General features: G+C 45.8%; 2 protein-coding genes across 4 annotated transcripts in view; both read right to left on the reverse strand.

Moving 5' to 3' along the window:
* Nucleotides 1-18,026: 18,026 nt before the first annotated feature.
* Nucleotides 18,027-81,097, reverse strand: ACER3 (alkaline ceramidase 3). Of its 2 annotated transcripts, none has more exons than XM_039369809.1 (11): nucleotides 80,814-81,095; nucleotides 55,055-55,165; nucleotides 48,604-48,656; nucleotides 46,742-46,794; nucleotides 44,132-44,213; nucleotides 41,902-41,937; nucleotides 31,341-31,399; nucleotides 27,793-27,894; nucleotides 25,508-25,612; nucleotides 25,014-25,059; nucleotides 18,027-18,389 (listed from the first exon to the last, which is right to left on the reverse strand). In XM_039369809.1, exons 1-11 carry the CDS (start codon nucleotides 80,914-80,916, stop codon nucleotides 18,336-18,338), a joined length of 804 nt encoding a protein of 267 aa, XP_039225743.1. In that variant the 5' UTR covers nucleotides 80,917-81,095; the 3' UTR covers nucleotides 18,027-18,335. The 2 variants fall into 2 exon arrangements, with proteins under 2 accessions (XP_039225743.1, XP_039225744.1); XM_039369810.1 differs by lacking the exon at nucleotides 18,027-18,389 and adding an exon at nucleotides 24,702-24,888 and having other exon boundaries at nucleotides 80,814-81,097.
* An 18,071-nt stretch (nucleotides 81,098-99,168) lies between these two features.
* Nucleotides 99,169-134,240, reverse strand: part of TSKU (tsukushi, small leucine rich proteoglycan) — a 37,887-nt gene continuing 2,815 nt past the window's right edge. The window contains exons 1-2 of one of the 2 annotated variants that reach the window (XM_039369811.1): nucleotides 103,526-103,774; nucleotides 99,169-100,360 (exon numbers count right to left, since the gene is read on the reverse strand). In XM_039369811.1, the coding sequence (XP_039225745.1) occupies nucleotides 99,296-100,360; nucleotides 103,526-103,528 (1,068 nt within the window). In that variant the 5' untranslated portion in view covers nucleotides 103,529-103,774 and the 3' untranslated portion in view covers nucleotides 99,169-99,295. Of the gene's footprint in view, nucleotides 100,361-103,525; nucleotides 103,775-134,240 lie in introns of those variants that run through there. The other variant, XM_039369812.1, reaches the window with a different exon arrangement.

Consider the following 134,240-nt stretch of genomic DNA (forward strand, 5'->3'; position numbering starts at 1 on the left):
CCATCCATTGCTACTTAATAATAAAGTTGGAAGAGACCTTGGAGGTCATCTAGTCCAACCCCCTGCTCAGGCAGGAAACCCTATACCATTTCAGACAAATGGCTGTCCAGTTTCTTCTCAAAAGCTTCCAGGGTTGGAGCATTCACCGCTTCTGGAGGCGGGTTGTTCCACTGGTTAATTGTTCTAACTGTCAGGAAGTTTCTCCTTAGTTGCAGGTTGCTTCTCTCCTTGATGAGTTTCCATCTGTTGCTTCTTCTCCTGCCTTCTGGCGCTTTGGAGAAGAGGCTGACATCCCTCTTCTTCTTTGGGGCAGCCCCTCAAATGTCGGAAGGCAGCTATCCTGTCACCCCTGGCCCTTCTTTTCTATTAAGCTGCAGAGGTAGACGGTGATTAGGATCGGTCCCTCAAGTCGAAGAAACCTCGTGCGTTATGTGTTGTTGGGTGGAGCTATCTCTCAGGAATTGCATGTGGATTTAAACGCTTTCAGCTCCAGGGATGGTTGGTGTTTTTGCTGCTGTCCTGACTTGCAAGTTGGAGCTACTACAGAAGAGAATCTCCCCAATAATACCAACAGCATTTAGACTTACATACCGCTTCACAGGGCTCTTACAGCCCTCCCTAAGCAGTTTTCAGAGTCAACCCATTTGCCCCCAACAATCTGGGTCCTCATTTTACCGACCTTGGATGGGAGGAAGGAAGGAAGGAAGGGAGGGAAGGAGGGAGGGAGGGAGGGAGGGAGGAAGAAAAAAGAAAGAGAAAGAAAGAGCAATGGCACTTATATACCGCTTCATAGTGCTTTTACAGCCCTCTCTAAGCGGTTTACAGTCAGCATTCAGCCCCCAACAATCTGGGTCCTCATTTTAACCACCTTGGAAGGGAGGGAGAGAGAGAGAGAGAGAGAAAGAAAGAAAGAAAGAAAGAAAGAAAGAAAGAAAGAAAGAAAGAAAGAAAGAAAGAAAAAAAGAAAGAAAGAGCAATAGCACTTATGTACCACTTTATAGTGCTTTTACAGCCCTCTATAAGTGGTTTATAGAGTCAGCATCTTGCCCCCCCCCCAACAATCTGGATCCTCATTTTAACCACCTTGGAAGGAAGGGAGGGAGGGAGGGAGGGAGGGAGGGAAAAAGAAAGGAAAGGAAAGAAGGAAGGAAGAAAGAAAGAAAGAAAGAAAGAAAGAAAGAGAAATAGCAATAGCACTTACATACCGCTTTACAGTGCTTTTACAGCCCTCTCTGAGCAGTTTACAGAGTCCGCCTATTTGCCCCCAACAATCTGGATCCTCCTTTTACTGACTTTGGAAGGAAGGAAGGAAGGAAGGAAGGAAGGAAGGAAGGAAGGAAGGAAGGAAGGAAGGAAGGAAAAAGAAAAAAGAAATAGAAAGAAATAGCAATAGCACTTATAAACCACTTCATAGTGCTTTTACAGCCCTCTCTAAGTGGTTTACAGAGTCAGCATATTTGCCCCCCCAACTATTTGGGTCCTCCTTTTATTAGCTCAAGATTGAAGGTGTGTGTGTGTGTGTGTGTGTGTGTGTGTAGGTCCTTGGTGTTCTCTGAGCTGGGCTATTTTCTTGCAGACGTTTCATGACCCAACTAGGGGACATCATCAGGGCCAGAAGGCAGTGGGATTTGCAGGGAGGAGGAAGAGGAGGGGGAAGAACTGTGGGGTCCTGGGTGCTCTCTGAGCTTTTTTTTTGGATGTTTCATTACCGAAGTCCCCCTTCTAGTGTTCACGCTTAAGGTGGAACTAGAACTCACCGTCTCCTGGTGATTGGCCCAAAGTCCCCCAGCCAGCTTTCACGCCTAAGGTGGAACTAGAACTCACAAGCCTCCTAATGATTGGCCCAAAGTCCCCCAATTGTCTTTAATTGTCATTGCTAGGGTGAGACTAGAACTTACAATCTTCCACTTTCTAGCTTTCTGTGCCTTAACTACTAACCAAAATGGCTCTCTAACTGGAGGATATGGAAAAAATAGCCCCTCTAAATATGTTTAAGATACAGAATAACAGAGTTGGAAGGGACCTTGGAGGTCATCTAGTCCAACCCCCTGCACAAGCAGGAAACCCTATACCATTTCAGACAAATAAGTGTCCAGTCTCTTCTTAAAATCTTCCAGGGTTGGAGCACCCACAACTTCTGGAGGCAGGTTGTTCCACTGGATTAATTGTTCTCCCTGTCGGGAAATTCCTCCTTAGTTCCAGAGGTTGCTTCTCTCCTTGATGAATTTCCATCCGTTGCTTCTGGTGTTTTGCAACTCTTTGCAAATATATGATTGCACATCGTGTATAGGTCGCCCTCGACTTACGACCCCAATTGAGCCCAACATTTCTTTCGTTAAGCGAGACACTTGTTAAGTGAGTTTTGCCCCATTTTTACGACCTTTCTCGCCTCAGTTGTGAAGTGAATCACTGCGGTTGATAAGTTAGCAAACCAGCTGTTCAGCGAATCTGGCTTCTCCCATTGACTTTGCTTGTCGCAAAAGGGGATCACATGACCTCGGGACACTGCAACCGTCATAAGTACATGCCAGTTGCTAAGCCTCTGAATTTTGATCCCCCTGATTATGGGGGAGGCTGCAAAGGTCGTAACTGGGAACTTTTTCAATGCCGTTGTAACTTTGAATGGTCACTAAATGTATTGTTGCAAGTCAAGGACCACCAAGAGATCTATAGTAAAAAAATAAAGAGTTAATGAACAGGAAATCCTCATGTCACGTATGGAGGTTAGAAACTAATTAACCTTAGGCCTAATAGCAGTTTTAGTTCCCTGATCTAAAAATGACGCTATTGAAGAAAAGTGTTTTAAATATTCAAATGTGTTGCATAAGAGATTGTGTATATATATATATATATCGATGTGAGAAATCAAGGTGGAATCCCATTGCATAACTTATATGATTTGCCAAACAGTTTCAGGTTAATGTTATGTTGAATTTGCCGTTCTTTGATCTGAAGCACACCAGGAAGTAAAAATTTATCGTGGTTTGAACTGTCATTTCTTATCTCTGGGTTGCACAGGAGACAAACACATCAGTTACCCCGGAGACCTTTCTTTCTTGTTTTAATAGTAACTTGATTAAAAATTACAAAGGAAAAGAGAGAAACAAAAGGAAAAAAATAAAAAGAAAAAAAAAAGAAAGTTGAAAACAAAAAAAAGAAAAGCTGGGAAAGAAAGAAAAAAGAATAGGATAAAGAAACAGAAAAGAAACATGTCAAGGAAGAATTGTTCCCTTCAGCACAAATATAAACAGTTTTAATACTGGATTACCTGCTCTTAAAATAGTGTAGAGAATTTCCCTGTGTATATATGTGTGATTGTATGTCGAGGATTAGCAACTGAGGGTTTTCAAGAAGGAATTCCTTCAAGAAATGGAAGACATTTTCCAGACTGGTTTTTGCTCAAAATTGGAGGAATAAAGGAATTTCAACGGAAGAAGAGATCCTATATAAAATCCTTTCGTGTGCTGAGATGGACAGGCTTACAATGATTATGAAGGACAAGACAGAACTCAAATACTTCGAAATCTGGGACAAATTTTACCGTTGGTATGAATTAAGAAGAACTGCTCAGATCTCAAGTTAATGATAGGATTGAAATATATATATATATATATATATATATATATATATATATATATATATATATATAACTGTATATATAATTGTATATTTAATTGTATTACATAGAAGGATGAGGCTTATATAGAGGTTAAGAATGATGCATTATGTTTTTGTACCACGAGAAACAAACTGTTAGGAATACTTACTCTGGAATGTCACGCTTGTCCATTTTTGTTTTAATTGTATTACAAATAAAAAAACTTTTTAAATAAAAAAAATAAAAATAAAAAAAGAAAGAAAGAAATGGAAGACATTTCATTGCATCGGTTCACAATTGGAAAAGATTTCAGTTCTGGGGTTTCTTTGGGGGGGGGGGAATTGCCAATTGACTGGAAAAAAAAATAATCCAGCCGATTCCTGATACTTTTGAAGAAATCAGCTGGGAAAGATGAACAATAGAAGAGGGAATCAAGCTATTTTCCAAAGCCCCTGAAGGCAGGACAAGAAGCAACGGGTGGAAACTAATCAAGGAGAGAAGCAACTTAGAACTAAGGAGAAACTTCCTGACAGTGGGAACAATTAACCAGTGGAACTACCTGCCTCCAGAAGCGGTGAATGCTCCAACACTGGAAATCTTTAAGAAAAGACTGGACAGCCATTTGTCTGAAATGGTGTAGGGTTTCCTGCCTGAGCAGGGGGTTGGACTAGATGACCTCCAAGGTCCCTTCCAACTTTACTACTATTATTATTATAATAAATACCGTTTTGCTGAAAATCAGCCAACGAAAGAACAAAGAGAAAAGTCGAGAATTTAAAAAGCTGGCAGTGCATAAAGACAATAAAGGACTTTCATATCAGTGCTGTTTGTGTGTTTCCACAATTCCGGGATGAGACACCCTTCCAAGTAAACGCATGGGAGAAGAGAGCAATTATAATGTTCAAATCAGTGAGCATTCTTTATTCATTTTTATAGTTATTTTTCTACAGTAGTGGCCAAAATTGTGGAAACCGTTTGGGAAAAGTGTACAGTAGAAATACCACCTTTGGTTAAGTTTCCGCCCATTTTTCTTCTAATTTCTTTATAACTGTAGCCTCTTTTACTTGATAATACTATTTTACACTGCTTTCTGGGCAACCAGTCAGCTCTTTGTACCATGACTTTAATTTTATTACGTTTTACAAGCTCACTCAATGAAAAAACACAAAAAAACCCCAACCAATTTGATAGCGATCAGATAACACACTGACAAATGTCGTCCTCTCAGCTTCAATACATGACATCAATAACTGGATCCTCCTGTGATCTGATTAGCTCATTGCCAAAACAAGATGACGCCTGATTGGCTCTCTAAACAATCACGCTCATTGGCTACCATCAGAGGAAGGAAAGCTACCTGAGATCAACCTGAGCAAGTTGTGCTTCCTTTTTCTCGTTATTTGGCTATAATCTTTCATAGAACACAGTACAGATAATTGAACAAACCATGTTGCATTACATTCTTGATTAAATTATGTTTCCATTGATATATAACTTTATGGTACTACTCCAAAAAAAGTGGTGTTATTAGCCATCAAACCTCAAAAATTCATTTTTCTCAAAAGGTTTCCACAATTTTGGCCACTAAGTAACTCAAGGTAGCAAATATACCTAATGTTCCCTCGTCCTGATATTTACCCCACAACAATAACCCTGTGAGGTAGGTTGGGGTGAATCCAAAATTATCCAGCTCTTGGGTTGCTGCTTCAGAGATATTTCCTTATCTAAATAGCGAAACAGAAGAATCACAGGTAAGGAAAAAGGCAGGGGGAGCAACATCTGATTTCCCGCTGGCTTCCCCATTGAGTCTTTGTGGGAAGTTGGCAGGAGCCCCAGGAATCACCTTCCCTGTGGATTTCTCCGGGAACAGGACAAAATGATTTGTCCATGTATGCAGAAAGAGTCGGGCCAATTTAATGATATCTAACAAAGGGACACAAAAAGAAAATTAAAAAAGGGGGGAAAGGAAAGGAAAAGAAGAAGGAAAGGAAGGAAGGAAGGAAGGAAGGAAGGAAGGAAGGAAGGAAGGAAGGAAGGAAGGAAGGAAGGAAGGAGAAAAATAGAAAAAGTGGGAGGGAGGGAAGAAGGAAGGAAGGCATGGGTTGAAAAGAAAAGGGAGGGAGGGAGGGAGAAAGGAAGGAAAGAAGGAATGAAGAGAGAAGGGAAGAGGAAAAGAAAAGGAAGGAGAAAGAAAAAGAAAGAAAGAAAGAAAGAAAGAAAGAAAGAAAGAAAGAAAGACAAAATAATACATCTTATACAACTACTGAGGATCTACTGCCCCCTCCTGGCCATTAAACGTTCCGACCAGGATGCCCAATTACAACCTTGAGGTTCTACAACAGGGGTCTTCAAACTCGGCAACTTTAAGACTTGTGGACTTCAACTCCCAGAATTCCTCAGCCAGCCCTGAGGGCTGGCTGAGGAATTCTGGGAGTTGAAGTCCACAAGTCTTAAAGTTGCCGAGTTTGAAGACCCCCGTTCCACAACATAAGAGTCAACCTCTCAACTCCATTCTTAAGAAGTTCCCAACCCACTTCTTGGGGAAGGCCATTCTCAAGGTCCAGGTCAACGACCCTCAGAGCGCCTTGACCTCCAAGCCCCCTTTTCCCCAGCATGATTGAAATGGTCGGGTGCCAATTCCACCAAGGAGATGAGGCCCCAACGGTACCCTGGCCATAAAAGAGCTGATGGGTTAAAACCAGGACTTTATGGTCCTCTGAAGTTGGTGGGAAGCCAATTCAGGGACTGCAGAACAGGTGTCAGAAGCTTCCACAAGCACCTGAGTCATTCTGCACCAACTGAAGGGTGATCTTCAAAGGCAGCACCATGTACAGCACATTGCAGTAGTCTATCCATGACGCGATGGGCATGTGAGCCACCACGGTCAGTGTCCTGAATGCTAGCCACAATTTGGCAAAGCCCCCACTCCTTGCCAAGTCTTCCATTGCTGATCCAGCAGGAGTCCGGGAAGATCTCCAGCCACAGACCCACTCCTCTGGGGCAATCCCACGCTTGACATAGCAGAGGCAACATGGAGGAACATCAGTGTAGAAGAAGTACCATTGTTCATTATGGGCTGTAATGTCGGTGTTAACTCTTAGTGACCAGATAGATTTTCTCCGTGAAAAGGTGTCCCCAATCTTGTCCTTCAGATCTTCTAATGGTGCAATCAACAGCACAGAAACTGAGTCAGTCAGTCCGTCCGTCCATCCATCCATCCATCCACCCACCCACACACATACCCTCCATCCATCCATCGAGCCCCCCATCCAACCGTCTATCCATCCACCCACACATCCTCCCTCCCTCCATCCGTCCATCCATCCATCGACCCCCCATCCATCCATCCACCCACCTGCCCATCTATCCATCCACCCACAAACCCATCCATCGTCCACCTGTCCACCCATCCATCCACCTGTCCACCCATCCATCCATCATCCATCCACCCACACACACCCTCCATCCCTCCATCCATCCATCAACCCCCCCATCCAGTCGTCCATCCATCCATCCATCCATCCATCCATCCATCCACCCACCCACCCACACCCATCCATCCCTCCATTCACCCATCCACCCACCCACCCGTCCATACACACATCTTCCATCCATCCATCCACTCACCCATCCATCCACCCACCCACCCATCCATCTGTCCACCCACCCACCCACCCACCCATCCATCCATCCATCAACCCATCAACCCCCCCCATCCAGTCGTCCATCCACCCACCCACCCACCCACCCACACCCATCCATCCATCCATCCATCCATCAACCCCCCCATCCAGTCGTCCATCCATCCACCCACCCACCCACCCACCCACACCCATCCATCCATCCATCCATCCATCCATCCATCCATCCATTCACCCATCCACCCACCCACCCGTCCATACACACATCTTCCATCCATCCATCCACTCACCCATCCATCCACCCACCCACCCATCCATCTGTCCACCCACCCACCCACCCATCCATCCATCCATCCATCCATCAACCCATCAACCCCCCCCATCCAGTCGTCCATCCACCCACCCACCCACCCACACCCATCCATCCATCCATCAACCCCCCATCCAGTCGTCCATCCACCCACCCACCCACCCACCCACCCACCCGTCCATACACACATCTTCCATCCATCCATCCATCCATTCACCCATCCACCCACCCACCCACCCATCCATCCATCCCTCCATCCATCCATCAACCCCCCCATCCAGTCGTCTATCCATCCATCCACCCACCCACCCACCCGTCCATACACACATCTTCCATCCATCCATCCACTCACCCACCCATCCATCCATCCATCAACCCCTCCATCCAGTCGTCCATCCACCCACCCACCCACCCACCATCCATCCATTCACCCATCCACCCACCCACCCGTCCATACACACATCTTCCATCCATCCATCCACTCACCCATCCATCCACCCACCCACCCATCCATCTGTCCACCCACCCACCCACCCATCCATCCCTCCATCCATCCATCAACCCCCCCATCCAGTCGTCCATCCATCCATTCACCCATCCACCCACCCACCCGTCCATACACACATCCTCCATCCATCCATCCACCCACCTGTCCACCCTCCCAGACCCATCCATCCACCCGTCCATCCATCCATGCACCCACCCACCTTGTCATTCTCTTTCTTTCCACCTTTCTCAGTGTTACGATTTCTCCAAAAATCGTACAGGGTTGTCCTCGACAAAATCACAACTGCACTGAAAAAGAAGGGACTTTATCAAGGGTCCTCACACTTACAACCATCCCAGCCTCCCCCAGAGTCACGTGATTCCAACTTTGGACGCTTGACAACCAGTGTGCATTTGCGATCGCCATTTGTAACCTCCTCAGCCGGCTTCCGACAAGCCCAGTCAACGGGGCAAGGTAGATTTGCTCGACAACCTCATGATTTGTTTTTAACAACGGTAGCAAAAGGTCATAAAATTGGGTGTGACTCATTTACAGATTGCCTGGGACCAGCATCTCCTTTGCTAAGCGAGGCAGTGGTTCAACGAGTCCTTTCCGAACTTCCGTTTTTTAGGACTGTAAAATTCGAATTTCCTTCCCAACAGGTGGCAGCCTTGACTTAAGAGTTGGGACTCCGTGAAATAAAACCGGGATGCGAAAGCTTGAATTATAATTGCAGGTAATTGCAGATGACAACAAGAGAGTAAGATACTAGCTATCCCCAATTACAGGTAGTCCTTGACTTACAACCATCCCCTTAGCGACCGTTTGAAGTTAACAGACAGCACTGAAAAAAAGTGGTCCTCCCATTTATGACTCTTGCAGCATCCCCATGGTCACATGGGAAAATCTTGAGCACTTGGTAACCAGCATGTACTGAGCCCAGAGTTATCCCAAAGATGCTTTTTCAGGAGGCCACTGGACTTTCTGATTTTTCCTTTGAAGACGTTTCGCTTCTCATCCCAGGAAGCTTCTTCAGGTTCTGATTGGATGGTGGGGAATGGAAGGATTTATACGCCTTGCAGAAAAACTGGTCATTTGCATCCCTTTAGAGAGTCGTAGAGGCCACTTGGAGGTTTGTCTGTGTCCTCAGGGTCACCTGAGTGGTGCAAATGGGTGTGGAGCCTTCTTGGAACTGCTGAGAGGACCGTGTTGTAGACTGTAGATAGATAGATCGATCACCCATTTGCACAGGTGACCCTGAGGTAAATCTCCAAGTGGCCTCAACGACTTTCTAAAACAGTGGTTCTCAACCTTTTTAATGCCGCGAGCCACAACTGGTCGTAAGTTGAGGACTACTCAACCGGTCGTAAGTCGAGGACTACTCAACTGGTGCATCACCGTTTGCAAAATGGGACTTTTGGCGGGCTCAGCAGGGCAGAGACAGCCTGGACAATTCCTATTGGCTTTTGAAAGCCAATAGAATTAGACTCTATTCAAGAGAGTCTATTCTATTGGCTTTCAAAAGCCAATAGAATAAAAGGGAGTAGCACAACTAAGGAAAAGGGGGGAAAAAATGGCGGACTGCGTTGTTTGGCGACCCCCGTGAAATGGTCGTTTGACCCCAAATGGGGCCCCGACCCACAGGTTGAGAACCACTGCTCTAAAAGGAGGCAAATGACCAGCTGTCTGCAAGGAGTATAAATCCTTCCATTCCCCACCTTCCAGTCAGAACTGAAGAAGCTTCTTGGGATGAGAAGCGAAATGTCTTCAAGGAAAAACAAGGAAGTACAGTTGCCTCCTGAAAAAAAAAGCATCTTTGGGATAACTATGACCTGGATGATGGAGAATCTCCATGGACAGCCCGAAATTATGATTGCAAATTATTGTGGTCATAAATTGAGACCTCATGGGACTGGATCCATTTATTTTTTTTTTGGACATTTTTGCTGGATTGTTAAGTGAATACCGGAAGTGCTAAGCCAGTGGTTCTCAACCTGTGGGTCGGGACCCCATTTGGGGTCGAACGACCATTTCACTGGAGTTGCCAAACAACACAGTCCGCCATTTTTCCCCCCTTTTCCTTATTTGGAAAGCCAATAGAATAGACTCTCTTGAATAGAGTCTAATTCTATTGGCTTTCAAAAGCCAATAGGAATTGTCCAGGCTGTCTCTGCCTTGCTGAGCCCGCCAAAAGTCCCATTCTGCAAACGGTGCTGCACCAGTTGAGTAGTCCTCGACTTACGACCGGTTGAGTAGTCCTCAACTTACGACCGGTTGGGGGTCGCGGCATTAAAAAGGTTGAGAACCACTGTGCTAAGCGAATGTCACGGTCATGAAGAGAACACTGCTGTCTTTTAAGTGACTCCATTTTTTACTCAATGGGAGCTTTTGGCCCTAAACCAGAAGGAAATGCCAGGAAGTGTCAAAAAATGTGGACTATCTCAGTGATGCAATCACGTGATTGCAGGTGTTTGTGTGTGCCTTTGTGTGTGAGGCTGTCCTAACTTTGAAACTTGGTCATAAGTAACTTTAGGAGTTCTGTCGTAACTTTGAATGGTTGTTAAGCGACTGGTCATACCTGTACTACCTGTATTTAATACGTTCTATGGCCACCAATCTCATTCTCATTAATAATAATAATAATAATATCATTATCAGCACCAGGCAGTTTGAATGTTCAGTTGACTGAGGTTCATGTTTAATGAATAAAAGATAATAATAATAATAATAATAATAATAATAATAATAATAATAATAATAAAATAAAAAGTTGGAAGGGACCTTGGAGGTCATCTAGGCCAACCCCCTGCTCAGGCAGAAAACCCTATACCATTTCAGACAAATGGCTGTCCAGTCTCTTCTTAAAAACTTCCAGTGTTGGAACATCCATAGCTTCTGGAGGCAGGTTGTTCCACTGGTTAATTGTTCTGTCAGGAAGTTTCTCCTTAGTTCTAGGTTGCTTCTCTCCTTGATGAGTTTCCACCCATTGCTTCTTGTCCTGCCTTCAGATGCTTTGGAAAATAGCTTAATTCCCTCTTCTTTATGGCAGCCCCTGAGATATTGGAATACTGCTATCATGTCCCCCCTTGTCCTTCTCTTCATTAAACTAGACATACCCAATTCCAGCAACCGTTCCTTATGTGTTTTAGCCTCCAATGTCCCCTAATCATCTTTGTTGCTCTTCTCTGCACTCTTTCTAGAGTCTCAACATCTTTTTTACATCGTGGTGACCAAAACTGGATGCAGGATTTCAAGTGTGGCCTTACCAAGGCATTGTAAAGTGGCATTAACACTTCATGTGAGCCTGATTAATGCAGCCTAGCACTGTGTTGGCCTTTTTGGCAGCTGCAGCACATGGCTGGCTCCTATTGAAGTGATTGTCCACTAGGACTCCAAGGTCCCTCTCACAGTTGCTACTATTGACCCAGATGGCTAGTTGTGCACAGAGTTACATTCAGTGCAATTTAATTTATAATAAGATATAGCATATAATGCACATGCTAGAGCAGTGGTTCTCAACCTTTCTAATGCCACGACCCCATAATACAGTTCCCCATGTTGTGGTGACCCCCAACCACTTATACATCACCGGGTGCCAGGGGCGTGGCCAAAGAAAAGGGGGTAAAAATGGCGGACAGCCTTGTTTGGCGACCCCCGTGAAATGGTTGTTCGACCCCAAATGGGGTCCCGACCCACAGGTTGAGAACCACTGTGCTAGAGGAAGAAAGAAAAAGAGTCCACAATGAAATTTTTATTAAAAACCAAAGTCCTTTAATTGTATTATTAGCTATAAATTCATTAATTAATGTTTTAGGAATAAACGGATTAAATACATACATTATTCTCCAAAAGCCATTAGGTTGTCTTTGGGTATCCGTGTCTCTAGATACGGGCAAGACGAATCCCATAGAAATATTTCAATGTATCAAAATGCTTCCACGTTATTTATTACATTAGTCTTTATATATATATATATATATATATATATATATATATATATATATATATATATATATATATATATATAGAGTTAGTTGCTGTTTCCATAATTCAGCCACAGAAAATTTACCTGGAAAATAGGAAAAAGGAAAAAAACAAAAAACCAACCCACAACCTCCACAGATCTAGATTAAATAAAAACCATAAAATAATGGTTTGGTTGCTTTCCACAAAAAAAAAAAAGATATCGTTTATTCCTTTTGGCAGGCTGAATTGAGACGTGTGTTTCAAAGTAAACTATTTCAAAATCAGTGCATTATAGAGTTTGCCCCCAAACAATGTTAGTTAGAGGTTTGTTAAGAGTCTTCCAAGAGGTTACAATTTAGAAGTTTAGAAATTAAATTCTAATTGAACAGAAACAGCCAAGAATATACTGAACCGGCTTAATTTCAACTTATTTTCCAAAGCACCAGAAGGCAAGACAAGAAACAACGGATGGAAACTAATGAAGAGGAGAAGCAACGGATGGAAACTAAGGAGAAACTTCCCGACAGTGAGGACAATTAACCAGCGGAACAGCTTGCCACCAGAAGTTGTGGGTGCTCCATCACTGGAGGCTTTTAAGAGGAGACTGGACAGACACTAGTCTAGGGTCCCTGCCTGAGCAGGGGGTTGGACTAGAAGACCTCCAAGGTCCCTTCCAGCTCTATTCTGGTTGATGGATTGGCTTGAGGTCTGCCTCAACATAGGATTTAAGTGTCAAAGTTGCATAGCTGAAGTGTTTCTCTGAACATCTGGCTGGGCCTTTGGAGTCACCTGGAGAACATCTGGCAGAATGAAGTGGATCACTGGGGAACATCCTTCTATTCCATCTTGTACACATCCGTGGACAAAATGGGAATTCTGGGAGTTGAAGTCCACACAGCTTAAAGTTGCTGATGTTGAGAAACATTGATTTCCCCCCAAAATAAGACCGAGTCTTATATTAATTTTTGCTCCAAAAGGCGCCTTAGGGCTTATTTTCCTGGTTAGGTTTTATTTTTTTGGGGGGGGGGGGGAATACGGTACGAAATGCGTCCATCTGGCTGATGATCTTAACTGGGGCTTATTTTTGGGGGTGTGGGGCTTATATTACGAGCGTCCTGAAAAAAAATCACGCTAGGGATTATCTTCCGATTGAGTCTCGTTTTCAGGGAAACTGGAGCCGGTTAGCAAAACATGATTGAAGGACAGGATAAAAGAGGACATCAGAAAGAAAGTCAAGATTGCAGTGCCTTGATCTTCCTTCCTAGAGGAGAAAGGAAGGATAATATTTCAAGATTAGGTCGCTCTAGCCCAGTGGTTCTCAACCTTTTTAATGCCGCGACCCCCAACCGGTCGTAAGTCGAGGACTACTCAACTGATGCAGCACCGTTTGCAGAATGGGACTTTTGGCAGGCTCAGCAGGGCAGAGACAGCCTGGACAATTCCTATTGGCTTTTGAAAGCCAATAGAATTAGACTCCATTCAAGAGAGTCTGTTCTATTGGCTTTCAAAAGCCAATAGAATAAAAGAGAGTAGCACAGCTAAGGAAAAGGGGGGAAAAAATGGCGGACTGCGTTGTTTGGCGACCCCTGTGAAATGGTCGTTCGACCCCAAATGGGGGCCCGACCCACAGGTTGAGAACCACTGCTCTAACCACATCAGATGTGGGGTCTGTTTCCTGACTTGGTCTACCGGGAAGGGCTGGGATCTGGCTAATTAATATCCAGTGGATCACACTCAAAAGACGATGCAGTTCTGTAAGCCAATGCACACAAATGGATTCACCCAGCAATTTTGACTGGGGAAGAATCGTTCGATCCGCAGCGGTTAAGTCAATCTGGTTTGGCCACTGACTTTACTTGTCGGAAAGTCGCCAAAGGGGATCGCCTGACCCCCCCCCCAGGACAGTGCAACCGTCGCAAGTACATGTCAGTTGCCAAGCCTTTGGATTTTGAGCACGTGACCATTGGGGGATGCTGCAACGATCCTGACTGTAAAAAGTGCTCAAAAGTCACTTTTTTTCCGGTGCTGGCCGTAACTTTGAGTGGTAGTAAATCAAAGGGCTGCTTCTATTGTTCCTAGCGTTAATTGCAGGGCCAGCTTAGGGTCTGGTACTTTGGTAGCAAATCAGGGGGTCCAAATTGTAGGAGATAAGCAGTATTTGGTCACCACGATGTAAAAAAGATGTTGAGACTCTAGAAAGAGTGCAGAGAAGAGCAACAAAGATGATTAGGGGACTGGAGGCTAAAACATATAAGGAACGTTTGCTGGAATTGGATATGTCTAGTCTAATGAAGAGAAGGACCAGGAGTGACATGATAGCAGTCTTCCAGTATCTCAGGGGCTGCCCCACAGAAGAGGGAGTCAAGCTATTCTCCAAAGCGCCTGAAGGCAGGACAAGAAGCAACGGATGGAAACTCATCAAGGAGAGAAGCAACCTAGAACTAAGGAGAAACTTCCTGACAGTGAGGACAATTAACCAGTGGAACCACCTGCCTCCAGAAGCGGTGAATGCTCCAACGCTGGAAGTTTTTAAGAAGAGACTGGACAGCCATTTGTCTGAAATGGCATAGGGTTTCCTGCCTGAGCAGGGGGTTGGCCTAGATGACCTCCAAGGTCCCTTCCAACTTCATTATTATTTCCTTTTGTCTTTAAGAGTAAGGGGCTTTTGGGGAGGGGGCAACAGAGCAGCTGTAGGAAGTAATTAGCTAAGGGCAGCCTCAAAAACCCAACACTTTTCTCTCGCAAGCTCCAAAGGAACGCAAAGAGCAATTTAATGAGGCCAGATAGAAGAATTTCATACTTCCCTGTTAAATAGTGCATTTTATTTATTTATTTATTTTAAAAAAACACTAGTGCGTTGTTAAGGCGTGGGATTAACATTGGACAGGTAGTCCTCAACTTACAACCGCAATTTCTGTTGCTAAGCGAGACCGCTGTTAAGTGGGTTTTGCCCCATTTCCCGGCCTTTCTTGACACAGTTAAGTAAATCGCTGCTGTTGTTAAGTTAGGAACACGGTCACGCCAAGTGAATCCCGTGACACCCCTCCCCCGGGACACTGCGACCTGTCATAAATACGAGCCAGGGGCAAAGGGTCTGATTTTTGATCAGACGAACGCTGCGAGTCATGTAAAAAGCAGTCAAAAATCACTTTTTTCCAGGGCTGCTGTAACCCTGAAGGGCAGTAAGTCAATAATATTGTTAATATTGCTCCTAGAATTAATTGCAGGGCCGGCTTAGTGTCTGGTAGTATATCAGGGGGGGGGTCCAGATTATAGAAGATATGCAATGTTTCCTCTTAAGAGTAACTGAATTAATTGCAGGGCTGGCTTAGTGTCTGGTAGTAAATCGGTGTGTGTGTGTGTGTGTCCAAATTATAGAAGATATGCAATATTTCCCCTTGTCTTAAGAGTAGCTGGTTTTTTGGGGTCGGAGGGCCCATATGAAGAAATTAGCAAGCTTCAAAAATCCAACTCTTTCATCCACGGAATACAAACAGCAATTTTAGTTGGGGCCAGACGGAAGAATTTCATACTTCCACGTTAAGTACAGGCAGTCCTCAACGTACGACTGCAATGAAGCCCAAAATTTAAGTCGCTGAGCGAGACATTTATTATAAGTGAGTGTTTTGCCCCATTTTACAACTTTTCCTGCCACGGCTGTTCAGCGAATCACTGCAGCTGTTAAATCAGTAACCCCGTTGTTAAGTGAATCCGGCCTCCCCCGTTGACTTTGCTTCTCAGAGCGTCGCAAAAGGGGGAAATCACGTGACCCTGGGACGCTGCGACCGTCGTAAACGCGAGTCGGTTGCCAAGCGTCTGAATTTTGAGCACGTGACCTTGGGGAGGCTGCAAACGGTCGTAAGGGTGAAAAACGGTCACTTTTTCCAGGGCCCGCTGTAACTTTAAACGGTCCCTAAGCGAACTGTTGTAAGTCGAGGACTACCTGTCGTGCATTTCACTTTAAAAAAACAACAACACTGGTGGATTGTTAAGGCGTATGATTAACACTGTAGATACTTTGTGCCGTTTCAGCGTACATTCATTCATTTTATATACTTCCCACAATTTTAAGGACTTGGATTTCAGGAAGAAATCCTTCTGATGGTGTGACATTGCACAATTCCAAAGGAAAGACTTGGGAAGAAGCGCGTCTGCTGAATATTGTGTAACAGCAGCTTAAATAATAACAACAACAATAATAATAGAGCAGATCTGGAAGATTGATGGCTTCTTGGCCAAGAAAGCAAACAATTTAGGCAGCTGGTAAAAGTTGTCTAATTGTAGCTAATTGTTACTGGAGGGCAGACCTGGCGAAACACTAGCAAAACTACATTTGAGAACTAGCAGCCTGCTTGCTGAGCACGGCTAGGGAGATTTCTAGGAAAAACAAACAAACAAACAAAAACGGAATTTAGCAGCTTGAGTGGAAGTTGTTAAAAGATCTGCAAAGCATCTTTTATATCGGGTGTCCGCCCTTGGCAACTTTTAGACTGGTGGACTTCAATTCCCAGAATTCCTCAGCCAGGCACGCTGGCTGAGGAATTCTGGGAGTTGAAGTCCACAAGTCATCAAAGAGCCAAGTTTGAAGACCCCTGGTGTGGTGTCACTTGGAGCAGTTTCTTGGGAAACTTGAAAGTGTGTGGACTTCAACTCCCAGAATTCTCCAGAGAATTCTGGGAGTTGAAGTCCACACACACTTCAGCTTGAGAAACAGAATCTGTTGCGGAGCACAGCCATAATGTAGTCCTCAACTACAGGTAGTTCTCAACCTACGTCCACAATTGAGCCCGACATTTCTGTGGTCAAGTGAAACATTTCTTAAGTGACTTTTGCCCCATTTTATGACCTTTCTCATCTCCGCTGTTAAGTGAATCACTGCAGTTGATAAGTTAGTAACCTGCTTGTTCAGTGACTCCGGTTTCCCCTGTTGACTTTGCTTGTCGGAAGGTCGCCAAAGGGGATCCCGTGACCCCCCCGGGGGACACTGCGACCGTCATAAATGTGAGTCGGTCGCCAAGCGTCTGAATTTGGATCGCTGCCGCAAAGGTCGTAACTGTGAAAAACGGTCACTAAACGAACGGTTGTGATTTCGAGGACTACCTGTATAATAAATAACCACAATTGTGAAGCCGATGCAGGCTGGCTCGGGAATTCTGGGAGTTGAAGTCCAGACATTTTCCAAGGTGGGGAAACCTGGCGTCAAGACAGCTGCAGGGAAGTCTAAGGTGGCACCTGGCTGAGAAAGGGTCAACTTCTTATTTGGGTGGGCTTGCAAATTAAGCGTGGGACGGGGGGGGGGGGAGATAGGAGGAAGGGTGTGGAGCCTGACATGCGTAGGTACTAAGGCAGGGGTCTTCAAACTTGGCCCTTTTAACACATGGACTTCAACTCCAAGAATTCCTGAGCCAGCATGGGGGAACTATGGCCCCTTCATGATTCATAGACTTCAACTCCCAGAATTCCTCAGCCAGCTGGGGAAACTATAGTCCCTTCATGACTCGTGGACTTCAACTCCCAGAATTCCTCAGCCAGCATGGGGGAACTATGGCCCCTTCATGACTTGTGGACTTCAACTCCCAGAATTCCTGAGCCAGCATGGGGGAACTATGGCCTCTTTATGACTCATGGACTTCAACTCCCAGAATTCCTCAGCCAGCATGGGGAAACTATGGCTCCTTCATGACTTGTGGACTTCAACTCCCAGAATTCCTCAATTCTGGGAGTTGAAGTCTGCAAGTCATAAAAGGGCCAAGTTTGAAGACCCCTGCCTTAGAGCAAGGGGTCCCCAACCTCAGCCACTTTAAGACTTGTGGACTTCAACTCCCAGAATTGCTCAGCCAGGAATTCTGGGAGTTGAAGTCCACCAGTCTTAAAAGTGGCTACGTTTGGAGATCTTCGCCTTAAGGATATCGAATGGAGCATCTTTCGGCTTTGACATATTTCTTCATCCAGACAGAAGCATTTAGTTCCAATTATGGACCGCCGGACATCTTATCAGTCAAATGAAAAATTCAGGAATGACTCTTGGGGGAGGGGGGAAGAAAAAAAAAAGCACGGATGTTGCTTGTGCCCTGGCAACGCCTCCCCAGACCATCGGCTTTCAGAGACCCAAATATTGTGACACAGCTTTAAAGTTGCAAACACAAGGAGAACCTCCCGCCGAGGGTTTTGCAGAGGTGCGTTGCGCTCGATCCCTTGTGATTCTTCGTCCTTCCCGGAGCAGAGAAAGGAAGGAAGGAAGGAAGGGGAATCTTGGGGTTGTGCCGAGAGCTTCCAAGGCGGCAGTCGGAGGCCCCCAAAGCCGGTGGCTGTTGTTATTCGACCGGTGGCTTCTTACGGCTTCTTCGTTGATTCTACTAAGAGAACAGGCCAAATCCCAAAGAGAAACTATTGGAAAAGGAAGGAAAAAAGGTTTTCTTAGGCTGTTGGGTCAAGACAAAAGAAAAGAAACTTACCTCCCGGGAGAAGTTCACTAGTCCTCAGTGATCTACAGTAATTACAGATAGTCCTCGACTTACGACGATCCTTTCAGGGACCGTTGGAAGTCACAACGGCGCTGGAAAAAAGGGACTTATGGTCCTTTTCTCACACTTACGACCGCGGCAGCGTCCCCAGGGCTGCCTGACCGAAATTCAGTGGCTTGGGGATTGACTCGTATTTATGACGGCTGCCAGGGTCACGGGATCCCTTTTGCGACCTTCGGGCAATAGGGAAGCCAGATTCACTTAACAACCCCGTTCCTAAGTTAACAACTGCAGTGATTCCCTTAACAGCGGTGGCCAAGGAAGGTTGTAAAATGGGGCAAAATTCACTTAACAACGGTCTCATCTAGCAACAGAAATTTTGGGTTCAACTGCGCTCGCAAGCTGAGGACCACCCGTAGTTATATCTATATCTTTTATGCACGTACAGTTTTACCCTAGGAGGAGAAAGTAATAATAATAATAATAATGATGATGATGGAAGGGACCTTGGAGGTCATCTAGCCCAACCCCCTGCTCAGGCAGGAAACCCTGTACCATTTCAGACAAGTAGCTCTCCAGTCTCTTCTTAAAAACTTCCAGTAACACAGATAGTCCTCGACCTACGACCACAATAGCAATAGCACTTCTATACTGCTTCACAGTGCTTTTGCAGCTCCCTCTAAGTCAGTGGTTCTCAACCTTTTTAATGCTGCGACCCCCCAACCGGTCGTAAGTCGAGGACTAAACCGGTCGTAAGTCGAGGACTACCCGACCAGTTGTAAGTCGAGGACTTTCCCTGCCTGAGAGTGCCGCGCATGCGTGGTGCCGCCCCCTGCGCTGGCCGAGGCGTAGCTGGCAAGCGGCAGAGATGGCACAGGCCGACCACCGGCTGGGCCACCAGCTGGCCCAGCCCAAGGGAGGTGAGGCACCCGCTGGAAAAGGGGAAAAAAAAAAATGGCGGACAGCCTTGCTTGGCGACCCCCCGTGAAATGGTCGATCGACCCCAAATGGGGTCGCGACCCATAGGTTGAGAACCGCTGCTCTAAGTGGTTTACAGAGTCAGCGTGTTGCCCCCAACTATCTGGGTCCTCGGTTTACCGACCTCGGGAGGACGGAAAGCTGAGTCAACCTCGAGCCTGGTCAGGATTGAACGGCAGGCTGTGTGCAGAGTTTGCCTGCGATACCGCACTCTAACAATTGTGTCATCGCGGCTCAGTGATTTTTAAGCAACGCATTTGTTAAGTGAGTTTTTTTCCCCCCGTTTTACGACCTTTCCTGCCACAGTTGTTAAGTGAACCACTGCAGCTGTTTAGTTAGCAATCCAGTTGTTGAGTGAATCTGGCTTTGATTGTCAGAAGGACGCAGAAGGGGACCATGTGATCCCGGGAACACTGCAGCCATCATAAATAGGAGCCATTTGCCAACTGCCTGAATTTTGATCACGTGACCATGTGGATGCTATAACACAGGGATCCCAAACTCTGGTCCGTGGACCAGTACCAATCTGTGGCATGCCAGCAACCGGGCCACACAAACAAGCAAAGCCCCATCTGCGGGATGCAGGCAGCACACAAAACCACACACCCACGACAAAACCTTTCTCCGTGGAATGGTCTCTGGTGCCCGAACGTTTAGGGACCTCTGCTATAACAGACGTTAAGTGTGAATAGCGGTCGTAAGTCGCCTTTTTCGATGCTTTTGTTAACTTTGAACAGTCACTAAACAAACTGTGGTTAAGTCGAGGCCTACCTGTATCGTCATTTCAGTTGGGTGGGATGCAGTAAACATTCCCAAAACAAAAATGAGTTCCATCCAGGTGCTTTTTTCCTAAAGCCAACTGGACCTTCTTGGTTTTTTTCCCCTCTTGAAGACGTTTCGCTTCTCATCCACGAAGCTTCTTCGGTTCAGTCCTCCAGGTCAGAACTGAAGAAGCTTCGTGGATGAGAAGCGAAACGTCTTCAAAGGAAAAAAAAAACAAAAAAATCCAGTTGCCTTTTGAAAAAAAAAAAAAAAAACACCTTGGGGACAACCAGGACCTCAAGAGACATTCAGATTACTTCTGCTACATCCAGTGGTACAATTGGGATAAATCCTGTTGTGATTCTGGAATAACCGCCTTGGCGAAGAGATCGGCGAACACATTAATTCAGGAGCTCCTTCTCCCGCTGAGCAGAGCCCACAAAACGGGCGCACCTTGTGTAAACATCTCACAAAGCTCGACAATTTTGACCACCTTGGCACTGACTGTGCTTTTTTACTTCCCTTTTTCAGCAAAAAGCCATGTGCAAAAATTCCTTCGTTAAGAGGCTCCTGCTTATTTTTTTTTTTTCAGATTTGCATAGGAAGCCAGAGGATTTAATAGGTCGCTAAGCACTTAGGTTGCTCTAGTTTCGGTGGGCAAAACTGGATTCCTAGATTCATCTGGCCTTTCATGCTGTCGGAAGCTCTTCCGATTTTTCCAAGGTGGGCTTAATCAGCAAGCAATTCCTAACATTTGTTTTCAGGGAGTCTTCTTTTCCGATGTAGCAGTAGAGTAAAGAAGAGGTCATAAATTAATTTATTATGAATCAAAATTAATTTATTATGAATCAAATTAATTTATTATGAATCAGTAGGTTAAAGAAGAGGTCATAAATTAATTTATTATGAATCAATGGTGGGAGACATTTTAGAGCAGGGCTCTCCAAATCTGGTCACTTTTAAGACTTGTGGACTTCAACTCCCAGAATTCCTCAGCCAGGCACGCGTGCCTGGCTGAGGAATTCTGGGAGCTGAAGTCCACAAGTCTTAAAGTGGCTCAGTTTGGAGAGCCCTATTTTAGAATAAAGATATGGGAGTCCTTTGGGAAATGTCAGAGGTCAGTTGCAGTGTTCAAAATAGGGCCTCCATGAAGGACTTTTGGAAAGAAACTTAAAGATTATTTTTAGGCATCCATTTTACAAACAACTGAAGGTAAGAGAAATGGCCTCGGTAAGGGTCTTTATAATGGCCTGGGAAGACCACACTTGGAATACTGCATCCAGTTTTGGTTGCCACAGTGTTCAAAAAAGATGTTGAGACTCTGGAAAGAGTGCAGAGAAGAGCAACAAAGAGGATCAGGGGACTGGAGGCTGAAACCTATGAGGAACAATTGCAGGAATTGGGTATGTTTAGTCTAGAGGGCTCAACCTCTTCTCCAAAGCACCAGAAGGCAGGGGAAGAAGCAACGGATGGAAACTCATCGAGGAGGGAAGCAACCTAGAACTAAGGAGGAATTTTCTTGACAGTGGGAACAATTAATCAGTGGAACTACCTGCCTCCAGAAGCTGTGAGTGCTCCAACACTAAGTTTTTAAGAAGAGACTGGACAGCCACTTGTCTGGAATGGCCTAAGGCAGGGGTAGGCAATCTTGGCTCTTTTATGACTCGTGGACTTCAACTCCTGAGCCAGCGTGGAGGAACTATGGCCCCTTCATGACTTGCAGACTTCAACTCCCAGAATTCCTGAGCCAGCATGGGGAAACTATGGCCCCTTCATGACTTGCAGACTTCAACTCCCAGAATTCCTGAGCCAGCCATGCTGAGGGGAAAGGGAGAGGTTTCCAAGCTGAGCCATGCTGGCTGAGGAATTCTGGGAGTTGAAGTCTACGAGTCATGAAGGGGCCATAGTTCCCCCATGCTGGCTGAGGAATTCTGGGAGTTGAAGTCCACGAGTCATGAAGGGACCATAGTTCCCCCATGCTGGCTGAGGAATTCTGGGAGTTGAAGTCCACAAATCGTAAAAGAGCCAAGGTTGCCTACCCTTGGTATAGGGTCTCCTGTTTGAGCAGGGGGTTGGACTAGAAGACCTCCAAGGTCCCTTCCAACTCTTGTCATTCTGTTAGGGGCAGAATTTGCTTCTAAGAAAGCAAATATGTTTCAGTAAGGAAATGACAACCCATTAACTTAACTTTTGGCCTCATCCCACTAGGACTGGCCTGTCCCATTTGCGCCACATAGGAGACACGCCCTGGACCTTGTCAGTCAAGTAATTTTGACTGGAGGGTATCTAGGAGAAGGGCCTTCTCTGTCATGGCTCCTGAGCTTTGGAACATCCCCACCCTTCAAGCCAGAAGGCTTGAATCCCCCCCATGGTGGAGTATCAGGCTGGAGGTGGTTGATGAATTTAGAGGCCATCCCACCCATCCACCCTCGCCCTCTGCTCCCTCCCTCCCCATCTTTTAATCCTAACTTCCATTTTTTATTATTTGAGGACTATTTTTCCCTTTTCCGGCTTTAATGCTTTCAATGCTGTGTCAGCCATGCGGGAGGTGCTTCAAAATGAGACTTGCAACCTATTCATCTAATTATAAAATTAGTCAAATAAAATAAAATAAAACAAACCAGGGGTCTTCCAACTTTGGCTCTGAGGAAATAAATGCAGCCTGGCAACGAGAGGCAGTCCTCGACTTATGACCACAACTGAGCCCCACGTTTCTGTCGCTGAGAGAACATTTCTCACGGGGGCTTTACGACCTTCTTTGTCACAGTTGTTAAGTGAGACACAGCAGTTGGTAACACACGGCTGGCAAGTGAATCAGCCATTCTCCCCCCCCTCCCCTTGACTTTGCTGGTCGGAAGGTGGCAAAAGGGGGAATCACATGGCCTTGGGACACGGCGACCGTCGTAAGTATGAGTTGGTTGCCCAGCGTCTGAATTTTGATCACGTGACCGTGGGGAGGTTGCAACGGTCCTAAGTATGAGTCGGCTGCCCAGCGTCTGAATTTTGATCACGTGACCGTGGACAGGCTGCGACGGTCGTAAGTATGAGTCGGTTGCCCAAGCGTCTGAATTTTGATCACGTGACCTCGGGAATGACGACCGTCGTAAGTATGAGTCGGTTGCCTAAGCGTCTGAATGTTGATCACGTGACTGTGGGGAGGCTGCGACGGTCGTTAAGTGTGAAAAATGGCCATTAAGTCGCTTTTTCCAGCGTTGTAACTTCAAACGGTCACTAAACGGATGATCATAAGTCGGGGATCACCTATCCTTCAAATTTTTCCTCAGTTCAAGAATTCATTTCTTAGAACATAACGACAGTTTGATAGGCTGCCTTAACCAAACTGGATTCCAGATTGGGAGTTACAAGTAATCCTGAACTTACAACCCTTTGTTTAGTTCGAAGTTACTACAGCTCTGAAAAAGAGTGAGTTGTGACCATTTTTCACCTTTACGACCGTTGCAGCCTCCCCCAGGGTCACGTGATCAAAATTCAGACGCCCGGCAACTCTGACTTATGACGATTGCCGTGTCCTGGGGGTCACGTGATCCCCTTTTGGTGACCCTCCGACAAGCAAAATCAATGGGGGAAGCTGGACTCATTTAACGACCGTGTTGGCTAACTTAACCACTGCAGCGATTCGCTTAATAACCATGGCAAGACAGGCAGTAAAATAGGGCAAAATTCACTTCACAAATGTTTCACTTAGACCAGGGGCCTTCAAACTTGGCCCTTTTGCCCTTTTATGGCTGACTGAGGAATTCTGGGAGTTGACGTCCACAAGGAATTCTGGGGGTTGACATCCACAAGGAATTCTGGGAGTTGAAGTCCACAAGTCATAAAAGGGCCATCTTTGAAGACCCCTGACATTTTAAGAGGTGTGGACTTCAACTGCCAGAATTCCTCAGCTAGCGTGCCTAGCTGAGGAATTCTGGGAGTTGAAGTCCAGAAGTCATAAAAGGCCAAGTTTGAAGAGCCCTGACATAATGTGAGGGGAAAATAATACTCAGAAAGAGCTAAACTGGTGTTTCTCAACTTCGGCCATTTTAAGAGATGTGGACTTCAACTCCCAGAATTCCTCAGCCAGTGTGCTTGGCTGAGGAATTCTGGGAGTTGAAGTCTACAAGTCATAAAAGGGCCAAGTTTGAAGAGCCCTGACATAATGTGAGGGGAAAATAATACTAACTCAGAAAGAGCTAAACTGGTGTTTCTCAACCTCAGCCATTTTAAGAGGTGTGGACTTCAACTCCCAGAATTCCTCAGCCAGAGTGCCTGGCTGAGGAATTCTGGGAGTTGAAACCCACCAGTCATAAAAGGGCCAAGTTTGAAGACCCCGGGGTTAGAAAAATTTAAATTTTGTGGCCGTTAAGTCGAGGAGCACTTGTGTTAATAAATCAAACTACACAGCTGGGATCTACTCCACCTTCAGCTTTCTCACTTTCTCAGAAGTCTTTCAGCTGAGGGGCTTTTAGGATTAAAATTACAACTCAACAAACTCTGAGGGGGAAAAAAAACAGATGGTTTATTCTGCTTTGAAATAGCAAACGCAAGCATTCAACGTTATCAATCTTTCAACGCAATAAGAGAAAATAAATAGGTTTCTGGAGGCAGGGCGCCCTGATATCTTCTTCTCAGTGTTATATTGACTCTGCAGATTTTATGTATGCCGTAACTTTTGTTTTTTTCTACAACAAACAAAAATAAAAAAATAAATCACTTATCCACTACTACAGGTTTGCCCTAAGAAACCTTTAGCTATTGGGGGGGTGGGGGGGACGAAACCCGCTGGACAGAGTCCTTAGCAGCTTACCTTGACCTTTGGCCTGTATTTCAGGTAAAGTGTCCGGGAATATAAACTAAAATCAGAAGAAGAGAGGGGAGAAAATGTTTTTATTTTTTTTAAAAAAAACATTTTGGATAAATCAGTTTGACTCAACATCACTGCCTGCACCTCTCTGGAACTCAGCTCCACCGCTGAAAGATCCATCTTTCCTCCTTCTTTGCTTCCTCCCTCCTTATCCCTCCCTCCCTCCCTTCCTTTCTTCCTCCTTATCCCGTCCTTCCTTCCTCCCTCCTTCCTCCCTCTTTATTCCTTCCTTTCTTCCTCCCTCCTTACCCCTTCCTTCCTTTTCTTCCTCCCTCCCTCCCTCCCCCGTTACACCTTTCCTCCTTCCTCCCTTCCGGGCCACGGAAAAACCTTCCTCCATGGAACTAGTCCCTTTTGGGCACCTCTGATTTACACAACACGCTATCGAGGAGGAACTCTTCCGCCCCGAAACCCAGGGGAAAGGGAAGGGAACCTACCTGAACAGGATGTGAAGGTAGGAACCGAGTCCCGTGAATATGTGCCACCAAGCGTGAAACTGCGTGACAACGCTCACGAGCGGAGGCAGCCTTTCACGTAACCCCCTGTGGAGAGACACAATCACCAAGTCACACATTTGCTTCCCAAAGGAGAGGAGAGGAGAGGGGAGAGATGAGGAAGAGGAGAGGAGGAGAGGAGAGAGGGAGAGGAAAGGAGAGAGGAGAGGGGGAGGGGAGAGGAGAGGGGGGGAGAGGAGAGGAGGAGAGGAGAGGGGGAGGGAAAGAGGAGAGGGGGAGAGGAGAGAGGAGAGGGGAGAGGGGGAGGGAGGAGAGGACGGGAGGAGAGAGGCAGGGGGAGGGGAGAGGAGGAGAGGAGAAGGAGAGGGGAGAGGAGAGGGGGAGGGGAGAAGAGAGGAGAGAGGAGAGGAGGAGAGAGGAGAGGGGGAGAGGATAGAGAGAGGGGGTGGAGATAGGAGGGACAGGGGAGGGGAGAGGAGAGAAGGGAGGGGGAGAGGGGAAGGGGAGAGGAGAGGGGGGGAGAGGGAGAGGAAAGAGGAAAGGGAGAGGAGAGGGGGAGGGGAGAGGAGAGAGGGGGAGAGGAGAGGAGGGGGAGAGGAGAGGGGGAGGGGAGAGGAGAGGGGGAGGGAAAGAGGAGAGGGGGAGAGGAGAGGGGGAGAGGGGTGAGGGGGAGAGAGGAGGGGAGGAGAGAGGACAGGGGGAGGGGAGAGGAGGAGAGGAGAGGGGGAGGGGAGAAGAGAGGAGAGAGGAGGAGGGGAGAGGAGAGAGGGGTGGGGATAGGAGGGGACAGGGGGAGGGGAGAGGAGAGGAGAAGGGGAGGGGAAAGGGGGAGGGGGAGGGGAGAGGAGAAGGGGAGAGGGGAAAGAAGGGGCGGGGATAGGAGAAGTCAGGGTGATGGGAGAGGACAGAGGGAGAGAAGAGGGGGCGGGGAGAGGAGGAGAGAAGAGGGGAGAGGAGAGGGGAAGGGGAGAGGAGAGGGGATTCTTTGAGGGAAGGAAAGGGTTGTCTTAAATTTGAAACTGGGAATAAATATTTCCAAAATATTGCAGAACAAACGGATGGACGTTCCTATTGTATCTCCTGAGCGGAGACAGAAGAGCAGGAGTTATGCTGATCTCTGTGCAAAGAGGGATCCAAAGGGAAAGTCTTCCATCAAAAAAAGCCCAGGCTCCACAAATCTCATCAGGAGGAGGGGGACTCTCTTACTAGATGTCCCACTGGATGAGCAGAGTCCATTCTGCCAAGGGGGTGCCTGATAAACCCTGTGGTTTTCATTATCCTAATTAGTGATCATTGGCAGTTTGATTCGGGGCCCAGAAGCCTGCTGATAACCAGCTCAGAGAATTGAAGCTTTGTGTTATCTTATGCTGGCAGGACTGTCTCCGCTCAGGACTCTAGCTGCTGCGTTTTTTGTCCCTTCAGGGTTGTCTCCAAGGGCAGCCCTATGTAGAAAGCATTACGGCAGTCCAGGCAAGGGGTCATCAAAAGCAACAGGAGAACAAAAGCCCTGGTGTCAGAATTGTTTCTCCAAATCTAGCTACATCCAGCTACCTGAGCAAATTTTTGGTGCGTTCAGAGAAGTGCAAGATGAAGGAGGAGGAGCAGGAGGAGGAGGAGGGGAAGAGGGAGAAGGAGAAGAAGAAGGAGGAGGAGGAGGAAGAAGAAGGAAGAGGAGGAGGGGAAGGGGAAGAAGGAGAAGAAGAACTGGAGGAGGAGGAGAAGGAGAAGAAGAAAGGTTAGTTGAGGCAGGAGGAAAAAGAAAAGTAGAAGGAAGAAGAAGAAGAGAAGAAGAAGAAGAAGAAGAAGAAGAAGAAGAAGAAGAAGAAGAAGAAGAAGAAGAAGAAGAAGAAGAAGAAGAAGAAGAAGAAGAAGAAGAAGACTGGAGGAGAAGGAGAAGAAGAAGGAGTTGGAGGAGGAGAAAGGTTAGTTGAGACAGGAAAAGAAAAGTAGAAGGAAGAGAAAGAGGAAGAGGAAAAGGAGAAGGAGAAGAAGAGCAGCGAGGAGGTGGCGTCAAGAGAGGCATCAGCCTGGAATCCTTACATTCCCACAAGCTATCCAAGCCCGCCCTCCTTTAAATCCCATTAACTCTTACCTAGTGCCAATTTAGGGCTAACTAGATCCTCGTAGACAGACATGCGCAAGGCATCAGCTGAACGGAAACTTCCCGTGTGGCCCCGATTCTTCCCGCTTTGGACGGAAGGGAGAGGGACCGAACTCTACCCGCCGAAAGAGGACGGAAAAGCACCCGGTCTCTGAAATTCACCTACCTCAATTTCTCGCAGAAAATATTGTCCACATTCCAGAGGAGGAAGCCCAGCAAAAAGATGGTCAGGGATGTGTATCCCAGCCCTCGGAGCCAGGGGTAAACCCTAGAAGGAAGAAGGACCACCTTAAGTCTCCTTAAAGCAGTGGTTCTCAACCTTTTTAATGCCGCGACCCCCCAACCGGTAGTAAGTCGAGGACTACTCAACCGGTCGTAAGTCGAGGACTACTCAACTGGTGCAGCACCGTTTGCAGACTGGGACTTTTGGCGGGCTCAGCAGGGCAGAGACAGCCTGGACAATTCCTATTGGCTTTTGAAAGCCAATAGAATTAGACTCTATTCAAGAGAGTCTATTCGATAGGCTTTCAAAAGCCAATAGAATAAAAGGGAGTAGCCCAGCTAAGGAAAAGGGGGGAAAAAAATGGCGGACTGCGTTGTTTGGCGACCCCCGTGAAATGGTCGTTCGACCCCAAATGGGGTCCCGACCCACAGGTTGAGAACCCCTGCCTTAAAGTTACTTTGTGTCATTCTGCTATGGGGGGGGGGGGGCAGGTCTTCCTTGGGAAGATTTATTTGTATTCTGCCTGGCAGTTTGGGAAGGTGGGGTTATTGATTAATATCCTGCCTTTATTATTATTATTTTTACAAATAATTCCAGGCAGTGTACCCAATACTCCTCCCTCCTCCTACTTTCCCCACAATAACCACAATCCCGTGAGGTGGGCTGAGCTGAGCGATAAGAGAGACCGATTGGCCCAAAGTCACCCAGCTGGCTTTCCTGCCTAAGGCAGGACTAGAACTCGCCGCCTCCCAAAATGTCCGTCGTAAGCAAGGAGGCTGCTCCGGGAGTTTCGCCCCACCTTACAACCTTTTTTTTATTTTGCTGCGGTTGTTAAGCGAATCACGGCAGTTGTTAAGCGAATCTGGCTAACACCCCCCCCTTCCCGCCACTGACTTGGTTGCCGGAAGCCAGCTTGGGAAGGTCACCAATGGGGATCGCGCAACCTCGGAATTAGTGCAACTGTCGTAAGTACATGCCAGTTGCCAAGTCTTTGAATACGGATCATGTGATTGTGGGGATGTTGCAATGGTCGTAAGTGTGAAAAGTGGTCACAAGTCACTTTTATCGGTGCTGTTGTCATTTAGAGCAGTCGCTAAACGAGTGGTTGTAAGGCAAGAACTACCTGTATTTGGGGCTTAGGAGGCCCAAATACAGGCAGTGCTCGACTTAGAAGCCTAATTCACTCCCAAATTACCCTCGCTAAGCTGTTAGGTGAGTTTTGCCCCATTTTACGACCTTTCTTGCCACAGTTGTTAAGGGAATCGATGCGGTTGTTAAGTTAGCGACACGGTGGAGGAGTGAAACACAGCCTGACATTTCTTACATAAAACGTACAATAGTGGCCAAAATTGTGGAAACCTTTTGGGAAAAGTGTACAGTAGAAATGCCACTTTTGGTTAAGTTTCCACCCATTTTTCTTCTCATTTCTTTATAACTGTAGCCTTGTTCACTTAATAATACTATTTTACATCGCTTTCTGGGCGACCAGTCAGCTCTTTGCACCATGGCTTTAATTTTATTACGTCTTACAAGCTCACTCAATAAAAGAACACACAAAAAAAACCCAACCATCTTTATAGCCATCACACAACACACTGACAAATGTCCTCCTCTCGGCTTCAATACAGGACATCAATAACTGAATCTTACGGTGATCTGATTGGCTCATGGCCAAAACAAGATGATGCCTGATTGGCTGTGTAAACACTCATGCTCATTGGCTACAATCAGAGGAAGGAAAGCTACCTGAGATCAACCTAAGCAAGTTGTGCTTCCTTTTTCTGGTTATTTGGCTATAACCCAGTGATGGTGACATCCTGTGTGGTTTTTGTGAGTGTGGGTCTGGTGTCATTTTTTGTGTTAGGGAGTCGTTTGTCAGTAAGGGCGGGTTTCCAAATGGCTGGTAGGCGGGTGTCACCACCACACATCCACGCAAAAAGCAAACCCAAAGCCACACCGATGATGAGCCACAACCACAAACCAGAAGCCAGACCACAGCTGCATCATTAGCCACTTTAAACCCCTCCAATCCATACATGAAGCAAACTGACACCCTCCATGAAGATGAGGCACGACCACGAAGCCAAAAAATAGCAATTCAGCTCACCATTTTAAACCCCCCTGCAACTCAGACTAACCTGAGCACAACAAAGCCCCCACCCAAACAGAACACTCCCCGAGCCAATCAGAGCACAGCCAACCCCCCCAGCCAATCAGAGCACAGCCAAGCTCCTAACCAATTAGAACACACCTCCATCCAATCAGAACACAGCCAAGCTCTCATCCAATCAGTTCATATCCCCACTGGCAGTTAAAAGGAGGAAACAGCTACAATCACACATTGCTCCTAGAAGCACGAAGCCGAAAGCACCAGCCTGAAGATGACGAATGAGACTTCGTTGAAACGTCGCCAAGACACTTCCAATTTGATGCGGGAGAAAACCCGAATGACCAAAGATCTACATACAAACACCCGCGAAAACCTCAGAAAACACACACACATACATACATACATACATACATACATACATACATACATATTTATATTTATATTTATATTTATTTATTTATGATACTTCTCCCCAAAAGAAAGTGATGTTATTAGCCATCAAACCTCAAAAAATACGCTTTTCCCAAAAGGTTTCCACAATTTTGGCCACTACTGTAGGTACGTTCACCAGTGGGGGAAATACAGGTAGTCCTCGACTTACGACCACAATTGAGCCCCAAATTTCTGTTGCCAAGTGAGACATCCCTCAAGTGGCTTTTGCCCCATTTTACGACCTGGCTTGCCACAGTTGTAAAGTGAGACACCGCAGTTCGCAACACGGTCGTTAAACGAATCTGTCTTCCCCCATCGACTTTGCTTGTCGGAAGGTCGCAAAAGGAGATCACGTGACACCTCCTCCCCGGGACTCTGTCATAAGTACATGCCAGTTGCCGAGCCTCTGAATTCTGATCACATGACTGCGGGGACACTGCCACCGTCGTAAATACGAGTCAGTTGCCAAGGGTCCGAATTTCGATCTCGTGACCGTGGGGCATGCTGCACGCTGGTCGTTAAGCGTGAAAAAGGGTCGTAAGTCACTTTTTTAAATGCTGTTGTCACTTTGAACTGTCACTAAATGAACTTTTTATAAGCTGCACTCTACCGATATACGGCGCCATAGTGGCAACTCCGATTTTCCACTTGGGGACTCGTGTAGGAAAATGGTGCTCCAATCTTAAATTTGCAGCTGGGATGGCAATTATTTTCCAAGCCCCAGAGACAGGGGTTGTTGACACACAAACAATGGCGCTCCAGGCTATCTTTTTTTTTTGGGTTGTTCCTGGTTACCAAACCAACGGAGCAGATTCCAAGGCAGCAGAGCAGCAGAAGGAAGGCTGAGGCTTATCGGAAAATCAGCCATTCAAATTTCACCCTCTGCAATTTAGACCCGTTGGGTAGCTGTAAGGGCGGGTAGCCCTGTCTTAGTTAACGCCTTACTTACCATAACACTATATACACAGAGCGTAGAACAATAACAGCCACCAGCGTCCCATACATAACCTGGGGGAGAGAGAGAGTTCTGATGAATGCGTTAAAACAACACTGCGCCTGCTTTTCCAGCAAAACCAGGCAAGATGACACTTCGTGGGTTATATTTTTACCTAAGGGTCTTCAAACTTGGCCCCTTTGTGACTTGTGGACTTCAACTCCCAGAATTCCTCAGCCAGCATGGGGGAACCATGGCCCCTTCATGACTTGTGGACTTCAATTCCCAGAATTCCTCAGCCAGCATGGGGAAACTATGGCCCCTTCATGACTTGTGGACTTCAATTCCCAGAATTCCTCAGCCAGCATGGGGGAACTATGGCCCCTTCATGACTCGCGGACTTCAACTCCCAGAATTCCTCAGCCAGCATGGGGGAACTATGGCCCCTTCATGACTTGTGGACTTCAATTCCAGAATTCCTCAGCCAGCATGGGGGAACTATGGCCCTTTTCTGGACTTCAATTCCCAGAATTCCTCAGCCAGCATGGGGGCCCCTTCATGACTTGTGGACTTCAATTCCCAGAATTCCTGAGCCAGCATGGGGGAACTATGGCCCCTTCATGACTTGGGACTTCAACTCCCAGAATTCCTCAGCCAGCATGGGGGAACTATGGCCCCTTCATGACTTGTGGACTTCAACTCCCAGAATTCCTCAGCCAGCATGGGGGAAACTTGGCCCTTTCATGAATTGTGGACTTCAACTCCCAGAATTCCTCAGCCAGCATGGGGGAAACTATGGCCCCTTCATGACTTGGGGACTTCAACTCCCAGAATTCCTCAGCCAGCATGGGGGAAACTTGGCCCCTTCATGACTTGTGGACTTCAACTCCCAGAATTCCTCAGCCAGCATGGGGGAACTGTGGCCCCTTCATGAGTTGTGGACTTCAACTCCCAGAATTCCTCAGCCAGCATGGGGGAACTATGGCCCCTTCATGAGTTGTGGACTTCAACTCAGCCAGCGTGCCTGGCTGAGGAATTCTGACAGTTGCACTCCACAAGTCATAAAAGGGCCAAGTTTGAAAACCCCTGTTTTTACCCATACCCTTCATCCAGTTTTTGAATGAAAATTTCATTTCATTATAAATGCAATTTCTGAATTCGGCTGAAACAGCAACGATCCCAAGGGGTTTACAGGTTCGTATGTGAAATGCTAAGTCTTTTTTTTTTAAAAGAAATTGAGATAAAACAACAAGTCGCGTGGAACCTGTTATGTGGCGAGTCACTGATATTACACCCCTTGGGTAACCAATAAGATTAAGATTCTTAGTCATCCAGATTCACAGTTTGAGACAATTAAGTGAAAGGTGTTCCAGGGAAGGGTTATGCCAGCTGCAATTAAATGCAGGTTACAGACCCGTGGCTGAGATAGGTTCCCTGGGTGGTTCCTAAGTGGGAAATTGCACAAAAGGCATGAATAGCCGGTTTTCCTGGGTTTTGTGAAGAAGTCAGCTGAAGAACAGCAGCTCAGAGTCGCTTGATAGTGAGATGTAAATTTAATAAATTTGGGGGTCCTTGGGGTTGGTTGCTTTCTTGCAGACGTTTGATTACCAAACTAGGTAACATCATCAGTGCTAGGAGAGAGTGGGGCTTGAGGAGGAGGAGGAAAGAAGAAGGAGGAGGAGGAGGAGGAGGAGGAGGGGGGAAGGGGAAGAGAGAGAAGGAGAATAGAGAAGGAGAAGAAGAAGAAGGAGGAGGAGGGGAAGGAGGGGGGAGGGGAAGAGGGAGAAGGAGAAGAAGGAGAAGGAGAAGAAGAAGGAGGAGGAGGAGGAGGAGGAGGGGAAGAGGGAGAAGGAGGAGGAGAAGGAGGAAGGGGGAGGGGAAGAGGGAGAAGGAGGAGGAGAAGAAGAAGAAGAAGAAGAAGGAAGAAGGAGGAGGAGGGGAAGAGAAAGAAAGAGAAGGAGGAGGAGAAGGAGGAGGAAGAGGAGGAGGAGGAGAAGGAGAAGAAGAAGAAGGAGGAGGAGGAGGAGGGGAAGAGAAAGAAGGAGGAGGAGGAGGAGGAGGAGGAGGAGGAGGAGGGGAAGAGAAAGAAAGAGAAGGAGGAGGAGGAAGAGGAGGAGAAGGAGGAGGAGGAGGAGGAGGAGGAGGAGGAGGAGAAGGAGAAGAAGAAGAAGAAGAAGAAGAAGAAGAAGAAGAAGAAGAAGAAGAAGAAGAAGAAGGAAGAAGAATAAGAAGAAGAAGAAGAAGAAGAAGAAGAAGAAGAAGAAGAAGAAGAAGAAGAAGAAGAAGAAGAAGAAGAAGAAGAAGAAGAAGAAGAAGAAGAAGAAGAAGAAGAAGAAGAAGAAGAAGAAGAAGAAGAAGAAGAAGAAGAAGAAGAAGGGGATCTTCAGAGCTGCCCAGTGCCTCCCCTGGATGCATCTGAGAAGACCTCCAAATCAGCCTGGAAAACGGAGCTGCTTCCCTGCCACCCTTCAGCAACAACAATCCAGGCCTGTTGTGTAGGACTTAGGGTAGTAAACAGGTATCTCAACTACAGGCTATCCTCAGCCCCATCCTTCCTCAATTCAGCAGAAGTGCCAGGAGCAGCTTCCGCGGTTTAACTCCACCACCTCGTATTCCTGCAGGGATGGGAGATGCCGCCCGCCCCGTAGGAAACCAGGAATATGCAGATGCTCCTCCTCTATTTGTATCTGCTGATTAGTGGGTATCACCTTTGGGTTTGTATGGCCTGGCTCTGGGACACAGCCCGGGGCCTTGGGTGTGTGGCTGAGCCTGCATTATGATTGTGTTGACTGTGTTGGAAATTTTATCACTATTTATTGCTTTTGTCCTGACCTGTTTTAACTTGCTCTATTGCTCTGGAGACGGGCAGCCCACTAAATGTGCCCCGTTTTATGACCTTTCAAGGCACGGTTGCTAAGTGGATCGCCGCAGCCGCCATTAACCCCCGTTGTAAAGTGAACCACTGCATTTGTTAAGTTAGTAAACCTGGTTGTTGACTGAAACTGGCTTCCCCATTGGCTTTGCCTGTGGCCAAAAGGGATCCGGTGATCCCGGGACACTGCGGCCATCATACAGAGGACTTCCTTTTCATGTATCTTCTAATCCAGGGCTTTTCAACCTTTTCACCCACTGTACCACTTTTAGGAGATGGCAACATCCGAGGACCACCGGTCGCCTAGCAAGGTGTCAAAAACTTGATGACCCCCCCCCAAAAGGAAAAAAGCGATAAAATACAGGGAGTCCTCGACTTACATCAGTTCACTTAGTGACTGTTTGAAGTTACAGTGGCACCAAAAAAAGTGCCCCCCAAGGCACAGCCGAGCAAGACACCTGCCTGCCCGCCCGGCCGTACTCTTCCTCCTGTCTGAGGTTTTCATTGTTGTGAGCATTTCTGTTGAGGATTGGCAGCGAGGGTGGGGTGGGGGGTGTTTGATTTTTATTCCCCCCCCCCCGTCTGCTGGGTGGTTGCAGCAAGTTTTGGTCACTTCCCATGACCCTGGGACACTGTGACCGTCATAAACATGAATCAGTTGCCAAGCATCTGAATGTAAATCACAAGACCCTGGAGAGGCTGCAACATTCCGGCTGATCGGCGTTTCTTCTGGGCTCAGCAGAAGCGCCAGGATCAGCGCTGAGCTCCAGCTGGATCCTGGCGCTGATCCTGGCGCTTCGGCTGAGTCCCGACAGCCCTGCAGCTCCAGGCATCTCTCGCTCAGGCTTGTGCGATGCTGCCACCGGTTCAGCTCATTCCCCTCAATTTTCTAGGATGGTCGCGTACCACCTGCCAGGTGCCAATGCACCACAGGTGGTACCCGTACCCCTGGTTGAAAAGCCCTGATCTAATAAAACACAGGTCATTCTCAATTTAGGATGACAATGGAGCCCAGCATTTCTGTTGCTAAGTGAGACAGTTATCAAGTGAGATTTTTTTTTCCCCATTTCACGACCTTTCTTGCCACAGTTGTTAAGTGAATCACTGCAGTTGATATTTGGAAATCAGTTGAAAATAAGGATTTTATCGGTTTAATATTTAAAAATTAGATTTAAAAGGGAAAAGAAAATTAAGTATTGTGAATATGTTTGATCTATTGATTAACCCGGGCAATATATATATACTGGTTTTGATTTATTAAAGGGGATTTTGTGTTATTAAGTAGATGATTTAATATGGCAGGAAATGGATAACTCTTAGGAGATAGAATAAGATTATATTCAAATAGAGTTTGCTGCTCAGAAGGTCACAAAAAGGGGATCACACATAATAATAATAATAACAACAACAACAACAATAATAAAGTTGGAAGGGACCTTGGAGGCCATCTAGTCCAACCCCCTGCTCAGGCAGAAAACACTATACCATTTCAGACAAATGGCTATCCAGTCTCTTCTTAAAAACTTCCAATGTTGGAGCATTCACTGCTTCTGGAGGCAGGTAGTTCCACTGGTTAATTGTTCTAACTGTCAGGAAGTTTTTCCTTAGTTCCAGGTTGCTTCTCTCCTTGGTTAGTTTCCATCCGTTGCTTCTTGTCCTGCCTTCTGTGCTTTGGAGAAGAGCTTGACTCCCTCTTCTTTGGGGCAGCCCCTGAGATACTGGAACACTGCTATCATGTCCCCCTCGTCCTTCTCTTCGTTAAACTAGACATTCCCAATTCCAGCAACTGGTCTTCACGTGTTTTAGCCTCCAGTCCCCTAATCATCTTTGTTGCTCTTCTCTGTACTCTTTCTAGACTCTCAACATCTTTTTTTACATAGTGGTGAACCCGGGGACACTGTGACAACCGTTATGTATGAACCCGTTGCCAAGCTTGTGGATTTTGATCATGGGATGCTACAGTGGTCATAAGCGGGAAAAGACAGCCATAGGTCTGTCATTGTAACTTCAAACGAATGTTTTTAAGTCAATGACCGCCTGTGTGTGGATCTACTCCGGTGGCATGAATCCTTCTGCAGCTTGTTGTGATATCCTTAAGTGGCCAAAAAGGCCACTTAAATCTAGTACAGGTTAAGCTCTCGACTTACAACAGTTCATTTTTTCTGAGCGTTCAAAGTTACAACGGCACTGGAAAAAAGTGTGACTTATGATCGTTTTTCACACGACTGTTGCAGCCTTCCCCAGGGTCACGTGATCAGAATTCGGGCACGTGGCCACTGACTCATATTTATGACGGTCGGAGTGTCCCTGAGGGTGTTTGTGTGTGTGTGTGTGTGTCACGTGATCCCCTTTTGCGACCTTCCGACAAGGAAAGTCGATGGGGGGGGGGGGGGAGACAGATTCCTTTAACAATTGTGTTACGGACTTAAGAACTGCAACGATGTGCTTAACAAGTGTGGCTAGAACGGTGGTAAAAATGGGGCAGGAAAAAAAATAAAATAAAACGGGGCGAAACTCACTTTGCAAATGTCCCATTTAACGACATAAATTTTGGGCCTACGTGGAGGACTACCTGTACGGCTTTGGAAAAAAATATACAGTCTCCCTCCTCACGCCTGCCCAACACAGGCAAAAAGGCTTAGCAAACGTAACGACAGACTTTTAAACAAAGTCAAAATGCAATAATCGCAAAACAGGTGCTAATAATTAAACAGGGAAAGGGCTTCGTTGTTCTGGGTCCAAGGCTTCCTTGGGGCTTATTTCATATTGTGCTTACTACAGACAGCATATTTAGAATAACGAATGCTGGGAGGGCAAAGGTTTAATTGCTGCTAAATCATGCAAATTGTCCTGGAGGTACCAGTCCCACCGTCTCTGCTTTGCTTGGAAAAGTGGATTCAAGACTGCTAGTGACTTGCTCATATGGGCATGGCATGGTGGAACACCTACCCAATTTTAATTCTGCTGAAAGGCAAGTTCCTGTCCGTATCCACCCGTGCGAAGTGATTTATTTAGAAACAAATAAAAGTTAAGTTGGTTAAGTGGCAGGGAAACAGGAGAGAAAAGAAAACGGGGCCAAGGAGAATTCTAGCCAGTCCGGGTTATCTTGGTGTTTAGAAAGTCAACGCAAATGTTTATGGAAATCTCCCCCCCCCCCCCCCAAGGCACAATCCACATCCTCTTGGAAATGAAATTCGATGCAACTGGAGGATTTACTAAGTCAACATAAAAGTTTACTATGTTTAGAATGGTATCATCATGTCTGCGACTGGAAAAACGAGCCGGCTATTTGTGTTTCGTATTTTCCCATCTCGAGGCCTAAAAATAAATGGGCGCTATTGTATTTTTCTCCTATTGTTTTTGTTTTTCTCCTATTACTTAGGGATTGGAGGCTAAAACAGAGGAAGAACGGCTGACGGAATTGGGTATGTCTAGTGCAGTGGTTCTCAACCTTTTTAATGCCGTGACCCCCCAACCGGTCGTAAGTCGAGGACTACTCAACTGGGACAGCACCGTTTGCAGAATGGGACTTTTGGCGGGCTCAGCAGGGCAGAGACAGCCTGGACAATTCCTATTGGCTTTGGAAAGCCAATAGAATTAGACTCTACTCAAGAGAGTCTATCCTATTGGCTTTCGAAAGCCAATAGAATAAAAGGGAGCAGCACAGCTAAGGAAAAGGGGGGAAAAAATGGCAGACTGCGTTGTTTGGCGACCCCCGTGAAATGGTCGTTCGACCCCAAATGGGGTCCCGACCCACAGGTTGAGAACCACTGGTCTAGTTTAAAGAAAAGGGCTAGGGGTGACACGATAGCAGACTTCCAATATTTGAGGGGCTACCACAAAGAAGGGTGTGTGTGTGTCAACCTCTTCTCAAAAGCACCTGAAGCCAGAATAAGAAGCAATGGATGGAGACTAACCAAGGAGAAAACCAACCTAGAATTAAGGAGAAATTTCCTATCGGTGACAACAATTAACCAATGGAATGGCTTCCTTCAGAAGTCGTGGGTGACCCATTATCGCTGGAGGCTTTTAAGAAGAGACTGCACAGCCACTTGTCTGAAATGGTACAGGGTCTCCTGCTTGAGCAGGGGGCTGGACTAGATGACCTCCAAGGAACTGACACATATCCACCTGTTGTGGTTCCGGCTAATGAAACATTCCAAAGAACTTCCAGGCATTTATTTTCCTAAAAGTCTTTTACTGTTACAAAATGTCGGCACGGGCACAACGGAGGGATGCTAGGATCCACTTCTCTTCCTCTGAGCAGTTAAATTATCAGCATGTTCCCTCCCTAAATTAGCTGTCATATCTCACACTATCCAAATAGTTGAAGATCAAATGTTTTCTTCCTCTTTCTTTCCCAGGCTTTACCCCCAACCCCCCTTCTGCTCTTTATTAACCCCATATTTACCAGACAAATAGTAGTAAAGTTGGAAGGGACCTTGGAAGTCATCCAGTCCAACCCCCTGCTCGGGCAAGAAACCCTACACCATTTTGGACAAATGGCTGTCCAGTCTCTTCTTAAAAACTTCCAGTGTTGGAGCATTCACTGCTTCTGGAGGCAGGCTGATTGTCAAAAGCAAGAATATACAATATTTGCAGCGTTGACACCACCATGACCAAGGAATTTCCTGCATTCGGAAAGCGGCATGGGACCTGGTGGGATGGGAAGAAGGCCCAAGGCCTGCAGGAGGGGTGGGGGAAATGGGGAGAAGATAGATGGGCAGGCACTCCGGCTTCCCTGTAGTCCAGTGGTTCTCAACCTTTTTAATGCCGCGACCCCCAACCTGTCGTAAGTCGAGGACTACTCAACCGGTCGTAAGTCGAGGACTACTCAACTGGTGCAGCACCGTTTGCAGAATGGGACTTTTGGCGGGCTCAGCAGGGCAGAGACAGCCTGGACAATTCCTATTGGCTTTTGAAAGCCAATAGAATTAGACTCTATTCAAGAGAGTCTCTTCTATTGGCTTTCAAAAGCCAATAGAACAGCGGTTCTCAACCTATGGGTCGCCACCCCATTTGGGGGAAAATGGCGGACTGCGTTGTTTGGCGACCCCCATGAAATGGTCGTTCGACCCCAAATGGGGTCCCGACCCACAGGTTGAGAACCACTGCTGTAGTCGGTCATAAGACTGAATAAACTGCAGGGCACTGCAGTGGCCGTCACTTTGGGACCAGGTCGTTAAGTGGCCTTTTGGACGGGCCGCAACTTTGAATGGCTGACAGTTCATGACTCAAGCACTACTTCTAATTTAGTAAGATGCTAGGCTTGTAAAAAGAAAGCAATCCATCAAAGGAATGCCGGCTACGTCTGCAGATCTGGGGTGTTTGTTAGTCTCTCCTCACAGCCTTAGCTTGAAGAGGGGGACTCTAGCTAAAGGAATCCAAGATTTAGAACATAGAATAACAAAGCTGGATGGGATCTTGGGGGGTCTTCTAGTCCAGGGCTTTTTCAACCAGTGGTATGGGTACCACCTGTGGTACATTGGCACCTGGCAGGTGGTAGGTGACCATGCTAGAAAAGGGGTAGCGGGGAGGGGAATGAGCTGAACCGGTGGCAGCACTGCACAAGCCTGAGCGAGAGACGGCTGGAGCTGCAGGGCTGGCAGGGCTCAGTGGAAGCCCCAGGATCAGTGCTGCTTTCCAGCTGATCAGCGCTTCTTTGGGACTGTCAGGGCTCAGCGGAAGCACCAGGATCAGCGCCAGGCTCCAGCTGGAGCTCAGCATTGATCCTGGCCCTTCTGCTGAGCCCAGAAGAAGCACCAATCAGCTGGAAAGCAGCACTGATCCTGATGTTTCTGGTGAGCCCAGAAGAAACGCCGATCAGCTGGAATGTTGCAGCCTCTCCAGGGTGGTAGTGGGGGAATGAGCTGAACTGGTGGCAGCACCGCACAAGCCTGAGCGAGAGACGGTTGGAGCTGCAGGGCTGTCAGGGCTCAGTGGAAACGCCAGGATCAGCGCCAGGCTCCACCTGAAGCTCGGCGCTGATCCTGGTGCTTCTGCTGAGCCCTGAAGAAGCACCAATCATTTGGAAAGCAGCACTAATCCTGACGCTTCTGCTGAGCCCTGAAGAAGCACCGATCAGCTGGAATGTTGCAGCATTTCCAGGGTCTTGTGATTTACATTCAGATGCTTGGCCACTGATTCATATTTATGACGGTCACAGTGTCCCAGGGTCATGTGAAGTGACCAAAACCTGCTGCAACCACCCAGCAGGCGGGGGGAATAAAAACCAAACACCCCCCACCCCACCCCCATTGCCAATCCTCAACAGAAATGCTCACAACCATGAAAACCTCGGACAGGAGGAAGAGCGCGGGTGGGCGGGCAGGCAGGTGTCTTGCTCAGCTGTGGCTTGGGGGAGGGGCACTTTTTTCAGTGCCATTGTAACTTCAAACAGTCACTCAGCACACTGTTGTAAGTCGAGGACTACCTGTATTTTATCACTTTTTTCCTTTTTTTGGGGGGGGGGGTGATCAAGTTTTTGACAACTTGCTAAGCAACCGGTGGTCCTCGGATGTTGCCATATCCTAAAAGTGGTACAATGGGTGAAAAGGTTGAAAAGCCCTGTTCTAGTCCAATTCCCCGCTCAAGCAAGAGGCCCTAGACCAGAGGTCCCCAACCTTTTGGGCACCAGGGACCAGTTCCGTGGAGAGAGGTTTTTCTGCGGACTGGAGGGTGCGTGGTTTTGTGTGCTGCCTGCATCCCGCGGATGGGGCTTTGCTAGTTTGTGTGGACCGGTTGCTGGCATGCTGTGGCCCAGTACCGGTCCACGGACCAGGGGTTGGGAACCCCTGCCCTATACCATTCTGGACAAATGGCTGCCTAACCTCTTCTTGAAAATCTCCAGCGATGGGGCACCCACAACTTCTGTAGACCAGCTGACTGATTGTTCTCATTGTGGGGAAGTTTCTCCTTAGCTCTGTGTTTCATCTCTCTTTAACAAGCTTCCACCCATTACTTCTTGTCCTGCCCTAAGAGGTCATCCAGTCAACCCTGCTGAGAGCTGCCTGACCACCCTCAGTGCAGGGAGCCACCCATTTTAACTTCAATAAATATTTTTTTTTGCACTCAAAAAGAAGATTATCTGGCTCTCGTAACATAACTGGGTGAGCCTTCCGAACGCTTTTTTTTTTCCTTCTCCAAATGCAGGAAAAGCTGCTTTAGGAAATGAAGCCGCTGTGTGTTTGAGTAAACGCTGACGATCTTGAATTGGACGTATGTGTGCAACGTGTGGAATTATGCAACAGGGATCTTCCCAGCCTGAAGGTCTCCAATTATGATGGAATGCCCAGCTGATTCAGTCCATAGAGCTGGGGAAACCTAATATTAATATACAAAATTGTATCCGGTGAGCACGTGAGCTCTCTAATTGCAAAGCCCACCTGGACTGACATATTGCAGGAGAAGGACTGGCAGAATCTGGGGGCGGAGTCAAAAGAGGAATCAGCCTAATAGTCACCAGAGAAATAAATCTAACTGCCCTTGGATTCAGTTGACCCTTATCTAAGTGTTAGCAGGTGCTGACTGCTAGTTGAAGATGTTCCTTTGCATAGGCTTTTAAGCAACAAATGAGCAATAAACCACGTGTAGATCTTGTCTTTCATGCCCGACACATATCCACATTGACCAGACTAGGAGATTTAAAAAAAAATGGACAAGTCAATTAACATTTTCTAAGTTGAAACAGAAATAAACAATTACCTGATGGAATACAGGCTGCTTCCAGTTTAGGTATACCTGCAAAATGCAAACACAAGATACTGTTATCCTCTCGGCACTGATGGATAAACAGTTGGGAAAAAGTCATGGAACACTGTGTGACAACCGCGACACAAAGGTGGATAGATATGGCGATACCGCCCCCCCCAACAGATGAATGGTGGGTGAAGAGGTTAAAACTTGCTGAAATGGCCAAATGGACTTGTTTGATTAGAGAGAAGATAATTATCTATGTTTAGTGGTCAGTGGAAATCCCTTATGGTATTTTTGTGTAAAAAAAAAAAAAGTAAACTTTATGGTTTTGATCATTAGGCAAGGGACAGTAGGGAAAAAAGAGATAAATGATGTAACTTTAGAGAAAGAGGTATAATTGCATTTGTTACTGCTGTAAAAATAATTTACAATTATACCCCCTTTTCTATTTCTATTTTCTATTTCTCCCGCTAACCTTTTTTCTTTTTTGCACCTTTAGTTTTTTTCTTTCTTTCCTTTTTTTCTTAGTCATTCTATTTCATTTGGTATTAGTCTTATTCTTCTGTTTAAAATTTTCAATAAAATTATATGTATGTGTGTGTGTATATATATATATACACATACACACACACACACACACAAATATATATCCTCGAAGCACGAAGTTGAAAACACCAGCCTGAAGATGACGAATGGGACTTCGTCAAAACGTGGCCAAGACACTTCCAATTTTACGCGGGAGAAAACCCGAACAACAAAAGACTTACATACAAACACCCGCGAAAACCTCAGAAAACAATCAAGATATATATATATATCTGTATGTAGATATAGATATATAGATATATTAAAAAAAGAATTCTGCGAGCAACGGTTTTCAAAGTTGGGCTCCGAAGAAGCAGATTTTGATGATTTTTGAACTTTGGAATGCCTCTGGTTAATGAGCAAAATAATAAAGTAACTGATCATAGAAGAAAGCAGAGCACAAGCTCAGATGGTCATATTTTGGACAAATGGTGTCTAATTTACTGGAGAAGTCCATAATGCTGGGAAAGGTGGAAGGAAAAAGTAGGACCAGAAGCATGGTGGATAGATTTTATTAAAATAGTTGACTGTACTGGAGGGTCTAAAACAGGGATCCCCAACCCCAGGCTGCATCCCAGTACAGATGCTTCTCGTTTAGGAAAATTCACCATTGCTGCAATAAAACAAAACAAAACAAAACAAAAATGCTTTTCCGTATCACAGTACAGGCAGTCCTTGACTTATAACCCTTTGTTTAGTGGCAGTTTAAAGTTACAACAGCACTGAAAAAAAAATGACACAGGACCATTTTTCACATGGCCATTGCGGCATCCCCATGGGCACGGGATCAATGGCTGCTTGGCAACTGGTTGATATTTATGATGGTTTCCCATGTCCCGGGGATCACGTGATCCCCTTTTATGACTTTCTGACCAGGAAATTCAATGGGGAAGCCAGATTCCCTTAACAACCGGGTTACTAACTTAACGGCTGCAATGATTTGCTTAAGTATTGTGGGAAGAAAGGTCACAAAATGGGGGCAAAACTCACTTAACAACTTAGCAACGGGACATTTTGCTAAATGAAATGGTATAGGGCAGGGGTAGGCGACCTTGGCTCTTTCATGGCTGGCTGAGGAATTCTGGGAGTTGAAGTCCCCAAGTCATGAAGGGACCATAGTTCCCTCATGCTGGCTGTGGAATTCTGGGAGTTGAAGTCCAGGAGTCATGAAGGGGCCATAGTTCCCCCATGCTGGCTCAGGAATTCTGGGAGTTGAAGTCCGCAAGTCATGAAGGGGCCATAGTTCCCCCATGCTGGCTCAGGAATTCTGGGATTTGAAGTCCGCAAGTCATGAAGGGGCCAAAGTTCCCCCATGCTGGCTCAGGAATTCTGGGAGTTGAAGTCCACGAGTCATGAAGGGCCCATAGTTCCCCCATGCTGGCTCAGGAATTCTGGGAGTTGAAGTCCACGAGTCATAAAAGAGCCAAGCTTGCCTACCCCTGTTATAGGGTTTCCTGCCTGAGCAGGGGGTTGGAGTAGATGACCTCCAAGGTCCCTTCCAACTTTATTATTGTTGTTGTTGTTATTTTGAACTCAATTATGGTCGTAAGTCGAGGACTACCTGAAAAACAGATGAGAAAGGAACACCCGTGCACTGTTTGCAAGCACCCCACCTCCTTATAAAAACAGCTTGAGTAAGAGAAATCTTGCTTACTATGCTAACGCCAATGCTGTAGGCTAGTAGTAGAAAGATGAGGGGGTAGTTGATTGTTTTCTTGTACTTGAAACACTCGTACCTGAAACAAACAGACAAAACACACAGAGGATTAAAGAGTCCTTAAGGAAGACAAAAGAAATCCTTAATGCACAAGGCTTTCAAACAAGAGCTTTTGGGGAGACTGGGAGCCACAAAACACTTCTTGGCAACTTTAAATTCTTTGTGGCACGTAGGATGCAAATAGTAACGGTATTCCTTCATTTTTCCAATATTGTGCAAATATTATTCTTGCCGCTGTTGTGACACGTAAAAATCAAATACAGGCTTTGTTTGTTAATCTTTTCTGGCATTGTACCTAATAAAAAAAAAGTTCAGGTTTAAAACCTACATGTTCTCCCAACATCTTTTCTAACCAAGTATGTATCTTTTTCCAATAATTCTTTACTTTATCACGTGTCCACCAAACGTGATGATAATACATGCCTGATTGACTATGAGACTGAAAGAAAAAGAAGAAAGAGTATATTATCAAACTTGGGACTTATTTTACAGATGGTTAGAGGAAAGAATAAAGGATTAGGCCACTAGGAATTAAATATGTGTTAGCGTAGTTAAACTCAGGCAACATGTTGGTTGAAAAATTATTATTGTAAGTTTGAAAAAAATGAATAAAATCCTATTTTTTAAAAAAGGGATGCAAATAGTAAGGGGACTTGTTTGTAAGTTGCTGCTGCTGCAGGATGATTATTATTCAATAAATTTATATGCCGCCCATCTCATCCGAAGTGACTCTGGGTGGCTTACATTATAATAAAACATAGGCCTATAAAAACAAATATCCAAATAATTAAAATGTCAAAAGAAGGCAGGCTAAATCTTGTGGGAGGTGGCTCAGATTCTGCCAGTTCTATGCATGATTCGGCAGAAAGGCGAGAAATTTCAAAGCCATGGTAATGTGGGAGGAAAAAAGCACACCCTAGGTCAGGGATAGGCAACATCGGCTCTTTTATGACTCATGGACTTCAACTCCCAGAATTCCTGAGTCAGCTATGCTATGAGTCAGGAATTCAGCTATGCTGACTCAGGAATTCTGGGAGTTTGAAGTCCATGAGTCATAAAAGAGCCGAGGTTGCCTACCACTGCCCTAGGTTATGCCTTTTCCAAATGAAGGTGATCTGAAATAGGAATAAATAAATATTCATGCCTGTTCATTTTGTTTTCGGCTTTGGCAAGCCGAAATTGCAGATCTCTGCGTTATACAAACTTGTCAAACTTGTTTCAATAAGAGGCATAACCTATCTTTGTCATTCTTAAAATAAAACACTCAGAACAAAAGAATGTTTTGTGCTTCCCCCCCTTCTCTAAAATTAGATCCACGTACAATAAAGCAAGAGGCACAGTATATTAAGAACAAAATTGTTTCACATTACCAAAAGCATTACTTTATGAACAAATGCTCTCTCCCCCGCTTATATTATATATATTATATTAACCACTATAATAAATGATGATTGCACATTTTAGTACAGCTTAAGATTAGAGGGGGGGAAAATGGAAAATCAAACATTCAAAGCACATTATGGGCTTTGCCGTGCCATCAAACTGTCACCAGAGCACAGACTTTAATGATTTGATAAATTTAGAACCAAAGAAACTCATCATCAGTTTATTGGGGGGGGGAGGTTGTTTCAGCAATTTTTTAAAAAAGGGATTGAGTTTATTTGGGAGTTACTGTAAAAAAAAAAAAAAAACTAGGATGTCAAATATAGATGCTTATTCTTCTCTCAGAGTTACCAATGTCTAGAATCAACATTCAATTCTCCAGCAGCTTTGTTTTGCAGAAAAAATCAATCTTTAAGTGTGAAGGCTAAAAATTATTTTAAAAAAATCAAGCAAGTAAAAAATAAGTTTTGTGGGCCGAAATCTTGGTTTCTTTGTTGGCATACAAGTTACAGCCAGCTGGGTGACTTGGGGCCAATCACCAGGAGACGGTGAGTTCTAGTCCTGCCTTAGGCACAAAAGCCGGCTGGGTGACTTGGGGCGAATCACCAGGAGACGGTGAGTTCTAGTCCTGCCTTAGGCATGAAAGCCAGCTGGGTGACTTGGGGCCAATCACCAGGAGATGGTGAGTTCTAGTTTCACCTTAGCCATAAAAGCTGGCTCGGTGACTATGGGCCAATCACCAGGAGATGGTGAGTTCTAGTCCTGCCTTAGGCACAAAAGCCGGCTGGGTGACTTTGGGCCAATCACCAGGAGATGGTGAGTTCTAGTCCCGCCTTAGGCATGAAAGCCGGTTGCGTCAATCACTAGGAGATGGTGAGTTGTAGTTTCACCTTAGCCATGAAAGCCGGCTGGGTGACTTTGGGCCAACCACCAGGAGATGGTGAGATGGCGAGTTCTAGTCCAGCCTTAGCCATGAAAGCCGTTTGGGTGACTGGGCCAATTACCAGGAGGTGGAGAATTCTAGTCCCTCCCTGCAGATTCAGTACTGTACCTCCCATAGCTATTTCAGCACCCATGCCTATGCGAGTGAGATCCAATTTAAGTCTGTGAGGAACTCTTAATTGTTCATGAGTTATGAAAGAGAAACAGATGACAGACACTTACAGGCAGTAGACAAAAACGCAACAACTGTAGATCATGGGCAGCTCATCCAACAGCTGCAAAAAGCAGAACAAAAAGGATTATTTGTGCACATAGAAAAGATTCAAAGAAAGATGGCGGCCCCAAGTCAAAATGGCTAGAGCACGGCAACTTTTAGTGAACAGGGTCAGCATTAATTTTTTTGCTTTAATGAGGGAGGGAGCTAAGAACTGCAATGGAGAAGAAGATGCATAAAAGTTGGACCCAAAGTTTTCAATATTGGAAGACTGCTATCACGTCACCCCTGGTCCTTCTTTTCATTAACCAGACATATCAAACACAAGGCCCGAGGGCCGGATGTGGCCTGCAAAGTGGTTTCATGTGGCCCGCAAAACCATCCTGGAAACAGTGAGGGAACGGCCCCCGCTGCCTTGATCCTGGCCCAGGCCGGCCGGGAGCCAATGTACAATTTTGTGGTGGCCATCTATGCTGAAACGCATTCAGTCTTAGCTCCACAAGGCCGTCCAGAAACAGCGAGGAACCAGCCCCTCCTGCGTTGCCCCGCCCCCTGGGTGCATGGTGGGGAATGTGAGGAATGAAGAAATGCACCATCGCCTGGAAGTGGCCAGCAAATGGCCCTCGCCTACTTCACATATCCGGCTTGATGGGCTACGGTGGAGGGGTTTCAGCAGGCAGTGAGGCTCCTCCAGTGGACCATGCTTTGGCACTTGCCCCAGTCCCCCCCCCTTCTGCCAGAGACCCTCAGATCTGTCCCACTCCTGCCCAGGCCCCCACAGGCACCCTTGACGCGAACGATGTAGAGCTGGCCACGCCCACCCAGTAGGCCACACCCACCCAGTAGGCCATGCCCACCCTGGCTACACCTGCCCCCCCCAAGGACAACCGCAATGCTGATGTGGCCCTCAATGAAACTGAGTTTGACATCCCTGAACTAAACATACCCAATGCCTGCAATTGTTCTTTGTTAAGTTTTAGCTTCCAGTCCCTTAATCTTCTTTGTTGCTCTTCTCGTCACTCTTTCCAGTCTCAACATCTTGTTTATATTGTGGTGATCAAAACTGGATGCCGTATTCCAGGTGTGGCCTTACCAAAGCCTTATAAAGCGGTATCAACACTTCACGTGATCTTGGTTCTATCCTTGTTAATGCAGCCTAGCAATGTGTTGGCTTTTTGGGTGGCTGCAGCACACGGCTGGCTCCTATTTAAGGGACTGTCCACCAGATTCCAATTATGTATAGGCCAGTGGTGGCGAACCTATGGCATGGGTGCCAGAGACGGCACTCTGGGCACGCGTGCCGTCGCCCCAGTCCTAGGCTTTCAGCTGGGTTTTATAAAACCTTTTTGCTTTAGGCCTCCGCCGCCATGTGCAAAAAAAAAAAAAAAAAAGGTTCTATCAATCAGTCAATTTCAACTTCTCGCGGGGGGGAAAAAAAAGATCTTGCAAAGTTGGAATTGATTGATTGAACTTTTTAGTCCCACCCAGTCTGCTGTTACCACCGCAGCCACACCCACCCGATTGGCCACACCCACCCGGCATCCGACGATGCATAATTGGCTTTTGGATTGCAGTTTGGGCACTCGGTCTCTAAAAGGTTCGCCATCACTGCTATAGGCAGACTTTATTCTAGATTAGTCAATCCTTCTGTATTGTTGTCTGGACTCCTGGATAAAGTATTTTCACTATCCACAGCAGTTGTTACTGGCATATTTGGTCACTAGGAGTTCAAAATAATAGCCCATAATCAATCCACCGCAAAACAAACTATGAATGCACCCCTACCAACCAAGCAGGAAAGCAAAACGGATCCAGGCAGCTCACTTTGCAATGGATACAAAAGGTGCACGCTTTTTCAAGGGCTACTAACCTGCATTTCATACTTCAGGGTCATGTGGAAGCACCAGGAGCCCAGGCCCACGGCTGAAATCCAAATGAGAAAGGATTATGCATATGTTGTATGTAGTATGTTTAGGTGTGTGTCATGTGTGCCTTTCACTTTGAGAGCGGGCAACTAAATTTCACTTTTGAAGTGTGCCCTTGTGCCCACAGTAAAAAAAAAAAAAAACGACAATAAAGGTTATCTTATCGATTATGTGAGGAATTCCAAATAGGAGACAGAATTACTGCTTTTGATACTTGGATACATTTCTTTTTCTTATTTATTTTTTATGAAACGCATATGCCTCCCCTCTCGCCAATAAGGCGACTCTGAGTGGCTTACTAAGGTCCCTTCCAGCTCTGTTCTGTTCTGTTCTGTTGTATTCTATTCTATATTCTATTCTATATCCTATCCCAGTGGTGGCGAACCTATGGCACGGGTGCCCGAGGCGGCACTCAGAGCCCTCTCTGTGGGCATGCACGCCGTCGCCCCAGTCCTAGGCCTTCAGCTGGGTTTTGTAAAACCTTTTCACTTTAGGCCTCTGACGCCGTGTGCAAAAAAAAAAAAAAAAGTCTAATCAATCAAATCAATTTCAACTTCTTGCAGGAAAAAAAATCTTGCAAAGTTGGAATTGATTGATTGAACTTTTTAGTCTCACCCAGTCTGCCATTACCACCGCAGCCACGCCCACCCAATGGGCCACACCCACCCGGCACCCGATGATGCATAAGTGGATTTTGGGTTGTAGTTTGGGCACTCAGTCTCTAAAAGGTTCGCCATCACTGTCCTATCCTATCCTATCCTATATCCTATATCCTACTCTATATCCTATTCTATATTCTATCCTATCGCATCCTATCCTATCTCCTATCCTTTCTCTTCTCTATTTTCTATTCTAATTCTATTCTATTCATTCTTAATTCTATTCTATTCATTCTTAATTCTATTCTATTCTATTCTATTCTATTCTATTCTATTCTATTCTATTCTATTCTATTCTATTCTAGCTTTGAATGATATGCTGGTATTACTTTTTAAAAGTGTTATTGCTTATTTTTCTTCCACAGTCAGTAGTGGCCACCAGCATACGCAAGAACCTCAGGAATAAAGAGAAAGCTATTAGTGGATGAACCATAGTTAGAAAGTAGAGAGAATCCTCAGCTTACAACCACAATTGAGCCCAAAGTTTATGTGGCTAAATGAGACACGGGCTAAGTGAGTGTTTGCCCCATTTTACAACTTTTTCTTGCCACAGTTGTTAAGTGGATCCCTGCAGTTGTCAAGTTAGCAACACAGTTGTTAAGTGAATCCGGCTTCCCCACTGACTTGGCTTGTCAAGGTCGCCAAAGGGGATCATATCTCACACACACACACACACACACAGAGAGAGAGAGAGAGAGAGAGAAAGAGAGAGAGAGATGCTGCAACTGTCATAAATATGAACCAGTTGTCAAGCATCCGAATGTCAATCAGATGACTCTGGGGACGCTGGAATGGTCGTAAGAGTGAACAACGGTCACGGGGTCACTTTTTCCCGTGCTGTTGTAACTTTGAACGGTCACTAAATGAATCGTTGTACATTAAGGACAACTTGTAGTCTCTTCCGAGATATTGGGGCTTGCCCTTCTTCAAGTATCTGGACAGACACCAAGAATGGTCTGAGCTACTTAAAAATCCGTGGAGCTGACAATTATGAGGTGCCTCCAGCATCTGTCTGGTTTCAGTGCCTCTGATGTCTCCCGTTAATGAGATGGGATTAATTTATTAGTTAATCTGCATGATGCATCCACATGGCTGGAACAGTTTCTATGTGGTACCAGGCAGGTCTCTGTAAATTTTTGCCTCATCAGAGCCTGTTGCTGAACAGAACAAAATTTTGGCTTTTCTTGGAACACAAGTTGATAGGCTGATTAACTGCGTCAAGTCTTTGCCCTATTTTAAAAAGTAAATTAGTTCAAGGGTTGTGGCCGGGACGTTAGCAGAGCCTAAAGCAGGGGTAGGCAACCTCGGCTCTTTTATGACTCATGGACTTCAACTCCCAGAATTCCTGAGTCAGCCATGCTGAGGGGAAAGGGAGAGGTTTCTATGCTGAGCCATGCTGGCTGAGGAATTCTCGGAGTTGAAGTCTGCAAGTCATGAAGGGGCCATAGTTCCCCCATGCTGGCTGAGGAATTCTGGGAGCTGAAGTCCACGAGTCATGAAGGGGCCATAGTTCCCCCATGCTGGCTCAGGAATTCTGGGAGTTGAAGTCCGCGAGTCATGAAGGGGCCATAGTTCCCCCATGCTGGCTCAGGAATTCTGGGATTTGAAGTCCACGAGTCATGAAGGGGCCATAGTTCCCCCATGCTGGCTGAGGAATTCTGGGAGTTGAAGTCCACGAGTCATGAAGGGGCCATAGTTCCCCCATGCTGGCTGAGGAATTCTGGGAGTTGAAGTCCACGAGTCATGAAGGGAGACATAGTTTCCCCATGCTGGCTCAGGAATTCTGGGATTTGAAGTCCACGAGTCATGAAGGAGCCATAGTTCCCCCATTTTGGCTCAGGAATTCTGGGAGTTGAAGTCCATAAGTCATGAAGGGGGCCATAGTTCCCCCATTTTGGCTCAGGAATTCTGGGAGTTGAAGTCCGCGAGTCATGAAGGAACCATAGTTCCCCCATGCTGGCTCAGGAATTCTGGGAGTTGAAGTCCACAAGTCATGAAGGGGCCAAGGTTGCCTACCCCTGGCCTAAAGTATGAGTGGAACTGTAAGATAGTGGAGAGAAGCTATTTTAATTGCGGGTTTTTTTATACAGGTAGTCGGATTTATGTTGCTCAGCGAGACAGTTCCTAAGCGAGTTTTGCCCTGTTTTATGGCCTTCCTTTTCCCAGTTGTTAAGTGAATCATTGCAGTTGTCATGCTGGCAACACGGTTGTTAACTGAATTTGGCTTTCACCATTGATCTTTGCTTGTTGGAAGGTCGCCAAAGGGAATCCCATGAGCCCCGGGACGCTGCAACCGTCCTAAATCCGAGTCAGTTACCAAGCGTCCGAGTTTTGAAAACGTGGATCAATGGAGGAAAAACGGTCACCAGTCACATTTTTTTCAATGCTGTTGTAACGGCACTGGAGGTCATCTAAAATTTCTGAAAAGACCACTCTGGAAGCATATAGAATGGTCACTAAGCAAGCTGTTGTTAAGTCGAGGACTGCCTGTGCTGTTTTATATTGCTTTTGTAGCATTATTAGCCACATGGCCTTGAAGGTGACATAAAATTTCCAAACAAGCAGTTCTAGAAGCAGGTAAATAAATGGCTTTGTCAATTTGAAACAACGCACGCCATTCCTTTAGAATTTGAAAATTGCTCCTACACCGGTGGTTTTCAAATTACGATCATTTTTTTTTTTTTTTTGAATGACGGGAGTTACGACAGTGGCCTCAAAGGTGACTTACAACCCGGTCCTCACATTTACAACCGCTGCAGGTCTGAGGTGTTGCTTGATAAAAAAAAAAAAAATACAGGCAAACCAGAAGTTGCCTTTCAGCTTTATGTTTTTATTCAGCTGAACAAAGATGGGCTCCTCTAAAAGGGAGAAGCCCCGCATGACAAGAAATCCTCGTATTTATTCTTTCTGATTACAGTAGCGGCCAAAATTGTGAAAACTTTTTGGGAAAAGTATACAGTAGAAATGCCACCTTTGGTTAAGTTTCCACCAGTTTTTCTTTATAGCTGTAGCCTTGTTCACTAAATAATACTATTTTACACCACTTTCCGGGCGACCGGTCAATTGTTTGCACCATGACTTTAATTTTATTACGTTTTGCAAGCTCATTCAATGAAAGAACACAAAAAAACCCAATCCGACTAGATAGCGATCACAACACACACTGACAAATGTCCTCCTCTCAGCTTCAATACAGGACATCGGTAACTGAATCCTACTGTGATCTGATTGGCTCATGGCCAAAACAAGATGACACCTGACTGGCTCTCTAAACGCTCATGCTCATTGGCTACAATCAGATGAAGGAAAGCTACCTGAGATCAACCTAAGCAAGTTGTGCTTCCTTTTTCTGGTTATTTGGCTATAACCTTTCATAGAATACAGATAATTGAACAAACTTTGTTGCATTATATTCCTGATTAAATTATCTTTCCATTGATATATAATTTTATGGTACTACTCCCCCCCAAAAGGGGTGTTATTAGCCATCAGACCTCAAAAATACACTTTTCCCAGAAGGTTTCCACAATTTTGTACATAAGCAACCCACCCAGCAAAGCTGACACACACAAAGATAAAAGATTTTGCCCTTTTAAGGCTGGTACCCTGTAGATAAGAAGGAAGAAAGCAGAAGGAGCTAAAAATGTTCCGTTTGGGGCGTTTCTGTAAAGACATTGTATGTTCCCGGGTGGGTTAGGACATTGGGTGTTTTCCTTGCTGTCCTTTGGTGACCCTGCATCCATGACTCTGCAAGTGCCCAAAGAGAGCAGGGCCATTTGCACACGTTCACAAGTGATGCTTTCCTATGCTGTTTCCTAATTTCGGGTCAACAGTATCCATGCAGCCATGTGATCAAACTTCTGCCACTTGGCAACTGGCATCTAAGGATGGCAATTGCAGTATCGCAGAGCCACGTGATTATGGCTTTATAACCTTCCCAGCTGGCTTCTGACAAAGAAAATCAATGGGGGATTTGTTTAACTAGTGCAGGGGTAGGCAACTTCGGCTCTTTTATGACTCGTGGACTTCAACTCCCAGAATTCCTGAGTCAGCATGGGGGAACTATGGCCCCTTCATGATTTGGGGACTTCAACTCCCAGAATTCCTCAGCCAGCATGGGGAAAACTTTGACCCCTTCATGACTCGTGGACTTCAACTCCCAGAATTCCTGAGCCAGCATGGGGGGAACTATGGCTCCTTCGTGACTTGTGGACTTCAACTCCCAGAATTCCTGAGCCACCATGGAGGAACCATGGCCCTTTTATGACTCATGGACTTCAACTCCCAGAATTCCTGAGGCAGCATGGCTCAGCTTGGAAACCTCTCCCTTTCCCCTCAGCATGGCTGGCTCAGGAATTCTGGGAGTTGAAGTCCACGAGTCATAAAAGAGCCAAGGTTGCCTACCCCTGAACTAGTGAATGATTCGCTTAACGGCCCTGGCCAAAATAGTGATGAAACCCAGCGCGACTCGCTTAATGATTGCATCGCTTAGCAATGGACGTTCTGGACCCAATTACGGTTGGAAGTCAAGGACCATCTGTGTAGCAAGAGAAAATGATGGGGGAGAAAAAGCTGGAGGGAAAAACCAGCTGGCAGACTTTGCTGGAAGCATGAAAAATGGAGGTTAAACAATAAAATGTCTCACTCTACTGCTCTCCCCATGTGTCATCGGATTTTAATGCTTCACTTTAATTTATGTTTTAATGTATAAATACATTTTTACGAGGGTAAGAGAGCCCAGAGTTACCCTCTGGTAAGATGGGCGGCCAATAAATTTTAGAAATAAATATCTATATACCTATATACCTATATACCTAGATAGATAGATAGATAGATAGATAGATAGATAGATAGATAGATAGATAGATAGATAGATAGATAGATAGGCAGGCAGGCAGGCAGGCAGGCAGGCAGGCAGGCAGGCAGGCAGGCAGGCAGGCAGGCAGGTAGATAGTAGGTAGGTAGGTAGGTAGATAAATAGGTAGATAGATGTAGGTAGGTAGGTAGGTAGGTAGATGTAGGTAGGTAGGTAGATAGACAGATGTAGGTAGGTAGATAGATAGATAGATAGATAGATAGATAGATAGATAGATAGATAGATAGATAGATAGATAGATAGATAGATAGGCAGGCAGGCAGGCAGGCAGGCAGGCAGGCAGGCAGGCAGGCAGGCAGGCAGATAGAGACAGACAGACAGATAGTACGTAGGTAGATAGATGGTAGGTAGGTAGGTAGGTAGCTAGGCAGGCAGACAAGACAGACAGACAAAAATGTTGTGAAATTCTAAACAGATTTGGAGGGAGGAAGCTGTCATGTGTCATCAGATTTTAATGCTTCGCTTTAATTTATATTTTAATGTAGAAATACAGTTTTATGAGGGTAAGAGAGCCCAGGGTTACCCTGTAGTAAGATGGGCGGCCAATAAATTTTAGAAATAAATAAATACCTATATACATAGACAGACAGACACACAGGCAGGTAGGCAGACAAGACAAGGCAGACAAAAATGTCATGAAATTCTAAACAGATTTTTTTTTGGGGGGGGGGGGAAGCTGTTGGATAAAAAAAATTCCTTAGAACAGCTCACATTATTTTTCAGGGCTGAAATGTCACACTCTCCAAGCTGTATTTCGCGTGCGGGCACACAGGTTGGCCCTTCAAACTCAAAGATCCCACTAAAGTCGAAGAGAAACCGTTGGATCGGACCACGTCATAGACGGGGAAAAAGCCCACGTACCTGTGACGCATAAGTATGCCATTATATATCGCTTCTCAAGGCCATCTTTGTAACTCTGAATTGCACCATAGATGGGAGGGAGAATGAAAATCAAGTTGCTAACGGTGTTCCCTGCGGAGAAAAACAAAACACAAAACACAAGGCATGAACAAAACTTGAAGATGATTTATAGCCTATTCATTAAAAAAAAAGGACATTTCTGAGAGGAGAATACGAGGCTCTTCTAAGGCCCCGTGGGCTCTCTTTTCCTACAATTAGGCGATGAATTGTACGTTATAATACATAAATGAATGACAGGGCGGGGAGAGCAGAGAAGCTTGGAATGACCGCAGCGGGCGCAGCAGTAGACAATATATATTTCACTTATCTTTGACAACAAAATCGTTTCCTTTACAATAAGGGAAACAAATTGTTGTTCTTCCGCATTCCGCATGAAAAGAAACCGGAGCAGTCATTTTAAAAAGCAATTTTATGAACCTTGGCCAACAGTTGGGACAATTGCATCATTTTCAGCGGCGTTTCCACCCATTTTTAAACATTTTTTTTTTGGGGGGGGGGGATATATTTTTTTAAAAAATTGCTGCCGATTCCCAAAGGTCTCTGGACAGTTAATACAGATAGTCCTCGAATCACGACCGAAATTGAGCCCCCCAATTTCCACGGCTAAGCAAAGCGGTTGTTAAATGAGTTTTTCCCCATTCTGCCTTTTTTTTTTTTTTTAAAAAAATCACAGTAACTTAAGCGAATCGCTACATCCATTAACCGAACCGTACGGTCGTTAAGCGAATCGAGCTTCCCCCGCTGACTTTGTTCTCGGAAGCCGGATGGGAAGGTTGCAAAAGGGGATCACGTGAACCCCTGAACACTGCAACCGTCATAGATACATGTCAGTTGCCAAGTGCCCAAATGTGATCACGTGACCTGGGTGGGGGTGCTACATCAATCGTTAAGTGTGAAAAATACTCATTAAATCACTTTTTCAGTGTTGCTGTAACTTCGAACGTCACTAAAAGAATGTAAATCGAGGACCCAGATATGATGACTTTGTAAATGGCTTAGAGAGGCTGTAAAGCATTATGAAGTGATATATAAGTCTAAGTGCTATTTCTTTCTTTCTCTCTTCTCTTTCTTTCCTTCCCTTCCTTTCTTTCTTTTCTTTTTTCCTTCTCTTTCCTTTCTTTTTTCCTTCTTTCCTTTTCTTTCTTTCTCTTTCTTTCCTTCTCTATTTTTCTTTCTTTTTTTCCTTTCTTCCTTTTCTCTTTTTCTTTTTCTTTTCTTTCTCTTTTTCCTTTCTTTCTTTTTCTTTCCCTTTTTCCTTCTCTTTCCTTTCTCTTTCTTTCTTCTGTTTTCCGTCTCTTTCCTTTTTTCTTTCTTTCTTTCTCTCTCTTTCTTTCCTTCTCTATTTTTCTTTCTTTCTTTTTCCTTCCTTCCTTCTTCTTTCTTTCCTTTTCTTTCCTTCCTTTCTTTCTTTCTCTTTTTCTTTCCTTTCTTTTTCTTTTTTCCTTCTCTTTCCTTTCTTCTTTCTTTCTTTTCTTTTTTCTTCTCTTTCTTTCTTTCTTTCTTTCTTTCTTTTGTTCTTCCTTCCTTCCTTCCTTTTCTTTCTTTCCTCCTTTCTTTCCTGTGGCACAGTGTTTAGAATGTAGGGTTGCAGGCTAACTCACTGCCCACAGCCAAGAGTTTGATCCTGACCAGCTCAAGATGGACTCGGCCTTCCATCCTTCTGAGGTCGGTAAAATGAGGAGCCGGATGTTTGGGGGCAAATATGCTGACTCTGTAAACCGCTTAGAGAGGGCTGTAAAGCAGTGTAAAGTGGCATATAAGTCTGAACTGCTATTGCTATTTACCTGTGAGGTATCTTTGCCACCTTGCATCGACCAAACTATATAAAAGCTGGGATAAAAATCTAATAAAAATAACAACAATATCCAGTCGTGGGAATCAGAGATTATGCATGTACAATTTTAGACCTCGGTGCTTCCTCCCCCGCCAAGTTCTGATGACAAACACTTTTCAAAAAGCCACACTAAGCAACGCAGCGTAATCACGATGTTATGCTTGTAGGCGGTGATTAAGAAAGATACCCTCAATCTATCTGGGAAAGTATAATGAACTCCAAAGCCAAGTAGCCACTGAGATGACATTCAAAGAGCTCTAGGCGGATAAAACACTGGGAGGAAAACGCCGCAGGAATAATATTTACGGGATTGAGCAAGGAACTCCATTGTCTTCCAAGCTCGCATCGATGCAAAATTCATTCTTTCCCAATTGGGCAACTAGGGAGAATATTTGTAGCTCTGGACTGAACGATTAGAGGCGGTCCTTGACTCAGCGTCAGGTCGTTTCATGACCGTTCCAACTTACAACGGCACTGAAAAAAGGGACGCGAGTGTTTCTCACACTTACGACCGTTGGAGATCCCCGGGATCACGGGACCCAAATTCAGATGCTTCGCAACTGATTCATATTTATGACCGCCGCCATGTCCTGGAGTCACGTGATCCCCTTTTGCGACCTTCTGCTTGTCAGGGGATCACGTGACCCCAGGACACGGCGGCGGTGATAAATACAAATCAACTGCCAAGCATCTGACGAGCAAAGTCAACGGGGAAGCCAGCTTCACTTAACATCTGCGTTTCTAGAACCGGGGAGACACCATGGTTAGAATGCAGCATGGCAAACTAATTCACTGCCCATTGACAGGAGTTCGATCCTGACCGGGTCAAGGTTGACTCGGCCTTCCATCCTTCCCAGGTCGCTAACAGGAGGACCCAGATTGTTGGGAGTCAATAGGCCAGTGATGGCAAACCTTTTAGAGACCGAGTGCCCAAACTGCAATCCAAAACCCACTTATGCATCGTCGAGTGCCGGCTGGGTGTGGCCCATTGGGTGGGTGTGGCCCATTGGGTGGGTGTGGCTACAGTGGTAACAGCATACTGGGTGGGACTAAAAAGTTCAATCAATCAATTCCAACTTTGCGAGATCTTTTTTTTCCCGTGAGAAGTTGAAATTAACTGACTGAACCTTTTTTTTTTTTTGCACATGGCAGCGGAGGCCTAAAGATTTTATAAAACCCAGCTGAAGGCCTAGGACTGGGGCGACGGTATGCGTGCCCACAGAGAGGGCTCTGAATGCCACCTCTGGCACCCGTGCCATAGGTTCGCCACCACTGCAATAAGCTGACTCTGTAAACCGCTCAGAGAGGGGCTGTAAAGCACCGTGAAGCGGTATATAAGTGTAAGTGCTATTGCTATTGCTACTAAGAATCAGAATAGAGATGGAAAGGACCTTGGAGGTCTTCTAGTCCAGGGCTTTTCAACCAATGGTACGGGTACTACCTGTAGTACATTGGCACCTGGCAGGTGGTACGCGACCATCCTAGAAAAGGGGTAGCAGGGGAGGGGAATGAGCTGAACCGGTGGCAGCACAACCGCACAAGCCTGAGCGAGAGACGGCTGGAGCTGCAGGGCTGTCAGGGCTCAGCAGAAGCGCCAGGATCAGCGCTTCTTCAGGACTGTCAGGGCTCAGCAGATGCACCAGGATCAGCGCCAGGCTCCAGCTGGAGCTCGGCGCTGATCCTGGTGCTTCTGCTGAGCCCAGAAGAAGCGCCGATCAGCTGGAATGTTGCAGCATCTCCAGGATCTTGTGATTTACATTCAGATGCTTGGCCACTGATTCGTATTTATGACGGTCTCAGTGTCCCAGGGTCATGTGAAGTGACCAAAACCTGCTGCAACCACTCAGCAGACAGGGGGGGCAATAAAAACCAAACACCCCCCCACCCCTGCTGCCAATCCTCAAAAGAAATGCTCACAACAATGAAAACCTCAGACAGGAGAAAGAGCGCGGCCGGGCGGGCAGGCAGGTGTCTTGCTTGGCTGTGGCTTGGGGGGGGGGGCACTTTTTTCAATGCCATTGTAACTTCGAACAGTCATTAAGCAAACTGTTGTAAGTCAAGGACTACCTGTACTTTATCACTTTTTTCCTTTTTTTTTTTTTTTTGGTCCTCAAGTTTTTGACACCTTGTTGGCGACTGGTGGTACTCGGATACTGCCATATCCTAAAAATGGTACAATGGGTGAAAAGGTTGAAAAGCCCTGTTCTAGTCCAACCCCCTGTTCAGGCAGGAGACCCTATACCATTTCAGACAAATGGCTGTCCAGTCTCTTCTTAAAAACTTCCAGTGTTGGAGTATTCACCACTTCTGGAGGCAGGTTGTTCCACTGGTTAATTGTCCTTGCTGTCGGGATGTTTCTCCTTAATTCCAGGTTGCTTCTCTCCTTGATGAGTTTCCATCCCTTGTTTCTTGTCCTTCCTTCTGGGAAACTAACTTAACAACTGTAGTGATTCAGTGAACAAGATGTAAACCGGGGCAAATTTTAACAACTTAGAAACAGAAATGTAGGCCTCAATTGTGATTGTTAAGTTTCGTTACCCAAATAGGCACGCTCATTTCTAGCTTGTCAAAACAGGAAAGCGGTCATGGGGCGATAAGAGTAAAGCTAAAGCACTTGTCACTTGGACTGGGAACGCAACCCTGCAGGAAAACAACCAAGCTCAGAGAACGCAACAACAACGACTCGACAAAGGCACAACTGCAAGCAAACAAGGACACAGATCATCAGCTACTTCTATCACGATGAGCTGTCCACTCCATCAAAAGATAGGGATTGAACACTTAAGTTTTAGGAGGATAATAGATTTTTTTTTTTTTTTTGCTTAACAGAACTGGTTACTCATCGTTTGAAGCAGTTTAAATTTAAATTTAGAAACTTTTTTTTTAAGACTTATAAGGCTGCCCAGCTCAAACAATATGGCTTTGGGCAGCGTACAGCCAAAAACAAAATAAAACAATAAACCAATCACCAAACCCCATATAACATGAAACATATAAAAGGTATACAGGAGGATCTGGACAGACCTGAACACTGGGCACTATTTAACAAAATAAAATTCAATGGTGAAAAAAGTAAAGGTTCTAAATTTAGGCAAGAAAAACCAAATGTACAGGTATAGTAGGGGGTACCTTGCTCAATAGCAGTAACTGTGAGAGGGATCTTGGAGTCCTAATGGACAATCACTTAAATATGAGCCAGCCGTGTGCCGCAGCTGCCAAAAAAGCCAACACAGTGCTAGGCTGCATTAACAGAGGGATAGAATCAAGATCATGTTAAGTGTTAATACCACTTTACAATGCCTTGGTAAGGCCACACTTGGAATACTACATCCAGTTTTGGTCACCACAATGTAAAAAAGATGTTGAGACTCTAGAAAGAGTACAGAGAAGAGTAACAAATATGATTAGGGGACTGGAGGCTAAAACATACAAGGAACGGCTGCTAGAATTGGGTCTGTCTAGGTTTAATGAAGAGAAGGACGAGGGGTGACATGATAGCAGTGTTCCAGTATCTCAGGGGCTGCCCCAAAGAAGAGGGAGTCAAGCTATTTTCCAAGGTGCCTGAAGGCAGGACAAGAAGCAACGGATGGAAACTAATCAAGGAGAGAAGCAACCTGGAACTAAGGAGAAACTTCCTGACAGTGAGAACAATTAACCAGTGGAACAACCTGCCGCCAGAAGCGGTAAATGCTCCAACACTGGAAGTTTTTAAGAAGAGACTGGACAGCCATTTGTCTGAAAGGGTATAGGGTTTCCTGCCTGAGCAGGGGGTTGGACTAGATGACCTCCAAGGTCCCTTCCAACTATTATTATTATTATTATGGATCACCGCACAGTCAGCCAGATGTTCAGACTGGATTTGGCATTTTGTCTACCTATCGAGTCCTTACCCAGGACCTGGGATAGGCAGATGTGGATGTTTGATGGTATTACAGATATCGTCGCAGGATGGAAGCAGTTCCTAATAAGGCCGCCTTTTGCAATTGACTAATAGCGAATTTGTCAATGCCAATTGTGTTCAAGTGGTGCTCCAGTTGTTTTGGGATTGCACCCAAGGAGCCTATGACTATTGGTACTACCCTTGCTTGCTTTTGCCACAGTCTTTCTATTTCTATTTGTAGGTCTTTGTATTTTGTTATCTTCTCCAGTTCTTTCTCTTCTATTCTGCTATCTCCAGGCACTGCCACGTCCACTATCCAGACTTTTTTGTCTTTCTTATCGACAATTGTTAAGTCTGGGGTGTTATGTAGCAGCTGCTTGTCTGTTTGAATTCTGAAGTCCCAGAGCAGTTTAATTTTATCATTTTCTATGACTTTCTCTATTTTATGATCCAGTCATAGAAAATGATAAAATTAATAAAATTGTTATTACTATTATTATTATTAATAATAATAATACAAAACATGAAAAGGTGACCCAGCAACAGAACAAAACAAAAATCACATTAATGTATAAATAATATCATCGCTGGGTGTTCTGGATAGAATTGCTCACGAATTCACAACCTACGGCTTGAGCAAAATATAGTAATAATCAGTCCGGCTGTAAAATACTGCTCTCGTTTCAAAAGACACTGGCTTTCAACTTTATGTGGCAAGGTTAAATCCAGTTTTTGAGTCTCATCCGCCGTACAAAACCCTAAATATTCTAAAACTGAGAAAGCAGAAAGGTTAGCTTCTCGGATGTGAACTTACCCAGCATTCATTTCGTGAAATTAATTCTAGAATTCTCTTTCTAGGCAGGTTACACTTCAGATTCTAGCAAACACTTCAAGTAATCGTCGAATGATGATCAGAATTGAGCGTGCAATTTCCATTGCTAGGCAGGACGGCTGTTAAGTGAATGTTGCCCCTTTTTACGACCTTTCTTACCACAGTTGTTAAGTGAATCTGCCGCCCCCTCCCCGTTGGCTTTGTCAGAAGGTTGCAAAAGGGACACTGCAACTGTCGTAAGTACATGCCAGTTGCCAAGTGTCCGAATTTTGATCGTGTGGCTGTGGAGATGCTGCAATGGTTATCGGTGTGAAAAACGGTCGTAAGTCACTTTTTTCGGTGCCTTTGTCATTAAATGAGTGGTTGTTAAGTCGAGAATTATGTAGTTCTGGCAGCAGGCATCCTCTGTCTTTCAATCCCAAAACAAGCACTTTAAAAGCAAAACCTCAGTTAAGACGCTTAAGGGTTCTCTTTCTCTCCCTCTTTCGCTGCGACACTTTGACATAAAATGTGTACACCACAACCGCTTTAATTTTAGCTCTACAGTCGTTTATTTGAACGGGTGTGCGTTGTTTGTTTTGCCTGACAATGAAGACTGCAGAAGTCCCCATTATCTCAATGGGGACTTGACTCAAATATCTCAAAGATTTAAAATGGACACTTAACATAAAAAAATGTCATCAAAAAAAAAAAAAGCACAACAAGGCAATTTTTTCCCACGCTAAGACAGAAAGCGTGGACTGCCTAAGGAGCTGCTGATTCAGTTCTACAGAGGAATTACTGAGTCTGTCATTTGCATTTCTATAATTGTCCATTTTGGCACAGCAAACCAGACAGTCACAGACTTCAGCGGATAGTTAGAACTGCAAAAAAACAAAACAAAACAAAACAACCCTATTACAACCAGCCTGCCTTCCATTGAGGACTTATATTAAAAATACTGGAAGTTTTTAAGAAGAGACTTGGCTGCCATTTGTCTGAAATGGTATAGCCATCGGTCATTAAGCAAGGACTACCTGTATTCACACACAACACGCCCAAAGCACCAAATCTAGGGATTTGGGATGAAAGGGAGAAAGGATTAAAGAGGTCAGGGAGAAATAAATGGAGGATGCACTGATACAGACAACCTGTCTTTGATTTTTGTGCCCTCATACGCCTGATGTTGGGTTAACTCCCAAGTGATATTTATGCCATAAGAACGTCTGAAAACAGGGTGTTACCCTCCTTCACACGCAAATGCAAACTAATTTGAGTAACAAAATGCTGCCATAAAGAAGCTATTTTCCAAAGCGCCTGAAGGCAGGACAAGAAGCAATGGGTGGAAACTAATCAAGGAGAGAAGCAACCTAGAACTAAGGAGAAACTTCCTGACAGTCAGAACAATTAATCAGTGAACAACCTGCTTCCAGAAGCAGTAAATGCTCCAACACTGGAAGTTTTTAAGAAGAGACTGGACAGCCATTTGTCTGAAATGGTGTAGGGTTTCCTGCCTGAGCAGGGGGTTGGACTAGATGACCTCCAAGGTCCCTTCCAACTTTACTATTATTATTATGGATCATCGCACGGTCAGCCAGATGTTCAGACTGGATTTGGCATTTTGTCTCCTATCGAGTCCTTACCCAGGACGTGGGATAGGCAGATGTGGATGTTTGATGGTATTACAAGTATCGTTGCAGGATGGAAGCAGTTCCTAGTAAGGCCGCCTTTTGCATTATTATTATTATTATTTTGCTGCTTTGATGGATCCCAAGATATTGGTAAGGGAAGCCTCCTAACCAGAACAATGAGAGACAAGAACGATAAGAGGGGAGGGGAGGACTTAATTCCAGAGCTACTATCAGCCCATTCAAATATGCTGGCAGTGATTTTCTCATAATTGGCCTCTGAAGTATGCTCAAGTGTTTGCCGATCTCCATGGAGAAATGAAGACTGACTCTCGTTTCCCACAACCAGCAACTGACAGTCTGGATTTCCTTCCTGGTTTTAAAAGCCTTCCCTAGCCGCCTTCGAAGCAATAAAGGCAATCTCTCTCTCTCTCTTTTTTTTTTTTTACAAATTTTATTTATAATACAGTTAAAAACAAACATTGGATTTAACGTGACATTCCAGTATATACATTCTTATCAGATTATTCCACTTTTTACAATCAGTTCTTCATCTCTACATATACATCTAAGTTTTATGTACAATGCTTGTTCTAAAATAACATATCTTTCTATCTTAACGTTCGTCTTCAATCCCGACCGTCCTCTTCGAATTCCTCCAGCGGTAAAATTTATCCCAGGTTTCATAATAAACTGATCCACATTTGTCTTTTAATATCCTTGTGAGCCTGTCCATTTCCACACATGCTAATATTTTATGTATTAACTCTTCCTCTGTGGGAATTTCCGTGCTCTTCCATTTTGGCGCTAAAGCAAGCCTAGCTGCAGTCAGGATGTGTAGCAGCAGGTAGATTGTTCCCTTGTCGTATTTTTCTGTCGTTATTCCCAACAAGAAGAGTTCATTTACGACCTTTTTCTTGCTACTGTTGCTAAGCGAGCCGGTGAAGTTGTTAGTTTAGTAACGTGGTCATTAAGCGAATCTGGTTTCCCCCCCCCCCTTGACGTTGCTTGTCAGAAGGTTTTAACTCTAATGTCCAGTGATAATATATCCCTCAACTAGTTTCGTGTCCTGTTCCAATACTCACGAATCTTTGGGCATTCCCACCACATATGGTAGTATGAACCTATCGCTGTTTTACATTTCCAGCATAGGGGTGAGATGTTTGAACCCATTTTGGCTAGCCTTACGGGTGGGAAATGAGCAATGAAGGCAATTTCACGGGACGGGGCAGGAAAAAAAATTTTTTTTGCTATGGTGTGCCTTCGAAGCTCACCATGGCAAAACGTCTCTTTTTCTGCCCCCCGTCCAGTGAGATTGCCTTCATCTCATCTTCAGACCGTGAATAAGCTAGGTTCTAGACCTTAACTGTGCTGGGTTCAAAGGAGTCGTCCCACCTTCATTTTGGCACTAGCCAAAAGAGCTTCAAGATGGATAAAGACTGAAGTAGAGGTAGCCCTTGACCTACGATCACAACTCAGCCCCGAATCTCTGTCGTCAAGGACAGTTTGGGCCTGTTGTACCACTTTCCTGGCCGCGCTTGTTAAGTGAATCACTGCAGTTGATAAGTTAGGAACCTGGTTGGGAAGAGAATCTGGCTCCCCCCGTTGACTTTGCTTGTCCGAAGGTCGCAAAAGGGGATCGCGTGACACTCCCCCCCCCCGGGGACACGGCAACTGTCATAGGTTAAGGTAAGGCCACACTTGGAATCCTGCATCCAGTTTTGGTCACTGCGATGTAAAAAAGAGGTTGAGACTCTAGAAAGAGTACAGAGAAGAGCAACGAAGATGATCAGGGGACTGGAGGCTGAAACATAGAAGGAACGGTTGCTGGAATTGGGTTCGTCCAGTTTAATGAAGAGAAGGACGAGGGGGGCACATGATAGCAGCCTTCCAATATCTCAGGGGCTGCCCCAAAGAAGAGGGAGTCAAGCTATTCTCCAAAGCGCCTGAAGGCAGGACAAGGAGTAACGGAGGGAAACTCATCAAGGAGAGAAGCAGCCTAGAACTAAGGAGAAACTTCCTGACAGTGAGAACAATTAACCAGTGGAACCACCTGCCTCCAGATGCAGTGAATGCTCCAACACTGGAAGTTTTTAAGAAGAGACTGGACAGCCCTTTTTCTGAAATGGTATAGGGTTTCCTGCCTGAGCAGGGGGTTAGACCAGATGACCTCCAAGGTCCCTTCCAACTTTATTATTATTATTATTGTTGTTGTTACTATTGAACCAGCTGCCAAACATCTGAATTTTGATCCCTGGATCACTACAAATGTTGTAACTGTGACAAATATTACACTATGACAGGGTAACAGTGCTTAATTCCCCATAGTGTAATATTATTCCCCAATAAATGTTTTCCGAGGTTCTCAATCATCCAGCTCTTGGTTATTTCAAAGGTGCTTTTTCAAAAAGGCAACTGCTTTGGTGTATGGGTGTGTGTGTGTGTGTGTGTGTGTGTACGTACGTATGTAGCATGTGTATATGTGTGTTATGTATGTGTATGGGTAGATATATACTTTCTTTTGACAGCAGGCAACAGAATGTTGTTTTGAATGGGAGGCAGTGTGCTCCCAGTAAAAAATGACAATAAAGGTTATCTTATCTATCTTGCTAATGCACTTAAGATTTAGCAGTCAAATGTAAAATGTACAGGAGTGGCCAAAATTGTGGGAAACCTTTTGGGGAAAGTGTACAGTAGAAATGCCACCCTTTGGTTAAGTTTCCACCCATTTTCCTTCTAATTTCTTTATAACTGTAGCCTCGTTCACTTAATAATACTATTTTACATCGCTTTCTGGGCGACCAGTCAGCTCTTTGCACCATGGCTTTAATTTTATTACATTTTACAAGCTCATTTAATGAAAGAACACAAAAAACCCAACCAACTTGATAGCGATCACATAACACACTGACAAATGTCCTCCTCTCGGCTTCAATACATGACATCAATCACTGGATCCTACTGTGATCTGATTGGCTCATTGTCAAAACAAGATGACACCCTATTGGCTCTCTAAACAGTCATGCTCATTGGCTACCATCAGAGGAAGGCTACCTGAGATCAAACTAAGCAAGTTGTGCTGCCTTTTTCTGGCTATTTGGCTATAACTTTTCATAGACTGCAGTACAGATAATTTTGTTGCATTACATTCTTGATTAAAGTATCTTTCCATTGATATATAATTTTATGGTACTACTCCCCAAAAAAGTGGTGCTATTAACCATCAAACCTCAAAAATACACTTTCCCCAAAAGGCTTCCACAACTGTACAGTGCTCATTCTAGCTGACCTTAATTTTGTTCGTTAAAAATGACAGAATGAAAACTGAAAGTGGGATTACCAAATAGCGAAACTGCAATCATTTCTCAGAACGCTCTGTCTATATTTGGTATAGTTCACATGTAAAAAAAAAAAAAGGTTGAATCGCAAGAGAAGCAAAACTGCAAACCAAACCGTATCTCTGGAAAAATAAAGGCAAAAATATCTTGGCTTACTCCAAGCGGGCTCCTAATTCCACCTCTCAAATACTGCTGGCACATTTCAATGAGCCCCAGGCAGAATATATATATTGCTGCACCTGTTTTTCCATTTCTGTGGATTCAGACAGTCGTAACGCTGGAAGTGACTTGGGATCAAAACTGAGCCCAAAATTTCTGTTGCAAAGTGAGACAGTGGTCAAGGGGGGGGGTTGCCCCGTTTTACGACCTTTCTTGCCACTGTTGTTAAGCGAATCGTTGCAGTTCTCGGTAACACGATTGTTAAGTGAATCTGGCTTGCCCCATTGACTTTTGCCTGTCGGAAGGTCGTAAAAGGGGATCACATGATACCAGGACGTCGTAAATACGTGCCAGTGGCCAAGGGTCTGAATTTTGATTACGTGACCATGAGAATGCTGCAATGGTCATTAAGTTTGAAAAACTATTAAGTCATTTTTTTTCAGTGCTCTTGTAACTTTGAACAGTCACTAAACAAATGGTTGTTAGTTGAGGACTATCTGCAGAGCTAAAGTCAGAGCTACCCCCAGAAATCGTGGGCGCTCCATCACGGGAGATTTTTAAGAAAAGACTGGACATTCACCTGTCTGGGACGGTATAGGTTCTCCTGCTTGAGCAGGGGGCTGGACTAGAAGACCTCCAAGGTCCCTTCCAGCTCTATTCTATTCTATTCTATTCTATTCTATTCTATTCTATTCTTCTGTCCTACTCCTTATTCTGTCCTATTCCTTATTCTATCCTATTTTGTCCTATTCTGTCCTGTCCTGTCCTGTCCTATTCTATTCTATTCTAAAAAGATGCAAAGTCCACCTGTCCTATTCTATTCTATTCTATTCCATATTTTCTATTCTATTCTATTCTATTCCATTCCATTCTATATTTTCTATTCTATTCTATTCCCACCCCCATCTATTCTATTCTATTCTATTCTATTCTATTCTATTCTATTCTATTCTATTCTATTCTACTCTACTCTTCTGTCCTACTCCTTATTCTGTCCTATTCCTTATTCTATTTTGTCCTATTCTGTCCTGTCCTGTCCTATTCTATTCTAATCTATTCTAATTCTAAAAAGATGCAAAGTCCACCTGTCCTATTCTATTCTATTCTATTCTATTCTATTCTAATTCTAATTCTAATTCTAATTCTAAAAAGATGCAAAGTCCACTTAGGATCTTTTGGATTACCTATGCATGAACTGGGCTATCTCTTTCGTATAAAGATATGAGCACATGAAAACACCAAGTCTTATTTCCCGAGATGCAAATATCCTTATGGTTTGTGAACCTGCCAAAGCTATGTGAGAACTTCCCTTTCCAAAGGTTACTGGTGGCTGTGGGATAGAAGATACACAGGACATGTCATTAAGGCCTGTGATGTAATTCTCAGGCAGATGGGTGTAGAGCAAAAAAAGAGTAAAAAAAGAAAAGAAACATTGAGGCGTCAACGTTGCTCACATCCTTCTGCTTATTCAACACAAGGGTATAAAAGGCCATGCCCAAATGTTCAACTGCCAAAATGACTACTCATTAAAAGTCCAACCTAGTCTAGCTGAACCACAAGTATTAATGCCACAGTATTTGTTTCTCTATATATTGCCTTTATCTCCTGCTTTTATTACTTTACAAGTAACCATAGGAAATGAACAGAGGTAATACTGCTTCCTCCATGGAGAAATACCCCAGAACAACTATCTTGTAAAGTACGTTGGGCTGAGAAAGAGTGACTAGCCCCAAATCACCCAGCAGGCTTTCATACCTAAGGCGGGACTAGAACTCTCCATCTCCAGACAATTGGCCCAAAGTCACCCAGCCAGCGGGACTAGAACTCACTGTCTCCTGGTGATTGGCCCAAAGTCACCCAGCTGCTTTCATGCCTGAGGTGGGACTAGAACAGGGGTCTTCAAACTTGGTCCTTTTATGACTTGTGGACTTCAACTCCCAGAGTTCCTCAGCCAGCCATGCTGAGGGGAAAGGGGGAGTTTCCAAGCTGAGCCATGCTGGCTCAGGGATTCTGGGAGTTGAAGTCCCCGAGTCATGAAGGGCCCATAGTTCCCCCATGCTGCCTCAGGAATTCTGGGAGTTGATGTCCCCAAGTCATAAAAGGGTCAAGTTTGAAGAATTTAATTTCAGATTAGGAATTAATAAATGAAATCTGCGGATATACATCCCTTCAAAATAATACATTATCAAGCAAGGAATGATGATCACAGAGAAAGGAAGCAAGGAGAGAATGTTTATGTTACATATATTAAAATGGTTTTATGAACAGTCATATCAAGCCTTTGTGAGTTATTTTAGTAATTTTGTCAATGAAGGTCCTCTAATTATGCATTGCCTCATTCAATATGCCTCACACACGAATGTCACAAATTCCAATATTTGAGGGGCTGCCACAAAGAAGAGGGGGTCACGTTATTCACCAAAGCACCAGAAGGCAGGACAAGAAACAGTGGTTGGAAGCTGACCAAAGAGAGAAGCAACCTGGAACTAAGGGAAAACTTTCTTACAGTGAGGACAATTAATCAGTGGAACAGCTTGCCTCCAGAAATTGTGGGTGGTCCACCATTGGAGGTTTTTAAAGAAGAGGCTGGACAGTCACTTGTCTGAAATGGTATCGGTTCCCTTGCTCGAGGAGGGGGCTGGACTGGAAGACCTCCAAGGTCCCTTCCAGCTCCTGTTCTATTTCTACTCTACTCTACTCTACTCTACTCTACTCTGTTCTACTCTGTTCTACTCTACTCTACTCTACTCTACTCTACTCTACTCTACTCTACTCTACTCTACTCTACTCTACTCTACTCTACTCTATTCTATTCTATTCTATTCTATTCTATTCTGTTCTATTCCATTTAAATTATGGTGCATTCAAAGGACTGTAGTAAATAAAATTCAACAAATCTAGAGAACAGCAAGTCCCCCTGTCCTATCCTCGGGATGAAAAGTGTCAAGTGATTAGATTAATACTTAATTTGTATCAAATATATCCTTTTGATGTTTAGTTCTAAGCTTATCTTTTTAAGCTTTGCCTTATAAATAGATACTTGTTTCCTGGTCTCTGATAACTAGTTTTCTGCCTCCAACAAAAAAGCAGGAAGATTATTAACTACAAGAAAACAGACTTTGGATTAAATCTTGGTCAGAAGCACAAACTTTTCTGAAAAAGGCAGAAGATCTGGGCAACAGGTCTGGGCAACAGGCCTGATCAGGCCTGAGGTGATGGGAAAGGGCCTTCTCTTCTTGAGATATGGGGTGGATACACATGCTAAGCCTAGTGGCCTTGTCACTTTACAAATGGGGTAGGCAACCTTGGCTCTTTTATGACTCGTGGACTTCAACTCCCACAATTTCTGAGCCAGCATGGGGGAACTATGGCCGCTTCATGACTCGTGGACTTCAACTCCCAGAATTCCTGAGCCAACAAAGGGGAACTATGGTCCCTTCATGACTCGCAGACTTCAACTCCCAGAATTCCTAAGTCAGCATGGGGGAACTATGGCCGCTTCATGACTCGTGGACTTCAACTCCCAGAATTCCTGAGCCAGCACAGGGGAACTATGGTCCCTTCATGACTCGCAGACTTCAACTCCCAGAATTCCTCAGTCAGCATGGGGGAACTATGGCTGCTTCATGACTCGTGGACTTCAACTCCCAGAATTCCTGAGCCAACACGGGGGAACTATGGTCCCTTCATGACTCGCAGACTTCAACTCCCAGAATTCCTCAGTCAGCATGGGGGAACTATGGCTGCTTCACGACTCGTGGACTTCAACTCCCAGAATTCCTGAGCCAGCACGGGGGAACTATGACCCCTTCATGACTTGCGGACTTCAACTCCCAGAATTCCTCAGCCAGCACGGAGGAACTATGGCCGCTTCATGACTCGGGGACTTCAACTCACAGAATTCCTGAGCCAGCCATGCTGAGGGGAAAGGGAGAGGTTTCCAAGCTGAGCCATGCTGGCTCAGGAATTCTGGGAGCTGAAGTCCATGACTCATAAAAGAGCCAAGGTTGCCTACCCCTGCTTTAAGTCAATTACAGCTTAGTTTTGAAGCAGTAAAATTGCACCTATCCAACGGTACATGCCTCACTCTGCCCATGATCTGTTTCACAGAGGTGTTCGCTAACTTCTCAGGTGATCATAGAATCCACAGGGCTAGAAGGGACTTCAAGGGTCCAACTTCCTGTTCAAGACAGGAGCCTTGTACCATCCCAGTCAAATGGCTGTCCTGTCTGTTTTTGAAAACCTCCAGTTTCCCATAACAAATTAAGAAAAAATAAAATAAAATTAAATGAACCATCTTGTGAGTTCTCATTCTGAAATGCAGAGACTTTACACAATTTCACTATCTCGAAAGAGTTGGGCCTTTTTCCATTTCTGGATTTAGGGGAAAGAGTTTACAGGTGATGCCAATGTTAATAGCTGTGGCGCAGTGGTTAGTATGCAGTATTGCAGGCTAATTCACTGCTCACTGCCAGCAGTTCGATCCTGACCAGCTCAAGGTTGACTCAGCCTTTCACCCTTCTGAGGTTGGTAAAATGAGGACCCAGATTGTTGGGGGCAAATCTGCTGACTCTATAAACTGCTTAGAGAGAGGGCTGTAAAGCACTATGAAATGGTATATAAGTGCAAGTGCTATTGTTATCTTCCTTCCTTCCTTCCTTCCTTCCTTCCTTCCTTCCTTCCTTCCTTCCTTCCTTCCTTCCTTCCTTTTATATCCCTGACCTCCAAACCTGGGATTTTTAGAACAATGATGAGTCCGTGATTTCTGGAACAAGTTGGGGAAAAAATAAACACTAAGTTCTAATAGTTAGCTACACTAAACTCGTGGGACAATCTAGCAAAGGGGACCACGTTCATTTCCAGACAAATCATAATCCTACTGATTTACAGAATACAGAACAGGAAGGGACCTTGGAGGTCATCTAGTCCAACCCCCTGCTCAGGCAGGAAACCCTTTACCATTTCGGATAAATGACCGTCCCGTCTCTTCTTAAACACCTCTAGTCTTGGAGCACCCACAGCTCCTGGAGCAGTGGTTCTCAACCTGTGGGTCGGGACCCCATTTGGGGTCGAACGACCATTTCATGGGGGTGGCCAAACAACGCAGTCCGCCATTTTTGCCCCAAAGAAGAGGGAGTCAAGCTATTTTCCAAAGCACCTGAAGGCAGGACAAGGAGCAATGGGTGAAACTAAACAAAGAGAGAAGCAATCTAGAACTAAGGAGAAACTTCCTGACAGTTAGAACAATTAACCTGCCTCCAGAAGCGGTGAATGCGCCAACACTAGAAGTTTTTAAGAAGAAACTGGACAGCCATTTGTCCAAAATGGTATAGGGTTTCCTGCCTGAGCAGGGGGTTGGACTAGATGACCTCCAAGGTCCCTTCCAACTTTATTATTATCATCATCATCATCACCATCATTATTATTATCTGTACTGTATCCTATGAAAAGGTATAACCGAATAACCAGACAAAGGAAGTACAACTTGCTTAGGTTGATCTCAGGTAGCTTTCCTTCACCCGATTGTAGCCAATGAGCATGAGTGTTTAAGAGAGCCAATCAGATGTCATCTTGTTTTGGCAATGAGCCAATCAGATCACAGGAAGATCCAGTTATTGATGTCCTGTATTGAAGCTGAGAGGAGGACATTTGTCAGTGTGTTATGTGATCGCTATTAAGTTGGTTGGGTTTTTCTGTGTTCTTTCATTTAGTGAGCTTGTAAAAACGTCATAAAATTAAAGTCATGGTGCAAAGAGCTGACTGGCTGCCCAGAAAGCGATGTAAAATAGTATTATTAAGTGAACGAGGCTACAGTTATAAAGAAATTAGAAGGAAAATGGGTGGAAACTTAACCAAAGGTGGTATTTCTACTGTACACTTTTCCCAAAAGGTTTCCACAGTTTTGGCCACTCCTCCACACATACTTGGCTGACAGCTGCCGCATTTTTGAAAAAAGCCTGCACAGGTTGCAACAGCCCACTCCAGCTTTAATTGAGCTTAAAAATAGTCACAACAACAAGCAATAAGTGTTGGAATGATGTGCATGAGACACTACATACCAAACGTTCTCTGACCTGTGCTATCAATTAGATCTCCCTCTTTCCATATATTTGCTGTGTATCTAAGCAGTGGTTCTCAACCTTTTTAATGCCGTGACCCCCCAACCGGTCGTAAGTCGAGGACTACTCAACTGGTGCAGCACCATTTGCAGAATGGGACTTTTGGCGGGCTCAGCAGGGCAGAGACAGCCTGGACAATTCCTATTGGCTTTTGAAAGCCAATAGAATTAGACTCTATTCAAGAGAGTCTATTCTATTGGCTTTCAAAAGCCAACAGAATAAAAGGGAGTAACACAGCTAAGGAAAAGGGGGGGGAAAATGGCGGACTGCGTTGTTTGGTGACCCCCGTGAAATGGTCGTTCAACCCCAAATGGGGTCCCAACCCACAGGTTGAGAACCACTGGTCTAATGTCTTAATTCTGCAAGGCAGTTCAAAAATCACAGCGAGTACCTGCAGCCTGAAGCTACTCTTATACAGGTGTGTTGTCAAGCCAGGCAGCACAGACAAGCCCAGGCGGTTTTCTTGACAACATTTTTTCTTTTTTTCCCAGACAAGAATCACCCAGCTTCCCATTATGTCTGAAGCAGGATTCAGCACTTTAATCACTAGTCCAAACTGGCGCCCGATATTAAAAATAGGCCTTGCAATTAAGGCAACTTGACTCAAGTAGCAAGGTGGGTGGTTCCCCTTGCCAACTTTGGATTCTCACAAGTTGTTCTTTGTCCCGACCGTACCCGTGCTGATTCAGTGACCTCACTTCGGGACAGCACAAGCTTGTACATGTACAAGGCGGGTTGCCCAATAAATACTTGAGATCTTCGTCGAGATTATGGTTGGTGGAATTTGTACCTTTTTTTGTTCTGAGGCTTTGTGATCGCCGCCATCGGCAACCGCTAGAAAAATCGTCTCAGCCATTGTGGGTTTCACCTCTGTGCCCGGAGGGGATCCCTAAAGTTGGTGCTCCACCAATGCTCAACGTTGTTATACTCATCTGAGTATACTAACAAACTTGTACTCTGCACAAAGCAGAAATGGGAGGAAGATGCTTAGGGACGGCCCAAGTCTGAAAGATCGTCTATGACAGGGGTCTTCAAACATGGCCCGTTTATGACTTGTGGACTTCAACCCCCAGAATTCCTCAGCCAAGCACGCTGGCTAAGGAATTCTGGGAGTTGAGGTCCACACCTCTTAAAATGGCCGGGGTTGAGAAACACCAGTTTAGCTCTTTCTGAGTTAGCATTATTTCCCTCTCATATTATGTCAGGGGTCTTCAAACTTGGCCCTTTTATGACTTGTGGACTCTAACTCCCAGAATTTCTCAGCCAGCATGGGGGAACTATGGCCCCTTCATGATTTGTGGACTTCAACTCCCAGAATTCCTCAGCCAACATGGGGGAACTATGGCCCCTTCATGATTTGTGGACTTCAACTCCCAGAATTGCCTGGCTGAGGAATTCTGGGAGTTGAAGTCCACAAATCATAAAAGGGCCATGATTGAAGACCCCTGGTCTATGAAAAAGAATTGGACCACTTGCTTGTGTGGCTTCTGTGCTAAGTAAAACGCCTAGCTGAGGAGAAAACGCGGGATCGTCAATTGGAAGAACGGAGAACTACCTTGGATGTGAAAAGGGAGCTTCGTATATGTATCAACACAGTATATGAAATTTTCCTCGCCTCATGTCCATGAAATGTGGCATTCTCCAAACGAGCTGAATCCTACCCCAGCGTTTTCTTTGTGATATCAACGGGAGGCAGGCCCCACAAGGGCAGCAACAGAAACGAGGACAGTAATAGAAATAGGTATCACGTAATAACAAATGTTTTGGTAAATAATAAGCGGACCTAGCTCTCTAGAATGTGATTTGCTCACCGTAAACCAGTGGTTCTCAACCTGTGGGTCGGGACCCCATTTGGAGTCGAACGACCATTTCACGGGGGTCGCCAAACAACACAGTCCGCCATTTTTCCCCCCTTTTCCTTAGCTGTGCTGCTCCCTTTTATTCTATTGGCTTTTGAAAGCCAATAGAATAGACTCTCTTGAATAAAGTCTAATTCTATTGGCTTTCAAAAGCCAATAGGAATTGTCCAGGCTGTCTCTGCCCTACTGAGCCCACCAAAAGTCCCATTCTGCAAACAGTGCTGCACCAGTTGAGTAGTCCTCGACTTACGATTGGTTGGGGGTCGCGGCATTAAAAAGGTTGAGAACCACTGCCGTAAACTAACAAACATTGTCTTTAGCACATTTAAAATACCCAGCTTGTGTTTTATCCTATGAAACACGTTCCTGATTTACGTGGGGTGTCCCATTTTGACATTGGAATCTGCGTAAGGCAAACAGAATAGAGGTGAAAGGGATCTGGGAGGTCTTCTAGTCCAGCCTCCTGTTCAAGCAGGAGGATCTATACCATCTCAGACAAGTGACTGTCCAGCCTCTTCTCAAAAATCTTCAGTGAAGGAGCAACCCACAATTTCTGGTGGCAAGCTGTTCCACTGGTTAATTGTCCTCACTGTCTGGAAGTTTCTTCTTAATTCCAGGTTGCTTCTCTCCTTGACCAGTTTACAACCACTGTTTCTTGTGCCCAAGTCCCGCACCCGTTCTTCGTATGTTTTAGTCTCCAGGCCTTGGATCATCTCAGTTGCTCTTCTCTGATTTTTTTCCAAACTCTCAACATCTTTCTTGTGATATGGGGATATGGTATTTGTCAAGATCTATTTTTTTTTTGCAAATGAAATAATTTTTAGGAGTATTTTGCTTCCTTCCTCCTTGTCTATCATCATCATCATCTTCTTCTTAAGGAGATGGGGGGGGGGGGGTAAAAGGATTGTGACAAACATCTCATATGATAAAGACATCCAATACAGGCACAGAGGGAAATACGGTATGATATGGTAGTAATAAACAGGAGGATTCTGGTAACAACTTTTCCAGTGAACATACAGGTAGTCTGAAATGGTGTAGGGTTTCCTGCCTGAGCAGGGGGTTGGACTAGATGACCTCCAAGGTCCCTTCCAACATTATTGTTACTATTACTACTACTACTACTACTACTACTACTACTACTACTACTACTACTACTACTATTATTATTATAGTTCGTTTAGTGACCATTCGAAGTTACAACAGCACTGAAAAATGTGACTTATGACCATTTTTTGGTTACAACCGTTGCAGCATCCCCCTGGTCACATGATCAAAATTCGGGTGCTTGGCAACTGGTTCATATTTACGACAGTTGAAGTGTCCCCGGGGGGGGAGTCACGCAATCCCCTTTTGCAACCTTCTGACAAGCAAAATCAATGGGGGAAGCCAGCTTCACTTAACAACCGGGTTACTAACTTATCAACGGCAGTGATTCACTTAACAACTGTGGCAAGAAAGGTCATCAAATGGGGAGAAAAACTCACTTAACTGTCTCGTTTAGCAACAGGAATGTAGTCGTAAGTTGAGAATTACCTGTGTTTTATTAAAAGACAGGCTTCTACGGAGTACGCTTTACGAAATTTGACGTGGTTAGTAAAATGCACGCCCATCACACTCTTTCTGATATTTGCAAGAGTAAGTTGCCTTTAATATGCTTAACCAGTTTGCTAATTTTGGGGGTAGTTCAGCAAGGTTTAAAAGTCAAAATGCATCAGCAGAATTTTCTTAATGCACAACTGTAGGGCACAGACTAGTCTGGCAGCATTTGCTCAAGCTTTGTTTAATTCAGTATTCTTTTGCAAAAATCTCAGCTCCTGGACTGCATTAGAAATTAAAAGGTTTTTCCCACCCACGTCTGACCTATAGAAAAAAACATTTTATAATTCCAGAAGTCGCTAGGAGAGTCTTGCATATATTGTGGGATACGAAACTTGAGTTTTTGATTGCTGGGATCATCTGCCCCATTTGTAAATTTTAATCAGAAAATCAGCTCTCTGTATAATGCAATGGTCCAATTATAGTATAGACATGTAATAAGGCCTTACCATTATTACCTTCCTTTTTTTAAAGCTGTACTATAAAAAAAAAAGTCCATAACTGGAAGTATCCTCTCTCCAGCCCACACATAGGGTTCAAACTTTTCCATCTTTTTATTCTTCTTTCAGAGCACTGGGAGGCGTTAAGGGGTAGCAGTAGCAGGACTTGACTAATGCTAAAACAAAGTAAGAGACTTGGATGGATGGGATGAGGGACTACTAGGAAATCTACAGGTGAGGAGCACAAGAATACCTCTGGGAAGAAGGCAGCACAGATGCCAAGAAAATGACACAGGTGCCGATACGAAGCTGCCAGGAGTCAAGTTCAACCTGAGGAACGCCTCATTCTTCTTCTTTTTTTTTTAAACAGGACGAGTGGCCTGAGGCCTGCAGAAATTTTAAGCACCCAAGTCACCCCTTCAGTCCCCAAGCCTCTTCTCCCAAATGGGTTCAGGGTTACCCCTTCTAGAGCAGGGCTTTTCAACCAGTGGTACGGGTACCACCTGTGGTACATTGGCACCTGGCAGGTGGTACACGACCATCCTAGAAAAGTGGTAGTGGGGGAATGAGCTGAACTGGTGGCAGCACCGCACAAGCCTGAGCGAGAGACGGCTGGAGCTGCAGGGCTGTCAGGGCTCAGCAGAAACGCCAGGATCAGCGCCAGGCTCCACCTGGAGCTTGGCGCTGATCCTGGTGCTTCTGCTGAGCCCTGAAGAAGCACCAATCAGTTGGAAAGCAGCACTAATCCTGACACTTCTGCTGAGCCCTGAAGAAGCACCGATCAGCTGGAATGTTGCAGCATCTCCAGGGTCTTGTGATTTACATTCAGATGCTTGGCAACTGATTCATATATATTTATGACGGTCACAGTGTCCCAGGATCATGTGAAGTGACCAAAACCTGCTGCAACCACCCAGCAGATGGGGGGGGGGGAATAAAAACCAAACACCCCCCAGCCCAGCTCCGCTGCCAATCCTCAACAGAAATGCTCACAACAATGAAAACCTCAGCCAGGAGGAAGAGCGCTGCTGGGCAGGCAGGCAGGTGTCTTGCTCCAGCTGTGGCTTGGGGGGCACTTTTTTCAGTGCCATTGTAACTTCTAAGAGTCACTAAGCGAACTGTTGTAAGTCAAGGGCTACCTGTACTTTATCACTTTTCCCCCCCTTTTTTTTTGTCCTCAAGTTTTTGACACCTTGCTAGGCGACTGGTGGTCCTCGGATGTTGCCATCTCCTAAAAGTGGTACAATGGGTGAAAAGGTTGAAAAGCCCTGGACTAGAAGACGTTCAAGATCCCTTCCAGCTCTATTCTGACTGATTGTTTGACATCTGATGAAACATCATGGAAGAAAACAACCCAGACAGCAGCAAGGACTCCACAATTCAACTTTAAGCTACAACAAACAAACCCTTCCTCCCTGCCATCCATTTAATAATAATAATAGTAGTAAAGTTGGAAGGGACCTTGGAGGTCATCTAGTCCAACCCCCTGCTCGGGCAGGAAACCCTACACCAGTGTTTCTCAACCTTGACCATTTTAAGGCATGTGGACTTCAACTCCCAGAATTCCACAGCCAGCAATGCTGGCTGTGGAATTCTGGGAGTTGAAGTCCACATGCCTTAAAATGGTCAAGGTTGAGAAACACTGCCCTACACCATTTCAGACAAGTGGCTGTCCAGTCTCTTCTTAAAAACTTCCAGTGTTGGAGCATTTACTGGTTCTGGAGGCAGGCTGTTCCACTGATTAATTTCTATGACTATTAGGAGGAGGCACGCACCCCCAGATAATCCCTTACCTAGAGGAGAGTCAACCTGTTCTCCAAAGCACCTGAAGGCAGGACAAGAAACAACAGATGGAAACTCATCAAGGAAAGCTCCAACTTAGAAATTAAGGTGAGAACAATTAACCAGTGGATAGAAGTTGTGGGTGCTCCATCACTGGAGGTTTTTAAGAAAAGATTGAACAAGTACTTGTCTGAAATGGTGTAGGATCTCCTGCCACAGAAACTGGGTTGGATTAGAAGACCTCCAAGGTCCCTTCCAGCTGTTATCCTGTTATTCTGAAGAACTCGTCTCTAGTTGTGGATGCTTCATCATTGGAGGGTTTGAAAAAGAGATTTAATAATCATTTGTCCAGAGTGGCACCTAGTCTCCTGCTTCAGCAGGGGGTTGGACTACATGACCTCCAAGGTCCCTTCCAACTCAGTTATTCTGCATAACGTACCTCCAGAGTTTGTGGAGGCTCCCATCACTGGAGGCTTTGAAGAAGAGATTTAATAGCCATTTGTCCAGAATGGTACAGGGTCTCTCCTGCTTGAGCAGGGGGTTGGGCTAGATGACCTCCAAGGTCCCTCCCAACACAGTGATTCTGAACCACTTTGCCTCCAGAACTTGTGGGTGCTCCATTACTGAAGTTATTTTTAAGAAGAGACTTGGACAACCAACCACTTGCCTGAAATGGTTTAGGGCGGTGGTTCTCAACCTGTGGGTCGGGACCCCATTTGGGGTCGAACGACCATTTCACGGGGGTCGCCAAACAACGCAGTCCGCCATTTCCCCCCCCCCCTTTTTCCTTAGCTGTGCTACTCCCTTTTATTCTATTGGCTTTTGAAAGCCAATAGAATAGACTCTCTTGAATAGAATCTAATTGTATTGGCTTTTAAAAGCCAATAGGAATTGTCCAAGCTGTCTCTGCCCTGCTGAGCCCGCCAAAAGTCCCATTCTGCAAACGGTGCTGCACCAGTTGAGTAGTCCTCGACTTACGACCGGTTGAGTAGTCCTCGACTTACGACCGGTTGGGGGGGGGGTCGCAGCATTAAAAAGGTTGAGAACCACTGGTTTAGGGTTTCCTGCTTCAGCAGGGGGCTGGACTAGAAGACCTCCACGGTCCCTTTCCGACTCTGTTACTTCTCTCATTAGTGCCCCCAGCCTTTTCCAAAGATTTCCCCCCTCCCAGCTCCAGTCTTCCACAATGGAGTAGGTGGGGGGGGGAAGGAGGGAAAGATCTGCAATTGGGGGGGGGGAAGGAACCCCCTAAACAGGGGGAGACAACCTTGGCTCTTTTATGACTGGTGGACTTCAACTCCCAGAATTCCTGAGCCAGCATGGGGAAACTATAGCCTCTTCATGATTTGTGGACTTCAACTCCCAGAATTCCTGAGCCAGCATGGGGGAACTATGCCCCCTTCATGATTTGTGGGCTTCAACTCCCAGAATTCCTCAGCATCGGGGAACTATGGCTGGTGGACTTCAACTCCCAGAATTCCTGAGCCAGCATGGGGGAACTATGGCCCCTTCATGACTCGTGGACTTCAACTCCTAGAATTCCTGAGCCAGCATGGGGGAACTATGCCCCCTTCATGATTTGTGGGCTTCAACTCCCAGAATTCCTCAGCATCGGGGAACTATGGCTGGTGGACTTCAACTCCCAGAATTCCTGAGCCAGCATGGGGGAACTATGGCCCCTTCATGACTCGTGGACTTCAACTCCTAGAATTCCTGAGCCAGCATGGGGGAACTATGCCCCCTTCATGATTTGTGGGCTTCAACTCCCAGAAGTCCTCAGCATCGGGGAACTATGGCTGGTGGACTTCAACTCCCAGAATTCCTGAGCCAGCATGGGGGAACTATGGCCCCTTCATGACTCGTGGACTTCAACTCCTAGAATTCCTGAGCCAGCATGGCTCAGCATGGAAACCCCTCCCTTTCCCCTCAGCACGGCTGGCTCAGGAATTCTGGGAGTTGAAGTCCACGAGTCACAAAAGAGCCAAGGAACCTGCACCAACCTCCCAGAAATAACCTCGGGGCGGGTGACTTCTGCAAAAGCCCCCCCCCTTTGTCTCTTCCCCCCCTTGCAAAGATGCAACCCTTCAAGGGTGAAGGGGGGGGGACTAGGCCGCTCTTTCCCCCCTCCCGTCAAGCACTTCTTGGGGGACCCCCTCCATCACCCCACTTCCACGGGGAAGGGGTTGGGGGGGAGTCCACGAGGGAAAGCGACCCCCCCCTCTCCGCAGCCGCCGCCGCCGCCTCACTCACAGAACTCGGCGATGTAGGAGGAAACGACGTAGTTCTCCTCGCACCAGTCGAGGGTGGACGTCGGCGGGCCCCAGTAGCCGGCGCGGTCGCCGGCGGGAGCCATGGCCGGTCGGAGGGCCGAGCGAGGAGGAAAGGAAGCGCCCGCCGCCGCATCCGCTCTTCTTCAGGGACCTTCGGGCCAGCTGACCCCGCCTTCCCGCCGGCTTGAGGCGGGGCGGCAGCGGCGGCGGCGGCGGCGGCGGAGGCCCGCCTGCGAGGCCTGGCGGGCAGGGCCTCTGGGTTGCCATGGCGACCGGAGGGCGAACCGCCCGCAAGGCTTGCCGGGCCGGGGGCTCCAGTGTCGCCATGGCGACCGGCGAGCCAACCGCCCGCGAGGCTTGCCGGGTGGGGCTCTACGTTGCCACGGCGACCGGAGGGCGAACCGCCCGCAAGGCTTGCCGGGCCGGGGCTCTACGTTGCTATAGCGACCGCCGGGCGTTCTATTTCCCCGCTGGGTCCCTGAGGCTTGGGCCTCACAGGCATCCCAAGGTGCTAGCCCTCATGGAGGTCAGGGAAAGGTCCCAGAATGCTGGCTCGGGGGATGCTGGGAGTGGAAGTCTAAGTCTCCAAGGTTGAGAAACATGAACCTAGGGCACCAAGGAGATGCAGGAGTGAATAAAACTTTATTTTTTGGTCAGATATTTTTTGAAAGAAAGAAATTGGTGATATATCTAGAACAGCGGTTCTCAACCTGTGGGTCGGGACCCCATTTGGGGTCGAACGACCATTTCACGGGGGTCGCCAAACAACGCAGTCCGCCATTTTTTCCCCCCTTTTCCTTAGCTGTGCTGCTCCCTTTTATTCTATTGGCTTTTGAAAGCCAATAGAATAGACTCTCTTGAATAGAGTCTAATTCTATTGGCTTTCCAAAGCCAATAGGAATTGTCCAGGCTGTCTCTGCCCTGCTGAGCTGGCCAAAAGTCCCATTCTGCAAACGGTGCTGCACCAGTTGAGTAGTCCTCGACTTACGACCGGTTGAGTAGTCCTCAACTTACGACCGGTTGGGGGGTCGCGGCATTAAAAAGGTTGAGAACCACTGATCTAGAAGACTCAGGAGCAGGTGGGGAAATGTGGAAGAGTAAGCCTCACATCTGAAATAGCAGTAAATGAATATGCAGTTAGTCCTCGACTCACAACAGTTCATTTAGTGACTGTTCAAACGGCACTGAAAAAAAATGACTTATGATCTGATTTCGCACTTGCAACCTTTGTAACAGCCCCGTGATCGTGTGATCAAAATTCGGATGATTGGCAATTGGTTCGTTAGGGCTGTTGCTGTGTCCCAACATCCTGTAATCACCTTTTGCAACTTTTATTATTTTATCCTAAACCAAACAAACAAAATGCAATAATGTACATTCAGCCCTAACCACAACAACAAGAAAGGGGAAAAAATTGTGGCGCAAAAAGGAGGAAAAAGGAGTCAATTAAATTTAACATTTAACATGCAGGATCCGCCTTGGTTGAGTGCCAAAAGAAAAGAAAAAAAAACCCAATAAATTCTCTCCTTTTAACAAATGTATGCATACAGGCAGTCCTGTAACCACAATTGAGCCCAGAATTTATGTTGCTAAGTGAGAAATTTGTGAAGTGAGTTCTGCCCCACTTTACGATTTTTCTTGCCACATTTGTTAAGTGAATCACTGCAGTTGTTAAATGAGTAACAAGGTTGTTAAGCGAATCCGGCTTCCCCCATTGACTTTGCTTGTCAGAAGGTCACTAAAGGAAGTTTCATGTGAGGGAGTTTACATCACATGATCATGGGGATGCTTCAACGGTCATAAGTGTGAAAAATGGCCATAAGTCACTTTTTTCAGTGCCATTATAACTTTGAACGGTCACTAAGTAAGTAGAGGATTACCTGTATATAAAATAAAAAGAGAAGAAATAGCAGTCAGGAGGTTGAACTAAGCATTGCACTAATCTTCAAATCTTTCTGTTAATCACCTGTTATATTTAGTGCATAGAAAGTCCACAAACGGTTTCCAGTCTCTTATATAGCTGTCTAGTCCAGAGGGAGGCAACCTTGGCCTTTATATGACTTGTGGACTTCAACTCCCAGAATTCCTGAGCCAGCATGGCTCAGCTTGGAAACCTCTCACTTTCCCCTCAGTGTGGCTGGCTCAGGAATTCTGGGAGTTGAAGTCCACAAGTCATGAAGGGACCATAGTTCCCCCATGCTGGCTCAGCAGTTCTGGGAGTTGAAGTCCACAAGTCATGAAGGGGCCATAGTTCCCCCATACTGGCTTAGGAATTCTGGGAGTTGAAGTCCACAAGTCATGAAGGGGCCATATTTCCCCCATACTGGCTTTGGAATTCTGGGAGTTGAAGTCCACAAGTCATGAAGGGGCCATAGTTCCCCCATACTGGCTTAGGAATTCTGGGAGTTGAAGTCCACAAGTCATGAAGGGGCCATAGTTCCCCCATACTGGCTTAGGAATTCTGGGAGTTGAAGTCCACAAGTCATAAAAGAGCCAGGGTTGCCTACCTCTGGCCTAGGCCTCGGCCGCTTTCTGACTTGTGGACTTCAACTCCCAGAATTCCTGAGCCAGCACGGCTCAGCTTGGAAACCTCTCCCTTTCCCCTCAGCATGGCTGGCTCAGGAATTCTGGGAGTTGAAGTCCACAAGTCATGAAGGGGCCAAAGTTTCCCCCATGCTGGCTGAGGAATTCTGGGAGCTGAAGTCCACGAGTCATGAAGGGGCCATAGTTCCCCCATGCTGGCTCAGGAATTCTGGGAGTTGAAGTCCACAAGTCATAAAAGAGCCAGGGTTGCCTACCTCTGGCCTAGGCCTCGGCCACTTTCTGACTCGTGGACTTCAACTCCCAGAATTCCTCAGCCAGCATGTCTCAGCTTGGAAACCTCTCCCTTTCCCCTCAGCATGGCGGGCTCAGGAATTCTGGGAGTTGAAGTCCACGAGTCATAAAAGAGCCAAGGTTGCCCACCCCTGGTCTAGTCCATTATCTCTAACCAAAGCGGTTAGTTTCACAATCTCTGCTAAATTCCGTCAATTTCAAAATCCATTCTTCAACGGTCGGCCTCTCTTTTTCTTTCCAGCGTTTGGCAATTATAATCCTCACAGCCGACACTATGTGAAGTAATAGCAGCACAAACTGTTTTTCAACTGACTTGTCCGTAGATGTAAAGAGTTTTGTAGTGGTTATTAAGGAGAGAGATTGGCCTGTAGTTCTTCACAGACGTTAAATCCAGTGCATCTTTGGAAAGTATTAAAGAAATGTAGGCAACCTTCCAAGAGTCTGGCATACTGGGGTTCCCTTGTAAAACAGAATTCATTAAGTCCTTCATTGGAAGAAGTAATCGATCTTCAAAAAATTTATAGAATCCACTGTATTGGCCATTTGGTCCCAGAGCTTTATTTATTTATGAGACTTATACACCGCTTTAAGTGCAAGCACTCTCTAAGCGGTGTACACCAGTAAGCAATGTATATATATATTTACATTGCCCCCAACAATCTGGGTCCTCATTTTACCTACCCCGGAAGGATGGAAGGCTGAGTCAACCTTGAGCCGGTGAGATTTGAACCGCTGACCTGCTGAACACAGTCAGCTAAAGTGGCCTGCAGTACTGCACTCTAACTGCTGCGCCACCTCGGCTCTGTTTAGTGGGAGGGGCAGCTGCGAGTGCATGCATGTATGTACGTGAGTGCATGTTGCTAGTGTGAGGGGGGCCAAGCACCCCTGTGACGCTCGCACGAGTGAGGCACCGAGCATCTGCAACGCTCGTACGAGCAAGTTAATCCCTGAGCAAGTTAATCCCTGAGCGCTCATACAAGTGGGGTGACAAGTGCCCATGCAAGTGGGGCTGCAAGTGCCCACGACCCTTGTGTGAGTGAGGCCCCAAGTGCCTGCAACCTTCACGCGAGTGGGGCCACAGGTGCCCACAATATTTGAACACAGTCAGCTAAAGGGGCCTGCAGTACTGCACTCTAACTGCTGCGCCACCTCGGCTTTGCCTGTTTTAGCTCCTGTAATTGCTTCTATGCTTTCAAAAGTTGTTATTGGACTGTTCAAAATTTGCTTGCAATTTTCCGATAATTTAGGAAGATTTTTAGTTGTTGTATACTCCTCAGTAGTGTCTGAAGACATTTCTTGTTCTTTATATACCGTATTTTCTGGCGTATAAGACGACTCTGTGTATAAGACGACCCCCAACCGGAGACGATTTGCATGGTTTAGAAAGTCATCTTATACGCCGGAAAATACGGTACATTAGTATAATAATTCCAAAAAAGTCTTTGAAAAGTTTTGTTATTCATGCAAGTCTCATTTCTCTCTTGAAGCTTGGTTATCATCTTCTTTTCTGTCTGTTTTCTTAGTTTGCATGCCAACCATCTCCCTGGTTTATTTGCATGTTCAAAAAAGTGTCATTTTGTATATTTAAGTTTCTTTTCAAAATCTAAAACAGTTGGCAAGGAAAGTTGTGGTTGCAATATTTTTAGTTGATTAAGTATGTTAGAATCCTCTGGCAAGTTCTGGAGTTCCCTCTCCTTCAATTTAATTTCTTGTAACGAATAGAACAGAACAAAACAGAACAGAATAGAATATAGAATGACAGAGTTGGAAGTGACCTTGAAGGTCTTCTAGTCCAACCCCCTGCTTTGGCTACACCATTTCAGCCAAATGGTTATCCAGACTCTTCTTAAAAACGTCCAGTGTTGGAGCATTCACAATTTCTGGAGAGAAACCGTTCCACTGGTTAATTGTTCTAATTGTCGGGAAATTTCTCCTTAGTTCTAGGTTGCTTCTCTCCTTGATTAGTTTCCATCTGTTTCTTCTTGTCCTGCCTTCAGGGGCTTTGGAGAATAGCTTGACTCCCTCTTCTTTGGGGCAGCCCCTGAAATATTGGAACACTGCTATCATGTCCCCCCTCGTGCTTCTCTTCATTAAACTAGACATACCCAATTCCAGCAACTGTTCCTTATATGTTTCAGCCTCCAGTCCCCTGATCATCTTTGTTGCTCTTCTCTGTACTCTTTCTAGAGTCTCAACATCTTTTTTACATCGTGGTGACCAAAACTGGATGCAGGATTCCAAGTGTGGCCTTACCAAGGCCTTGTAAAGTGGTATTAACACTTTAAGTGATCTTGATTCTCTCCCTCTGTTAATGCAGCCCAGCACTGTATTGGCCTTTTTGGCAGCTGCAGCACACGGCTGGCTCCTATTTAAGTGATTGTCCACTAGGACTCCAAGATCCCTCTCACAGTTACTACTGTTGAGCCAGGTACCACCTATACCAGTGTTTCTCAACCTTGACAATTTTAAGGCATGTGGACTTCAACTCCCAGAATTCCACAGCCAGCAATGCTGGCTGTGGAATTCTGGGAGTTGAAGTCCACATGCCTTAAAATTGTCAAGGTTGAGAAACACTGACTATACTGTTCCTGTGCATTTGGTTTTTCTTGCCTAAATGTAGAACCTTACTTTTTTCATCATTGAGTTTCCTTTTGTTAGATAATGTCCAATGTTCATCCAGATCCTCCTGTATCTTAAGCCCTTCTTCTGCAAGTCCACACGTCTTAAAATGGCCAAGGTTGAGAAACTCTGCTTACAGCATGTTGTCTGATTATCCACCGTTGCTCAGCTGGGGGAAATGCAAAGCGGAGTGATCAAGGCCAATCCAGAAGGGGGCAGTGGATCCACACTGATTTCAGGATCCAGAAAGGGCATTTGTCTCCCAGTGAGGGAGCCCAACTAGCTGTCAAGCTTTCCGGGGAAAGAAAATGCATCATTTTATGCAGAGAAGAGATAAATTGAGCTGCTGGACAATGGTCAAATTGAAATGTTTTGCAGAAGTCCCAAGAAGAAATTCCCCCCTGAGAAATTCAGATTTTATTCTCATAAAGTCTAGAACAGTGGTTCTCAACCTGTGGGTCGGGACCCCATTTGGGGTCGAACGACCATTTCACGGGGGTCACCAAACAACACAGTCCGCCATTTTTTTCCCCTTTTCCTTAGCTGTTCTACTCCCTTTTATTCTATAGGCTTTTGAAAGCCAATAGAATAGATTCTCTTGAATAGAGTCTCATTGTATTGGCTTTCAAAAGCCAATAGGAATTGTCCAGGCTGTCTCTGCCCTGCTGAGCCCGCCAAAAGTCCCATTCTGCAAACGGTGCTCCACCAGTTGAGTAGTCCTCAACTTACAACCGGTTGAGTAGTCCTTGACTTACGACCGTTGGGGGTCGCGGCATTAAAAAGGTTGAGAACCACTGGTCTAGAAGATCAGCAGATCAAAGCATAAGTTTTGTGAGGGTGAAGGTTCATTCTCCGAGCTTGTGGGTTGGTTTCCAAACATCGTCAGCAGAGTTTAGGGAACATCAGTGGCCCTGTTCTTCTGTTTATAAGGGGTTCAGGTGTGGTTGTGTTAAATGAGGGTCTTGTGATGGGTCAGGTGTGAGTTATCAGTGAGAAGCTTGTGATGGGTCTAGGCCAGGGGTAGGCCACCTTGGCGCTTTTATGACTCGTGGACTTCAACTCCCAGAATTCCTGAGCCAGCCATGCTGAGGGAAAAGGGAGATGTTTCCAAGCTGACCCATGCTGGCTCAGGAATTCTGGGAGTTGAAGTCCACCAGTCATAGAGGGGCCATAGTTCCCCCATGCTGAGGAATTCTGGGAGTTGAAGTCCACAAATCATGAAAGGGGCATAGTTCCCCCATGCTGGCTGAGGAATTCTGGGAGTTGAAGTCCACAAATCATGAAGAGGCTATAGTTTCCCCATGTTGGCTCAGGAATTCTGGGAGTTGACGTCCACGAGTCATAAAAGAGCCAAGGTTGCCTACCCCTGGTCTAGGATGAGTCTAGAATCCCCTAAACTCTGTTGAAGGTGTTACCTAGCCTGGTAACGAAACATTCGGAAACCCATCCACAAACTCGGAGAACAAACATTCACCATGATCCTACACCCAAGCTACAGACATTTGCCACTATTGCATAGATTTTGTACCAGACAGTGTTTATGGGAGGAAATGGACCTATTTCTTGATGAGATGATACAGAATAGGCTAGCAATGCAGAGCTGCATTCAGACAGTATGCTAAACCAGGGCTTTTCATCCAGTGGTACGGATACCACCTGTGGTACATTTGGCACCTGGCAGGTGGTACGCGACCATCTTAGAAAAGTGGTAGCGGGGGAGGGGAATGAGCTGAACCGGTGGCAGCACAACCACACAAGTCTGAGCAAGAGATGGCTGGAGCTGCAGGGCTGTCAGGGCTCAGTGGAAGCGCCAGGATCAGTGCCAGGCTCCAGCTGGAGCTCGGAGCTGATCCTGGTGCTTCTGCTGAGCCCAGAAGAAGCGCCGATCAGCTGGAATGTTGCAGCATCTCCAGGGTCTTGTGATGCTTGGCAACTGATTCATATTTATGACTGTCACAGTGTCCCAGGGTCATGTGAAGTGACCAAAACCTGCTGCAACCACCCAGAAGACGGGGGGGGGGGGAAATAAAGACCAAACACTCCCCACCCCATCCCCGCTGCCAATCCTCAACAGAAATGCTCACAACAATGAAAACCTCAGACAGGAGGAAGAGCGCAGCCAAGCGGGCAGGCAGGTGTCTTGCTCGGCATTTTTTTCAGTGCCATTGTAACTTCGAACAGTCACTAAGCAAACTTTTGTAAGTCGAGGACTACCTGTACTTTATCACTTTTTTCCTTTTTTTTTTTTTCCTCACCAAGTTTTTGACATCTTGCTAGGCAACTGGTGGTACTCAGATGTTGCCATATCCTAAAAGTGGTACAGTGGGTGAAAAGGTTGAAAAGCCCTTTGCTAAACTACTACAGGTAGTCTTTGACTGACAACAGTTTGTGTGGTGACTGTTCAAAGTAACAACGGCAGTGAAAAAAGTGACTGATGATTCTTTTTCGCAGTTACAACCTTAGCAGCTTCCCTATGGCCACGTGATCAAAACTCAGAGGCTGGGCAACTGGTTCCTATCTGTGACCGTTGTTCTGTGCCAAGGTCACTTGATCCCCTTTTGCGATCTTCTGACAAGCAAAGTCGATGGGGAAGCGAGATTCACTTAACCGAGTTACTAACTTATCAACCGCAGCGATTCACTCAACAGCTGAAGCAAGAAAGGTCGAAAAATGGGGCTCAATTAACTCAATTAACAAAGGGCTTACTGAACAACAGAAATTTTGAGCTTGGGGGGCACTTTTTTCAGTGCCATTGTAACTTCGAACAGTCACTAAGCAAACTGTTGTAAGTCGAGGACTACCTGTACTTTATCACTTTTTCCTGGGTTTTTTTTTTTTTTTTGGTCATCAGGTTTTTGACACCTTGCTAGGCGACTGGTGGTACTCGGATGTTGCCATATCCTAAAAGTGGTACAATGGGTGAAAAGGTTGAAAAGCCCTGGTTTACAGAGTCAACATATTTGCCCCCAACAATCTGGGTCCTCATTTTACCGACCTCGGAAGGATAGAAGGCTGAGTTAACATCAGTCAGGATCGAACTGCTGGCAGTGGGCAGAATTAGCTTGCAATATTAACCCCTGTGCCATCATGGCTTTTATTTATAGCAATGACACTTATTGCCCCCAACAATCTGGGTCCTCATTTTCTCAACCTTGGAAGGATGGAAGGCTGAGTCAACCTTCAGTCAGGATCGAACTGCTGGCAGTGGGCAGAATTAGCTTGCAATATTAACCCCTGTGCCATCATGGCTTTTATTTATAGCAATGACACTTATTGCCCCCAACAATCTGGGTCCTCATTTTCTCAACCTTGGAAGGATGGAAGGCTGAGTCAACCTTCAGTCAGGATCGAACTGCTGGCAGTGGGCAGAATTAGCTTGCAATACTGCATTCTGACCACTGCACCCCACAGCTCCAATTGTCATTGTAACTCGAGGTTTTCAGACTTAGCAGAATAACAGAGTTGGAAGGGAGCTTGGAGGTCTTCTAGTCTAGTCCAACTCCTGCTCAGGCAGGAGATCCTATACCATTCTGGACAAATGGTTGTCTCATCTCTTCTTAAAAACCTCTAATGTTGGAGCACTTGCCAACTGGTTTTTAAAATTAAGACTTTTCTGGGAAGTAGTGTTAGGAAGTAGGGATCCCTGCATAGGGATACAACAGGTGAAGAGTGTAAGTATAGAGGACACTCAGAATAGAGTTGGAAGGGACCTTGGAGGTCATCTAGTCCAACCCCCTGCTCAGGCAGGAAGCCCTATACCATTTCAGACAAATGGCTGTCCAGTCTCTTCTTAAAAACTTCCAGTGTTGGAGCATTCACCGCTTCTGGAGGCAGGTGGTTCCACTGGTTAATTGTTCTCACCGTCAGGAAGTTTCTCCTTAGTTCCAGGTTGCTTCTCTCCTTGATGAGTTTCCATCCATGGCTTCTTGTCCTGCCTTCAGGCGCTTTGGAGAATAGCTTGACTCCCTCTTCTTTGGGGCAGCCCCTGAGATACTGGAAGGCTGCTATCGTGTCCCCCGTCGTCCTTCTCTTCATTAAACCAGACATATCCAATCTGCAACTGTTGTTGTTGATGATGATGATGTTGGAGGGGACCTTGGAGGTCATCTAGTCCAACCCCTGCTCAGGCAGGAAACCCTATACCATTTTGGACAAATGGCTGTCCAGTCTCTTCTTAAAAACTTCCAGTATTGGAGCATTCACAGCTTCTGGAGGCAGGTGGTTCCACTGGTTAATTGTTCTAACTGTCAGGAAATTTCTCCTTAGTTCCAGGTTGCTTCTCTCCTTGATGAGTTTCCATGCGTTGCTTCTTGTCCTGCCTTCAGGTGCTTTGGAAAATAGCTTGACTCTCTCTTCTTTGGGGCAGCCCCTCAAATATAGGGACACTGCCATCATGTCTCCCCTAGTCCTGCTTTTCATTATGGAACTTCATTATGGATTGTTTTTTTTTCCCTAAGTGAATGTGGATGTTACAGAAAAAGAGAAGAGCTGGGAAAAAAGCCAACGATTGTCCAATTCTTCCTATTTCCTGTCCAGGGTTAGGCAATCTTTGGCACTTCTCACTTCCCTCAAGACTATGCTAAAAGCACAACGGACAACATTTTTTTCTCTGAGGGAAAGCCCAAGGATCAATAAATAAATAAACTCGGCAGAGTTGCGTGGAGAAATAAAGAAATCCTCCTAGCCGGGGCCACATTTAAATATCACGCCAAGCTTAGTTTTTAATGGTTGTTTCTTTTGGGGGGGGTGATTTAGCTCCGTTGTGTAAGGCTGGGCCTTTAAATTGCATTTTTGCTTTGACCTCAAAAGTCAAAGCGGGCCAACAAGGTCAGGCAGAGTTGGGGGGGGTGTTTCACTGGAAAGGGATTTTTCTTGTACAGAAGAATGTCTAGCTTTAATTGCATTCTTTTCGTTCCTGCTAAGGAGAAGGGGAAGAATGACATGATTGTGTTAGGACAGTGTTTCTCAACCTTGACAATTTTAAGGCATTTGGACTTCAATTCCCAGAATTCCACAGCCAGCAATGCTGGCTGTGGAATTCTGGGAGTTGGTCCACATGCCTTAAAATTGTCAAGGTTGAGAAACACTGGTGTAGGATACAGGCCTAATTTCAACCCCATTTGGTCAAAAAGGGAGGGGAACTTTTAGTAACAAGGTCAAAGGCGATCAGGTGGTTTAATTAAAGGAAGAGAGCGAATTAGGATCAAATCAAATCAGGCAGAAACCAACTGGAATCAGAGTAATCAGTAATCAGGCCCTAAAACCATAGATGATATATGGACATGCTAAGGCAGTGTTTCCCAAACTTGACAATTTTAAGGCATGTGGACTTCAACTCTCAGAATTCCACTGGGAGTTGAAGTCCTCATGCCTTAAAATTGTCAAGTTTGGGAAATACTGTGCTAAGGCATGGACATCACTAGCCATGCATTCTGCATTCTGAACCAGTTAGCGCTTTTGGCTAGTCTTCAAGGCCAGCCCCATGTAGAGTGCGTTGCAGTAGTCAAGACGTGAGGTGGGCATGAAGAGTTGCATTCTGGATCAGTTTGAGCTGCTGGCTAGTCTTCAAGGGCTGCCCCGTGTAGAGTGCATTGCAGTAGTCAAGTTGTGTGGGGGCATGAAGAGCTGCATTCTAGACCAGTTATAGCTGCTGGCTAGTCTTCAAGGGCTGCCCCATGCAGAGTGCATTGCAATAGTCAGGTTGTGAGGAGGGCATAAAGAGTTGCATTCTGGACCAGTTAGAGCTGCCGGCTAGTCTTCAAGGGCAGCCCCATATAGAGGGTGTTGCAGTAGTCAAGTTGTGAGTGGGGTATGAAGAGCTGCATTCTGGATCAGTTAGAGCTGCTGAGTAGTCTTCAAGGCCAGCCCCTTGTAGAGTGTGTTGCAGTAGTCAAGTTGTGAGGGGGCATAAAGAGTTGCATTCTGGGCCAGTTTGAGCTGCTGAATAGTCTTCAAGGGCTGCCCCATGTAGAGTGCGTTGCAGTAGTCAGGTTGTGAGGGGGGCATGAAGAGTTGCATTCTGGACCAGTTCGAGCTGCTGGCTAGTCTTCAAGGCCAGCCCCTTGTAGAATGTGGTGTAGTAGATAATCCTCGACTTACAACAGTTCATTACAACTGATTTGTATTTATGACGGTTGCAGTGTCCTGGGATCCTGTGATTCCCTTTTGTGACTTTCTGACAAGCAAAGTCGAGGGGGGAAGCCGGATTCACTTAACCATCCTGTTACTAACTTTACAACTCCAGTGACTAACAACTGTGGCAAGAAAGGCCTTAAAGCCCGAACAAAGCTCACTTAACAAATGTCTCATGTTGGCAAACGTAAATTGGTGGTCATAAATCAAGGACCACCTGAAAGTTACACTGTGAATTGGCGATGGGATGAAGAGGTGAATTCTGAACCAGTTGGAGCTTCTGGACAGTCTTCAAGGGCAGTCCCTAGGTTAGCGGTGGCGGACCTATGGCACGGGTGCCAGAGGCGGCACTCAGCGCCCTCTCTGTGGGCATGCGCATCGTCGCCCCAATCCTAGGCCTTCCACTGGGTTTTATAAAACCTTTTCGCTTTAGGCTTCCATCGCCGTGTGCAAAAAAAAAAAAGTTCAATCAATCAGTCAATTTCAACTTCTGGGGTGGGGGGGAAAGATCTTGCAAAGTTGGAATTGATTGATTGAACTTTTTAGTCCCACCCAGTCTGCTGTTACCACACTGCAGCCACGCCCCCCCAATGGGCCACGCCCCCCAATGGGCCACATCCCCCCAATGGGCCACGCCCACCCAGCACCCGACTGCATAAGTGGGTTTTGGGTTGCAGTTTGGGCACTCCGTCTCTGAAAGGTTCACCATCACTGCCCTAGGTGGACCGTGTTGCAGTAGTCAAGCTGTGAGTTGACTTTAGGGTGTGCAGAGATGCAAGAACAGTGCTTGGAGAAGGCTTACGAGAACCAGTGGGGCACAATGCACCACCCTTGAGCGTGTGCGTCGCATCGCACGCTCACACACAGTGATGTTTCCTTTTAATGCTGTCTCCCACCCCCCCCCCATCCAAAATGCAGGAGAGGCCATTTACTAGCCATAAACTTTTACAGCTCCTTTAATGGTCTCAGGGGGGCTTCCTGCGTCAGTGTCTCTTTTGTTCTCTTTGAGGGGTGGGTGAGGTGGGAGGGGGCAGCCCTATGGGCCTTCCTCCTATCCTCTTGCTTTCACCCTTTCAATAGTCCAGGCTTTCAATATTCCAAGTCTCCAAGATTTGGGGTTTATTGGAGGAAAGCCATTTGAAAACTTTCGGGGGAAATCCGAGCTTTTATTTTTATGCTCCCCCCCAAACCCTCCAATGTCCAGTAAAGACAGTCCTCACAACCATTCACTTACTGATCGTTCGAAATTCAACAGCACTGAAAAAAATGGACTTATGACCAGCTGTCACACTTAACAAACCGTTGCAACATCCCCAGGGTCACGTGGTCAAAATTCGAGGACTTGGCAACTAGCTCTTATTGATGACTGTCGCAGCTTCCCAGGAGCACGTGATTCCCCCCTTTTGGGACCTACTGACCAAGGGGAAGCCGGATTCACATAATAGCCATGTTACTAACTTATCAACTGCAGCGACTGACTTAATAGCTGTGGCAAGAGAGGTCATAAAACGGTGCAAAATGCACTTAACAAGTGTCTTCCCTTCCCTGTGGTCATAACGCGAGGACTATCTGTACACCCGTCGAGGCAGAACTTAGGTGGCGACGTTAGACCGACGCCTGTCGTCAACTTTTTCTGATCGATAATTAAATGCACGCCCTACTTGTTATTTTTTGAGTTCCTGATTTTTTATTTTTTTTTCTTTAAAAAAGTGTTGAGGTGGCTCGGATTTTAAAACTAATTCCTTAGAAGTAGCTCCTGTGTTAGAACAGAGGTCAGCAAACTTTGTCAGTTGGCGGACTGGAGGAAAAGAGGGGGAAGCATTTTATATGCGGGCGTGTATGTCCGTGTGCACAGGGCCGCGAACACATGCGTGCCGCAAATGGGGCAAGGCTAGCACCCGCGTGATAGTCACTAACACTGCTGCATTTTTGCGTGGCACAGTGCCTTGTTTCTGCTCCCTGTGGCACGGTGGAGACCGTTTTTGCAGTGGTGGCCTGTTTTAGTGCCCCATGGCATGGCGGCATCCATTTTTGCACCCATGGTGCAGTGGCAGCCCGTTTTTGTGCCCTGTGGCATGGCAGCACCCATTTTTGCGCCCCATGGTGTGATGGCAGCCCTTTTGTATCTCGTGGCATGGCGGCACCCATTTTTGCACCCCATAGGGTGGTAGCAGCCTGTTTTTGCAGCCCGTGGCACGGAGTCCTGTTTTTGCGCCCTGTGGCCGCGGCACTAACACAAGTGAGGGTGTGTGTGCACACGCATGTATATGGTGGCCAGCAGGCCACGGCCCATTCCCGGGCTGCGGGCCACATGTTGGGGACCCCTGTGTTAGAATACAATCAGCCGGTCCCGGAGAAATTTGGACAAAAAATCAAAGCTATTTGGGAAAATATAGACAAGTAGTTCTCCTCTATTTACAACAGTTTGTTTAGTGACCGTTCAAAGTTACAACGGGACTGAAAAAAGTGACTTATGGCTGTTTTTCACAGGTATGACCTTTGCAGCATCCCCGTGATCATGTAATCAAAATTCAGATGCTTGACAACTGGTTCGTATTTATGACGGTCGCAGCGTGCCGGGATCTTGTGTTGATATTTTACGAGGCAATCCAGATTCACTTAACAACCGTGGCAGGGAACGTTGTAAAAGGGGGCAAAACTCACTTAACCAATTTCTTGCTCAGCCACCTAAATTCGGGGCTCCATTTCGCCCATAAGCTGAGGACTTACCTGTACACTGACATATATTTTTTTTAAAAAATACCTACTAAAGTTCTGCATGTATTCAGGAGAAATGCATAGGAGCGTGATTTTCTCAAATCTTCAAAAGGAAAAAAAAAACAAATAGATCAGGGGTCTTCAAACTTGGCCCTTTTATGACTTGTGGACTTCAACTCCCAGAATTTCTCAGCCAGCATGAGGACTTGGTCCCTTCATGACTTGTGGACTTCAACTCCTAGAATTCCTCAGCCAGCATGGGGGAACTATGGCCCCTTCAGGACTTGTAGACTTCAAACTCCCAGAATTCCTCAGCCAGCATGAGGACTTGGTCCCTTCATGACTTATGGACTTCAACTCCCAGAATTTCTCAGCCAGCATGAGGACTTGGTCCCTTCATGACTTGCGGACTTCAACTCCCAGAATTCCTGAGGCAGCATGGGGAAACTATGGCCCCTTTATAACTTGCAGACTTCAACTCCCATAATTCCTCAGCCAGCATGGGGGAACTATGGCCCCTTCACGACTCATGGACTTCAACTCCCAGAATTCCTCAGCCAGCATGAGGACTTGATCCCTTCATGACTTGTGGACTTCAACTCCCAGAATTCCTCAGCCAGCATGAGGGAACTATGGCCTCTTCATGACTTGTGGACTTCAACTCCCAGCATTCCTCAGCCAGTCATACAAGAGCCAAGTTTGAAGACCCCTGAAGTAGATCAACCCCCAAGAAATTGGAACGCTGCCTTCTGAGGCAGTCTTAAAAAAAAAAAAAACCACTTTAATTGCAAGCCCCAGATTGCCGACTTGTTTATTTTGCTTATATCATCCTTTTTTCAAGATCTGTTCTTTTCGTTGTTTTTTTTTCCCCTATGCGCCTTGCAAATATTTGACATCCAGGCTGGCAGGGAAGTTTTCCATTTGATCCTGCTGAATCCGGAGAGCGACAGTTGAAATCTGCCTTCCGTTGCATGGATTGGCCGAGAGGGCAAGACAGAAAATGAAATTGTTTCAGCCCAAAATGTCAGTTGGGTGGAAAATGAACAGGGCTTTGTAAAGCCTTGGGAAAAGCGTTGAGAGAGACGTGCGTAATGTTTGCCTTGCACTTAACTCGGCTTTAGCCGTGACGTAACCAGAACAGAAGAGAGACAGGTTAAAGCTCTTTTGGAAAAGTGGGGGCTTCCGTTTCCCACGATGGTAAAATAACAATAGTGGCAGTGCAGAGAGTCCTCTATGTACGACCACCATTGGGCCCGAAATTTATTCTGCTAAGTGAGACAGACATTAAGTGAAATTTGCCCCATTTTTCGGCCCTTTTGACCACATATGTTCCACTTAAGTTAAATTAGCACCCCGAATCTGGCTTCCATCATTGACTTTGCTTGACAGTAGGTCAACCAAAGGAGAGCACGTGAACCCGGAGCACTGCAACTGTCATAAATATGAGTCAGTTGCCAAGCTGACAGTTGCCAAATTTTGACCACATATGGAGATGCTACAACGGTCATAAGCATCCAAACCAGTCGTACGTCACTTTTCCCAGTGTCGTTGCAACTTTGAATGGTCACAAAATAAATGAATGGTTGTAAGTCAGGGGCTACTTGTATCTGAAGGACATTGTAGATCGGTGGTCCACAATCTGTGGGCTGCAGCCCATTACCGGTCCATAGCCTATTTGCAACCGGGCTACATGAGTGGCTGGCTGCTATGTGCGCAGATGCACACACACAGTCCCACTCAAGCGAACATTGTGGGCGCCTGTGGCCCCACTCGCGTGAAGGTTGCAGGCAGTTGGAGCCTCACTCACACAAGGGTCATGGGCACTTGCGGCCCCATTTGTGTGGGCACTTGTCACCCCACTTGTGTGAGCGGTCAGGGATTAACTTGCTCAGGGATTAACTTGCTCGTACGAGCGTTGCAGATGCTCGCTGCCTCACTCGTGCGAGCGTCACAGGGGTGCTTGGCCCCCCTCACACTAGCAACATGCACTCACGTACATACATGCATGCACTCGCAGCTGCCCCTCCCACTAAACAGAGCCGAGGTGGCGCAGCAGTTAGAGTGCAGTACTGCAGGCCACTTTAGCTGACGGTGTTCAGCAGGTCAGCGGTTCAAATCTCCCCGGCTCAAGGTTGACTCAGCCTTCCATCCTTCTGGGGTAGGTAAAATGAGGACCCAGATTGTTGGGGGCAATGTAAATATATATATATACATTGCTTACTGGTGTACACCGTTTAGAGAGTGCTCGCACTTAAAGTGGTATATAAGTCTCATAAATAAATAAATAAATAAATAAATTCCTGTTTCCCCTCTCTCCCCCTCTGGGCTGCCAATCCATAAAGGTTGGGGGACTGCCGTAGATCCACGGCTGTGGTCTCAGGTTTCAAGGAGATCAATTGGGGGTTAGGAAATCAAATAAACCGGGGTTCCCCAAACCTTGTGTCAGAGCTTGCCTTGCCTTCAAGTTCTTTATTGGGTTTCATCTGTCGGAACCATGACACCTTGGTCCACAGACCAGTGTCCACAGCGCCTGCATTTTCTGTGTCGTGTGAGAAAAGGACATCTTCCTTCTCCTATCCTTACCACTTTCCACAGAAGGATGATCGAGAGCATCCTGTCATACAGCATCACAGTCTGGTTTGGAAGCATCCCTGCTTCAGACAGGAAGGCGGTGCAGAGGGTGGTGAGGACGGCAGAAAAAGTTATGGGCAGTTCCTTCCCTCCCATCCAGGACATAGCACAGAAGCGCTGCTTGAGCAGGGTCCGCAGGATTATCTGGGACATGACACGTCTTCTTCACGACCTGTTTTCCTTGTTACCTTCTGGGAGGGGGGGGGGCTTCGTGGTATCCGTAGCAGAACATCCAGATTCAGCCAGAGTTTCATTCCAAACAGCATTAACCTTGTGAACTCGCAAGCTTCCTCCTTCCGTTATATATTCAAGATGGACAGTATTTAATATTTGTTATGTATATGTAGGGGTACAGGTCTATACATATGTTGTATATAGTATGTTTAGGTGTGTGTCATGTATGTGTTTGACTTTGAGAGCGGGCAACTAAATTTCATTTTTGATGTGTGCTGTTGTGCCCACAGTAAAAAAAAATGACAATAAAGGTTATCTTATCTCAGTGGTTCTCAACCTTTTTAATGCTGCGACCCCCAACCGGTCGTAAGTCAAGGACTACCCAACCAGTCGTAAGTTAAGGACTACCCAACCGGTCGTAAGTCGAGGACTTTCCCTGCCTGGGAGCCGCCGCGCATGCGTGGTGCTGCCCCTTGCGCCAGCCAAGGCGTAGCTGGCAAGGGGCAGCAAGGGCGCAGGGTGACCACCGGCTGGGCCACCAGCTGGCCCAGCCCAAGGGAGGTAAGGCACCCGCCGGGCCCCATGCGTGCCAGCAACCCTCCCTGCGCCTGCCGGCCTCCCATCTCCCACCCCTGGCCCTCTTTTACTTACATTTTTAGTAGCTGCTCAGCAGGGAGGGGTGGAAGCTTCCAGACAGCTCGCCTTCGCTGCAGACAACTTGCAGCACCGTTTGCAGTCTGGGGCTTTTGGCGGGCTCAGCAGGGCAGAGACAGCCTGGACAATTCCTATTGGCTTTTGAAAGCCAATAGAATTAGACTCTATTCAAGAGAGTCTATTCTATTGGCTTTCAAAAGCCAATAGAATAAAAGGGAGTAGCACAGCTAAGGAAAAGGGGAAAAAAATAGAGGACTGCGTTGTTTGGCGACCCCTGTGAAATGGTCGTTCGACCCCAAATGGGGTCGCGACCCACAGGTTGAGAACCGCTGTCTTGTCTTATCCTATCCTATCCTATCCTATCCTATCCTATCCTATCCTATCCTATCCTATCCTATCCTATCCTATCTTAGGAACTGGGCCATGCAAGCTGCAGGCGAGTGCACAAGCGTGCGAAGCTGCATTTGCACAAGTGGCAGGCGTGTGAAACCATCCCCGCCACCCTGCTGCCGGCGGTCCACAGAGCTGGAATGTTTTGGGGACCACTGAAATAAAACCACACTCCACAAACGCTCTGTCCAATCAATTATTATAACGTCAGAATTGACATATACCAAAAAAGATATAAATTAAATGCTTTTACAGAAGGCACATCGGTGGCTGTGTTTTTAACAAAGGAGTCCTGTTCGTGTCCTCTCGTCACAAAACGTACGGCGCCACGGATCCGTGGCCATTGTGACACCTTAGGACCTCTTTCTTGTTCGGTCCAGCTGCTCTGTGGTAGTGGCCTTCACGAATGGTCCTCAGACACCGGATGTTCTTGCCCAAGGCCACGCTTTTGATGGAAGGCAAGTATCTCAACATGGGTTTGGAGAAAGCGGTGGCCACCCCCGTCCCTGACAGGTTGAGCTCTTGCAAAGAACTCAAGCTGTAAAAAACCTTGGGGTTCAAGGATTTAATGTTGGGGTTATTAGATAAGTCCAGCACTTGGAGAGCAGACAGGTCCTTGAAGCCAAAAGGCAAAATGTTGACAAGATGGTGAATTCCACTTAGTGACAAGTGGGTTAGCCCTTTCAGCCCCAAGAAGGCATCTTTCTTAACGACGGAGACCGGGTTTCCATCCAGGTTTAAGTAGCGAAGGGGGATCCCTTGAAGATCTGGAATGCTGGTTAATTGGTTCCCCGCGAGATTTAAGCTCTGAATGTTAGGAACGGTTTTATCCGGTTCTCTGGACACCCGGCTGATTAAGTTGTTGGAAAGGTCAACGTTGATGGGTTTCCCTTGACCTTTGAAGGCAAAGACGTTCAGGCTGATCTGCAAGAGGTGGTTGCTGCTGAGGTCCACGTCTCCCAGAGGTGACTGAGAAAAGCAGTCCTCGGGGATGGCCCCCAAAGAGTTATGACTCAGATCCAAAGACTCAAGGTACCGGAGTCTGGAGAAGGTGGCGGGGATGACCTGGGAGATTTTATTGTAGCTCAAGTCAAGGCCCACCAGGGTGGTGTAACCAGGCCCGGTTAACATGGACTGGTTGATGGCTTCCAGATGGTTGGAAGATAGGTCCAAATAGGTGGTGTCCAATGGAATGGGGACGGGCACTAGGTGGGATCCGATCCCACTACAGTCAACTTTGGTGAGGCTGAAGCTGTCAAACAGCCCAAAGGTCTCCACTTCGCAGTGACACCTCGGAAAGCAAGTCCTTGAGGTGCCAAAACAGGGCAGGACTAGCAGCAGGTGGAACCAAGCCAAAGAAGACATCCCGGATACCTGCAGAACAACAACAACAAAAAAAAAACAAAGACAAAAATGGAAGAAGCGGACGTGACACAGGTGAATGAAGGCAGATCCTAAAATTCTATTCAGACTCTGGGATCCCTCAGGGACCTTCTTCCCTAACAATGTTGATCCAGAACTTCTCTAGAAGGTTACATGATAGCCGTGTTCCAGTATCTCAGGGGCTGCCCCAAAGAAGAGGGAATCAAGCTATTCTCCAAAGTGCCTGAAGGCAGGACAAGAAGCAACGGATGGAAACTAATCAAGGAGAGAAGCAACCTGGAACTAAGGAGAAACTTCCTGACAGTGAGAACAATTAACCAGTGGAACCACCTGCCTCCAGAAGCAGTGAATGCTCCAACACTGGAAGTTTTAAAGAAGAGATTGGACAGCCATTTGCCTGGAATGCTATAGAGTTTCCTGCCTGAGCAGGGGGTTGGACTAGATGACCTCCAAGGTCCCTTCCAACTTTATTATTATTGATCATCGCACAGCCAGATGTTCAGACTGGATTTGGCATTTTGTCTACCAATAATAATAATAATAATAATAATAATAATAATAATAATAATTGGCAGTGCCTGGATAATAATAATAATAATAATAATAATAATAATAATAATAATAGTAGTAGTAATAATAATAATAATAATAATAATAATAATAATAATAATAATAATAATAATAATAAAATTAAAAATACCATCAAACATCCAGATCTGCCTATCCCAGGTCCTGGGTAAGGACTCGATAGGTAGACAAAATGCCAAATCCAGTCTGAACATCTGGCTGACTGTGCGATGATCCATAATAATAATAATTATTATTATTATATTATAATAATAATAATACCATCAAACATCCACATTATTATTATTATTATTTAGGTTGGGAGATGCTAGCCTACAGGTCTTTCGGTCAGCCAAATACAACGGCTGCACGGGTAGTCCTTGACTCACGACCACAATGAGCTTCAAATTTCTGTCGCTAAGCAAGGCGGTGGTTAAATGAATTCTGGCCAGTTTTACGACTTGTCTCACCACAATTGTGTCGAGCGAATCGCTGCAGTCGTTCAATTAGTCACCTGGTCGTTAAGCGAATCTGGCTTCCCCCCCCCCATTGACTTTGCTTGTCAGAAGGCTGCAAAAGGGGATCACATGACTCCAGGTCATCGCAACCGTCCTAAATAGGAGCGTCTGAATCAGTGGTTCTCAACCTGTGGGTCGGGACCCCATCTGGGGTCGAACGACCATTTCACGGGGGTCGCCAAACAACGCAGTCCGCCATTTTTTTCCCCCTTTTCCTTAGCTGTGCTGCTCCCTTTTATTCTATTGGCTTTTGAAAGCCAATAGAATAGACTCTCTTGAATAGAGTCTAATTCTATTGGCTTTCAAAGGCCAATAGGAATTGTCCAGGCTGTCTCTGCCCTGCTGAGCCCGCCAAAAGTCCCATTCTGCAAACGGTGCTGCACCCGTTGAGTAGTCCTCGACTTACGACCGGTTGAGTAGTCCTCGACTTACGACCGGTTGGGGGGTCTCGGCAATAAAAAGGTTGAGAACCACTGCTTTAAAAGCTGGCTGGCATGTTTCAAACACTGAAAGAACTCCAGGGTGGATTTATAGAAATGGCCCTTTCAAACGGGAACAAGAAAGTGAGACCAGCAGTGGCAGCTGAAGACAAGGGAGGTGACAGTAGGAATAAATTATATACAGTAGCCTCCCAAGATGATTAACAGCGTCTATTTTTAAACAGAAAAAGAGACGAGCCAGGCCAAGAGTGAACAAAGCAAGGCAAAGTCACTCAAAACCTCCAAACGGTGTTGCTTTTATAGCATTCCTTTATACCTTTAATGCTTCCCCCCCTTCTCCAAAATATTTGCCAAAGTTTTACAGAAACCCTGGAGATTTGCAGGTAGTTCTCGACTTAAAACCCGTCAAAGCTACAACGGCACTGAAAAAAACCCCTGACTTATGACCGTTCTTCACACGCACGGCCGTTGTAGCATCCCCCGTGGGTCACGGGATCAAAACCTTGGACGCTTGGCAACCGGCTCATATTTATGACGGTCGCCGGGTCCCAGAGTCACGTAACTATCCCCTTTGGCGAACTTCTGACAGCCCAAGTCAACAGGGGATAGCTGGATCCGCTTAAAGTGCCTTAACGGCGGTGGTGATTCACTTAAGGACGGTGACAAGGAAGCTCCTAAAATAGGGGCAGGCCTCGCTTAAGATCGGTCTCGCTGAGCGGCAGAAATTTTGAGGCGAATCACTCCAGTTGTTAAGGGAAGCATGTGGTCGTTAAGCACGTCTCGCTTCTCCCGTTGGATTTTCCTAAACCAGGGGTAGGCAACCTTAGCTCTTTTATGACTCATGGACTTCAACTCCCAGAATTCCTCAGCCAGCATGGGGGAAGTTGAAGTCCAAAAGTCATGAAGGGGCCATAGTTCCCCCATGCTGGCTCAGGAATTCTGGGAGTTGAAGTCCACAAGTCATGAAGGGGCCATAGTTCCCCCATGTTGACTCAGGAATTCTGGGAGTTGAAGTCCGCAAGTCATGAAGGGACCATAGTTCCCCCATGCTGACAGAGGAATTCTGAGAATTGAAGTCCACAAGTCATGAAGGAGCCATAGTTTCCCCATGCTGGCTCAGGAATTCTGGGAGTTGAAGTCCACAAGTCATGAAGGGACCATAGTTGCCCATGCTGGCTCAGGAATTCTGGGAGTTGAAGTCCACAAGTCATGAAGGAGCCATAGTTCCCCATACTGGCTCAGGAATTCTGGGAATTGAAGTCCACAAGTCATGAAGGAGCCATAGTTCCCTCATGCTGGCTCAGGAATTCTGGGAGTTGAAATCCACAAGTCATGAAGGGACCATAGTTCCCCCCATGCTGGCTGAGGAATTCTGGGAGTTGAAGTCCGCGAGTCATAAAAGAGCCAAGGTTGCCTACCCCTGTCCTAAACAGAAGCCAGCTAGGAAGGTCATCAATGGGGATCACACAACCACCGCAACTGTCATAAATAACATGCCAATTTGCTCAGGCGCCCAAGTTCTGATCAGCTGGGAGTTTAGATGGGGTTTCTCAACCTGGGCACCTTCGAGACTTGTGGACTTCAATTCCCAGAATTCCACAGCCCATCAGCGCTGAAATCTGCTTTCTTACCATTGTCCAGGTTGAGACACACTGATTTAGACAAGGCTAAACTGCATGGATCAACAATGCTATTCCAGAGTGATCAGCAGTCCCTCAACTAGGAACAAAAGAGCAGACATTTGCTTTCTGGGTTGAAACTGGAGAAGCGTCACCCTACCCTGACTCCATTTCTCTGTCTCCCAGACACTCCCTCCTTCTCTTTCTCTCTTTCTCTCCCCTTCTCCTCCCTCTCTCTCCTTCTCTTTCCTTCTCTTTTTCTCTCTCCTCTTTCTCTCTTTCTGTCTTTTGCTCTCCACATCTCTTTCTCTCCTTCTCTTTCCTGTTTTCTCTCTTCTTTCTCTCTTGCTCTCCCATCTCTCTCCTTCATTTTCTCTCTCGCTTTCCCATCTCTCGCTCCTTTTCTCTCTCCTTCTTTCTCTCTCTCCTCTCCTGTTTTCTCTCTCCTTCATTCTATCTCTTCTTTCTTCTCCTTCTTTGTCTTTCTCTCCTTCTTTCCTGCTCTTTTTCTCTCTCCTCTTTCTCTCTTTCACTCTCCCATCTCTCTCTGTTTTCTCTCCTTTCTTTCTCCTTCTCTCTTTCTCCTCTCTCCTGCTCTTTTCTCTCCTCTTTCTCTTTCACTCTCCCATCTCTCTCTCCTTCTATCTCTCTTTCTCTCCTCTTTCCTTTGTTTTCTCTCCTGCTTTCTGTCTCTTCTTTCTCCTCTTTCTTTGTCTCTTTCTCTTTCCCTCTTTTTCTATCTCCTTCTCTCTCCTCTTTTCTCTCTCCCTTTTCTCTCTCTCTCTTTCTCTCTCTCTCTCCTCTTCTATCTCTCTCTCTCTCTCCTTCTCTCTCTCTCTCTCCTCTTTCCCTCTCTTTCTCTCTCCTCCATCCCTGCAAATTGGGAAGCAAAAACCAAACCAAACCAGCAGCTTGCAAGTTTAGGCTTGCAAGGGCTTGAGGAAAAACCCGGGGATTGGGGAAAATGAAATGAAAAACTGGCATGGATTTTCCAGAAGCTTGCTAACAACAGAACAGGTTGCTACTTTTCATCCTAATAGGTTAATACTTAATTAACGCATTAATACAGTGCCAGTTTTGATCACCACAATGTAAAAAAAGATGTTGAGACTCTAGAAAGAGTACAGAGAAGAGCAACAAAGATGATTAGGGGACTGGAGGCCAAAGCATATAAGGCAGCGGTTCTCAACCTGTGGGTCGGGACCCCATTTGGGGTCGAACGACCATTTCACGGGGGTCGCCAAACGCAGTCCGCCATTTCCCCCCCCTTTTCCTTAGCGGTGCTACTCCCTTTTATTCTATTGGCTTTTGAAAGCCAATAGAATAGACTCTCTTAAATAGAGTCTAATTCTATTGGCTTTCAAAAGCCAATAGGAATTGTCCAGGCTGTCTCTGCCCTGCTGAGCCCGCCAAAAGTCCAAGTCTGCAAACGGTGCTGCACCAGTTGAATATTCCTCGACTTACGACCGGTTGAGTAGTCCTCGGCTTATGACCGGTTGGGGGTCGCGGCATTAAAAAGGTTGAGAACCATTGATATAAGGAAAGGCTGCTGGAATTGGGTATATCTAGTTTAATGAAGAGAAGGACGAGGGGGGACATGATAGCAGTCTTCCAGTATCTCAGGGGCTGCCCCAAAGAAGAGGCAGTCAAGCTATTCTCCAAGGCGCCTGAAGGTAGGACAAGAAGCAACGGGTGGAAACTAATCAAGGAGAGAAGCAACCTGAGAACTAAGGAGAAATTTTCTGGCATGGAGAATAATTAACCAGTGGAACAACCTGCCTCCAGAAGTTGCAGGTGCTCCATCACTGGAGATTTTCAAGAAGAGATTGGACAGCCCTTTCTCTGGAATAATATAGGATCTCCTGCTTGAGCAGTGGGTTGGATTAGATGACCTCCAAAGTCCCTTCCAAATTTGATATTCTACATGACTCTCCGTCCTCCAGGTCAGGGTTGTCCCAAAGGGGCTTTTTCACGGGGCAACTGGACTTCCTTGTTTTTCTTTGAAGACGTTTCGCTTCTCATCCCAAGAAGCTTCTTCAGTTCTGACTGGATGGTGGGAAATGGTTTTTTGCACTGTCAGGAACCTGAGTGGCGCAGTGATTAGAATGCAGCATTGCAACCAAAGTCAGCCCACAGCGTGGCAAAACACACACAACTGTCTCCCTTGGCAACACAAATTTGGGGCTGAATTCTGGTTGTACGTCAAGGAGTCCCTGTAGTCTTCCGACATAGGCAGGGAAGCCGGCTGGCTGACTTCGGGCCAGTCACCAGGAGACGGTGAGTTCTAGTCCTGCCTTAGGTATGGAAGCCAGCTGGGTGACTTTGGGCCAGTTATTAGGAGATGGTGAGTTCTAGTTTTGCCTTAGGCATGGAAGCCTGCTGGGTGACTTTGGGCCAGTTACCAGGAGATGGTGAGTTCTAGTTTTGCCTTTAGCACGGAAGCCTGCTGGGTGACTTTGGGCCAGTCACCAGGAGACGGTGAGTTCTAGTCCTGCCTTTAGCATGGAAGCCAGCTGGGTGACTTTGGGCCAGTTACTAGGAGACGGTGAGTTCTAGTTTTGCCTTAGGCATGGAAGCCAGCTGGGTGACTTTGGGCCAGTTACTAGGAGATGGTGAGTTCTAGTTTTGCCTTAGGCATGGAAGCCAGCTGGGTGACTTTGGGCCAGTTACTAGGAGATGGTGAGTTCTAGTTTTGCCTTTAGCACGGAAGCCTGCTGGGTGACTTTGGGCCAGTCACCAGGAGACGGTGAGTTCTAGTTTTGCCTTTGGCACGGAAGCCAGCTGGGTGACTTTGGGCCAGTCACCAGGAGACGGTGAGTTCTAGTCCTGCCTTTAGCACGGAAGCCAGCTGGGTGACTTTGGGCAAGTCAGTTCCTCTAATCCCAGCCCACCTCACAGGGGGGTTGTTCTGGAGTTAATAGGAGGAGTCAGGTATCCTGTGTATTTCTCCAGCTTGAGTGACTTGTACAAATCATAAAGGCAGGATGCAAATAAATAAAATAAAAATAAATAAGGTGTGTGTCTCTGTGAATTCCCCTGTTGTGGCTTCTGATGAAAGAGAAAACGGTTGTGTTGCAAAAGGTGAAGCAAACAGGAGTCAGCCAAGCAGCGGTTCGCTGTGAAAAGTGCTCCTGCATTGTGGTGTAAGCAAAGACTTTCCAGCCATGGCTGCCGTACAACAGCCACACCTCAGCCCCACCTTGGCCGTTGCACAAAACTCACTGAGCCTTTAAGCCAGCAAATTGCAAACCGCTGGATCCAGCCGGATTTCCCACTGGCAGTTGATGCCAGGAAGGGAACCAATCCTTAATTGAAAAGGGGCCATCCTTCTGTTGATATTCTTGCCTTTTGATTTGGCAATTTAGAGGAGAAGAAGGAGCAGGAGCAGGAGCAGGAGGAGGAGAAGAAGAAGAAGAAGAAGAAGAAGAAGAAGAAGAAGAAGAAGAAGAAGAAGAAGAAGAAGAAGAAGAAGAAGAAGAAGAAGAGGAGGAGGAGGGCAGGAGTGGGGGAAGGAGGAGTAGGGATAGGAGGAGAGGATGAGGGATGGAGGAGGTGAGGAGGAGGGTAGGAGAGAGAGGAGAAGAAGACGAAGAAGAAGAATAAGAAGAAGAAGAAGAAGAAGAAGAAAAGAAAAGAAGAAGAAGAAAGAGAAGAAGAAGAAGAGAAAGAAGAAGAAGAAGAAAAGAAGAAGAGAAAAGAGAAGAAGAAAAATTGAAGCAGGACAAGAACAACGGGTGGAAACTAATCTAGGAGTAGAGAAGCAACCTAGAACTAAGGGATAAACTTACTGACCGTGAGAACAATTAATCAGTGGAACAACCTGCCTCCCGAAGCGGTGAATGCTCCAACACTGAAAGAGTTGTTAGAATAGACTGGACAGCCATTTGTCCAAAATGATATAGGGTTTCCTGCCTGAGCAGGGGGTTGGACTAGATGACCTCCAAGGTCCCTTCCAACTTTACTACTATTACTATTACGGAGAAGAAGAAGAAGAAGGAGGAGGAGGAGGAGGAGGAGGAGGAGGAGGAGGAGGAGGAGGAGGAGGAGGAGGAAGGAGGAAGAAAATTGGACAAAGAGATTCCAGTTGAGCCTCAGCCAGGTTCAAATGGGAAGGAAGGTTACCTACATTGTATTGACTTTTTCATTCCCTGCAATAAATATAATAATAATAATAGTAGTAGTAGTAGTAGTAGTAGTAGTAGTAGTAGTAGTAGTAGTAGTAGTAGTAGTAGTATCTGAAGGACAATGATGAAGAGGTACTGAAATTAGTATATCAGGAAGGCTTACTGACTACTGGAGAGACCAAACTGGCCTACAAGAAAGACCAAATGAAGAACAGAATAGAGGCATGGGAAGACAAAGCACTACATGGCCAGTACATTAAAAAAAATGGCTGGGAAAGCAGATAATAAAAAGACCTGGCAATGGCTAAGAGCAGGAAAATTGAAGAAAGAGACCGAGGGACTAATTCTGGCTGCACAAGACCAAGCCTTAAAGACAAATGCATACAAAGTCAAAATTGAGAAGACAGCAACAGACAGTAAGTGCCGCCTATGCAAAGAAGCTGAAGAAACAGTGGACCACTTGGTAAGCTGCTGCAAGAAGATCGCACAGACTGACTACAAGCAAAGTAGCAACAATGGTGCATTGGAAGATCTGCAAGAAATATCATTTGCCTGCAAGCAAGAACTGGTGGGATCATAAAATAAAGAAAGTCATAGAAAATGATAAAGTTAAACTGCTCTGGGACTTCAGAATTCAAGCACCTGCAACATAACACCCCAGACTTAACAATTGTCGATAAGAAAGACAAAAAAGTCTGGATAGTGGATGTGGCAGTGCCTGGAGACAGCAGAATAGACGAGAAAGAACTGGAGAAGATAACAAAATACATACAAATAGAAATAGAAAGACTGTGGCAAAGGCAAGCAAGGGTAGTAGTAATAGGTGCCTTGGGTGCAATCCGAAAACAACTGGAGCACCACTTGAACACCGTCATCGGCATTGACAAATTCGCCATCAGTCAGTTGCAAAAGGCGGCCTTACTAGGAACTGCTTCCATCCTGCGATGAGATCTGTGATGCCATCAAACATCCACATCTGCCTATCCCAGGTCCTTGGGAAGGACTCGATAGGTAGATAAAAATGCCAAATCCAGTCTGAACATCTGGCTGACTGTGCGATGATCAATAATAATAATAATAAAGTTGGAAGGGACCTTGGAGGTCATCTAGTCCAACCCCCTGCTCAGGCAGGAAATCCTATACCGTTCCAGGCAAATGGCTGTCCAGTCTCTTCTGAAAAACTTCCAGTGTTGGAGCATTTACTGCTTCTGGAGGCAGGCTGTTCCACTGATTAATTGTTCTCACTGTCAGGAAGTTTCTCCTTAGTTCTAGGTTGCTTCTCTCCTTGGTTAGTTTCTGTCTGTTGCTTCTTGTCCTGCCTTCAGGCACTTTGGAGAATAGCTTGATTGATTGCTTTCTCGAAGATAATCAAATCCAGCTCGCCAGTACAGCTGATCCTCGACTTACACCCGTTCATTCAGGGATCAAAGTTACGACACTGGAAAAAGGGACTTAACGACTGCTTTTCACCCTTACGACCCGGTGGTCGATCACATGATCAAAATTCAGGAAATATGTATTTTCAGTGAGGTGTATACAGGCAGTCCTCAACTTACAACCATAACTGAGCCCAAAATCTTTGTTCCTACGTGAGACGTGCATTAAGGGAGTTTTGCCCCGCTTTGCAACATTTCATGCCATATGTGTTAAGTGAATCACTGCAGTTGTTAAGTGAATGACACGGTCGTTAAGCGAATCTGGCTTCCCCCCGTTGACTTTGCTTGCTTGCAAAAGGGGATCACGTGATCCCCCAGGGACGCTGCAACCGCCATAAATACGTGTCAGTCGCCAAGCGTCTGAATTTTGATCACGTGACCAAGGGGATGCTGCAATCTTTTAAGTGTGAAAAACGGTCGCAAGTCACTCTTTCCTGCCCCGTTGTAACTTTGAACGGTCACTAAATGAAAGTCAAGGACTTCCTGTATTTGCCATTTAGGTGTTGTTTGTGTGTGTGTGTGTGTTTTTTTTACAGCCCTGGAGGCTGGCCGGGGAGGCTTCCGGCAGTTGGAGATTAGGAAATTGGTGGTGTGTTGCTTGAGAGATTTAGCACCTGTCTAAGGGGGGGGGGGCAACCCAAGCAACTAACACGGTTGGTGTTTCATCAGACTTAAACCGACTTTTTTCCCCCCTCCCTCCCCTTTGGGAAGTTGCTGGCAGGAAGCGTTTTGTAATCCCTTCAAAACTTTGTGCCAAAGTTAGATTCAAGACAGGCTCACTGCCTGGAGCAAAGATGCAGCCGCACCGCCGTTGTGAGGGGCCGACGCAAGAATACTGAGAAAAGATTTAAACATTTGCCTTGCTTTTCCCACCAAATGCCTGTCTCTCCCTGCACCGGACGTGTGAACCTTCCCGAGAGATTAAAACGATATTTTTCTAGCTTGGTTCATGCATCGTACTGTTGAACGAAAAAGATTCAGAACGAAGTAGATAGGTAGGTAGGTAGGTAGGTAGATAAATAGAAAGATAGATAGATAGATAGATAGATAGACAGACAGACAGATAGACAGACAGACAGAGATATAGATATCTAGAGATGATAGATAGATAGATAGATAGATAGATAGATAGATAGATAGATAGATAGATAGATAGATAGATAGCTATGATAGACAGATAGATAGAGAGACAGACAGACAGATAGATGGATGTAGGTAGGTAGGTAGGTAAATAGATATATGTAGGTAGGTAGATAGATATATGTAGGAAGGTAGGTAGGTAGGTAGGTAGGTAGGTAGAGGTAGGTAGGTAGATAGATAGATACATAGATGTAGGTAGGTAGGTAGAGGTAGGTAGGTAGGTCGGATCGATAGATAGATAGATGATTTTCCTCAGCCAGAGTTGAAGTCCACGTCATAAAAGGGCCAAATTTGAAGACCTCTGTGCTAAACAGCTGTAATAATAATAATAATAATAATAATTATTATTATTATTATTGATCATCGCACAGTCAGCCAGATGTTCAGACTGGATCTGGCATTTTGTCTACCTATCGAGTCCTTACCCAGGACCTGGGATAGGCAGATGTGGATGTTTGATGGTATTACAGGTATATCGTCGCAGGATGGAAGCAGTTCCTAGTAAGGCCGCCTTTTGCAATTGACTGATGGCGAATTTGTCAATGCCGATGATGGTGTTCAAGTGGTGCTCCAGCTGTTTTGGGATTGCACCCAAGGTGCCTATGACTATTGGTTTGTTGTTGTTGTTGTTGTTGTTATTATTATTATTAAATCCAACTGTAATTTCCTGCATTTCCTCAATTGCCAGATCCTGATCTGCTCAAGTCAGACTGGGCAATTGAGGAAGTCTGCAGGCAATTACAGTTGGATATTATTTTAATGATAATGATAATCAGAGCTTTTTTTCTCATAGAACGCCTAGAACGGAGTTCCGGCACCTTTTTTGGATGGAACCTTGTAGGGTAGGCAAGGCGGGTTGTATGACGTGTGTGAGTTCTGGCACTTTTTTTTTTTTTTTAAGAAAAAAAGCACTGATGATAATGATGATAATAACAATAACAATGAAAGAAGAAAGAAGGAAGGAAGGAAGAAAGAAGAAGAAGAAGAAGAAGAAGAAGAAGAAGAAGAAGAAGAAGAAGAAGAAGAAGAAGAAGAAGAAGAAGAAGAAGAAGAAGAAGAAGAAGAAGAAGAAGAAGACGAAGAAGAAGAAGAAGAAGAAGAAGAAGAAGAAGAAGAAGAAGAAGAAGAAGAAGAAGAAGAAGAAGAAGAAGAAGAAGAAGAAGAAGAAGAAGAAGAAGAAGAAGAAGAAGAAGAAGAAGAAGAAGAAGAAGAAGAAGAAGAGTGATGAGAACTGGGTTATTGAAAATAATAATTAAAAAAAATGCTTAAATCATCCAGTAGGATTTTTTTTTTAACGTTTATGTTCACCCACTCTGCACAAAAACACACGGGCAAGCGCGCACAGACACACACACACACACACCCTTTAACTTATTTTAAAGTGGAGAAGTTCCCAGATTATTTCACTTTTATCCAAAACTTGGCAAGGGGCTGCCTTGCCAGATGCTGCCTCTCCCTTCCCCCCCTCCCCGGCCGCTCATTGCCGGGAGAGGCTGGAAGCCAAAGCACAAGGCATATTTGTTTTAAAACCTCTCCCGAATTCCCTTCCTCCCCGCTGGCTTTGCAACGCACTTAAGGAAGAGGGGGAAGAAAACCAACGGAGCAGCTAAAGGAGAAAGGGAAAAGTTCTGGGGGGGGGGGAATAATTCAGAGAACCAGGATCCCAAGGTCTTCAGAACAGAATAACAGAGTTGGAAGGGACCTTGGAGGTCATCTAGTCCAACCCCCTGCTCAGGCAGGAGACTCTATACCAGGGGTAGGCAACCTTGGCTCTTTTATGACTCGTGGACTTCAACTCCCAGAATTCCTGAGCCAGCCATGCTGAGGGAAAATGGAGAGGTTTCTATGCTGAGCCATGCTGGCTGAGGAATTCTGGGACTTGAAGTCCACAAGTCATGAAGGGGCCATAGTTCCCCCATGCTGGCTCAGGAATGCAGTTAATCCCAGTGGGGGCCATAGTTTTCTCCTGGGCTAATTCTGGGAGTTGAAGTCCACAAGTCATGAAGGGAAACAAGTTTCTCCCTCATGCTGGCCTCAGAATTCTGGGAGTGAAGATCCACGGTCATAAAAGACAAAGGTTGCCTACCCTGCCTATACCATTTGGGACAAATGGCTGTTAGAGTCCACGATGTCATTTAAAGCCAAGGTTTACCCATTCACCCCATTTTGGACAAATGTTCTGTTCAGATATCTTTTAAACCACTTCCAGTGTTGAGCTCACCACTTCTGAGCAGGTTGTCCTCTGGTTAATTGTTCTCACTGTCAGGAAGTTGTTCTAGGTTGCTTTCTCTCCCTTGATGAGTTTCCATCCGTTGCTTCTTCTCCTGTCCTCCGGCGCTTTGGAGACTAGCTTGACTGCCTCTTTTTTGGGCAGCCTCCGAACACTGCTATCATGTCACCCCTCGTCCTTCTCTTCATTAAGCTAGACATTCCCAATTCCTGCAACCTGTTCTTCAAAAGTGGAATTAGCTGACCGCAAACCAAGGTTATCGTGTTTGATTGCATTCATTTTACTGTGCTGATGCTGTAGCTAAGAGTGCCCAACAGACTTACTCAGGGGTTCATCTAACCAGGTTTAACTTAACTGATCTAATTTACGGTCTCCCATGATGTCCTGGCCCATAAACCCATGCCACTGCCTGGATAAGCCAAATAGATGGACCAAAACAACAATTTATTTGTTTGAGGTTTTGTGCTGGCCGGTTTTATCACTTCACATGTTCTACTCCTTCTGTGTGGCTGTGAAAGTTGGACCATAAGAAAGGCTGGGCGCCAAAGAATGGAGGCCTTTGAACTCAGGTGCTGGAGAAGACTCCCGTGAGTCCCCTAGACTGCAAGGCGATCAAACCGGTCAGTCCTAGAGGAGATCAACCTCAACTGCTCTTTAGAAGGCCAGATCCTGAAGTTGAAACTCAAATACTTTGGCCACCTAATGAGAAGGAAGGACTCACTGGAGAAGGGCCTAAGGCTGGGAAAGATGGAGGGCAAGAGAAGAAGGGGACAACAGAGAATGAGGGGGCTGGATGGAGTCACTGAAGATGGTAGAGGACAGGAAGGCCTGGAGGAACGTTGTCCAGGGGGGTCGCAATGGGTTGGACACGACTTCGAAACTAACAACAACAAAGAGAAGGACGAGGGGGGACATGATAGCAGTCTTCCAATATCTCAGGGGCTACCCCAAAGAAGAGGGAGTCAAGCTATTTTCCAAAGCGCCTGAAAGCAGGACAAGAAGCAACGGGTGGAAACTAATCAAGGAGAGAAGCAACCTGGAACTAAGGAGAAACTTCCTCACAGTTGGAACAATTAACCAGTGGAACAACCTGCCTCCAGAAGCGGTGAATGCTCCAACACTGGGAGTTTTTAAGAAGAGACTGGACAGCCATTTGTCCGAATTAATATACGGTTTCCTGCCTGAGCAGGGGTTGGACTAGATGACCTCCAAGGTCCCCTCCAACATTATTATTATTATTATTATTATTATGCCACAGAGTTGCTTTAATTGACTCTGAATAAAATAGGATTCCAGCTGTATACAGGACATCCTCGACTTACAATCACAACTGGACCCCCAAATTCTGTTGCTAAGCGAGACAGTTGTTAAGTGAGTTTTGCCCCATTTTTCAACAGCGCTTAAATGAATCGCTGCAGTTGTTAAGTCGGTCACACGGTTGTTAAATGAATCTGGCTTTTCCCCCTGTTGACTTTGCTTGTCAGCAGGTCGCCAAAGGGGATCGCGTGACCTTGGACACTGCAACCGTCGCAAGTACATGCCAGTTGCCGAGCCTCCGAATTTTGATCACGTGACCCCTTGGGGAATATTGCAACGGTCAAAAGTGTGAAAAACAAGTCATAAGTCCCTTTTTTTTCAGCAAATAGTCACTAAACAAGTGGATGTAAATCGTACAACTTGCAAATTTTCCAGTCAACACAGCCACAGCAGTGTAGGAGGTTGAGCCTTGCTGGCCTCAACGGGAAGAGTTTTGGCGGTCCACAGAACCGGTTCCTTTCCAACCAAACCCAATTTTTTTCCTCTCTTTCCTGCCTTGATCTTCACAAACCTTTCACTGTTCAGCTTTTGTCTTTCGTCCCCAGCGTTGTACGTCGCCCAAAACCAAGCTTGGCTTAACGGTGACATCTAAACCACTTGCTAAGCCCCAGACCACGCTGTGCAAACCACCATAGCTTAAAGCAAGATCGGTTACGCTTCAATGATAGGTTAAGCCCCGAGCACGGCTGTATTTATTGCACCGGTCAAATAAGGACAGGGTGCCCTTCCCCGACAATATAGACCAGTGGTTCTCAACCTGTGGGTTGGGACCCCATTTGGGGTCGAACGACCATTTCATGGAGGTCGCCAAACAACGCAGTCCGCCATTTTTCCCCCCTTTTCCTTAGCTGTGCTACTCCCTTTTATTCTATTGGCTTTTGAAAGCCAATAGAAGAGACTCTCTTGAATAGAGTCTAATTCTATTGGCTTTCAAAAGCCAGTAGGAATTGTCCAGGCTGTCTCTGCCCTGCTGAGCCCGCCAAAAGTCCCATTCTGCAAACGGTGCTGCACCCGTTGAGTAGTCCTTGACTTACGATCGGTTGAGTAGTCCTCGACTTACGACCGGTTGGGGGTCGCGGCATTAAAAAGGTTGAGAACCACTGATATAGACTGTCTGAATCTTCCCTGAATGGTATGGAAGAAATCAAAAGGTTTTCCAAAGTCTTGTGCGTCCTGGTGACTAAGGACATTGTGGGGAAAAAAATGAGGCAAAGTTCCCCAAATGTTTTCGGCTTGCAAATGCTGGGCGTTGATACTAGCTTTCAATTAATTAGATTTTTATCTCATCTTTATTATTTTATAATTAAGACAAGGCACCAAACATAGCTAATATTTAAGAGCTGTACAGCCTGGCCCAAAATCACCCAAGTGGCTTTCCTGCCTATGGCGGAACTAGAACTCACCATCTCCTGGTGATTGGCCCAAAGTTAACCAGCCAGCTTTCATGGCTAAAGTGGGACTAGAACTCACTGTCCCCTGGTGATTAGGGCTACCTTCCAGGGGGCCAAGAGACAGTGAAGGACAGATAGTTTGGTGAGGAGAAAGAACTAGGAGCCTCATTCTCAGAGACTATCAATAGTGATGTAAATCAGGGGTAGGCAACCTTGGCTCTTTTATGACTTGTGGACTTCCCAGAATTCCTGAGGCAGCCATGCTGAGGGGAAAGGGAGAGGTTTCCAAACTGAGCCATGCTGCCTCAGGAATTCTGGGAGTTGAATTCCACGAGTCATGAAGGGGCCATGGTTCCCCCATGTTGTCTCAGGAATTCTGGGAGTTGAAGTCCTCAAGTCATGAAGGGGCCATAGTTCCCCCATGCTGGCTGAGGAATTCTGGGAGTTGAAGTCCACGAGTCATGAAGGGGCCTTAGTTCCCCCATGCTGGCTGAGGAATTCTGGGAGTTGAAGTCCACGAGTCATGAAGGGGCCATAGTTCCCTCATGCTGGCTCAGGAATTCTGGGAGTTGAAGTCCACGTGTCATAAAAGAGCCAAGGTTGGCTTAGTGCTTTGTCTATTGTTCAATACAGGATGCTGTGGGTCTCTCCATTCAGTGGCCAGGCAAAGCATGCTGGGACCTAAGACAAGCACTCTGCTTTGATTTAAAAGCCGCTTTCCCTGAGAAAAGCATGAAGGATGCGCTACAAAATTTACATTTCGGTGTTCCAAGCCATCCTCGACAAACTGAGTCCAAAGTGTCTGTCGCTAGGCGAAACTTTCATTATGTGAATTTTGCCGCATTTTACGACCTCTGTTGCCACACGTCTTAAGCGAATCGCTACAGCTGTTAAGACACACAGTTGTGAAGTGAACCCAGCTTCCCTGTGGACTTTGCTTGTCACAGGCAGTTGCCAAAGGCGATTTGCACGACAATGCCACCGTCATAAATACGAGACAGTGGACGTTGTAATTTTGAACGGTCACTAAGAGGACTGCTGTATGTCGGGGACTTCCTGTACAGCATCTGCGAAACTGCTTTCTTGCACTGCCTTTTTTTTTTTCTCCTGCCTGCTAGATTTCTAGCAAATCCCGATTAGGTTTAAAGTGCTAAATTAGTAGGAGAAGGTTCCTGCTATTTTCATCCACGAGACGCACGGCGGTTGAAAGCATTACTCACTCCCACAGTCTGGAACCCGGGTTCATCAGGACGTGACTAATCAGCATTATATGTTACGGATTCTGCTTTTCAAGCAGGTTTCTTTTAAAAAAATTACAATGTTTTTTTTTACTTTGCTAAGAGAACAAGCTTTCTTTCCCTGGAGAAATAAAATTTTAAGCTTGGCCCTTTTGCGTGATTTGTCCACTTAAAGTTTGGGAAGGCACCCATGCCAGTGTTTGCGGGCTTGTGCCCTTCAGGACAATATTAATTCAGATTTCACAACTGGGCTTTATCACAGGGGTCCCCAACCCCCGGTCCGTGGACCGGTAGCGGGCCGCAGCATGCCAGCAACCGGTCTGCATCAACAAACAAAGCCCCATCCACGAGATGTAGGCAGCACACAAAACCACGCAACCTCTGGTTCACGGAAAAACCTCTATCCACTGAACCAGTCCCTGGTGTCCAAAAGGTTGGGGACCTCTGCCTTATCAGATCAGTTCTTCTCATCGTTAAGGTTCCGCTTACAAGAAGTCCGCGTCTTACTATTGGTCTAGTAACCATTACAGGTTCCGATGACACTGGGAAGAAAAGGGATTTGTGAGCGTTTTTCACACAACTGTTGCAGCATCCCTGTGGCCGCCTGATCAAAATTCAGACACTTAGTACCTGACTCATATTTATGACAGTTGCAGTGTCCCAGGGTCACGTGATCCCCTTTGGCGACCTTCTGAGAAGCAAAGTCAGTGGGAAAGCCGGAATCACTTAACAACTGCGTTATTAACAACAGAGTGAAAACTCGTAAAATGGGGCAAAAGTCACTTAAAATTGTCTCGCTTAGCAACAGACATTTCGGACTCCGTTGTGATTGGAAGTCGAGGGCTACCTGTATTGCAAAGGTTACAGGATCTTCATTTTCAACATTCCGTGACAGTTTCCCAGCCTATCTTGCAATCCTTCGCTTCCTCTCCCACCCAGCAGTTGCTTACATACCTGCTGGAAGGCAAAAGAGAAGGGGAAGGGAAGGAAAAGGGAAGGGAAGGGAAGGGAAGAGAAAGCAAAGGGGAAGGGGAAAGAGAAGAGAAAGGGGAAGAGGGGAGGAAGGGAAGGAGAAGAAAGGAAAGGGAGGGCGAAGGAGAAGGGAAAGGGAGGATGAAGGAGGAGGAGGAGGAGAAGGAGGAGAAGGAGGAGAAGAAGAAGAAGAAGAAGAAGAAGAAGAAGAAGAAGAAGAAGAAGAAGAAGAAGAAGAAGAAGAAGAAGAAGAACTGGAGGAGGAGGAGGAGGAGAAGAAGAAGAAGAAGAAGAAGAAGAAGAAGAAGAAGAAGAAGAAGAAGAAGAAGAAGAAGAAGAAGAAGAAGAAGAAGAATAAGAAGAAGAAGAAGAAGAAGAAGAAGAATAAGAAGAAGAAGAAGAAGAAGAAGAAGAAGAAGAAGAGAAAGAAGAAGAAGAAGAAGAAGAAGAAGAAGAAGAAGAAGGAGGAGGAGAAAGGAGGAGGAGGAGAAAGAAGAAGAAGAAGAAGAAGAAGAAGAAGAAGAAGAAGAAGAAGAAGAAGAAGAAGAAGAAGAAGAAGAAGAAGAAGAAGAAGAAGAAGAAGAAGAAGAAGAAGAAGAAGAAGAAGAACTGGAGAAGGAGAAGGACAAGGAGAAGGAGAGATTTACAATGTTCTCTGCCAGATTCCCACAAGGAAACTCACTGGGGAAGCCAGCAGGAAGTCGAAAGTCTACTCCCATTGCTTTTCTGCTCCCTTTGATCATTTCCGTGTCTCTGAAACGATGACACCCCCCCATTGGGCAAAACTTGTCTACTAGTAAACAAAATTAAGGTGGGGTCTGTTTGCCTTTCTGTCTCAGTTTTACACGTCATCATTCTAGCCCAGAACATCTCCATAATCCACATGGAGAACTCCAGTTGCCAAGCAAAAAAATAATACAGAATAATAACAAAGTCTCACGGGATGGCTGTGTTAGTTGGGGATGTGGACAACGCCCTGTAACACAACCCAGGCTGAAGGAAGAGGAACCCGCAACACGTACTTGCTCAGCTTGTACACACCCCGGTCTGCAAGGCTGACACATCAGAAAATGTTGCTTGCGAAGCAAGACTCCGTGGTTTAATTTTACCCAAACACGCCTAACGGATCAGACCCTTCCATTGAAATGGCAAAAAGTCGCAGCACTCTGCAACGTCCTGAGAGTACAGGTGGTCCTCGACTTACGGCCACAAATTTCTGTTGCTAAGAAGACGTTGGGCGAGTGGGTTTTGCCCCGTTTCACGACCTTTCTTGCTTGCGAAGTGAATTGCGGCGGTTTTTCAATCGGTGACACAGTCGTGAAATGAACCCGGCTTCCCCCGTTGGCTTTGCTGGTCAGAAGGTCACAAAAGGAGATCCCGCGGACCACCCACCCTCATTAAGTACCTGCCAGTTGCCGAGCCTTCAGATTTTGATCATGTAACCCACAGAGATGCTGCAACAGTCATTCAGCGTGAGAAACGGTCCTAAACCACTTCAAATGGTTGCTAAATGGATTGTAAGTTGTAAGTCCAGGACCCCTGGTATACGGAGTGCAAGTCCTGAAGGATCCCAGAAAGTCCCATCTGTGCCATCAGCAAGGATTCCCAACTTCAAATGTCCCAATGCCCCATCATTTTAGGACAAAGTTCAACAAGATATCTTAGGCGCTGACGACGTTACATGGTTTGGTCATGAAACGTCTGCAAGAAAACCACCAAGCTCAGAGAGCACCAAGGACCCCTTATTATTATTATTATTGTTGTTGTTGTTGTTGTTATATTATTATTATGGATCATCGCACAGTCAGCCAGATGTTCAGACTGGATTTGGCATTTTGTCTACCTATCGAGTCCTTACCCAGGACCTGGGATAGGCAGATGTGGATGTTTGATGGTATTACAGATATCGTCGCAGGATGGAAGCAGTTCCTAGTAAGGCCGCCTTTTGCAATTGACTAATAGCAATTTGTCAATGCCAATGGTGTTCAAGTGGTGCTCCAGTTGTTTTGGGATTGCACCCAAGGAGCCTATGACTATTGGTACTACCCTTGCTTGCTTTTGCCACAGTCTTTCTATTTCTATTTGTAGGTCTTTGTATTTTGTTATCTTCTCCAGTTCTTTCTCTTCTATTCTGCTATCTCCAGGCACTGCCACGTCCACTATCCAGACTTTTTTGTCTTTCTTATCGACAATTGTTAAGTCTGGGGTGTTATGTTGCAGGTGCTTGTCTGTTTGAATTCTGAAGTCCCAGAGCAGTTTAATTTTATCATTTTCTATGACTTTCTCTATTTTATGATCCCACCAGTTTTGCTTACAGGCAAATGATATTTTTTGCAGATCTTCCAATGCACCATTGTTGCTACTTTGTCATGCCGCTGCTTGTAGTCAGTCTGTGCAATCTTCTTGCAACAGCTTACCAGGTGGTCCACTGTTTCTTCAGCTTCTTTGCATAGGCGGCACTTACTGTCTGTTGCTGTCTTCTCAATTTTGACTTTATATGCATTTGTCCTTAAGGCTTGGTCTTGTGCAGCCAGAATTAGTCCCTCGGTCTCTTTCTTCAATTTTCCTGCTCTTAGCCATTGCCAGGTTTTATTATTATCTGCTTTCCCAGCTATTTTTTTAATGTATTGGCCATGTAGTGCTTTGTCTTCCCATGCCTCTATTCTGTTCTTCATTTGGTCTTTCTTGTAGGCCAGTTTGGTCTCTCCAGTAGTTAGTAAACCTTCCTGATATACTAATTTCAGTGCATCTTCATCATTGTTCTTCAGATATTCTTCCAAAGCCATTTTTTCTTCTTCAACCATCTGATGTACTTGTAGCATTCCACGCCCACCTATTTGCCTTGGTAGATAAAGTCTATCAATGTCACTGCGTGGATGAAGGGCATGATTCATTGTCATTATTTTTCTGGTCTGCCTATCCATTGCTTTTAGTTCTGCTTGAGTCCAGTCCACTATTCCAGCTGTGTACCTAATGACTGGGATTGCCCAGGTGTTGATTGCCTTTATGGTATTTCCTCCATTGAGTTTGGACTTTAAGATCTTCTTCACTCTCTTGATGTATTCACCTCTAATCTTTTTCTTGACTTCAGTGTGCTTGATGTTGTCAGCTTGAAGGATACCCAAGTATTTGTAGTACTCTTCCTCATCCAGACTCTTAATGTTATTTTCGTGGGGCATCTTGATTCCTTCAGTTTTCACTATTTTTCCTTGTTTGATAGTAAGTGTGGCACATTTGTCCAAGCCAAACTCCATTACAATATCTTGGCTATATATACGGACAGTGTTGAGCAGCGATTCTATTTCAGATGATGTTTTTCCATACAGCTTCAGATCATCCATGTAAAGGAGGTGGGATAGTCTGGCAGATGTTTTTGATGTTTGATAGCCATGTCCTGAGTTATTCAGTATTGTTGACAGAGGAAACAGTGCAATAACAAATAGTAATGGTGATAATGAATCTCCTTGAAATATTCCTCTCTTGATATTAACCTCTCCCAGTCTCTCACCATTGATCTGCAACTGTGTCTTCCATTGTGCCATCGATCTTTGCACAAATTTTCTGATGTTTCTACTGACTCCTGTTATTTCTAGGCACTTTATTATCCAATCATGTGGCAGAGAGTCAAATGCCTTTTTGTAGTCAATCCATGCCACATTCAGGTTGGTCTTCCTTCTCTTGCAGTTTTCCAAGATCATTTTGTCTATTAGGAGTTGATCTTTTGTTCCTCTGCTATTGGGGCGGTTTCCTTTCTGCTCAGGTGGAAAGAGATTGTTTTCAACTAGATGCTGTTGTACTGCATCAGCTACCACACCAGTTAGTAATTTGAAAGTTGTTGGTAAGCAGGTAATTGGCCTGTAGTTACCTGGTGTTGCCCCTTTTGCTGGATTTTTCATTATTAGGTAGATTTTCCCAGTTGTTAGCCACTTTTCAATTTCTCCTCCTTGTAGTATATTGTTGAACTGCTTGGCAATGAGTGGGTGTATAACAGTTAGATGTTTCAACCAAAACCCATGCAGTTCATCTTCACCTGGTGCTGACCAATTTTTGATTTTCCTTGCTCTTTTTTCTACCATTTTTGTTGTTATTACTAGTTCTTTCATTTCAACTTCTGTTTTATTTGCATCCACCTCTTTTAACCAAGCCGCATCCTTGTTGTATTTCTTTGGGTTATCCCATATCTGCTTCCAGAACTGCACTGTTTCTTCCTTGTCAGGTACTGACTGATTCCTTGCAGTTTCTCCATTGATGGATTGGTAGAAACGTTTCTGATTGGATTGAAATTGGAGGTTTTGCCTATAGTTTGCAATTCGAGCTTCATATCTACTGATTTTCCTGGCTATAGCTGTTATTTGTTGCTTTATTATTTCCAGTGCTTCCTTGATCTTCCTTGTTTCTAAGTGGTATTTCTTGATTAGGTATTCTTTGGTCTTCTTGTTCTTCAGCTTCTTTTCTTTCATCTGTTCTAGCTTGCTTGCATGTGATCTTATATTATTATTATTATTATCAATCATCGCACAGTCAGCCAGATGTTCAGACTGGATTTGGCATTTTGTCTACCTATCGAGTCCTTACCCAGGACCTGGGATAGGCAGATGTGGATGTTTGATGGTATTACAGGTATCGTCGCAGGATGGAAGCAGTTCCTAATAAGGCCGCCTTTTGCAATTGACTAATAGCGAATTTGTCAATGCCAATGGTGTTCAAGTGGTGCTCCAGTTGTTTTGGGATTGCACCCAAGGAGCCTATGACTATTGGTACTACCCTTGCTTGCTTTTGCCACAGTCTTTCTATTTCTATTTGTAGGTCTTTGTATTTTGTTATCTTCTCCAGTTCTTTCTCTTCTATTCTGCTGTCTCCAGGCACTGCCACGTCCACTATCCAGACTTTTTTGTCTTTCTTATCGACAATTGTTAAGTCTGGGGTGTTATGTTGCAGGTGCTTGTCTGTTTGAATTCTGAAGTCCCAGAGCAGTTTAATTTTATCATTTTCTATGACTTTCTCTATTTTATGATCCCACCAGTTTTTGCTTACAGGCAAATGATATTTTTTGCAGATCTTCCAATGCACCATTGTTGCTACTTTGTCATGTCGCTGCTTGTAATCAGTCTATGCAATCTTCTTGCAACAGCTTACCAAGTGGTCATTATTATTATTATTATTATTATTGATCGTCGCACAGTCAGCCAGATGTTCAGACTGGGTTTGGCATTTTTGCCTGCCTACCGAGTCCTTACCAAGGACCTGGGATAGGCAGATGTGGATGTTTGACGGTATTACAGATATTGTTGCAGGATGGAAGCAGTTCCTAGTAAGGCCACCTTTTGCAATTGACTAATAGCGAATTTGTCAATGCCAATGAAGGTGTTCAAGTGGTGCTCCAGTTGTTTTGGGATTGCACCCAAGTAGCCTATGACTATTGGTACTACCCTTGCTTGCTTTTGCCACAGTCTTTCTGTTTCTATTTGAGGTCTTTGTATTTTGTTATCTTCTCCAGTTCTTTCTCGTCTATTCTGCTGTCTCCAGGCACTGCCACATCCACTATCCAGATTTTCTTCCTCTTCCTCCTCTTTCTCTCCTCCTCCTCCTCCTCCTCCTCCTCCTCTTCCTAGAAACCCCATTTACTTCTAGCATTGATGTTCCCTAGTTGGGTCATGAAACATCTGCAAGGAAACCACCAAGCTCAGAGAGAGCCAAGAAGCCCCCAGTTCATTCCTGGGCTACCAGTACTCTCTTCTATCTAAACCAGTGGTTCTCTACCTGTGGGTCGGGACCCCATTTGGGGTCGAACGACCATTTCACGGGGGTCGCCAAACAATGCAGTCCGTCTTTTTTTCCCCCTTTTCCTTAGCTGTGCTACTCCCTTTTATTCTATTGGCTTTTGAAAGCCAATAGAATAGACTCTCTTGAATAGAGTCTAATTCTATTGGCTTTCAAAAGCCAATAGGAATTGTCCAGGCTGTCTCTGCCCTGCTGAGCCCGCCAAAAGTCCCATTCTGCAAACGGTGCTGCACTAGTTGAGTAGTCCTCGACTTACGACCGGTTGAGTAGTCCTCGACTTACGACTGGTTGCGGGTCGCGGCATTAAAAAGGTTGAGAACCACTGATCTAAACCATGTTAGATTTTCTGTCAATTTACAGCATAACACAGTTGGAAGGGACGTTGGAGGTCTTCTTTTACACCGTTCCCATCTCTTCTTGAAAACCTCCAGCGTTGGAGTACCCACAACCTCTGAAGGGAAGCCGTCCCACAGATTAACTGTTCTCACTGTCAGGAAATTCCTCCTTCGTTCCAGGTTGCTTCTCTCCTTCTTGATCAGTTTCCATCCGTTGCTTCTTGTCCTGCCTTCAGGCGCTTTGAAGAACAGCAGAGGAGAATAACAGAGTTGGAAGGGACCTTGGAGGTCATCTAGTCCAACCCCCTGCTCAGGCAGGAAACCCTCTACCATTCCAGACAAATGATCGTCTGGTCTCTTTTTTAAAAAAAACCTCCAGTGATGAAGCATGCATAACTTCTGGAGGCAGGTTGTTCCACTGGTTAATTGTCCTCCCTGTCAGGAAATTTCTCCTTAATTCCAGGTTGCTTCTCTCCTTGATTAGTTTCCATCCGTTGCTTCTGGTGCTCTGGTGGATAGTTTCAACTTTTCATCAACACCCCTTCCCCCTCGAATTAACAGCCCTTGACTGCAAACAATCTCGATTTCTACTTTAATCCAAACCAGGAAATCAATCTCTCGGGCTCCTGCTGAGCTTAGAAATTCACTTTTTAACCTCTCGCAAATACGATCCTGGGTACTGGGAGTTTCCCAAGGTGCGTTTACTGGATTTTTTTAAATCTCGTCATCACTTAGGGGAAAAGTATGATCATTTACAGACGGCTCCTCCCCAGGGTGCACACCTACACCTTTGGGGAAGGGAGAGGAATAGGAAGAAGAGGAAGAACAGACAGGTCAAACACAAGATCCAGGGGCCGGATGCGGCCTGCGAAGTGGTTTCATGTGGCCTGTGAAGCCATCCTGGAAAGAGTGAGGGAACGGCCCCCGCTGCCTTGGCCCTGGCCCAGGCCGGCCGGGAGCCAATGTACAATTTTGTGGTGGCCATCTAGGCTGAAACGCATTCAGTCTTAGCTCCACAAGGCTGTCTGGAAACAGCGAGGACCAGCCCCTGCCGCGTCGGCCCCGCCCCCTGGGTGCATGCTGGGGAGGGGTCCCCCTTTGTGAGGAATGAAGAAATGGACCACGCCTTGGCGCTTGCCCCGGTCCCACCCCCTTCTGCCAGAGACCCTCAGACCTGTCCCACTCCTGCCCAGGCCCCCACGGGCACCCTTGACACGACTGATGTAGAGCTGGCCACGCCCACCCTGAAGGCCACACCCACTCCATCCACGCCCACCCAGTAGGTCGCACCCACCCTGGCCACAACCACCCAGCCCCCCAAGGGCAACCACAATGCTAATGTGGCCCTCAATGAAACTGAGTTTGACACCCCTGGATTAGATGATGGATAGATAGAGAGATAATGAATATATTAGATGATAGATAGATAGATAGATAGATAGATAGATAGATAGATAGATAGATAGATATAATGAATAGATTAGATCAGACATGTCAAACACAAGGCCCGGAGGGCGGATGTGGCCCGCAAAGTGGTTTCATGTGGCCCACGAAGCCATCCTGGAAACAGTGAGGGAACGGCCCTCGCTGCCTTGGCCCTGGCCCTGGCCCAGGCCGGCCGGGAGCCAATGTACAATTTTGTGGTGGCCATCTATGCTGCAACGCATTCAGTCTTAGCTCCACAAGGCTGTCCGGAAACAGCGAGGAACCAGCCCCTGCCGCGTTGGCCCCGCCCCCTGGGTGCATGCTGGGGAGGGGTCCCCCTTTGTGAGGAATGAAGAAATGCACCATCGCCTGGAAGTGGCCAGCAAATGGCCCTCGCCTCCGTCACCTATCCGGCTTGATGGGCTCCGGCAGAGGGGTTTCAGCAGGCAGTGAGGCTCCTCCAATGGACCATGCCTTGGCACTTGCACCAGTCCCACCCCCTCCTGCCAGAGACCCCCAGATCTGTCCCACTCCTGCCCAGGCCCCCACAGGCACCCTTGACGCCAACGATGTAGAGCTGACCACACCCACCCAGTAGGCCACACCCACTCCATCCACGCCCACCCAGTAGGGCGCACCCACCCTGGACACACACCCCTCCCCCGAAGGCAACCGCAATGCTGATGCGGCCCTCAATGAAACTGAGTTTGACAGCCCTGTGGAAGAAGAAACAGCGAAGCCAGGAAAGGGATGACGAAGGGATTATAAAAAGAGAACGCAGACTCTCACTGCACTTATTGAATAGCCCAGTGGTGGGGAACCTATGGCACGCGTGCCAGAGGCGGCACTCAGAGCCCTCTCTGTTGGCACGCGTGCCACCGCTGCCAGCAGCAGGTCCATCATGCCGCCACTGCCGCTCGGAGCAGGAGCCCCACCCAACACAAAGGAGGCGAAGCGGCCAACTAGCAAGTTTGAGTAAAGCTGGTAGAGCAGAGGTCACCAACCATTGTCGACTGGAAGAAAAGGGAGTGTGAAGCATCTTACATGTGTGCATGTGCGCACGGGGCCGCGAGCACGCAGGTGCTGCAAATAGGGCGGGGCTAGGGCCTGCGTGATACTCACGAGCCCTGCCCCGTTCTGGCATGTTGCAGCCTTGTATCTGCACCCTGCAGTACGGCAACGGCTGTTTTTGCACCTTGCAGCATGGTGGGCCCATTTTTGTGCCCCCGGGTTTTGCGTGCCAGAGGGGGCACTCAGAGGCACCTCCCTGCCCCCCCCCGGGGGCACCACAATGCTGATGTGGCCCTGGCACTTTGCGATAAATAAGTGGGTTTTGGGTTGCAGTTTGGGCACTCGGTCTCTAAAAGGTTCGCCATCACTAGCACAGCCTTTGAAGTACAGGCAGTCCTTGACTTACAAACAGTACTGAGCCCAACATTTCCCTGGCTAAACGAGATGGTTGTTAAGTGAATTTTGCCCTGGTTTTACGAAATACACTATTTCTCAGCCGGGGTAACTTTAAGCTGTGTGGACGTCAAACTCCCAGAATTCCCCAACCAGCCACGCTGGCTGTGGAATTCTGGGAGCTGAAGTCCACCCAGTTTAAAATTCCCCAGGCTGACAACCTATGCACTCAATCAGAGTTCCCCAACCGGAGTGGGGGAGAGGGAGGAAAGAAGGAATGGTGTTGTATATGTGTATGTGGGGTGAATGCATGCGCGCGTGCATGTGCATGAACACCTGTTGCGTGCGTGAGTGGAGCTGTGAACACCCACAACGCTTGTGGCGACACTTATACGAGTAGGGCCGGAAACGTCTGCAATGCTCATGGCGACGCTTGTACGAGTACTGCTGGGCGTGTGCACACTCACGCACACACTGGATAGCCACTTATGTGGCCCAATGGCCAATATGCCGTGGACCGGTAGCAGGCCACAGCCCACAGGTTGGGGACCCCCGCCCTAAATCCTGAGCTAAACGTAGCACTACTGTTGTGTTCTTGTAAGATGGGATGCTCAAGCAAGGAAACCAGGTGAGACGACAAGGGCGGAGTTCCGATCCTGAGGCTTAGGATGTGAGGAAGGTGTTGGATCCATCCACCCTTCGCGATGTACACTTGAGGACATCGCTGTCCTAGTTCCGACAACCTCACCAGCTTCTTTTCACAGGGAGAAACAGAAAGAGGGACCACCCTCCCCTCCGCCTTGAATTCCCAAAGGAAAGGTGAGGTTTGCAGGTAGTCCTCATTTAGCAATCACTTCGTTTAGTGACCGTCCGCCGTTCTAACCGGGATGAAAAAGTTACAACTTTGCAATCATCCTTCCCTCTGAGTCTACAAAACCAACTGAAGCAGATTGGAAATATGGCTGTGGTTTCGCTTAGCAACCGCTCCACTTTACAACCAAACTGCCAATCCGGACTCTGGTCACTAAATGAGGACTACCTGTATAGCTGATAAAGATGCATAGGGCATAGTGGACCTCCTTGTCTTGTACCTTTTCTTATCTCAAAGTTAAACACTTTTGCTGTTTGTTTGTGGCATATTGTTAAACTCATATTTATGAAGTTTTGGCCAAAGTCCATTGTTTTTAGTTGTTGAGTCATAAATTGCCAGGAAACATTATCGAATGCCTTTTGAGCGTCTAAAAATACTAGTGCCAATTGTTTTATGCATTTCATAATATTCCCAATATGCCCATTATAACTCTTGGGTTATTTTTGATTTGCCTCTTTGGTAGAAATCCATTTTGATCTGGGGGTATAAATTGGGTTAGAAATCTTTTCAGTCTCTCCGCTATTGTGGAGGTAAAAATTTTATTCATCCACATTTAGCAACGATATCAGCCTGTAATTTTTTTATCTGTGTCAAATCTGAGTCTTCTTTTGGTGTTAAGGTAATATTTGCTTCTGTCCATGTCTTTGGGAGTTTAGCCTCCAACAAAAGTTCATTTTCACACTTATGACCGTGGCAGCAGCCCCACGATCACGTGATCAAAATTCAGACCCTTGGCAAATGACTCATATTTACGACGGTTGCAGTGTCCTGTGGGGGGGGGGTCACGTGATCCCCTTTGGCAACCTTCTGACAAAGTCAAGGGGGGAAGCCGAGTTCATTTAACAACCGTGTTACCAGCTGAACAACTGCAGGATTCACTTAACAACTGTGGCGAGAAAGGTCATAAAGCGGGGCAAAACTCATCTAACAACGATCTCCCTTTGCAACAGAAATTTTGGGCTCAATGTCTGAAATGGCATAGGGTTTCCTGCCTCAGCAGGGGTTGGACTAGATGACCTCCAAGGTCCCTTCCAACTTTATTTTTATTATTATTATTATTATTATTATTATTATTATTATTATTATTAACAACAACAACAACAACTTTGTACTTGCAAAGGTTTCTGGTTAAGTCCTACAGCAATTCCTGCTCAAATTTTGAGGAAGTCCTTACAACACAGTTTGACTAGTCTGGACAAACTCTTCCAATGAGGGAGTAAGGAAGGACTGCACAATTTTAGGGCAGAGAAGGGCTACGCTGGAGGAGGAACAAACCCTGAGTGCAAGAATCCAGCTGCTCAAGTTGCAGCCTCTCTCATTTCTTGCAATGCTAGATTATTACTTGCAAGGAACGTACAGGTGAGCAGAATCTGAATTCTTCTGGTATCCTTCCTTCCTTCCTTCCTTCCTTCCTTCCTTCCTTCCTTCCTTCCTTCCTTCCTTCCTTCCTTCCTTCCTTCCTTCCTTCCTTCCTTCTTCCCTCCTTTCCATTGCCCTCTCCTTCCTTCCTCCCTCCTTTCCATTGCCCTCTGCTTCCTTCCTTCCTTCCTTCCTTCCTTCCTTCCTTCCTTCCTTCCTTCCTTCCTTCCTTCCTTCCTTCCTTCCTCCTTTCCATTGCCCTCTCCTTCCTTCCTCCCTCCTTTCCATTCCCCTCTCCTTCCTTCCTTCCTTCCTTCCTTCCTCTCTCCCTCCTTTCCATTCCTTCCTCCTTCCTTCCTTCCTTCCTTCCTTCCTTCCTTCCTCCCTCCTTCCTTCCCCTTCCCTTCCTTCCTTCCTTCCTTCCTTCCTTCCTTCCTTCCTTCCTTCCTTCCTTCCTTCCTTCCTTCCTTCCTCCCCCCTCCCTCCCTCCCTTCCTTTCATTTATAAACTTTATTGGCCACCCATTTTACCATAGGGCAACTCTGGGCAGCTTACAGTTACAGAGAAGTTAAAACATCAGCAGTTAAAATTAAACATTAAAACCGAGGACACATGGGGAGGGCAGGGCAGGTGGGAATCTGTTGTTACTCAATCAACCACCTCCCATGGGCTGTTCCCCCACTGGGACCCCAAGCTGACTGGCAGAGCCATGTCTTTAAGCCCTTTAAGATAGGAGGGTTGAGGCCAACCTCACAATGGGGAGGGGGGGGACAAGAAGTTCCGGAGAACAGGAGCCACAGCAGAGAAGACCCTCCATCTGGACCGTGCCAACCGGAACAATTGGTCTGGGGGGGGACCCATGGGCATGCCTCCTTGGCTGGCACGTGTGGTAGGGGCCAATCCCAGTGGGGCGAGATGGCCCCTCAAGTAAACTGGACCCCTGCCATGAAGGGCTTTAAAGGGGATCCCCAACACCATGAATTGCACCAGGGAAGCAGACCCAGGATACGGAGCAGTGGATGTCACAGGGGCCATTCCTAGCCCCCCCCCCCCCAAAAAACTACCCACCCTGCCACACTCTGCACCCGCTATAGCTTCCGAACGCTCTTCAAGGGTCGCCCCAAGTGGAGCACCTTACAGTAGGCCAGTCATGAGACTGAACGGCTGAGCGCAGGGAACGCTACCAGATTGCAGAGTGCATTTGAGACAAGTTGATTTCTCCCACCACCGGCAAAAGTCTGGCCACTGGATGCAACAATGAGGCAGGGGCGCAAGTGGCGGGATTCAAATAGGTGAACAACCGGTTCTGTGTGTGTGTGTGTGTGTAGATGCAGCTTCCGGACGTCCGTTCTGGGCCTGGGCAACCAAAAATTAACTACCGAACCAATGCGAACTGGACCGCTGCATGTGTGTGTAGCCACCCTGCAAGTGTGCACACAGTACACGTCTATTAATAGTAATAGTAATAGTAATAGTAATAGTAGTAAAGTTGGAAGGGACCTTGGAGGTCATCTAGTCCAACCCCCTGCTCAGGCAGGAAACCTTACACCATTTCGGACAAATGGCTGTCCAGTCTCTTCTTAAAAACTTCCAGTGTTGGAGCATTTACTGCTTCTGGAGGCAGGCTGTTCCACTGATTAATTGTTCTCACTGTCAGGAAGTTTCTCCTTAGTTCTAGGTTGCTTCTCTCCTTGATTAGTTTCCACCCGTTGCTTCTTGTCATGCCTTCTAGGAGTCACACTCTCCACCTCTCCTTCGAGAAACAAGGGCAAGGCACACCTGGCTGCCAAAATGACACCCTTGCAAGAGAGACCCAGCTGCGAGCAACGGACTGGATCAAGCAACCCAGTGACCTGGTTCCCAGTTCCGAGTCCCAATCAACTCACTCTCAAATGATGCACGTTAGCATAACCCAAGAATCCTTTTCTATTAGCATTCAAGTTACAGGTAGTCCTCAACTTACGATCACAACTGACCCCGAACTTTCTGCCGCTAAGACAGTTATTGACGTTTGCCCCCTTTTGTGACCTTGACACCGTTGTTAAGTGAATCACCGCAGTTGTTAAGTTAGTAACACGGTTGTTAAGTGAACAACCCCTTGATTTTGCTTGTCAGAAGGTCGCAAAAGGGGATAATAATAATAATAATAATAATAATAATAATAATAATAATAATAATAATAATAATAATAGTGAGGCACTACCTTGACGTGGTTGTGGGGCTTGTGTACTCTGAGGAAGATGAGAGCTATGCCAGAGGTTCAACCATACTGGACAGGTCTCATCAGAGGAGTCAGACAAAGAGTGTCTCTCCCATAAAAAATATGGTGAGACGTAAATTGCAGAATGCCATACCAGCTCGGACGTCGCCCGGGTTAACAAGGTCCGCGCTAGATATTGGAGTTCCTGGATATCTGGTGAAAAATGGGTTACAGGACTCAGGACTGTTGGCTGAGCAACCAGGGCCAGCAGCTGCAGAACTACTGGAAGAAAAGGTGTTTACCCGTCGCAGATACACAGTGATGGAAAACAAAGAAATAATGATCTGTTACTACAGATCAAGTCCAACAAGACGAGGATATCTAAAACGAATGCACCAATTCTGGAAAGAACAACATCCAGAATCAGAAATAACAGAACAGAGACTAGCAGATCAACGCCGATTTATAACACGAAATAAAGTATTTACAGAAACAGAATTAGACGAACTGCAAAGGTTTACCCAGGGCAAAGAAATCAAAGCCTTACAAGAAGTAATTCAGAATGTAGAGGCAAACCAGGGGGAGTTGGCAGTGAAAGAATCCAGTAGAGATATACAACTGTTCTCATTTGGAAACCAGGCACCTCTTCCTCAGGAAGAACAAAACCCTCTAACTAAAGAAATAAAAGAATTGAAACAAAGAATAACTGAGCATCTAGAACAGCACAAAAACAACAGAATAAGGCTGCCTGCATTGAAGCTTGTTTCAAAGAAACAGCTAGCACAAGCATTAAAAGATGCAAATACTGCAATAGCAAGTATAAGCACCAATTCACTGCAAGAAACAAACCAATAATGTACAGCACAGCTGCAGTTATAACAGAATACCTGGGATGCAAAATCAACAAAGAAGAAAAACAAACAAACAGTGCACCAGAAAAATGGAAGGTTAGACTAGAAAATAAGATCAGCAAGTTTAGATCACATGCAAGCAAGCTAGAACAGATGAAAGAAAAGAAGCTGAAGAACAAGAAGACCAAAGAATACCTAATCAAGAAATACCACTTAGAAACAAGGAAGATCAAGGAAGCACTGGAAATAATAAAGCAACAAATAACAGCTATAGCCAGGAAAATCAGTAGATATGAAGCTCGAATTGCAAACTATAGGCAGAACCTCCAATTTCAATCCAATCAGAAACGTTTCTACCAATCCATCAATGGAGAAACTGCAAGGAATCAGTCAGTACCTGACAAGGAAGAAACAGTGCAATTCTGGAAGCAGGTATGGGATAACCCAAAGAAATACAACAAGGATGCAGCTTGGTTAAAAGAAGTGGATGCAAATAAAACAGAAGTTGAAATGAAAGAACTAGTAATAACAACAAAAATGGTAGAAAAAAGAGCAAAGAAAATCAAAAATTGGTCAGCACCAGGTGAAGATGAACTGCATGGGTTTTGGTTGAAACATCTAACTGTTATACACCCACTCATTGCCAAGCATTCAACAATATACTACAGGAGGAGAAATTGAAAAGTGGCTAACAACTGGGAAAACCTACCTAATAATGAAAAATCCAACAAAAGGGGCAACACCAGGTAACTACAGGCCAATTACCTGCTTACCAACAACTTTCAAATTACTAACTGGTGTAGTAGCTGATGCAGTACAACAGCATCTAGTTGAAAACAATCTCTTTCCACCTGAGCAGAAAGGAAACCGCCCCAATAGCAGAGGAACAAAAGATCAACTCCTAATAGACAAAATGATCTTGGAAAACTGCAAGAGAAGGAAGACCAACCTGAATGTGGCATGGATTGACTACAAAAAGGCATTTGACTCTCTGCCACATGATTGGATAATAAAGTGCCTAGAAATAACAGGAGTCAGTAGAAACATCAGAAAATTTGTGCAAAGATCGATGGCACAATGGAAGACACAGTTGCAGATCAATGGTGAGAGGCTGGGAGAGGTTAATATCAAGAGAGGAATATTTAAAGGAGATTCATTATCACCATTACTATTTGTTATTGCACTGTTTCCTCTGTCAACAATACTAATAACTCAGGACATGGATCAAACATCAAAAACATCTGCCAGACTATCCCACCTCCTTTATATGGATGATCTGAAGCTGTATGGAAAAACATCATCTGAAATAGAATCGTGCTCAACACTGTCCGTATATATAGCCAAGATATTGTAATGGAGTTTGGCTTGGACAAATGTGCCACACTTACTATCAAACAAGGAAAAATAGTGAAAACTGAAGGAATCAAGATGCTCCACGAAAATAACATTAAGAGTCTGGATGAGGAAGAATACTACAAATACTTGGGTATCCTTCAAGCTGACAACATCAAGCACACTGAAGTCAAGAAAAAGATTAGAGGTGAATACATCAAGAGAGTGAAGAAGATCTTAAAGTCCAAACTCAATGGAGGAAATACCATAAAGGCAATCAACACCTGGGCAATCCCAGTCATTAGATACACAGCTGGAATAGTGGACTGGACTCAAGCAGAACTAAAAGCAATGGATAGGCAGACCAGAAAAATAATGACAATGAATCACGCCCTTCATCCACGCAGTGACATTGATAGACTTTATCTACCAAGGCAAATAGGTGGGCGTGGAATGCTACAAGTACATCAGATGGTTGAAGAAGAAAAAATGGCTTTGGAAGAATATCTGAAGAACAATGATGAAGATGCACTGAAATTAGTATATCAGGAAGGCTTACTAACTACTGGAGAGACCAAACTGGCCTACAAGAAAGACCAAATGAAGAACAGAATAGAGGCATGGGAAGACAAAGCACTACATGGCCAATACATGAAAAAAATAGCTGGGAAAGCAGATAATAATAAAACCTGGCAATGGCTAAGAGCAGGAAAATTGAAGAAAGAGACCGAGGGATAATTCTGGCTGCACAAGACCAAGCCTTAAGGACAAATGCATACAAAGTCAAAATTGAGAAGACAGCAACAGACAGTAAGTGCCGCCTATGCAAAGAAGCTGAAGAAACAGTGGACCACCTGGTAAGCTGTTGCAAGAAGATTGCACAGACTGACTACAAGCAGCGGCATGACAAAGTAGCAACAATGGTGCATTGGAAGATCTGCAAAAAATATCATTTGCCTGTAAGCAAAAACTGGTGGGATCATAAAATAGAGAAAGTCATAGAAAATGATAAAATTAAACTGCTCTGGGACTTCAGAATTCAAACAGACAAGCACCTGCAACATAACACCCCAGACTTAACAATTGTCGATAAGAAAGACAAAAAGTCTGGTAGTGGACGTGGCAGTGCCTGGAGACAGCAGAATAGAAGAGAAAGAACTGGAGAAGATAACAAATACAAAGACCTACAAATAGAAATAGAAAGACTGTGGCAAAAGCAAGCAAGGGTAGTACCAAGTATAGGCTCCTTGGGTGCAATCCCAAAACAACTGGAGCACCACTTGAACACCATTGGCATTGACAAATTCGCTATTAGTCAATT

This window comes from Crotalus tigris, unplaced genomic scaffold, assembly GCF_016545835.1.
Source record: "Crotalus tigris isolate CLP2741 ecotype Arizona unplaced genomic scaffold, ASM1654583v1 scf7180000021252.422678, whole genome shotgun sequence".
NCBI lineage: Eukaryota > Metazoa > Chordata > Lepidosauria > Squamata > Viperidae > Crotalus > Crotalus tigris.

What these genes read in the sequence shown, in the direction of transcription:
- ACER3 (XM_039369809.1), bottom strand. Translation starts at nt 80,916, where the DNA reads ATGGCTCCCGCCGGCGACCGCGCCGGCTACTGGGGCCCGCCGACGTCC. An exon ending in CTCCTACATCGCCGAGTTCT is followed by an intron (nt 55,166 to 80,813) that starts GTGAGTGAGGCG and finishes TTTTCTCCGCAG; the next exon opens with GGAACACCGTTAGCAACTTG. An exon ending in AGCAGCCTGTATTCCATCAG is followed by an intron (nt 31,400 to 41,901) that starts GTAATTGTTTAT and finishes TCTCTCCCCCAG; the next exon opens with GTTATGTATGGGACGCTGGT.